This window comes from Crinia signifera, chromosome 1 (assembly GCF_055691185.1).
Source record: "Crinia signifera chromosome 1, ASM5569118v1, whole genome shotgun sequence".
NCBI classification, from domain to species: domain Eukaryota; kingdom Metazoa; phylum Chordata; class Amphibia; order Anura; family Myobatrachidae; genus Crinia; species Crinia signifera.
Window position 1 is genome coordinate 51,048,978 of NC_139217.1, and position 144,179 is coordinate 51,193,156.

Sequence of the window (144,179 nt, forward strand, 5' to 3'; positions counted from 1 at the left end):
CAAACATAGGTTTTGTATTTAGGATACAATAACATAAACCACATCTAACACCTACAAAGGATGTTTCAGCAATGTTTTAAGCCCATGACCACTAATTTGCACATTAATTAATTCAATCAATTAATTAATTTTCATAATTATAGTTGAAAGGCAAAATTTGCAGGTCCATATATATGAAGGGTATGTCAGCGTACACGGACGTACGCTCACTCTCACGAGCGGTGACATAAGCTGACTTTTCTATTGAAAACAATAGGGACCCGTCCGTGCAAGCTGGCGTACGCTCAGATCTCCGCAAGAAGGCGGTGGGAAGACGGACGAGAGACGTCCGTAAACGGCGGCGTACGCTCAGTTGTACGCCAGTTGACGGAGGCTGGCCCGTCCGTGTACGTTGGCGTACGCTCATTTGTACGCCACTCCCCTTCTACGTTGTTTATGCCCGTACGTATGCGGCTGAGTTGTGGGTGGACTTAACCCCAACGGCCGCGTGCGGCTAGCGTACGTTAATAGCGAACGTACGCACGTTTGGCCGCTCCAACCAGAATAAGGCCCCCTGTCACTATCTCTCTCTATCTCTCTCTATCTCTCTCTATCTATCACTCTATGACACTGCAGCAGCAGCACTGACAGTTATATATATAAAAAATAACCCCTGCACCCCCAAAAAGTTGCTGGGGGTGCACAAAAGGGGGGCAGCAGACACAAAATATAGCACTTTCTATCACTATCTCTCTCTATCTCTCTATCTCTCACTATCTATCACTCTATGACACTGCAGCAGCAGCAGCACTGACAGGTATATATATAAAAAAAAAAACCTGCGCCCCCAAAAAGTTGCTGATCAGTTAATTTATACTGATCAGCACAAAAGGGGGGGGCAGCAGTCAGTTGCACACGCAGTACAGCTGTATATATATAAAAAATATATAGCACAATCTGTCACTATCTCTCTATCTCTCTCTATCTCTCTCTATCTCTCTATCTATAACTCTATCACACTGCAGCAGCACAAAATATAGCACTCTCTGTCACTAGCCCTCTCTATCTCTCTCTATCTCTCTCTCTCTATCTCTCTATCTATAACTCGAACACACTGCAGCAGCACAACACAGCACAGCACAACACAGGAAGTCACAAGAAGTAACAAGATCCAGGAACGCTACAAGCAGTGATCAGGTAAGTGTTTGCAAGGATCAGGTCAGTATATCGCGGCAGATAGGCACGGTGACCGCACTGCACGCAATTCCAGACCGGAATGGCGTCTGCAGTGCAGTCACCGTTAGTTTAAATCACCCTCCATGGCTGTGATAGGTTCGTCGGTCCGACGAACCAATCACGGCCTTTGGGGGCGGGTGAAGTGAGGTGGGGTGACACCAGTGTCACCCTTACACCCCGTGGTGATTGGTGCTGTACTTTACAGCACCAATCACCACCGATCCCTGTGTCACCGGCGAACGTTATTCGCCGGTGACACAGAAAACGCTGTAATTGGCTGTTCACACTGAACAGCCAATCACAGCGATCGCCGACGGGGGGGCGGCATCGCTGCCCCCCCTGGGCATGCAGGGACATGTCTGCTGTCAGGGACAGCAGACATGTTTAAACTGTCACCGCGTCTATAGACGCGGTGACAGTTAAATGGCATGACGTACATTTATGCCATGTGTCGGGAAGTACATCCCGGCCATGACGTAAATGTACGTCAAATGTCGGGAAGGGGTTAAATAACTGTTTCTATTTATGCCGTGTTCTCCGCGCTGGACCCCCGTTCTCACTGCAAGGCAAATTCTCGGGTGAAGAAGTTCTACCCGGGAATTTGCCTTTTAACGCGGGTTTTTCGGCAGTGTGAACGGGTCAACCCGTGTCTGCATACCCGGATCTCAGACACGGGTAAAGAGAAGGGTTTTACCCGTGTCTGAGATCCGGGTATGCGACCCGTTCACACTGCCAAAAATCCCGTCTTAAAAGGAAAATTCCCGGGTCTACATGCTAGACCCGGGAATTTGGCTGCAGTGAGAACGGGGTATAAGTGATATAACACTGAGGTAGAGTTCACTCTGTAACCTGATTACACAGGCCTGATTAACGGAACAACTTTAAGGGGTACATGTACTTATCTCCACTGGTGCAGCACATTGGGCCTTATTTTGGTTCATTCTTTCAGACAAAATCCTTCTTAGATGGGCAAAACCATGTGCACTGCAGGTGGGGCAGATGTAACATGCTTCTCGGCCTTTTGGCTAAGATCAAGTGTAGTATCTGTTCTTATCAGTGGGTATGGACTGGCCTCTGGCAGAGAATAGAGAAAGGTTGGACTGAGTAGCTGCTCTGATGGGCGGAGGGTGTGGGACCCCTCTTTTTTGCCTGGGAGTGGTGAAAAGTCTCACTAAGTATCTTCACCTCTGCCTTTGGTAGGAGGTGTTGTTTCCGTAAATCCACTGGTAAGAGGGGGGGGGGAAACACTGGGCCTAGTAGTTTGACTCTCTTGACGGGGTTCGTAGCCCCCGAAGGATGAGACAGCGAAAGGCTCAGTCGAGTATCCATTCCCAGGGAGCGGAGAAAAGCTGAGACCGAGTAGATTGGTCCAGGTTGGGCAAGCCACCTTCCTGGGCACAGCGAAAAGCTCAGCCTAGTATCTTAACCCTGGGAGCGGAGAAACACTGGGACTGAGTAGATTGCTCTTCCGAGGGGGGTGCAGCCCCTAAGGGAGTCTTTCGAAAAGCCCAGTGGAGTACCCATTCCCATGCCAGGGGCTGGAAAGTGCCTGCTGCTGAGACGGAGAAACACTTGGTCGGACGCTGACTGGCTGGCTGCTTGGAGTCCGAGGCTGCACTGTGCCCCCGGGGAAACTCGGGGGTGCCGAACATGCACGGGTGATCCCAAAATCACCATGCACTAGTAAGCACTAGCACTGCGCACTTTCCCTCTAGGTATGCGCTTCACGTCCTTACCTCGTCCTTTTGGATGGGGTAGGACAATTTTTCACACCCCCACCCTGGCCTTCTGGCTAGGGTCCTTTATTATTTATTTCTCTTCCCCCTCTCACGTTTGTCACTTTTCACGTTCCTTGTTTTTTTTGTAGTTTGTCACGTTTTTTTGGGTAGTGTGGTCGACCCTTCTGGGCCTTCCATTTCCCCAATGTGCCGAAGCTCTCGCCTTTTGGGGAGAGCTTCGGTCCCCCCGAGGACGACCCCGAGCCGCAAGGCGGAGGGAAGTCCACTGCGGGTCTCTCCAAACCACGGGGTGCGGAGGACCCACCGTCCTAACCCTTTCGGGGGTTGAGGAATGAGGGTCTCTCTAAGCTTCGGCGAAGAGGACCCATCGTTCCCTATTTTCCCCTCTTCGGCCTTATGGTTGAGAGGGGTTAGGGGAAAAACGGGGCCCTGTCTCCTAGGAGACGGACCCATTCGATCGCACGGCCTCCTTTGCACGTGTTTAGGCACAGCACTGGTGGTGGGGAGCACACCTCGGGCTCCTGAGTTTTTTCAAACTCAGATGTAACATGTGCAGAGAGAATTAGATTTGGGTGGGGTTTTACTTCAAAGTGAGATCTATATTGCAGTGTAAAAATAAAGCAGTCAGTATTTTCCCTGCACAGAAACAAAATTACTCACCCAAATCTAATTCTCTCTGCACATGTTACATCTGCCCCCCTGCAGTGCACATGGTTTTGTCCATCTAAGAAGGATTTTGTCAGAAAGAATGAACCAAAATAAGGCCCATTGTCTCATCGTTACACTGTTATTAATATATCATACACCTGCCACTTGATGTGACACATGTGTGCAGCATAGGCGAATCTAGAATTATGGTAATGGGTGGTCCCAGATCTAGAGACAACAGCAGGGGGACCTTTGCGCGGCGTAGCCGCGCGGCAAAAAGGGGCGTGGCCTCATGTGAAGGAGGCGTGGCATCACAAACAAAAAGGGGTGTGGTATTACACTTTAGACCATACACAGTAATGCCCATTACACATTTTAGCAAACTCCGTAATGCCCATTACACATAAAGCCACACGCCATAATGCCAATTACACATAAGGCCACACACCATAATGCCCATTACACATTGTGCCACACATCATGATGCCCATTACATACTATATAACAAACCGTAATGCCCATTACATATTTGCCACACAAGTGCTGCTTACCTACGTGCTCATTGCTAGGGGGTTCTTGCTTGATGGCACCATAGTACCCATTACACATGATGCCGCACATCATAGTACCCATTACACATGATGCCGCACACCATAGTACCCATTACACATGATGCCGCACACCATAGTACCCATTACACATGATGCCGCACACCATAGTACCCATTACACATGATGCTGCACACATAATGTCCCTTACACATGATGCTGCACACATAATGTCCCTTCCACATGATGCTGCACACCATAATGCCCCTTACACATGATGCTGCACACATAATGCCCCTTACACATGATGCTGCACACCGTAATGCCCCTTACACATTAAGCCACACATTATGCGTAATGCCCCCACATACTGCCACTTGTACCGTCCCTTAAGCAATGCCCCCAAAAGTGCCACTTACTGTAAATTTTTATATGAGCCTTTGCTGCTGCTGCAGGGAGAGATGGAGAGCGGTGCAGCTGCTTCTATGGGTAGAGGAGCAGAGCGCAGCGCAGAGCACACTCCCACTCCCCTCCTGGTGTCCCCTCTAGCCGAGTGGACATTTTAAATATTGTGCGCGCTGTTGTTGTGCGTGACATCGGGGGAGCACACCGGGCGCCGGCACCACATGATTAAAGGGGGGCGGGCTGAGGTGAAATCTAGCAGAAGAATTGGAGCGGAAGCTGCAGGGGTGACAGTCATTGACAGCTGGGCAGAGAGCAGGAGGCTGCCCGGCTGTATTCAGAGCACTGCAGGTCACGGCTGTTTGAAATAATGCCCCTCTAACAACAGAAAATGCAGGGATTTACCCGGGAATATGGTCCCAGGATCATGCAGGGACATTCCCAGGCTGACCCCTTATACACCAGCCTAGTCCCTGCATTTTCGGTGTGAGGGGGAGAGACAACCACTCCCCTCTCCCTTCCCCCCTTTAACCAACCAGCTATATCTTCGGAACCAACTGACCCATTTACATGAGACCAGTATCATATTGAAGAACTTTTGAGTTGGCTTCGAATGATTTTGGTCCCGTGAACCTGGGCTGTTTGGTTCCAGAGAAATCTGCCCTCAAATAACATAAATAGTCATGAAATTACATTTAAGAAATGGAAAAAAAACAAAACGGTTTAACCTCAATATCCCTGGAACCAATTAACCCATATGGATCCAGCCTGGTATCAGATTGAAGGCCAAGAGATTTGGGTTCAACTGAGATTAATCCCGAGCTTCAGTGATGCAGAAGGGGGAACTGGCAGCTGTTGAACTGGGTGGGGGTCGGAATTAGCGGGTCCCATGTTATCCTATAGGGAAAACGTTCCAGCTTTGCCTGGCCGTATCTCCGGTTCCCAGGGAGCTAGAGACACGGGGCTGGGCCCGTTGGAAAGCCCCATCCCTCAGCTACAAAATGGGCTAATGGGTGGTCCTGTGCACCCCCGGACCACCCCCTAGATTCGCCTATGGTGTGCAGGACATACCCTACCTTACTAGCTATTAAACAACAAAGGACACAGACATATTTCTGATTAAAATCAAATATTTAATACATAATATATACAGTGTTTAGCATACTACAACCTGGTTACCAATCTTATCTCCCTAGTGCAGTGCGTTGTCAGTAGGCCACCGACCTTTTAAAACACCACTTACCTTACCTTGTCTTCACTAAATGTTGCTTGTGTGTTTGTCATATTTCGCTTATCTTATCTTAAATAACATATTAAAAGTAAAATTTGAATTGAACAATTAGGTGCACCACACCAACGACAAACCTTTCTTCTTTTTTTTTTGCTCTCATTCAATTTTTGTCTCAAGTGGTAGCACACCTCCCATATTAATCTGGATATCCAGAAAATAATTTTCTACATGTTATAGTTGGGGGGTCCTTTTCTTTCTCTTCCTCGAAGATTCTAATGAGGGTCCTGTGTGGGTAACACACCCCTTTGTTTCTGTCAAAATAGGGGAACCACACCCACTGCCACCAACTGCCATTCCAAACTGAATCATTGACAGCTGGTGTGACTCCCGTATTTGAAAGCCAGCAGCCCCTCCTCTGTAGCCGCCACTGGTTACCGGACTATAGCGAGTAGTTTACCGCACAGCAAACATGGACTACAATCGCATAACCCAATAATAACATCAGGCTGCAATCAGAATATTAGCATGTACTTACTGTTGCACGCCGTCCGGGTGTCCCTGCACCCGGACGGACGGCGAGTACAGTGTCATCTGACGCTGCAGACGCAGCGTCATCTGACGCGGCGGGGGACGTTGCCGAGCAGCGTCCCAAGCCTCGCTCTGAGGCTAAGCATCGGGGCGTTGCTAGGCAACGTCCCCGAGCTTCCGCCCGGCAGCCAGCAACGCGCGCGCCTGACGTCAGTCAGGCGGCGCGAAATTCGAATAAATAGCCGGCGTCTGCTGGGCACAGACGCCGGTTATAGCTTTTGCTCACCTTAGCAGTGTGCTGCGCTCCCCGGTCCCCTGGGTCCTTGGTCCCAGCATCCTTGTGGTCAGTCCTTGCTGCAGTCCTCCAGGTCTCCCAGCCTGTCAGCTGCTGTCTGCCTTTGGATTCCTGTGTCCCTGCATTCCCCTGGACTCCTCTGCTGTATTCCATCCTCAGCCTGTGAGCCTGCCGTGGACCCACAGCTTCCATCTGCCGTGGGTCACGTAAGTGCTCCAGTGGAGCTCAGGTCTTTTCCTTCTTTGGTTCCCTGGCCCTCCGTGGCCTAACCCCTCCGTGGGTTTATCCTTGGTTATCCTCTTTTGTCTTGTTGTCCCTGTCTTTTGGTAGTTGTTTCCTCGCCCCCGACTGTCACTAGTGTTCTGGTTAGGCAGGAGTGTCACCGTTCATCCTGATCCCTGCTTTGGGAGTCACGGTCCCTTTGGAGTGTTTTTGGGGACTCCCTTATACCCACTGGTGTCTGCGACTTGGTCGCACTCCCCGTCTTGGCCTGGTGCCGGCAGTCAGGGGCTCATTACCAGTCAGGTCCATTAGTCAGTTTATCCTCTTGAGACTCCTCGTGGCGATCGCTTACCCCTTGTCCCCACATAAGACCTGGCTGCATCGGGGTCGGAGCGGGCCTAACTCGCTCCTTCGAACGCGGCGGCCACAGGTGAAGCCTAGCTCCGCAGGGGTTTGCCATCTGCCTCGGGGACTCAACAGAGAGAGTGTAGGACCCGCTGTGGCCGTCCTAACCGGCGGTCCCGGCTGTGGGCTCACGCCCTGTTCTCTCTCCGTCTGGAACCTGTGTTGTCCCTGGTGCCCAGACCAGAGCAGCGTAACACTTACTGTACAATGCGATAATCTGCCACCGGCATTAGGATACCCCTATAAATATTACTTGTAGTCTGATGGATAGACTTCGGTACTTTCTATTTGTTTTCTCACAGTTGGATAAAGTCATTGCTTGGCGCCTTATGATAGCTGTGTGTTCTGCTATATGTTTATTAACCTTTATATATTGCTGTTGGACTCCTTTATATAAAGGTTGTAATTGTGGAGAATCCAACTTTATTCCCTGCGTCAACAACGTGAAACAAGATAGAACATGTTCAGTGCTCTTCATTATATCAAAAGAATTTGACCACGTACTGTATGTCGCCTGTGCATCGGCCAACAGCCGTTTGAGATGAAAGAAAAAGATTTCACTCCGTCATCAGAGTTTAAGTGCAAGGCACCGGAGCACCCCAGGCGAGTCGGGGTGGGGGCGCCCGGTGCGGGGGGGGGGGGAGGTTGGTACCTGTGTAAAAAAACTTCCGTCTCCAGCGTCCCTGCTGAGTGCTGGTGCGTGCAGGGGTGTCCGTGCCGCCGGGGGAGCCTGCGGCGCTGTTATTGTGTATAAGCTTGTCGCGCCCGGCGGGGTCCCTACAGTGAATAGAAAATAACTAGCTCTTCCCGCGCCGCCGCGCGCATAGCGCTAGTTATTTTCTATTCACTGTAGGGACCCCACCGGGCGCGACAAGCTTATACACAATAACAGCGCCGCAGGCTCCCCCGGCGGCACGAACACCCCTGCACGCACCAGCACTCAACAGGGACGCCGGGGACGGAAGTTTTTTTACACAGGTACCAGAGTGCTGGGGGTGAGGGGCGAACTGCCGCCCTTCAGGTGCCGGCGCCCTAGGCAAATGCCTAGAGCTGCCTAGTGGTGGCGCCGGCCCTGAAGGTGCTCTTTGCATCCATCTAGTTGCAATTTGCAGCGACAGATACTAAACAATTCCCGATTTCTGGGGTGCAGGTACAGTACATCTGTACCACAAAAAGCAGCAGTCCCAGACATCCCTACCACTGCTGCATCATACATTCGCATTGCAGGACGGGATGCATGGCGGGATAGGGCGGAGGGAGCTGAATGGAGGCTTCTCTGCAATTTGTACTTTCTTCCTGTGGAAAGAATTGGAACCCCAGGAGCCAACGCCATGGATTGCTAATATGGGCCTGATTCATTACTGATAACGAGCTGGGGACCGATAGCGCAGCTCTGCGCATACGCGTATTTGTGCATGTGCAGGGCCGCTATACGAATGACTGCAGCGACTATCACAGTTGTCAAGGCATTCGTTCGGGTACGGGAGGGAGGAGGGGAAGGGAATGCCCAGTGTTTTATGGGCGTCAACATGAAAATGCTGGGCGTTCCCCTGGTGGGCTGGTGCAAGCCAGGGGGCGGACAGCTGACGTCACATGACATCAGTGCCCGCCCCCTCTTCGGCGGACTCTGGCGGAAATAAGAGTCAGTTTATACTGACTTTCATCTCCTGAGTCATAGTCACCATCGAATGATTTATCTCCCCTTTGGCCGCATGCGAGGGGGTGTGTTCGCGTGTTTGAGGGGATTCGGTGGCAGGGGGAGTGGGCATAAGCTGCTCGCTAAGCAGTCCTGAATCATGGCCTATATTTGTAGAGTCCCTCAGTGAAACCTCAGAAACGACACTTGCAGCTAAATTCTTCCCTTATTATGCCGGATAACCTGTTACCTTTATTTTACTTGGCTGAAATTCCCCTCTTACAATAATCGTCTTCTGTGTGTGAATAAATCCCTGAATTACTTCCTCTTTACTAAACCTTCTGCGTTACGTTTCTTGAAATATAATCACTTCCACTCTTCATATAGCCCATCCCATCACTGCAATGTGTTTGGAGTGAAGTGAGCAGAATGAACCCCGTCATAATTATTACTCCATCTTCATAGTCGTTAACTGCACCTCATTATACCCCAAACCGTTTATAATATATACCCCTCCTACACACATTTATTTCCTTCTAACTATACCTTCGAACTGTTCTGCTTCCAGCAGGACCGTCGCATTTTTCTAGGACTGTCCTGCTGTCCCACCCGCAGGCTGCAGTGTCCCGCCGGGAGGGAAAACCAGGCTAAGCACTGTTCCAGCTGTTCTGCATAGATGTGCACGCCACCTATTCACAGTGCAGGGGGGCGAATACAGGGGCAGACGGGCCAGATGTACCAAGCTTCAAAAAAGCGATAAAGTGGAGAGTGATAAGCAACCGGCCAATCAGCTCCTACCTGTCATTTTTCAAATCCAGCCTGTAACATGACATGTAGGAGCTGATTGGCTGGCTGCTTATCATTATCCACTTTATCACTTTTTGAAGTTGGATACATCTGGCCCTTAGAGTGCTGGACATGCCTCCACAGTGATGGGAACGGCATATAACGGCCCTTTGTCCGATGGCGGAGGATTTATTCATCATAATGACCTGTAATGTTACCTTATATAAAAAAATATAATCTTTTTTTCCACGTAAAATTTTTTATTTTAATTGATATAACAAATGTGAGCGACGTTGGCATTTTTAGCGGATATTTTGAACATCTCTCACAGAGATGTTGGCCACCAAAGGGTTACACTATGGCCCAGCACACAGCAGCCTGGGTTGAGGAGAAGAGATGCTGCAGCCATGTTACAGACTGTGTTTGAAAATAACAGTTGAAAAGAACAGTTAGGAGCAGACTAGTTGTTCTCTATTGCTTAATACATCATCTTCTGAAAATTTACGTCAGCCAGGTACCCAGATAATCACACCTGATTCCGAATTTGGCCCCTGCCCTGATGGTCAGGGTTTGCGGGAGGGAGGGCCGGGGGTGGTCAGCGGTGTGGACGGGGATCAGCCATCGGACCACTGGGCGTTCCCATGGGTACGCGAATAGGCCGATGCCTGCCAAGGGTCACAGGACGTCAGCTGCCCACCCTGTCTTCAGCCAGGAACACGCAAATAAAAGTCAGTTCAGACTGCGAGGGACGGAGAAATCATTCGATGTCGGAGGCATGTGAGGGGAAATGGCAGCGGGGGGAAATGGGGGCGGGTATTCGGCAGGAAGGCCTCTCTGGCACTCGTTAGGCTGCAATCTTCTCAACTTACCACGTGAACCAGAATCAGGCCCCTAGTGCCAGTGCTTGGATCTAGTGCCGTATATGTGATAGTGGTGAACTTGCACCTTCTTGTACAGGGGCATAGCCAAAACGTTGTAGGCCACAATTAAACATTTTGAATTGGACCCCCCAGACATGAGATATATCACCCTCACATCGGAGGGCAGAAGCTGAGACAGAAAAGAAAGGGAACATGAGGCAGGAAGAAAACGTTGGTAAATGCAGCTGATAAAAGAGAGCGCTGTGCCGGGGGATACATGCACATACAGGTAGCATGAGTAAGGTGACTGCAAGCAGGGCCAGTGTGAGCTGAGGAGGAGGAGGGCGGCCCATGTGCCGGGATGGGACAGGCTGGAGGAAGGAGGTGCTGCTGCTGGCAGCTCTGCACTCTCACTACTAGTACTGAGTGTCTGCTTCCTGCGTGCTGCATGAGGAGAATGATGTGCGAGTGAGGACATTGGAGGCTGAGGAAGAGGAGCTGACACCCTGTTACCCTGGCCTGCAGAGCTGCAGCTATACAGACAGGTACAGCACTGGATGGGGGGCACTAAGGTTGGGGGGATCTGAGCCATGCAGGGGTCTGCTGGATGGTGTACACTAATCAGTACCACACAAGTGATGCGAGACGCACATCTGTAATACCTCCTTGTACCCACTGTAACTAGCTGCATGTGGCAGCTGCAGACTGCACTGCATGCGGTGCCCTTTCATTCATTGGCTAGATGCAGTGCTAAGTGTGGTAAGAAGTTTTTGTTCTTATTTAGCTTCTGTTTTGTGAGCTGACAAAAGGAAAATCAGCATATCATATAGCAGGGATGGGGAACCTTCGGCCCTCCAGCTGTTATGGAACTACACACCCCGGAATGCATTGCTACAGTTTTAGCATGGCCAAATGCCGAAACTGTAGCAGTGCATTCTGGGATGTGTAGTTCAGCAACAGCTGGAGGGCCAAAGGTTCCCCATCCCTGTCATACAGGGGGTTATTATGATTCACTCGGAAAGGCACAAACTCTCTCTAATGGACAAACCCATATGCACTGCAGGTGGGGCAGATGTAACATGTGCAGAGAAAGTTAGATTTGGGCGTTTTATTGTTTCTGCGCTTCTTTATTTTTACACTGCAATATAGATATCAGTTTGAAGTACAAACTCCACCCACATCTAACTCTCTCTGCACATGTTACATCAGCCCCACCTGCAGTGCATATGGTTTTGTCCATTAGAGAGCGATTGTGCCTTTCCGAGTGAATCAGAATAACCCTCATAGTGTGGATTAATAGAGTATGGTTCCTCTCTGTGCTGAGGTATCTGGCTGAGCAAGTACAGTCAAGTTTAAAGATGCATACAGAGAAATTAGAGTTGAAAACTGCTGCTGCGTACACACTGTATGATTCATTCCCCCCCGTGATATCATTATCTATAAAGGCGGAGCTCAAGTGCAAACTATATAGTGTACACACATGGAACAACATCGTTCAGTGACGTCCTCCCTCCCCCCCCCCCCCCCCCACACACACACACACACACACAATACATGCAGGCTTTGCCAATATAGTCAAATGTAACTATATATTCAGATGACGAATGATATCATTAACAACCAGTGTCAGCGCGCATCGTTAACCATATAGTGCATACACACTATAGGATATGCACGATAAATCGTTAATGGTATCCTTATCATTCATATCGTTAAAGAAGTGACGTATAGTCTTTTACACACCGTAAGTCTATATATCAATCAAACGATTGAAATATAAGCCGCCCTAAATTGATGTACAGAAGGTATTCCATGTGTCATCCGCATTGTTGTATATTATTATTCTGCTATTTTTGCCCCGCGGTACATTCTGTGGTTTGGAGCACATTGCCTGTTCTGTCTGCAGAGACAGAGGGACTTTCACTGCTGCGTAGAAAGTATTACATGACAACAGTCAGCTAATTGTTTCATTGTCCATCGTAATACAAGTTGCACAAATAATGCTGATTTCAGTCGGTGGTGCTCAGCTCACATACGTGACATTTATCAGTGCCCAGATACTTCTGTAAAGCAGTGGTTCCAAAACAGCCCAGGTTTTAAGGATATCCATGCTTAAGCAGAGGAAACTAATAAGGACCTCAGTCAGTTTGATTATACAATCTGTGCACAGGGTCGAACTTAGGAATCAGGTTACTCCTTGGAACAACAGTATTGGGCGTCCTCCGTCACATTACGTCACCCTTTATTTTGGACATGTTTTATACTTTCCTACCCTCCTGGAAGCTGTGGAGGGCACCTGATTTTTGGCACAGTCCCCTGCAGCCCCAGTAGGTGGCTCTCCTGCATCCTTCCCACTTCCCAGTGAAGCGGGCAGGATTGTATGTTATTCACTGGAAATCATGGGCGCTGTGGGAAGTGGGACCACATGACAGGATTGCGTCATTTAGCACGGCCCACCTCACCACGGACCTGCAATTTGTTGGGGGAAGGGTCTAATGACAAGAACATTTGACCACACCCCCTGAAGTGGCCTAGCAGGGCTTCCCTCTGCCCAGTGGACCAGCATGGGTTCCCATACAGGGAAGCATGCTGTGCCACCCCTTAGCAAGTGTCAACACTAGGCACCCGCCTCTCGTGCATAGTGGGAAATTCTCCACCAGTGTCGGACTGGGACATAAAGGGCCCACCGGGTAATGCAGTGGTAGGGGCCAGCCACCACATTGGTTTGAATAACCATGAAAGAATACTTGATATGGGCCCCTCGATTAATACAGTATAGTTAATACTGCTTATGCATGCATGATAAAGTACCAGATTAATAATGACATTACATTGTAAAACATAGACCATATATGTTTAATAATTAATTAACACAGTCTAATGTCTGGAGTAAGAGGTGGGCCCCCAAGCAGTAGGGCCCACCAAGAGTTTTTCCTGGCCCCTTGTGGGCTAGTCCATCACTGCCCACCACTGTCTTTGCACATGGTTATCCTTAAAACTTGGACTTTAGGATGCCTTGAGGACTGGGTTTACTAAATATACTCCACAGGGGGCATTACTCCTGATCATCGGTACTCTTCATAACATCGATCCATTCATGTGCAGCCCATTACTCCAGCGACACTGGGCAGTGTGCACTGTGATACTCTTACTCGGGTGTAGTCAGTGTGTCAGGCTCATGAAGAATGTTGATCTTGTAGGTTCGGTCTGGAACGCTATTGTAAATACTGTATGTAAGGCTTGGCAGCAGGCTGCTCATGTCTTAGAAAAATAATGACTGAATGTCAGCTCGGCTTTGACACAAAAGTAAACTATTTCTGTCCTGTATAAGAGCCGTGCAGAACTATAGTCCTGATCTACCGATGAGATGCGGTTTGTTACAAATGACGGAATGCTGACCGGATATCACTGTATAATGAGGGTTAAAGGACTCTGCTCATTTATTTTGGGACTACATAAGAAGACTTGTATCATGTAGAATTTACCCTGTGCTAGATCTCTGTTCTCAACTGGTTACAAGGAATATGTTAACTGTAAAAGGGGAAGATGATGACGTGAGTTGGCCGGCTTAACATTTATTGCTGTATGTGGAACTATGTTCAAATAAAGGGACCGTGTTCTTGTACACATCCTCTCGCATGTTACCTAGGAAATTCTGCGGTGGGGGTGCGGGTGTTTGGCCGGTCAGCATTATCAGGTAATCAGCGAATGGTAATGAATTACCCCCAAAGACAACAGAGTGAGATGAGGTCTGGAGGTTTTTCGGCTTGGGTCTGCTAATATATATTTTATATCACAATTTGATTAAACATCCTAGCATCTGATGTGTGTGACCTCTAGCATGTATATACATCACATTTCAAAACTTACAAACTAAACCTGAAATAAAGACTCGGAGACTTAGGTTTGGCAGAATTTGTTAGCTGATTTATTTTAGCACTTTTAAGCTAGATTAATTTATTAATAATTAATTAATTAATGGTGGCCCAGAAAGAACGGCTAATTAACTAAGCTCCACCCACACAATCTGCATACGTAATCAAGCCTACCCTAACAAGCGGTATCCGCTCGACCTACTGCATTGACTACCCACCCATCTGATGGGTTCGCTGCCCCCCGAGCGGGAGATCGAGCGAAGGCCTAAGCCAATGAGAGGCGAGCGCACCGAAAAGCAAACATATACGTAGCATCATCATTTGAATAAGAACTAATTCTATTCACCTGCCGTTCTTTACCGCCTATCAGCCAACGCGATTAACACCCACCCAACCATAATAACACAAGGGAGGGAGGGAGGGAAAACTTTCAGGAAAGAGAGAAATACTCCTCCCTTTCCTGCCCTGATATCCCAGCTAACACTGTTCTTCCCTAAGTCCTTATTGGACCACCGAGTCACATGCTTCCCTAGGTCACACAACAGTCTTGGATGTTTAACCCACTCCATGCCTATTGCAGACATTACGTTATTCTAAACATCCTAGCATCTGATGTGTGTGACCTCTAGCATGTATATACATCACATTTCAAAACTTACAAACTAAACCTGAAATAAAGACTCGGAGACTTAGGTTTGGCAGAATTTGTTAGCTGATTTATTTTAGCACTTTTAAGCTAGATTAATTTATTAATAATTAATTAATTAATGGTGGCCCAGAAAGAACGGCTAATTAACTAAGCTCCACCCACACAATCTGCATACGTAATCAAGCCTACCCTAACAAGCGGTATCCGCTCGACCTACTGCATTGACTACCCACCCATCTGATGGGTTCGCTGCCCCCCGAGCGGGAGATCGAGCGAAGGCCTAAGCCAATGAGAGGCGAGCGCACCGAAAAGCAAACATATACGTAGCATCATCATTTGAATAAGAACTAATTCTATTCACCTGCCGTTCTTTCCCGCCAAAGCGGGGACTCTGAGCCCAGAATCCCCGCCCGGCCACCAACCTAACGCACTGAGCTACAACCACAGATAGATCCTCCAAAATTAATGAACCATCCCTAACCAAATGCACCCCGTTAGGCAGGAAGACCTGATGGCACCAAAACCTAATCCTCTCCTGTGGGTCAACAGCACCTCTGGCAGCTAGAACCCACTGTGCCACCGCCGATATAGCTGCTTCCGAGCCTCATTTGAAGCCTTACCATTTCTAACATCTCTCAAAACGGAGTCGGGGAAACAATTGGAGACCAACCAAGGTGCAGAAAAACCAAGCTGTATTAATGGCTGCAAGATCACTCAAGATCAAGGCCGACAGCTTCAATCGGGACATTTTCCCAAATTGTTGCCTCCAGCTGAAGTACCAAAGACCTCAGACACTGGCGGACGTTCACCTCAAGGAACGCTTCTAAACTCAAGCCAGTACGGCCCTCGAACTCCAAGCCACCAGACTAACAGAGAATTCGCAACCGGCCTACCCCCAGATGAGGCCCAGCCGGCTGCCCAATACACAATCGAATGTTCAACTATGCACACTCTGAGCCTATCCTTCATACCTCTAAAGGAGAAGCTATAAGAGGAGACTAGTAGTATTTATATTAAAGGGTTGACCTAAGTATAATAGGAGGATCTGCCAAAAAGAAAATAAATTTGTTCTGTTGAAGCACAATTTTAGGTGCTTAAGACATGCTCCAATACCAATTGAAGCCATACCAGGAAACAAAGATGGAAAGAGACAAACAGGGGGAGGGCAAGGTAATGGAAGGGTATAAGGAAAAAACGGGTGTACTCGGCCGGAGAAAAAACGACTGGACCTGCTGAGGGACTCTTAATTGAGACTATAGCCGAATCAGAGTGATCAAATTCAGTCCGTCAGTTCAGGCAAAAAGCGAGAAAACTCCGGACGCTGGCCCAACAGCAGAGCGTAGCTAATCCCCGAGTAGGATGGACAAGGATGGGGGAATAAACAAATGACCTCAATCAAACACATACATACAAAGCGCAAGGACCTACAGCGCAGTAGGTGAGGCCTAATGTACTATTTAAATTGCGGAGCGCCATCTTCCTAGCGATTTAAAGCTCAACAAGGCCAATTGAGCGGCTATAGCCGATGTGGCAGCCCCAAGGCAGTGGGAATGGATTCCAAATTCCCAATGGAAACTCGCTGGACAACGCCACCTCGACCCAGCAAACTGACATCAGGTCATCAGAGAGCCACCAAACTGCAGGAGCCAGAGCCTGCAAAGGAAAGCCTGACCAGTGTATAAATGTTTGCCAAGGCCACTGGGAGGATGACCTAGGGCACCACAGGAACCAAGGACACACTTCCGCCCCCAGCCGTCAGATCCATCTCGGCCGCCTAATCTTAAACCCCTGAACCCCGGGGACTAGTCGGATATCTTATGCCAGCAAAAAACGCAGCGCGGGTCCTAGAAAGCACTACCAGATAAGGCACCCGAGGGGCACCATGCAGCTGTAGCAAAACAGCAAGGATAGACTCCTCCCGGACAATAGCGTATCGTAAGCAGTGTCTGCGCAACCCTAAACCAGCAGCAAGCAAAAGGTGATGGGGTGGTGGGGAGGGGAGGGCATTTTTTGGAAAAATCAAAAGAAAAAAGAAAATACCCATTAGGTAATGCGCCAGTACCACCCTGAAGTTCCCGGCACTAAACATCTCCTAGAATAGACAACATTAACCCCAACCCCCGCCAACCTGACTGCGCAGATCAGCCAACCCAACGCCCGGAACATACGTTCCCTAAATAGAATTGGAAAGTGAAAACATTGCAGGGCGAGCTGCCCCTAGCCCACGCAACCAAGAAGACCCGGCCTACTGGGTAGATGGCTGCAGCCCTGCATTGACAACTACTAGAGCCAGCTGGATACCATCCTGCCCAATTATGGTAGACAAGCGAACCAGATGATGGGATCTGGCCACGCCCGCAGCGGCCCTTATTAGTGAGTGGCAGACAAGTGACCCATGGGTACAAATGACTTCAGGTAACAGAGGTCATACACAGCGGCAATCTGGATTCCCAGAAAGGACAGGTAAGTAACCGCTCCTCCATTCCAACCTCAGCGATTAGCACACCAAAATGTCCGAATAGCGAACGGAAACCACCCAGGAGCCTAGCGCAGCGTTCAGAATAAGCAGGGCCAACAAAAAGCAATTCCTAAAGGTAGTGAGAGATACAGCCCTGACACGGGGACACTTCAACGCCCCAGTGTAAAGGTGTGTAACCCCTTAAATTATGCATGAGAAATGGAACACCCCATCGGCAACACTTGACGATAAAGTATTCCTCGCCTCTACACAGCAGATCCGTTCGCTAAGGCTAGTGAATAACAGGCTAAAGGTGTTATAATCCTGATTTATTTATTCATGGCATTGCTGCTATTTAATTGGTAGTGGTGATGTACATTGTTCCCATACTACGTAGTGTGTTACAGGGGATCTATGCACCCATAGATTGCTGCCTTGAACTTAAAGTCTATATTTTAATTCACCTGGACACGTATGCCCACCAAAACTCATTTCGTTCTTGGCATCCAATACATTTTAGAAGTATTATTGTGGAATATTATTATCGAAAATAATGATTATTACTGCAATGCTAGAGATTTTACCTTTTTTTTTTTTTGCTGCTCGTCACACATTCGAGAAGCAAATATTTTGATTTGAACGACCCCTAATCCAGATATGCGTCCGTAGCATAGCCTGGAGCGCTGGGAATTTTTAGAAGGGAATATTACTGTGCGAGAACACAGCGTTGCCCATGCGCTTACCTGATGTGTTCTACCGCCAATCATGTCACCTTTCCCTCACTCATCGTAATTTTAGCATTGCAAAGCAAATGACAGGTCTTGTACCTTAGAATACAGCTAATCCAAGCTTTAGAGGCTGATGCTGCTAAATAACTCATTCGCTGGTACTGCGTTTCCACCGCCATGTTATGTAATCTATTTATTCTGCAGTAATAATCACACCCTTCTGGAGAAATGCCCTGGAGAAGGATGGTCCCTGAGCTGAACTACTTTATTAGGAACGCTGTATCTGGGGCAGGGGTTCCCAATCTTTTTCTAATTGCGACACCCTAGAGTATCAGAATTTTTCCAAGGCACCCCCAGGCCCCAAAAATATATCAAATCAAGTAGATTCTGTTGATATATTTCTCTTAGGGTCAGTTATGTGGTAAAGGGCAGGATTTGCTTCCGATTGTACACATTTTATGATTGGCAGCCACCAGCACTGGTTTTGTCCAGAAATAATTGAACGTAAATAGTTTGAATTGGTCCCGGACCACCAACCCGAGGCACCCCTGCCAGTATCCTGAGGCACCCCAGGGAGCCTAGGCCCATAGTTTGGGAACCACTGATCTAGGGGTTGAGGCTGATCTAATTGAGACATAGGAACACCGAGCCTGGGAGGCTTACTTGGACTCGTCGGTTAGGCTGAACAAGTACATAAAGTCATCCTTCTAAATTTACCCCCTACGGCTCTCACTTAATGCCTCGATACCTGAAGGACTGCTGTGCATTCGCAGCGCCCAACCAATGTCAACCCCATGGGGGGGGGAGGGACGAGTGAGAAATGCCAGATAAGCCGCCCGACACAGGCTCAGCCCCCTCACCTGAAAATCCAGGCCGCGCCGTACATGTACCAACATCAGCATCACTATCCATGCCCGCTTCCATAGCCGACTCCACTGCCCGAAAATCCGTGGGGACTTGACGTCTGAAGATTCAGGCTGAGCAGCCCATGTGTTATCATCTGCATCGTCCTCCCCGACTTCGCCAGCAGTGAACGAATCCTCTTCGCTGTAGTCCAGCTGTGCCTCAACATCTGTGGGAACATGCAAAAAGGAGGGGGGGGACCCCGAGGACTGTAGGCCTCGGTCACGCATGCGGCTCTGTGCAGAACCATCACCTCAGAGTGTCTCCCTCTCCATCATGGCAACAGCTGACCCCATATCCCTGAAAGCCTGCAAGAATTCTGAGCACCCTGGAATGGGCCTCCTTTGTGCCCCCTGAGACCAATCCTCTAACTGTCTGGGACCCCACCGTTTCCCGGGGCAGAGTATTAACAATGGGCACCAGAGCCCCAGCAATGGAGGACACTGCTGCGGACAGCAGAGAGGGGTCAAAGGAGGTAGTGGAGACTCTAGCCGTGGTTGCACCCCCAGACCCTGCCTTGGATCCAGAGCACCCCACCGGTGGAAGCCTGCCAATTCCCCTGACTCCACCCCCCAGAAGCCCGTGCAGTAGTATGTCCCCTAGGTGGCAGCGCCTCACAGTTGGCCGATGAGGACATGTAAATGCTGCCCGCACTAACCTGGCCCACGCTGCCCGACCCCTAATGTTCACAGCTACTGTAGCGCTCACCTACAACACCGGGCCTTGCTGCCCCACGGTGTCCCACCCCTTGGCTCTAGCCACCCCGGGGCCGGAAGCAGGCCGCAGCGCAGGAGCCTCCAAGGCTTCACCTGCAGCCGGGCGTCTACCACAAGCCCATCCGTGAACGGGGACCAGAGACAGGGATGATGCCACAGCGTCTGTTCAGGCCTCCTTGACTTCGCACAGCATCTACTCAGCATTGCAGAGGGGTGGGGGGGCCTAATCGCGGCTAATTAGCATATGCCTCGACCTAATTAGCATATACCGCGACCTAATTAGCATATACCGCGACCTAATTAGCATATGCCGCGACCTAATTAGCATATACCACGGCCTAATTAGCATACGCCGCGACCTAATTAGCATACATCGCGACCTAATTAGCATAGGCCATGCCCCTTGCGGGCGCTGTGAGAGTCCCTATTAGCAATCTTCAGAAATTGAGAGGCATGCATGGCATGGTAATAGTCAGGGAAAGCACTACTGAGACAGCAAAGCAATGTATCAGCACTCAACTGAATACAGTTATACACTAACTGGGGAGCTCAGGGGCACAGATCCACTCACCAGAAAACTTTCAGGAAAGAGAGAAATACTCCTCCCTTTCCTGCCCTGATATCCCAGCTAACACTGTTCTTCCCTAAGTCCTTATTGGACCACCGAGTCACATGCTTCCCTAGGTCACACAACAGTCTTGGATGTTTAACCCACTCCATGCCTATTGCAGACATTACGTTATTCTAAGTGCAGTCAATATGAAAATGTCACAATGGGCCTTATTTTGGTTCATTCTTTCTGACAAAATCCTTCTTAGATGGGCAAAACCATGTGCACTGCAGGTGGGGCAGATGTAACATGTGCAGAGAGAATTAGATTTGGGTGGGGTTTTACTTCAAAGTGAGATCTATATTGCAGTGTAAAAATAAAGCAGTCAGTATTTTCCCTGCACAGAAACAAAATTACTCACCCAAATCTACTTCTCTCTGCACATGTTACATCTGCCCCCCCTGCAGTGCACATGGTTTTGCCCATTTAAGAAGGATTTTGTCAGAAAGAATGAACCAAAATAAGGCCCAATGGCACTTTCATGGGATGCAAAGAGAACCCCACAGTGTGAATCTTCCAAATCCAAAGCAACTCAATTATAGTAAATTTCGAGCCTGCTATCTTCTCTTTTCATTGGGCTGGATTCAGTTAGTAACACACAGATGTGAGTCGATCAAGTTCTGCGCAATAGGAGGCAGCTGTAATGTGTACTTTATAAGGGTGTTCTTCCTCACCCCAAATATACAGGTAAGAAAAAGACAGGCAAGGTACCCCTCACCAGCGCTTCGATAAAGTATAAAAGCAAAGATCAAATACTTCCCTTTTCCTATTGTTTCGGGGAAATTTTTCAGGGGTTAACATGCGGTTGTATCCATATGTGAAGGAAGGATATGGTCATAGCATAATACCGTTTTAATGACACATATAATTCTAAAACACTTTAAAAGCAGATCCACATCTATATAAAAAAAAAATTACAAACAAGCAAGATGTTGCACACAAAACATAAAGTATGTCTCCAATGGTAGAATCAAACAGCCAAAAGACTTTTACCGGAGATGGTGGAACTGAGTGGTTAAAAACAGTTCATATAGGGATTGTTATGCAGAGTAGCAGCCCGGGCAGCCTGTATCCGAAAGCAATCCCTCGGTGCAGTAATTGGCAGTCTATTCTCCCATCAGGGTTGCGCCAACGGGTTTCGACCAGCGTCTGGTCTTTATCAAGGCTCCTGGATGATTTGTGTGCTGTGTCCCGTGTGGCTTTAAATACCCGTTTTACGGGTCTCTATTTCCGTCCTGTGCGTCTTACAGGAAGTATCGCGGTTCCCATAGTTACCTGTCCCAAGTGAGTCCGTTCGGAAACATGTCCGTCTGATAATATAAGGCAAAGAAGAGTTCCTGCTTGGTCAGGTTCCCCCGGAGTGTGGTTGCGCATGCGCTATGGATCCCGGCTGGACCGCCGATCACCCAAAGCGCCCACGCTTCCTACTTCCGCCCTTACTTCAGTCCCAGTTTGTTACTGGGCTTCCGCCCTTAGTATCCGTGAATTCATCCTTAAATATCCGCAATTCATCTTAAAAATGTAAAAAAGGGGGGCAATCAGTGAAGGATATACATAGATAAGATAAGAACAATATAAAATCTGGCAGTAATACATTTATAAAAACCATTTTAGCTCGAAATCGGCATTCAAGCCGTTTGGTTTCAATGTGTTAAAATCATAAATTAATCTCTTCTCTGCTCTAGCTAATTGGGTGTCTGTATCTCTTCTCCTTCTGTCTCCCTCTACAAGTTTGAAACCTAAAAACTTTTTTATATGGGAGGGGGAACAATTATGTTGGATTTTAAAATGCTGTGAGAGAGAGTGAGTGTCCAAGCCTTTTTTAATATTCCGTATGTGTTCTCCTAGTCTAGTTTTCAAGGGTCTGGATGTTCTGCCCACATAGAAAAGATTGCAGCTACACTCAATTATATAAACAACATTTTTAACATTGCAGGTGATGAATTCTTTTATCTTTTTATTGACTCCATTTATTGTGATATCCCCAATTTTTTTACTGTTGGATGTATTAGGAATATTTGTACACCCTAGACAGGATCCGCATCTGTGGAAACCCACAGTGCGGATACCACGTCTTACATTATTGACGGGATAAATGCTTTAGGTTATAGCATTTCCTATGTTGGAAGCTTTCCGATAGATGAACTTCGGTCTGTCGGGGATCACTGTGCCAATAATTGGGTCTTAGAATTGCCCAATTTTTTTTTATTGATTTTTCCAGTTTTTTGTGTTGAATACTAAAATCGGTTAAGAAGGCCCATTTCAGACTCTCCTTTTTCTCTTTCTGTTTAGATTGGACATCCAGAGGTAGTATTGTTGATTTATTTTGTAACAGAAATTTCCTATCGATTCTCTTCACATTCTCAATAGCTTTTTCTATATTTTCTTTTTTGTAGCCACTATCTCGGAATTTCTCTCCCATATTTTCTGCTTGGGCCTCAAAGGTTTCATCTTCCGTGCAGTTTATTTTTATCCGCTTCAATTGTCCCATTGAGATCGAATTGAGCCAGTTGTCGTGGTGACAACTGGTCAAATGGATGTAGCTCCCATAGTCTGTCGGTTTGGAAAAAGACTTGGTTTTTAGGAGATTATCTTCACTGTATATGGTGATATCTAAAAAGTCCACATTTGTCTTACTGATATTAAAGGAGAAATTTATGTTAAGATCATTTGTATTCAAATAGCAGCAAAAGTTTTTAAGAGAATCCTCATCCCCCGCCCATAAAAATAGAACATCATCTATATAGCGGGTCCAGGACACCAGGTTCGCCTCGTATGGGTTGTTATGCCATATGTGGTCTAGCTCCCATTGTCCCATGAAAATATTTGCATAACTAGGGGCGAACCTGGTGCCCATAGCTGTTCCGACCCGCTGTAAATAGTAATCCCCTTTGAACATAAAATAATTGTTACCTTAAATGAAAGTGACACCTTCGATTAAAAACTCCTGTAGATTAGGGTTTAAAGTGCTTCTTTGTTAAACATGTTGTAGTGGCTTTTATTCCCTCTTCATGGTTGATTATGGTGTACAGGGACTTTACGTCCGCTGTAATTAGAAACATGTTGTCATTCCACTGGAAGGTTGGTATTTTTTGTAATAAATCTTTGGTGTCTCTCAAGTGGGATTTATTTTCTAAAACAAGGGGCTGCAGGTGAAAGTCTATAAATTCAGATAGATTTGCAGTTACTGAACTGATTCCCGCTACTATTGGACGTCCGGGGGGATTTAAGGGGTCTTTGTGGACCTTTGGAAGTATATAAATAACGGGGGTCACTGGTTCTGGGGTCCATAAGAATGTTGCTTCATTTTCTCCTATAGAGGTTTTATCCTGATATTTTTGTTTAATTAATTTTTGGACGTCTTCTAGAATTCTTTTCGTTGGGTCACTTTTGAGTTTTTGGTATGTTATTGAGTCCTCCAACTGTCTGTAAACTTCTGTTTCATACCAAATGGCATCCATCACTACGACCCCTCGTTATTAAACCAGCGAAAAACTCAAAAGTGACCCAACGAAAAGAATTCTAGAAGACCTCCAAAAAATATCAGGATAAAACCACTATAGGAGAAAATGAAGCAAAATTCTTATGGACCCCAGAACCAGTGACCCCCGTTATTTATATACTTCCAAAGGTCCACAAAGACCCCTTAAATCCCCCCAGACGTCCAATAGTAGCGGGAATCAGTTCAGTAACTGCAAATCTATCTGAATTTATAGACTTTCACCTGCAGCCCCTTGTTTTAGAAAATAAATCCCACTTGAGAGACACCAAAGATTTATTACAAAAAATACCAACCTTCCAGTGGAATGACAACATGTTTCTAATTACAGCGGACGTAAAGTCCCTGTACACCATAATCAACCATGAAGAGGGAATAAAAGCCACTACAACATGTTTACAAAGAAGCACTTTAAATCCCAATCTACAGGAGTTTTTAATCGAAGGTGTCACTTTCATTTTAGGTAACAATTATTTTATGTTCAAAGGGGATTACTATTTACAGCGGGTCGGAACAGCTATGGGCACCAGGTTCGCCCCTAGTTATGCAAATATTTTCATGGGACAATGGGAGCTAGACCACATATGGCATAACAACCCATACGAGGCGAACCTGGTGTCCTGGACCCGCTATATAGATGATGTTCTATTTTTATGGGCGGGGGATGAGGATTCTCTTAAAAACTTTTGCTGCTATTTGAATACAAATGATCTTAACATAAATTTCTCCTTTAATATCAGTAAGACAAATGTGGACTTTTTAGATATCACCATATACAGTGAAGATAATCTCCTAAAAACCAAGTCTTTTTCCAAACTGACAGACTCTGGGAGCTACATCCATTTGACCAGTTGTCACCATGACAACTGGCTCAATTCGAACCCAATGGGACAATTGAAGCGGATAAAAAGAAACTGCACGGAAGATGCAACCTTTGAGGCCCAAGCAGAAAATATGGGAGAGAAATTCCGAGATAGTGGCTACAAAAAAGAAAATATAGAAAAAGCTATTGAGAATGTGAAGAGAATCGATAGGAAATTGCTGCTACAAAATAAATCAACAATACTACCTCTGGATGTCCAATCTAAACAGAAAGAGAAAAAGGAGAGTCTGAAATGGGCCTTCTTAACCGATTTTAGTATTCAACACAAAAAAATGGAAAAATCAATTAAAAAAAATTGGGCAATTCTAAGACCCAATTATTGGCACAGTGATCCCCGACAGACCGAAGTTCATCTATCGGAAAGCTTCCAACATAGGAAATGCTATAACCTAAAGCATTTATCCCGTCAATAATGTAAGACGTGGTATCCGCACTGTGGGTTTCCACAGATGCGGATCCTGTCTAGGGTGTACAAATATTCCTAATACATCCAACAGTAAAAAAATTGGGGATATCACAATAAATGGAGTCAATAAAAAGATAAAAGAATTCATCACCTGCAATGTTAAAAATGTTGTTTATATAATTGAGTGTAGCTGCAATCTCTTCTATGTGGGCAGAACATCCAGACCCTTGAAAATTAGACTAGGAGAACACATACGGAATATTAAAAAAGGCTTGGACACTCACTCTTTTGCACAGCATTTTAAAATCCAACATAATTGTTCCCCCTCCCATATAAAAAAGTTTTTAGGTTTCAAACTGGTAGAGGGAGACAGAAGGAGAAGAGATACAGACACCCAATTAGCTAGAGCAGAGAAGAGATTAATTTATGATTTTAACACATTGAAACCAAACGGCTTCCGCTAGGTGGCCAATAGAAATCATTCTGAGAAGAGGCGCAGAAGATGAAACATCTCTGCCTGTCTCCTCAGTCCGATGCGGAGAGTGCGGGGAGCGCTGACATGCTGAAGAATACCTGGACTACGGCGGATCAAGAGAAGAGATCTTCGCCAGAGGACCAGGTGAGTAGGATTTCCTTCCACAGCTCCACCATGGATTACTTTGGACCTGGACACCGACATGGACCTGGAGGACGACACGGATGCCGACACAGGACCAGGACACCAGACACCAGGACCGGGGACTACCTACGGGCTCAAGATAGGTAAGTATCAGTATGTATGGGCTTTGGATGAATTAAAGTTTTATTTTCATTGTGTCAGTGTGTATTTATTTTACTATTTTTATTACTGTGGAACTACAAGTGCCAGCGGGCCCTTTAATGCACCGCAGGCTGGGACTTGTAGTTCTCCAAGTCCCAGCTTGCGGGGGAGGCTTGCTGGGACTCATAGTTCCACAGTTTTAAACAATAGTTTTTCATCTATTTTTTTACACTTCAATCAGCCCGGTGGCCACCGCACAGGGCCACCGGGGACAGCACCAGGCTTCAGCCTGGTCAGGTAAGTCCTGGAGGGGGGGACCCCTTTATTGGGGGGTCCCCACTCCCCCAGGGCCCCTGGCCAGGCTGACTGGTCAGTAGGGATGAATGTTTTGGCCACGGGACCTTATATAATAAGTGTCCCCCGGCTGTGACATTACCCTGCTGGCTGGTTTGGCCTGGGGATGGTTCTTAAAATACGGGGAACCCCTAGTCATTTTGTCCCCCGTATTTTGGGAACCAGCCCCGGACCTGGAGCTGGTTGTTAAAAATCGGGGAACCCCTATTTGTCGGGTTCCCTTATTTTTAATTACCGGCCCTGGCTCTTTCAGCCTGGTGCTGGTTATGGCTGTGGGAGGGACCCCACGCCGTTTTTTTTAATTTATTTATTTTAATTTCTAAGTTTTTTTAACACATTGCAGCCTGCACGGATCTGACTGATCCGTGCAGACTGCCTGTAGGAATTTGTATTAGCGGCCGTATATATGGCCAGCTGATACGAATTAATATGACATCGGAGGGTTACAAAGCAGTCGTATTTGACTGCTTTGTAAATTCCCCTCCGGAACACGACTTGACATACGACGTATGCAGTCGAATTCATTCGTAGCAAGAATACGAATACAATTATTTGTATTCGTATTCTTAGTAAATTTCCCCCGTTACCTCAAACCATATTTGATCCTTATTTTTTTGTAAGGATATCAATATGCCTATCCCAGCCATGTTTAAATTGTACTACTGTATTTGCCTCTACCACCTCTGTTGGGAGGCTATTCCACTTATCTTTTTTGTCCCGAATGTCACCACAGTCAACATGGATGCAAAAAAGTGCACGTGTCCTCATGCATGACTTGCCACTCTCGCCATGCTCGGACTCGGTGCCTTGCTACGCTCGGCACACTATTGTATTCTCCCTCCACACCCTAGTGGATGGTAGGCCATGGATTTTTTCCGACAGGCAGTATTGCCTGTCTGGTCAAAAAGACGTGAAAAAATCCATGTTGACCTTTGACTGTCGACCTTCACAATGTCGACCAAATGATTGTGTTGACATTTTGACCTTATCGACTTTAGGCATGTTGAACTTTTTTGTGTGTCCACCTATGGCCTCTCAACCTTCAGTTGTCGACTCAATGTATGTCGACCTTAACAGTGTCTACCTAAGGACTGTATACCAAGAAAAAAGGAGCATAAGGCTGCAGTTTCTGTCATCAGTTTCACCTATCATATTAAGGTCGATGCCACAAAAAAGGTCAACATGCATTACTGCTACATGGTGAAAAGGTCAACATGCGTTTAAAAAATAAATTGTGTCTATGTCGACATGGGTCAACATCTCCCTCTATGTCTACCGGATGGTATCAACCCCCCACAGGGAGAGACTCTCATGGCAGCATACAAAAAGAACAGGCAGCCACAGACAGACAGGTCACAGACACTTCAGCAGCAAAACCATTTGGTGCACGATAAAGTGATTCATTGCTCAGATCTATCATCATTACACTTAAGGTGTGTACACGCGGTCGACATGCCGTGCGATGGGAGTCCCGATGCAATCTGATCGCATCGGGACTCGCATCGCACGGCATGAAGGAGAGAAGAGGAGAGGACAGTATCTGTCACCAGGTGCCGGGCAGGGGCACAGATGGCAGGGTGGTGCAACACCCAGGGCCGCGGCACAGCAACAGCTTCCCCCCGCCGCCCCCCCATGCATACATCAGAGGCCACACCCCCCGCCCTCCTCAAACGGGGGACTTCCGGGTCACTGCGCATTAGCCCGGCAGCCCCAGGAGAAGCCCCTCTGGCCGCCGGAGCTATGTGAGTATAAGGCACAAAGACTTTATAGTGCAGATCTGCACTATATAGTCTTGTCTGCCCTCACTATGTCGCTGCCGATTTGCGCTCACTCGGGAGCGCGCATCGGCAGCGCATCGGGCTCGCAAGACCTGAAATGTACACAATCGGCATGCGATATGGCTTCGGATGTGCACTATATCGGCAACATCGGAAGCCATATCGCACCGTGTGTACACACCATTAGCCTATTATGGCAAGTAACACTGGAATACGCGCCAGGACTAAAGCCAGACACAACTAAACCTGCGTGACACATGACGGCACCACAACTTCTTTCTTCTTACACGAGGTTAAACTTCTCTTTTAAGCCATAGCTTAAGAAATCGAAACATTGACTTTTGTGCCTTTTTTGTATGTTATGTTATCTATTAGGTCCTGCATCTTCCATGTTATTAATGTAAATGGTGACAGCACGAGTCACAATCTTGACCAATACAAATCCCTATATGCTATATAACTTATATGTTACACTGCTCCCAAGTAAGATAGCACTGTGCAATTATCTAGGGCAGGGATGGGGAACCTTTAGTCCTCCATCTGTTGTGGAACTACACATAGGGGGAGGGGCCCTAAACTGCACACCCTGGACATATGAGGTGCTACAGTACCTGCTGAGACCTGTAGTGCAGCAAGCAGGAGGAGGAGTTTGCAGGTGCACACTAAATATAAATGCTAGACCTTTTAATATCATTGCTATATTGCATTTCTGAGGTTATTAGCATAATGATGGCCATTATTATCGGCTTGTCCACCACGTCCAGGTTACCTCAATAGGACAAGTCCCTAACACTACTCTGAGACAGGTCCAGGGCACAGGGCCCCCCAGGCCAGCCCAGCAGAACCACCCCATGGCATCACATTAGTGTGAAATTGAAGTGATAGTAAAAGGGATAGGGGAAATTATATGTGATAAGACTTACCTAGGTAAGAGGTAATAATAAATGTGGAGGGTGCTACATATATACTAAACAAACTAAAGGGGTGATGGAAAGTGTACGATATGATGCCATGGAGCAGCCCAGCAACAGCAGCGCAAAGAGCCCTGCACCACAAACACAGTCCCACAGACTAACACTCAGCATATATGTATAGTAGGACTCAGTGGCGTAGATAGCGTGAGGCAGCCCCCACTGCTGCTTGGGGGAGCGGGGGCTGCTAGGGCGCTGGATGCTGGCACCGGCCACTGCCCTCCACCGCCGCGTCTGTATTCCGCTGGGAGTCGGGACCGCATATCTACTAATCTGCGTCCCGGCGCCTGGCTCCTTGAGTCAAATGTCCATTACAAAATGGCCGCCTCCTTAGAGCAGACCGTTTTTTAAGATGCTAGATCCTCTAGCATCCTTACAAACGGTCTGCTGTAAGGAGGCGGCCATTTTGTAATGGACATTTGACTCCAGGAGCCAGGCGCCGGGACGCAGATTAGTAGATATGCGGTCCCGACTCCTGGCGGAATACAGACGCGGCGGGGGAGGCATGGTAAGAACGGGGGGGCAGCGCTAAATTTAGGGAGGGGGGCGCCGAAATTATCCGGCGGGGGGGCGCAAATATTGGCGCTACACCCCTGGTAGGACTTACCCTCATAGTGCCAAGCTAAAGTGTGCAGTCTTGAATATTGGACTCCAACCTAATTAAAAACAATCTGGGCCATCATTATGCTAATAACCTCAGAAATGCAATATAGCAATGATATTAAAAGGTCTAGCATTTATATTTAGTGTGCACCTGCAAACTCCTCCTCCTGCTTGTGGAACTACACATCCCAGCATGCCTTGTTACAGTTTTGCTATGTGGCCATGCTACAACTGTTGCAGGGCATGCTGGGATTTGTAGTTCCACAACAGCTGGAGGGCCGAAGTTTCCCCTTCCCTGATCTATGGCAACATGAGGCATTGCACCAATCTTGGTGACTTATGTGAATATATTTATGCCAATATCTCTAAAAAAAAAAACTAATTGACACGCGCCTTTTTCTTTTCTCTCAAATTGTACCTATGACAACTGAAAATGTATCCACTGCAGCAGAAACAGGTGTAACAAATCACAGCAGGGGCTACATTAATGTTTCACAATACAAGTGTAACCAATTCTCTATATTTGACATTCTTTGGTGCCTGCAACATCCTATTAGATACTTCAGTGTGAACTGTTACAGGGATAACCACAATATAGATGAATTAGATTTGGTTGAGTTATTTTGTTTCTGTGCAGGGAAAATACTGGCTGCTTTTTTTCTGCACTGCAAAATCGATCTCACTTTGAAGAAAAACCCCTCCCAAATCTAATTCTATCTGCACAAGTTACATCTGCCCCACCTTTTGTCCATTTTGAGAAGGAATTTGCCTCTAAGAGTGAACCAGAATAAGGCCCACAATGCTTAACTTGCTATTAACCTGACCATAGAAAGTGGATGAGAGAAATTAGACTCTCTGAGGGAAATATAGCGAACAGAAAGTGAACAGTGGAGTTCACTTCTGCACAGACTCTGTGTTGCTACTTCTTTAGGGAAGCCACATCCCCTGTACCAAGATGGCCGCAGATGCAGCTACTGTGCATCTGTGGAGACATCACTGTGTGTGAGTTGCACAATGCAAGATGTACAGTAGCTCCAGTGAGAACTTCAATTACCTATTGTTTTATACACATATCCAGTATCCTATACCACTATGCGGTACCTACTGTATATACGCTCTCTGGCTCAACAATGTGTATAATAAAGCAGGGACAGCTGTACTCCTTTTCTTTAATCCACCCCACTGGATAAGTAACTGGTATTTTTGTAGTTGTAACGCAGTGGTCAGGGAACAGGGGTAAATTACCCCAAATGGGGTAAAAATGAAACTCCTGGGGGTAAATGGATGGTTGCGCTACCTAGACACAGCCGGAACGCATATGAATCTATGGTCTTGTACAGTATGTGCTAGCTGGTCAGTCCAGGGACCTGAAACGCCTATGGGCTGGGATTCCCTTGGACAAAATCACCCAGAAAAGTAGCAAGGACTTAAAACAGGGATGGGGAACCAGCTGTTGTTGAACTACACATCCCAGCATGCCCTGCTACAGTTTTGCTATTTGGTCATGCTAAAGCTGTAGGGCGTGCTGTGATGCATAGTTCGACAATAGGTGGAGTGACAAAGGTTCCCCATCCCTGCCTTAAAACAACACACTAGAGACCGCACTACCTCTAGATGGGAGCCTAAATTGCTGAGATCACAGCCTACAGGCCCAGTGCTTCCCTCTGTTTCATTTCATTGCATATAGAATCTATACATAGAATCTATATGCATGCCTGGCTGTGTGTGTGTTACAGTACCGTAGTGTACAATGCCTGGACGCAGTGCAGTGCGTCAGACCCTTGTGTAGAACAGCAAAAAGGGGGGTTGTTTCTGATAGCACCCCCACCCACCAACAGACATTTTCAAATTAAAGGAAACAATTAGTAGAGTGCAGACTTACTCTTTCCTTCCTTGTGTATAACACGCTTCCCTGCTTGATGCCCCAGGCCCCGCCTCCAAGTCTGCCCACTTCTTCAGTAGAGTCGACTAGTTGATGCGCCATCTCGGCAGCACGCACTCTGTACTGCCATTGTGAAGCCGAGTTTCTTTGCCCGGTTATAGGTTCCTGTCAAGGTATACCCATCTCTAGTCTAGGGAAAAAAGTTGCAGACTGTCACTATATCATCTTGTAATACTGACACTAATAGTTGTCTGCACGTCACATTATCAATGGCTATACCACACATAGCCTGGCAGCCATTGATGATGATGATTACCATGTACCACACACAGCCATACATGGTCTTCATCATCAATTGTTACCAGGCAGGGTACCGTACTAGCTGGATATATCCAGGGTCGGTGCTAGGCCTCCATGCACCCTAGGCAAAATTTTAGCCTACCGCCCCTCCTTCCCAAATATCTATTTATTTACATTCTCCCTTATGACTTTTACAATATAAAAATAATATGTCATACCTGGCTACACAAGCATATAGACAGCTGCTGACACACTGACAAACAGACATATACAGATACATAGATGCCGGCACACAGACAGACTCTGACATGTGGACAGACTGACACACGGACACTGACATATGTACACTCAGAAAGATTGGCACACAGAGACATAGACAGACTCTGACACTTGGACAGACTGAGACACTGACAGACTATGACATATGGACAGACTGGCACTCTGACAGACTAGACCACTAACAGACTTACGCTGACACACGGACACACACATGCTGACACAGACATTGACACACAGACAGAATGAGTGAACCCTACACACGGACATTCAAAAAAGAACTGACATACTGATACAGAGACAGAAGTTGACACAAGGACAGTCTCTGGCACACTAACATACTGATGCTAACATGCCGATACACAGACAGAAGCTGACAGACAGATGCTGTCACACAGACTGATGCTGACACATGGACATGGACACACAGACGATTATGCACAGACACACAGATGCTGACACACTGACAAATAGACATACACTGACAGGCACTTTGCCTCCCAAGTGGCTTGGGGGATTTAAGAGAAGACACAGTCGCTGGGGGGGGGGGGGGGGGGGGGTAGCTGCCATGTGGTTAGAGTAGTGCCAGACTACTGCCAGAAAATTCAGAGGTTACAGGCACCAGTTAAAGGACTGCTTGTTTATGGAGTGTTGGTTCCTGTATAAAGATATAGATAATGGATGGATGGATTCAAATTGTAATTCTCACATTGTAACAGCCCCAAACAAATCTAAAAAAAAAAGCCCTATACAACCCCATAATGGTAATATGCCCCCACACCACACTATTACTGCACAATCTACTTCCCCATATAATATTAATACATTCCCAGGTAATGCAAATATACACCCCAACCCTTCATAGAATAAATGAAATCCCCACTTTTCCACAAATTAAATACTAACTTACATATGCTTGCATGAAGGTTTTCGGACAACAGCTGCAGGCCTAACATACACATTAGGGAGCTGCTGCATGAGGCTAAAAGGGGGCGGGTTTAATACAAGGGGGCGGTGTTTCAGAAGGGACGGAAGAAGTCGGACTGGTGTGAGCAGAAACCCTGCTGCGTGCATCCTAAAGCCTGCACACAAATATCTCCAACAACATAGATTACCCATTTTCTTACATTATTAAGTTGTCTGACTGCAAAGTCAGGATTATCCTGGAGGTGATAAGTATTGGACGGCACCTGAATCCAGACATCAGCATGTGACAGATAGAGGTCATGCCCTGGTAAAAATAAAAAAACCTGTGAACCTGACCTGTAATGGTTGCAGAAAGCGTGGTCACTTAAGTGTCTACTTAATATGTGGTTTGTGGGTCTTCTATACGACTGTCTGCTTCATAAACAGACTTGGAACATGAGTCACATCTGCATTTCCTTCCTGACATTAGGGACGCTGACTTATTAGTCCTGCTATAGAAATCCCTTTTATTTGGGGGGAAAAGCTGCAGGTATTTCTGGCAAAACATATCATTGACTTAAGTATTCCTTACCGCAGGAGATACAGAGTAACTTGTATTATTCCTCAGGCTTTTGTATGGTGGTGATGAAGTGGCCGATATCTAAATCTACATATATCTATAAATTGGCTTTTGCCAGCCACACACATTGTACAATATCACAGCTGGTAGTTTTGACCACGTTGTAACCTCTGGTTATGAATCTGACTTTTGTTTGTTCATGTTATACATTCCATTTATATTAATAAGGTATTATAATTATGGTACTTGTTTCCTAGAAAGGCGCCCACTAAGCAATTTGCTTAGTGGGCTATTCTGCGTAGTAAAATCGCATCACATCGCATGGGCCATTTTAGGGCCGTGCGATGCGATGAAATTTTCCTATGTAATTTATTCACTGCTCTCTCAGCCCCGGGCCATCGCTTCTGCCGTAAAATCTGCCCCAAGAGCGCAGCGAGCCCCGTGAGGGGAGGTGGAAAGCGTCCTCCGACTTTTTCATTACCCCACTATCCACGTCGGTGTGGAGTTGATTTCATATAGTGTGGTGAGCGCAGCGAGCCACCGAGCTGGAAGCGTGGCTCGCTGCGCTCGACGCGGATGCGGCCTCGGTGGCTCGCTGCGCTCAACGTGACGCGGCCGCGTCACTATATAAAATCAACTCAACGCCGACGTGGATAGTGGGGCTATGTGCTCAAGCGGGGATCACCGGAGGGGGGCAGACAAATGTTAAGACATCTTATCGATGTATCTTCCTGTTTCTTCTTGGTCATGAGGCAAAGCAGGAAGTGCTATGGCGGTGTGATCCGTAACGCCATAACACATCTCCTCCAAAATGATTTGGACTTTCGTACTTGCGGCAGTTGCAGCACCATTTAAAATTCAAATACAGGAGCCACACCAGCTGCCACCACAAACACTGCCAAATGCCACCAGCCAAGACTCACTGCCAATGGCAAGGAAGATCAGGAGCACAGCATTTTGTACCTAGTGGAATGGGTCCTGTTGGGTATGGTATAATGAGGCCCCGCCCCTTTGAATGGAGTGGCTTCAGCACACTGGACAGGTTTAACATTCTATATCTGTGAGACTCCGCTCCGGCTCCCTGCATGTTGTCATCTACGTTTACTGTACCACGCTCAGTGATATTTTCTGTGCTAGCTGGTAACATAATGCAGAAAGCTTCCAGGATTAGGTATAGAGGGACAGATTCTCTAAGCTTCAAAAGTGATAAAATGGAGAGTAATAAACAGCCAGCCAATCAGCTCCTACCTACCATGACTGTGTTTGAAAAATGTCAGACAGGAGCTGATTGGCTGTTTATCACTCTCCATTTTATCACTTTTGAAGCTTAGAGAATCTGGCCCAAAGCCTGAAATTCCCATCCAAAGTCTACAGTTCTTCTAGTACAGGCTACATTCCTGACCTAATAAAGCACAGGGAGGCTTGAAGTGAGACGTGGGCTTTAAAGGTGATTTCCAAACCTAAATATCAAATGAAATTTAGTGTATTTGCCAATATTGTTTTGTAATTCATTGTTATTGATATAAAACTGCGTAATGGTGTTATGTTTGATAGACTCTTGCACATTATGAAAGATCTACTCTAGGCATGTCTAAACTATGGCCCGCCAGCTTTTGTGAAACTATAAAGTCCCATGATGCCTTGCCACAGTTTTGCTATTAGGGAATGCTAAAACTATGGCAAGGTATGCTGGGATGTGTAGTTTCAAAACAACTGGAGGGCCATAGTCATACTTGCCTCCCAGAATGGCCGGGAGGGTCCTGCAAATCAGGTCCCCCTCACGGCCCCCCGGGAAGGGGGCAGGTCTCCCGCATTTTCCTCACAGCCCCTGCTCCCCCTTTCCCCGTGGTATAAAACTACACATTTTTTTGGGTCCGCGGGGACGCGATTCGCATCATTTTAGCCCCTCCCACATCCAAGGACCAGAAAATTGATGCGGCTGTCTTTTGGAGGGGGTGGGGCTTGGTGACGTCAGCCTTGCCCCGCTCCCAAAACGAAGACTCTTCCTGCCCCCATTTCACTCCTCTCCGGGCTTCTCCCAGAGAGGAGTTTGAAAAAGTAGGCAGGTATGGCCATAGTTTGGACATGCCTGGTAGTTTGGAAATGCCTGGTCTAGTCCCATGGTTTCCTGGTTGAAGCTTCATTGATCATCGTTAAGTTTCTCACTGTTTCCTTCACTTCTCGGGTCTGGTCCATGAAGTTGTTTTTCACAGCGAGTTCTCATTTTTGTACTAATGCTGTGTGGCACCATAGTGCTCAAGCAGGTCCCGTTCAGTGAGGCCCACTTGGCAGGAAGGAGACACAGGAGGCCCAATTCAGATCTGTACGCATTCATGGCGTTTTCTGGGAGTGCCACAGAAATATGCAGGTGGCTCCCGGCCGTTGGGAGGGAGGGCTGTTGACATCAGCAGTAGCCCTGATCTACCAGGGCCAGCGCAGAACAAGGTAAGTTTAGGCTTAGGCGGCCACTGTACAAGGGGGAAGCTGGGCTGCAAAAAGTAACAGCCTAGCAATGAGGTCTGAATGAGGCCCACAGTCTCCTCTGATCCAACCAGACAAGATGGCAAAAGGACACAGGGAGAACACATACATTTGAATCTATATGTTCGGATTGAGTATGAAATCCCGGCGGTCGGGAACCCAGCGTTCAAAATCCCGACGCCGGAATCTCAACTGCCGAAATCCCGACAAGGGGGGGGACGTGGATCGCCCCTCCTTGCAGGCTCGCTGCGCTCGCCACGCAGCGGGCCCGGTGCCTCGCTACGCTCGGCACGCTAATTTATTCTCCCTCCAGGGGTGTCGTGGACACCCACGGAGGGAGAAAGTGACGGGATTCCAGCGTCGGGATTCTGAACGCCGGGATCCTGACCGCCGGGATTTAAACTGCATCCCATATGTTCGCACAATGTGTCTACTTAAAATCCTGTTGGCACTGGCCAGGTCCTGTTCTGCGGGATCCGGCCATAATGCTGTGTGTGACCCCCATACAGGCTGCTTCCTGCCAAGTAAATAATAATTTATAGAAAAGAAAGCAAACAAAACTATAACTAACAATATAAGTACACATACTCAAAAATCAATGGACTGTCCCCAAAGTTATTGCAGTATTATGGGGAATAGTTGCATACCATGTAAGTTGGGGAAGGACAGATGGGCCTTAATTCTCCCCATCTGGGCATTGGGATATGTTTTTGTAAAATCGAAGTCCACTGCAAATTCTCTGATTAGCGACCCATGCTGAATTAGGCATAAGTGAGGTTTCTCAGAAACTGTTTATGCATAATAAACAAAGCATATAATCTACTGTATATCTGAGGCAGTATGGATGGTGTAATGGTTAGCATTACTGCCTCACAGCACTGAGGTCATGGGTTCGATCGTACTCCTCTAACTGTGCGGCGTTTGTATTTTCTCCCTGTGCTTGTGTGGGTTTCCTCCGGGTACTCCGGTTTCCTCCCACAATCCCAAAATATACTGGTAGGCTAATTGGCTCCCAACAAAATTAACCCTAGAACGTCTGTGTGTGCGTGTACATGTGGTAGGGAATATGGACTGTAAGCTCCACTGGGGCAGAGACTGATGTGATTGTTCTAATATTATCTGTACAGCTCTGCGGAATCTGTGTGCGCTATATAAGAAACTGTTAATAAATAAGTAAATAGATGTATGAAGCAGTGATAAGGGAGGAGAAGTGAGCCCGAGGAGAAGCGGCCCATGGCAACCAATCAGCACTGACGTAACATCTATAATTTGCATAATCTAAAATTATACAGAGCAGCTGATTGGTTGCCATGGGCCACTTCTCCTCTGGCTCACTTCTCCCTTATCACTGCTTCATAAATCTACCCCTGAGAATCATATTATTCAAATCTCCAGCCAAACATATCTTTCTGTAACTAACCAGACACCATTGTAAATAAATGATCATTTCTTATCAGTTAGAAACACAAAACTTTATTTGGAATTCAGCTCTTTTATTTCCTGTTTGTAAAGCAGAAAGAGGAACCGTCACATTCATATTACATATTAATATATCACCAGTGTGTAACTCTTTGTTAGCGGAACGGTTTAATATGTGACAAATCACCAGAGACAGGACTTGAACCGCTGCATAGGGCTGAACCTTTATGTGGTGCATTATTTCCTATTTAGACATAGTTGGATGAGGAAATGAATTACTTAGAACGTGCTAAATTGGGATTTTCACTTCATCTTCTGTTAACTTATTTATATATATTATTGAAGATTTATATAAACCTGTGCTGTTAATAGGGCGTATGTAACCTGTGCTGCTGTTGGGGCATAGGTAACCTGTGCTGCTGTTAATAGGGCGTATGTAACCTGTGCTGCTGTTGGGGCGCACATAACCTGTGCTGCTGTGTTGGGGCACAGGTAACCTGTGCTGCTGTTGGGGCATAGGTAACCTGTACTGCTGTTAATAGGGCGTATGTAACCTGTGCTGCTGTGTTGGGGCACAGGTAACCTGTGCTGCTGTTGGGGCATAGGTAACCTGTGCTGCTGTTAATAGGGCGTACGTAACCTGTGCTGCTGTTGGGGCATAGGTAACCTGTGCTGCTGTTGGGGCATAGGTAACCTGTGCTGCTGTTAATAGGGCGTATGTAACCTGTGCTGCTGTTGGGGCGCACATAACCTGTGCTGCTGTGTTGGGGCACAGGTAACCTGTGCTGCTGTTGGGGCATAGGTAACCTGTACTGCTGTTAATAGGGCGTATGTAACCTGTGCTGCTGTGTTGGGGCACAGGTAACCTGTGCTGCTGTTGGGGCATAGGTAACCTGTGCTGCTGTTAATAGGGCGTACGTAACCTGTGCTGCTGTTGGGGCATAGGTAACCTGTGCTGCTGTTGGGGCATAGGTAACCTGTACTGCTGTTAATAGGGCGTACGTAACCTGTGCTGCTGTTGGGGCGTATGTAACCTGTGCTGCTGTTGGGGCCTACGTAACCTGTGCTGCTGTAGAGGAGTACGTAACCTGTGCTGCTGTTGGGGCCTACGTAACCTGTGCTGCTGTTGAGTACGTAACCTGTGTTGCTGTTGGGGAGTACGTAACCTGTGCTGCTGTTGAGGAGTACGTAACCTGTGCTGCTGTTGGGGAGCACGTAACCTGTGCTGCTGTTGGGGAGTACGTAACCTGTGCTGCTGTTGGGGAGTACGTAACCTGTGTTGCTGTTGGGGCGTATGTAACCTGTGCTGCTGTTGTGGAGTACGTAACCTGTGCTGCTGTTGGGGAGTACGTAACCTGTGCTGCTGTTGGGGAGTACGTAACCTGTGCTGCTGTTGGGGAGTACGTAACCTGTGCTGCTGTTGGGGAGTACATAACCTGTGCTGCTGTTGGGGAGTACGTAACCTGTGCTGCTGTTGGGGAGTACGTAACCTGTGCTGCTGTTGGGGAGTACGTAACCTGTGCTGCTGTTGGGGAGTACGTAACCTGTGCTGCTGTTGGGGAGTACGTAACCTGTGCTGCTGTTGGGGAGTACGTAACCTGTGCTGCTGTTGGGGAGTACGTAACCTGTGCTGCTGTTGGGGAGTACGTAACCTGTGCTGCTGTTGGGGAGTACGTAACCTGTGCTGCTGTTGGGGAGTACGTAACCTGTGCTGCTGTTGGGGAGTACGTAACCTGTGCTGCTGTTGGGGAGTACGTAACCTGTGCTGCTGTTGGGGAGTATGTAACCTGTGCTTCTGTTGGGGAGTACGTAACCTGTACTGCTGTTGGGGAGCATGTAACCTGTGCTGCTGTTGGGGAGCACGTAACCTGTGCTGCTGTTGAGGAGTACGTAACCTGTGCTGCTGTTGGGGCGTACGTAACCTGTGCTGCTGTTGGGGCGTACGTAACCTGTGCTGCTGTTGGGGCGTACGTAACCTGTGCTGCTGTTGAGGAGTACGTAACCTGTGCTGCTGTTGGGGAGTACTTAACCTGTGCTGCTGTTGGGGAGTACGTAACCTGTGCTGCTGTTGGGGAGTACGTAACCTGTGTTGCTGTTGGGGCGTATGTAACCTGTGCTGCTGTTGAGGAGTACGTAACCTGTGCTGCTGTTGGGGAGTACGTAACCTGTGCTGCTGTTGGGGCGTACGTAACCTGTGCTGCTGTTGAGGCGTACGTAACCTGTGCTGCTGTTGAGGCGTACGTAACCTGTGCTGCTGTTGGGGAGTACGTAACCTGTGCTGCTGTTGGGGCGTACGTAACCTGTGCTGCTGTTGGGGCGTACGTAACCTGTGCTGCTGTTGGGGCGTACGTAACCTGTGCTGCTGTTGGGGCGTACGTAACCTGTGCTGCTGTTGAGGAGTACGTAACCTGTGCTGCTGTTGGGGAGTACTTAACCTGTGCTGCTGTTGGGGAGTACGTAACCTGTGCTGCTGTTGGGGAGTACGTAACCTGTGTTGCTGTTGGGGCGTATGTAACCTGTGCTGCTGTTGAGGAGTACATAACCTGTGCTGCTGTTGGGGAGTACGTAACCTGTGCTGCTGTTGGGGCGTACGTAACCTGTGCTGCTGTTGAGGCGTACGTAACCTGTGCTGCTGTTGAGGAGTACGTAACCTGTGCTGCTGTTTAGGAGTACGTAACCTGTGCTGGATATCTATAATACTTCTGTATTGCCTTTATAATGTGTGGCCCTGTAGATGAAAATGTTAATTTGATTCTTTAATAGAAATTAAGGGAATATGAGTATGAGTGGGGTGGCGGATGATGGTCGACAGTTGGGATCCCGAAGGTCAGTGTACTGCATACTTGCCTACAAGCCCGGAGAGGAGACCGGAACACACAGTACGTGTCAGGGGGGCTATTGTCACCATGCCCCGCCCCTTTCATAGGCAAACGCGGCAATTTGCTGGTCCGTGGGTTGGGGGAGGGGCTAAAATACCGGCATTTGTCTCATTTTAGGCCCCACCCCCTCGCCGCGGACCCGCAAAGCCATGCATTTTGTGACGCAGGGAAGAGGGCTGCGTGGCAATGCGGGAGAATTGCCACCTTCCTGTGGGGCCAGGCAGGGAACCCGATTTTCAGGTGTACCGACATCTCAATCCAGGCTGTTCAAATGCCAGACAGTCAGGATCCCAACTGACAGGGGCTATTCTCCCTTGTGGGGGTCCACGACCCCAATAGAGAGAGAATAGAACTTAGTTGTTCCATATAGTCTGTTGACAGAGTACAATCTATTCACTCCCCTTTGATATTCCCACTCCGTGTATCTTTATTAAGCCATTTTGCTTTTTATTTTCTTAAGCTATAATTGTGTGCTTTTGGGCAGCAAACAATCAGCTACACTCATTGCAGATACATTTGAATGGTTTATACATTTATGTCATCATGTAATGTTTTAGCTTGTTGCTTTAAGCAAGCATAATGGCTATGTCAGTGTGATTCTTTGTGATAATTGGCCACTAGGTGGAGCTGTTCGGTTTTTGTTAATTTATAATGTAAAGCAGGACGGAATCTTCCACTCATGACAATAAATGCATTTTTGCTGTTGGAAAATTGCACACCTACCAACTTCACAAGATTAGTAATAGGGACACAGCCATGGGCGAATTTAGGGGTCAGGCCGCCCCTAGGCACAACATTTTTGTGCCCCCCCCCCCCCTATTTTAATGTAATCATATATGTATATACATTGTTATTTATATATTTCATAAAAATGTAACTGTAGCCCACCTTAATATTTTTTTAAGCACTCTGGACTGCTCACTGTATGGAGGACCCGGAGGGAGGGAGGCACTTATTAGTACAGTGATTAGCACAGTGTCTCCGTCAGTCTCTCTCCAGCTCACACACTTTGACTGACTGAGCGCAGGGAGGATCTGCGCGCCGCTCAGCTGCTGGATACACAGCAGCCAATAGACGGTGTGTGTATAGAGTAGCCAATAGGCGGGAGTGAGCCTGAGCCATTTCCGGACGCGCAGGGGGACCGTTGGACCCAGCCACTAAGCGGTGATGTAATGTGCATGGCAGAGTGGGTGGGCAGTGGCGGGTGACGAGCGGCGCTGCCACCGACATATGATAATTCATGTCTGGGGCGGCAGCGCTCGTCACTCGCCGCTGCCCACCCGCTCTGCCATGCTGCTTTTTAACAGAATGTCAGCCTGCCTGCCGCCCTTAATTGGTGCCGCCCTGAGGCCGGTGCCTCACGGGCCTAGGCACAAATCCGGCCCTGGACACAGCATCTATTCACTTCAGGCTGGGGGGACTCCCAACTGCCCCCCAAAAAACCGATGTGGGGCACTACCAGCGTTGGGTGGGACGCGGGAGGGTTACGCGAAAAAAAGGACAGTTGGGAGGTATGAAATTGGACAATACTTATTTAATGTCCTGATGTCGCCATGGTGGACAGCCTTCTGACCTGCATTCAATCCAAATACCAGATTAATCAGCCATATCGTTAGAATCAGTGGACAGGACCAGAGAGCAGCTACCTGGAAGAAGAGACGGGAACCTTACCATGAGGTGGGAGAATGCATGCTTAGAAAGTGCAGGACTGGTTCTATTAAGTTTGTGTAATTATTTATTATGGTATGTTTACCCCAGTGGTGGCTCCAGAGGAAGTGCTGCAGCACAGTCCAAAATTCAAATAGGGAAGCCACACCAACTGCATACTGTACCCCCAACTTCTAAAAGAAACAACACGGGATCCTGCTCATGCCTTCGCCGCATGCATTAAATTTGGGGGCATGGCTTAGCGGCAAGGGCCTCTTCGCGCATGCGCACACCTAGCATCTATTCACAGCTGCTCTGTTAAGAGCAGCCCCAGGAAGGGGGGGCTCCCAACTGCCCCCACTGTGGGACACTGCCAGCCTCCAGGCGGAATGCGGGACCGTCCCAAAATATACAAGGTGGTCACGCAAACACAGGGATAGTTGGGAAGTATGCAACTGTCATTCCAAACTGACTCACTGGCAGCTGCTGTGGCTCCACTATTTGAATTTTGAACTGTGCTACTGACCCTTCTATGGATCCGCCACTGGTTTAACCTTATCCTGACCACTTATAAATATTATCTAAATATGTTTGATACAACCTATGCTATAGACATCTATAGTGTTAAATATTAATACTGGGAGTGGGAGAGTGTGGACTGCATTTGGAAATCCCCTTTATAAATCCTGTGTTTGCCACTGGGTCTAGTAATTGTAGTTGGCACACAATAGAAAGTATAGATATATACAACAGGTATACTAGAGTATAAAGGTGTCCTTGTACCATGAATCATTCATTGCTGTCTTCCAGGGTTGGCTTGGTGTATAATAGTTTTTTGTTTGCTGGAAATTCCTCAAACATGTCATCCTCAGCTCTAGGCAAAGTTTCTGGTTTCTTAGCCAGTATAATTATTCTTTAACAAAGGACAGAGAAAACACAACGTCAAGTTATAGAGTCTCTTAACCCTTTTACTGTAGGCAGTAGTTACCTTTATTCATTGATAGCTATAGATTCTGTTTAGGGGCCTAATTCACACACACGTGTCCTGCAGAAGCTGGATTTTATCCCATATGCTAATGTGGGGGTCTCTGTATTTGAAAGCTTAAATGCATGCCGCACATTTATTTTACACCTGACGTGCAATCACCATTATCAGTATTGGCACTCGGTCCAGTCCTATACTAGGTGCAAGCAGGGCCGGATTAAGTCTTTGGGGGGGGGGGGGGTAATTACTGGCGGGGAGAATATTACACTGTTGGTAAATGGATAACTGCACCACATGAAAAGTCTGTGTTTGTCCCTCTGTACCTTACTCTGTAAGAGACCTCACAGGCTCAGCGCTGCCTCTGATTAAAAACCCTCCCATGACAAGGCTGCTGCTGCTGTCCTACATGGGCCTGAGAAGCAAGTGATGAGCTCCACCAATCAGAACTCAGCACAAGCCTCTCAGTCTCCGCAGATGCTCTATGCTATTTTTCTTATTATTTGCAAAGGGGGGGTGGAAATTTACATTTGTTGGCAATAACTTTTGAAGGCAGAATATAATCAGCACCCCATACTATGCATTACCGTAGGTGCACAATAATGTAGTACTTTATATCTGAATATTTGAATTGTTACCTGGCCCCTGCGTACCAGTTGCATAATTGTTCGTGTAATTCAGACCTGATCGCGCGTACGTGCAATCAGGTCTGTAGCGGTAGACTGGCAGGAATTCCGCTCCCTGCCGCCGAGAGACGGGGGACGTGCGTGCACGTGAGACGCTAACACGTCCCCGTCAGATGGAGGGCCTGTCTGCTGGCTCTCACCAGCGGAGGGGATCTGGCGAGAGCTGGCGCTGAATGACATGCACTCCATCTGTAGCGTCGGAAGCCCATTGTGAACATCCGCATGTATTCAGACGATAAGCAGCCGCTGGAGCCATGATAACAAATAGAATATGGAATTTATGCCAGATCCCACGTGTAATCGCACAATAACGGGACCTTTTTCGGCCGATAAAATAGCCTGCAATTGGATAGGGCAATAATAACCATCGGCCAAAAAAGAATCGCCAGTAACTGGATACCAGTATTGGCATATTTTGTTACAATATACAAAGTGTGCTAAATGTATACACTGTTGTACATACTGTATAGCTGAAGCTGGCTGTTTCTGCTGGATCTAATTACTGTCACACTGTGGCAGCTCTGCGCTGCCTGCTGGAACTACACTGCGGGAAGACTAGCTCTAATAAATCTCACTATGTATACGTTAGAGAAGGGAAAGGGGGGACATGATAGAAACTTTCAAATATATCAATGGTTTTAACACGGTACAGGTGGGAGACATTCTTCACAGGAAGAGGAGCAGCAGAACACGAGGACATGCACTGAAACTAGAGGAAGGTACAGGTGGGAGACATTCTTCACAGAAAGAGGAGCAGCAGAACACGAGGACATGCACTGACACTAGAGGGAGGAAGGTACAGGTGGGAGACATTCTTCACAGGAAGAGGAGCAGCAGAACACGGTACAGGTGGGAGACATTCTTCACAGGAAGAGGAGCAGCAGAACACGAGGACATGCACTGAAACTAGAGGAAGGTACAGGTGGGAGACATTCTTCACAGGAAGAGGAGCAGCAGAACACGAGGACATGCACTGACACTAGAGGGAGGAAGATTCAGGGGAAATGTGAGGAAGAATTACTTCACAGAAAGAGTAGTAGATAAGTGGAATAGCCTCCCATCAGAGGTGGTAGAGGCAAATACAGTAGTACAATTTAAACATGCTTGGGATAGGCATATTGATATCCTTATAAAAAATAAGGATCAAATATGGTTTGAGGTAACATGTTTAAAAAAGGGGCAGGAATCCCCCCCCCCCTATATTTCCCCTCTGACAATCCTTTCCCCTTTTCCCACCCCCCATTATTCATGTTACAGTCGCAGATATTGCTGTTTTTTAAGGTCAATAGACAATACTATTATCCCTCTATGACGGCTAATTTTATGTTTTTACTGCCCAGTATGATATGACCTAATATGTTGGGACTGAAATAAGTCCGGCCGCAAATTGTTTCATTTACAATTGTTTCATTTACAATTGTCTCGTTTACAATTGACTGTTATGTTATATGTTTGCGATTGTGATATTTGAAAATTCCAATAAACATATAAAAAAAAAAAAAAGGGGGGGGGCAGACTAGATGGGCCAAGTGGTTCTTATCTGCCGTCAAATTCTATGATTCTATGTTTCTAAAGAGGTATTCAAATTTATCTGCTATGAGTGATATTCTAGTATATGCTCTGTTATTGTATCTTCATAGTCAGTGGCAGGTGGTTTCCTGATGATCTCATTATTTCATGTATACATAAAATCCAGGGAATAAAGTTTCCCTGATGATCAGCATGTCTATAAACACACATAAACAACTTCTCTTAAATGGACTATTTCAGTGCAAAATTTACTAAAATCGAATGGCTACGAATGAGGCAAACTCATCCGGTAATCCCAAATCAGAAATTTACTGTAGACAAAAATTGGCAGTTCGCTCAAAAAAAAAACAAATCACGGCAGAACACACATGTATGAAATAGGCACCAGGACAAACAAGGAATTTTACTATCATTTGTATCTGCAAACGTTGACGATAATTCCACTCTTGGACTGGTCCTGGTTCAAAAATATGGGGGACAAAAGATGTAGGGGTCCCCGATATTTTCAGAAACCGCACCAGCTCCAATAGCAAGGTAAGGTAATGACACATCCAGGGGGCATGTTTTTTATTGGTACCTGTGGCTGTGGCATAAACTCCCCCAACTAGTCAGCCCTGGTCGTAGTCCTGGTGGATTGGTGGAGTAGAAAAATATAATTGTCTTACTGTACCTGTGGAACTACAAGCCCCAACAAGCCTCTCCCGCATGCTGGTACTTTGAAAACTTTAATAAACATCCATGCACATTTACACACTCACACCAGTGGCGTAACTAGCGATTTTGCTTCCCCCCCCCCCCTAAATGCCAGCAGGCACCGGAGAATAGAGTGGAGTAGGCGGCAGCGCAGCACGGGGATCAGTGGAAGCTGGACGCTGACACGGCGGGGGATAATAGCCGGCGGAGGTGAGCACTGGGGCTTGGCGCTTTCTCATCTCCTCCCCCCGCACCTGCTTATCGCGTCCTGCCAGCTCCAGCCCCCGTTTTCCACCAGCCGCGCTGCTCCTGGCACAGTGATCAGACAGCCTATCTGATCACTGTGGCCAGGAGCGGCGAGGCAGGCAGAAAAATGGTCTCAGCGCTGCTCAGCTAACCCCCGCGTCCGCCGTATACAGCAGAGTACAATCGCCGCCAGGGAGCCCGTAAATACACAGTGACAGTAAGCAGCGTGCATTGCAAGCCGGAAGGGCAGTGGGCATGGTGGAAGGGAGAGCCCTTCACTGCGTTCGCACACAGACAGCCAGAGAGTGCTTTCCCTTCCACCATGCCCGCTGCCCTTGGGCTACATCAGAACACTGTAAACCTGTGCCCAGATGGCGCGTGCTCCCCCCCGCCACCGCCGGGGCTGCGGACCCCAAATTACGCCACAGACTCACACATATACTAACATTAATTTCCATGTGACCCTTCAGTTCTCTTGTTCAGTAGATCCAAAGGGTACATGTACCTGTAAACAAAAATACTCACCTATATCCAGTGTAGATCGCGTATCCTCTTTGGTCCCTGTAGTCATCTAATAGGTTCAAATTAAAATCTGCAGCACATGTACCAGTTAGACTGAGGAGAAGCACGTGTTTTTCCACACACTGTCCCCCACACAAATGATGCATAATCCAGCTGACTTTTGTCAATGGGATACTTAAGCCAATCACCTTAGCGCTCTCCAGAGGATCTGCGTCGGTGATTGGCTCTTTGCATCCCATAGAACTTTAGACTGCAAGCGGTGGGAATGTGGACGGTCTAAAGACCGACCCTGGCATCCCAATATGGTGAATCCTGACAAGGGCTCCATAGTACCCTAAGCACCCATACCCCCTAGCCTCCCTTGCAGCAGCCTAACACTAACCCCCCCACAGCCTGACCTTCCACTGTAGTGCCTAACCTGTAGAGCCCCACAGCCTGAACTCCCCCCCTCCCCCCCACCCCCACAGCCTAACCCTTCCAAAGCCCCTTTCCCCTAATCCTAAATCCATCCTCTGGTCCCTAAACCAGACTTTCTTCCCCAGCCCGACACTAACTCACCCCTCCATATGGATCATTGGATAGACAGCAACTAGGTTGACAAGCATTAGGTCGACACCACTAAGTCAACATGCATGAAGGTCGAGATGACTGAAGGTCGACATGGGGTTATGTAGATAGGGTCATTAGGTCGATACGGGCATTAAATCGACATGGGGAAGGTCTATAGTCAAAATGTCGACATGTGGTTTTTCTCCTTTTTCTCCATGTCTGTGTGTGCGTGTACATGTGGTTGGGAATATAGATTGTAAGCTCCACTGGGGCAGGGACTGATGTGAGTGTTCAGATATTCTCTGTACAACGCTGCGGTATATGTGTGTGCTATATAAATACCTGGTAATAAATAATAAATAAATAAATACATTACTGTACATGTAGAGATTTAGGGACTTGCATTAAAAAGCCTCCAGGGAATTACTCTCAAAGTGTTGTGTACGGTATCATCCACGGGTATGGGTCATAGGGTCGACACACATTTGGTGCACCACTGAAGGTCGACAGGGATTAGGTCGACACATGAAATATGTCAACAGGGTCGCTAGGTCGAAAATGGGTTTTTCACATTTTTCTGTGTCTATGTCAACGTGTTCCGCGTCCCCTCGCATGACTCGCTGCACTCGCCATGCCCTGGGCACTATTGTATTCTCCCTCCACAACCTAGTGCATGGTATGGAATATCGCCTGTTTTTGAAATAATTTAGAAATAAGCAATGCCTTAAGGGACCCATACACGGTCCGTTAAACGGATCCGTTCGGGTCTCAATTAGCACGCTTCGCATCGGATCGCATGCCTAGTGCATGCGGTGTGCACTGCGATCCAATCCGATGCGAAGTTTAGCTAGTACAAAAAGTATGTGCAGCACATACTTTTTGTACCGTACTATGTGATGCGCAGGAGCGCGCATCGCATAGTACTAAACGGACGGTCCAGGAACGGACCGTCTATGGGCGCCTTTAATGTTAGGGCAGAGTATATTTAGGGCAGTATTCAATGAGAAAGTTCTCCGTGCATGGAGAGCGTTTTATTTCGCTCTCCATGCACTCTCCGTGTTTTAGCGGAGATTCTCCATGTTTGGAGATTCTCCGTCACGGCACTTTACCCACTATTCAATGTGGCTGATGCTCTCCGCCACTTGCGGAGAGTCTTAACCCCTGCAGCGGACGAGCGTCCGCGGCAGGGAGCTTTCAGGGAGCCGGGGGACGGAAGCAGCCAGAGAGATTAAAGTCTCCCTGGCTGCTCCAGAGGAATGTGGTGGGGAGGGGGGCTCCCCTATAGCCAGCGGGGGACCCAGTATTCACTGCACCCGATCGTGCATACTAACGATCGGGTGCAGTGAATATATGAATATCTAATGAGCGGCTCGAGCGCTCCGGCCCCCTGCTGGCTGCACTTTGTAAAAAAAAAAAAATTAAAAAATATATATTTTTTTAAATTAAATATATATTCATGTGCTATAAGCACATGAATAAAAATAACATGCCCCATTCACAGAAAAAAACCCTGATTTTTTTACACCAAAATTAAAAAAAAACCTTTTAGTTTAAAAGTTCACATTCCAGCTCCTCATCAAAAGATGGAGAATTGCTACACGGAGAGACACGGAGAAAATCACTTAGAAAGACGGAGAATATTTCACATTGAATAGGGTTGCTCGCTTTTGGAGAGCAAAATGCTCCGTCCAAGGCGAAAAAAGCAAAAATTCTCCATAAAACACGGAGAACTTTCTCATTGAATACTGCCCTTAGAATCAGGCTGCCGATGATAACTGGATGTGTTATGGGGAATGAGGCAGGCACTAAACATAGCACTTCTTTTAAACTCAAGGCTGGGCCCTCACAGTAAAAGCCCGGGCTTCTTTGTATTGTACTGTATACCATTGTGTAACATTAAAATTTTATGTGAAAAGAGGAAGCAATGACAGCACTGCCTTTAACACTGCAGATCTGGTCATACAGTTTCTAGAATGTAGCAGTCAGGAACAATACACAATCTCCCCACAAAGGCTCACACCATTTCCTGTAAACTGGTGGACACGTATGAGTGGATATATACAACAGCATACCTCCCAACTGTCCCGCTTTCCGCGGCAACGTCCTGGTGTTTGTGGACGTTCCCATGTCCCGCCCAGAGCCGGCAGCGTCCCGCGGTGGGGGGGGGGGGGGTGTCATACGCACAGCATCTATTCCCGCAGCAGAGAGGCTGGGGGCTGGCCAGCAGCTTACATATCCGCTGCTAGCCAAGGCCCCCCATAGCGGCAAAAACGGGGACGCAGCCTCAGGGGTATAACGCATTTTGCAGGCCACGCCCCCTTGTCACTAAGCTACACCCCCTAATGTCCCTCTCTCCTTGTCTAAAAAGTTGGGAGGTATGCTGTAGTGACGGGTTGATAGAACCATAGATGGATAGATTTTTAAAACAATAGATAATTATGATGAGTTACATGTTTAGAGGTGCCCATACACGGTACAATTATTGAAGAAAAAGGGGGAAAGCTGTGCTTTGAGGAAGGATTCACACACATCGTGTAATAAATTATACCAATTTATTTACAGAATTCTACCACATTTTACTGTTAAAAAGGCATAAATTACAAATAAGAAACCTATAATAAAAAAATAATAGTAAAACTTGGAGAAGGCCTTGAATAGAGGGAAGTGGCAGCCCTAGTTATCCTCTCTGTGCAGGAACCTGTTCCTATAATGGCCATCATTTACGGCTGATGTTCGTGGAGATGCAATAGGACAGCTTGATGATGAAACCGCTCACGATTTCCGGGAGAGAGTCTTGCGCTTAATTGCAGGTAGATATACGACCCTTGGAGTGGTGATGACTAATTCATGTCCTTATGCTGGCAATGGAGGGCTCCGCATACGCGGATGAAGTCCTGGTTCAGCTATCCGATGAGGGGCTCTCTGCTTTTTCAAAGGTCAATTATTGTATGCAATTTGGACTAGATCGCATCGCATACGTTTCGTAATGCAATGAGATGCAATCTAGTACAAAAAGTATGGGCAGCACATACTTATTGAGCTGTGCGATGGTATGTGTGTGGGAGCGCGCATCTCATCGCATTCGGCAATTGTACCGTGGATGGGCACGATTCAACGATTCTATAGAACCAGATAACAATGGGATAAAATATAACAGCTGTGGGATATAGTTATTGGAGATGAGCGCCTGATTTTTCCACCACAATCCTATCACGGCTTTCATAATCTTAGGATGGAAATAGCCAGGGCCAGGCATTATGTATATTTGTTATTATCATTTCAATTAAATATTTGTATATCGATAGAGATTGTTGTATAATTTTATATTTATTTATCTTTAGACGTGAGTTTTTTCACTTGTTGGGTGTCTTTGTCGACACCGTTTCTTATTTATTTATTCCAAGTTATTTATATAGCGCACACATATTCCGCAGCGCTTTACAGAGTATAGTTGAACATTCACATCAGTCCCTGCTCCAGTGGAGCTCACAATCTAAATTCCCAACCACATGTACATGCACACACAGACATTCTAGGGTTAATTTTTGTCGGGAACCAGTTAACCTACCAGTATATTTTTGGATTTTGCCAGGAAACCAGCGTACCCGGAGTAAACCCACCCAAGCACGGGGAGAATATAGCAACTCCACACAGTTAGGACCATGGTGGGAATCGAGCCCACGGCCTCATGCTAACCGTTACACCGTTTGTGCTTATGCCTATAAAATACTAAGGGGGTAATCCAATAGCTGTGTTTTATACCCCAAGGCTAATTATCAGCTGCTTATAAAACATGTTTGTAGACTTGGGTCCCATCCCCATGGTGTCCCACACTCACACTCAGAAGACCAGTGACAAGTGAAGGGGCCAGGGCAGAGTATAAGTAGGTATCACCAGGGCCACTTCTTCTGAAGGTTGTAGTACTGTCTCTGATATAAAGATTAGCATATTTGTTACTTTACTGTTGTCCCTGACTCCCAGTATAGCAGTGAGCCCTCCTAAATCCCACCCACTACCCTTGTCAAGGGGGCAGGACATATAGATGTGAAACGCGTTGCCAGCAAGTATGCAATATATTTAAATTGATCTAAGTTGCAATTACATATCATTTATATACTTTTTCCTAAGGCTTTTGATACAGTGCCACATAAAAGGTTGATAAATAAAATGGAGGATTTGGGACTAAGGCCGGGATGTATCAACGCTTACCGCTGCGCTGACATCCCGTTTTCGAGGCTTTTGTCCTTCCTCCTGATGTATCAATAATGTTTCACATTTTTCATTTCCGCATTTTGAAAGTCTCGCAGTGTTCCCGCAGCGAAGTATACTTACATTGGTCTGAATGTAAGTTGACGTCCTGTGATATGTATTAATATTCGTGATGCCCTTTGTTGTTTCGCCAAGTTTGACTGGCGGTATTGGTCTGGAGAGGAGGCGGGACCTGGGTGTAAGTTGGAGGTGTGGAGGGGAAAACACATCCCCCGGGTGCCTGAGCCAAGGGACAGCTTCTTTGACATGTGGGTGTCTGACCAGGGGCAGGAGGTCAGGATGAAAGACCTCTGCTGCCGGGAGCCTGAGCGGGTAGTGAGGCGGCATGCTGCGAGAGGTAGGGAGTGTGGGACCGGTGCCGGGTGACGGGTCGGAGCATTCTCCTGCCGGCTGGAGGGGGGAGGAGTGCAGGACTGCTGCCGGGAGCCTGAACGGGTAGTGAGGCGGCATGTTGCGAGTGGTAGGGAGTGTGGGACCGGCACCGGGTGACAAGACAGGGGTCGGAGCAATCTCCTGCACTCCTCCCTCCCTCCAGCCGGCAGGAGATTGCTCTGACCCTTGTCTTGTCACCCGGCGCCGGTCCCACACTCCCTACCACTCGCAACATGCCGCCTCACTACCCGTTCAGGCTCCCGGCAGCAGTCCTGCACTCCTCCCCCCTCCGAGGGAGAACAGACACAAAAAAAAAAAACTCGAAAAAATATCGGAGGAGGGCACAGTATACGCAGCCCAGAAAAAAATAATACATAAAGCGGAAAGTCCCGCAAAACGGATGCGATACAGGCACGAAAAAAAACAGGTAACACCCACGAATATTGATACATCCCGCCCTAAGTGTAAAAATGTGTAGCTGGGTAGGAAACTGGCTGCAGAATTGAGAACAGAGAGTGGTTGTTAACAGTGCAGTATCAAGTATGATACCGGTACTAAGTGGAGTGCCACAGTGGTCGGTGCTAGGGCCCCTAGTATTCAATATATTTATTAACAGTATCGGGGTGGGTATACTCAGCAAAGTTTCCATCTTTGATCGAGGATGTCTCCACGCTTCAGAGCGATCCTAATAAACTAGAAGAGTAGGCAAAAAAGTGGAAAATTATGTTCAATGTGGATAAATGCAAGGTCATGCACCTTGGGAGAAATAACCAATGCGCTAGATATAACCATTAGGTAAATCAGAACGTGAAAAGGATCTAGGAGTGATAACAAACTTGGGTGTTGTGCTCAGTGTCATGTAGCAACAAATAAGGCCAACAGGATACTAGCCTGTATAAGAAGGGGCCTGGAGACTAGGGACGCAAATGTAATTATGACACTGTACGAGCATCTAGAATACAGAGTACAATTCTAGGCCCCCGCACTATAAAAAGGACATCATAGAATTGGAAAAAGTCCAATGAAGCAATAAAGCTAATAAAAGGAATGGAGAATTTAAGTTATGGGGACAGATTGAACAAATTGGGATTGTTTACGCTAGAGAAGAGACGTTTAAGGGGGGACATGCTTAACATGTACAAAAATATCAGGGGCCAATATAAGGAACTGTCAGACGCCCTTTTTTCTGTTAGGAAGGACTCTAGGACACGTGGGCATGAGTTTAGACTAGAGGAAAGAAGATTTATTTCCCTTAGAAAGAATTTTTTTTTTTTTTACGGACAGGGCAGCCAAATTGTAGAACTCTCTCACTGGAGAGTTGGTGTCACAGACACAATAAATACGTTTAAAATAAGGTTGGACAAACATCTATTGGGTAAAGACTTCCAGGGTTACAAACCACAATCATAATCTGCCTTTAAAGATATCAGAATACACTCCATATAATAAGGGATGTAGCTAATATTATTATTATTTATTAACAGAGTCTTATATAGCGCACACATATTCCGCAGCACTTTACAGAGAATATTTGAACATTCACATCAGTCCCTGCCCCAGTGGAGTTTACAACCTATATTCCCTACCACATGTACACGCGCACACAGACATTCTAGGGTTCATTTTTGTTAGGAGCCAATTAGCCTATCAGTATATTTTTGGATTGTGGGAGGAAACTGGAGTATCCGGAGGAAACCCACACAAGCACGGGGAGAATATACAAACTCCACACAGTTAGGGCCATGGTGGGAATCGAACCCATGACCTCAGTGCTCTGTCCAAACATTACACCATCCAAACTGCTAATAGATCATACACAGTAACCAAGGTTGAACTCGATGGACGCAAGTCTTTATTCAGCCTTAACTACTATGTAACTATGTAACTATATATGTCTAGTGTCCTTTTGTGTGTGTCTCTGTAACACTGCCATCAGTTGGAAGCAAGTGAAACTACATCTCTTTCTCTCTCACACATGAACAAACATAGAGGCAATCACAAGGTAGCAGACTAGCTATCAAAGCTCTGCTTCATATAACCACTAGGGATGGCCGATGAAAATTGATGGTTGTCCATCGCATAGTTTGTAACTATCGATGGCTGGTTGCAGAATCGCCAGCATCGATGGCCATCCCTAATGACCACTAGTCCACCTGCTTCTTAATCATTTTGATGATGGAATGTGTAGCAGGACATGAAGGCAAATCACTAACGGTATGAGGATCGTTTCTTCTGTCTCAAGTGTAAAGTGAAACACAATTAGCTTATTTCATTCTCACCTGTCACTTACTTCCTCGAAATTTGGTACAGCAGATTATTTCCCAAAGACAGGATTGTATCACGTAACTCCGAATTCATGTCACTTCTGCAAACAGAGCTGTCAATCACAGGCAAGTAATGGCACGCTTGCAGAACTGTACAACTAAGTGAATGCTGAAAGCTTTACGAAGCCTCTCTAGTTAGTGCACGGGTGTCAAACACAAGGCCCGCGGGCCAAATCCGGCCCGCCAGACCTCGTCATGTGGCCCGCGCAGCCGCCGCCACCCACCCCCGCCTGGCGCCGATTACATTACTGCGGGAAGCCATCACAGTGTGAGTGTCACATCACATTCAGTGACACTCACATGACGACTCTAGACTGAGAGACATACCTAACAACGTGAGGAAGCCGGGTGACACAGTCACTCCGCCGCGGCGCTCGCTGGGAGGAGGAGGGAGGCAGGACAGTGGACACAGACTTGTTAGTGTCACTGTGTGACGTGCCCGACTCCTCCCCGGATCCTCATGGCTACGGCGCTGCCATGTGTGACACACACCCGCCTGACAGCGGTGCCAGTGACACCGTGACGTGCATGCTGCTGCGGCTGCCTGTCGGACTTGGACGCCAGCCCGGCAGTGAGCTGCCTCCTGCCTGTGGTGCCGCGCTGCGCAGCAGTGGCATAAGTTGGTTCAGTATATTTACTGTAAGTTCGGCAGTGGGGTGGGCACAGTTGTGTTGTCTCTTGTTGTCCAGACCAGTCTGTCCAGTCCAGAGTCCGTGGCCGGGCAGGCAGAGAGCCAGGCCAGCAGCACAAATCTGCAGTGCGGCTGCCTGTGTCCAGGGTCATTATCATTATCTGTCCCACTGTCACCACCAGTCCAGAACTCTAGCGAGAGTCCTGCGAACCCAGAGGCCCAGGTCACCTGCTGGGCGATCTGACGTCACGTCACTGTGCCCTGTCCCAGGCCCCCAGCCAATCTCCCTGCTAGTTATTACTTACATTATTACAAAAAACAGTAATAATTGAATGCAGTAACAATAATTTATGATAATAAAGAGTGGACACATAGTCCTACAGATACAACCGGCCCTTTGAGGGTGACCAAACTGCTGATGCGGCCCCCGATGAATTTGAGTTTGACACCCCTGAGTTAGTGCATGTGTCGGCCTTCGCTCACACGTACATGTATTTGTATTTATTAGAGCATGTGGTCACAAGCCACTGCACCCCAACCTGGGAATGACGAGTGCTGTTTGCACCCCATTAGTAGGAATAGCGAGTGCGGTGGTAACCTGTACTGTATGTATATATTTGGGTGCATTTTTAATTAACCATTCTGTGATCATAGCTTTCTCATACACTCCAGGTACCCCAATCTTCATTCTGACGTAGCGACGTCTGTTCATGGGTCCGATTCATCCATACTCATCCCCCCCCCCCCCCCGCGAGTGGCTGCCAGCGTGCTGGATACCGCTCACAGACTGCGGCTGACTGCGTGTTTGTTCTGATGTCATCTCCATGCTTCTGATGTTTCGCTGTGATTGTGCTTTGGCAAAGTTTTTCGGTGTCGGGGGATGGGAACCCTGCCTGTCTCCGCTTCAGGGAGACTGGCAGGGTTGGGCCGGTGCAGGGAGGTGGCAGTGGGGACCAAAAGGGAGCTTTGGCGGAAGGGGATGCACTAGCGCCTCATGCGCGCGTCCCCTTTCTGGCAGCTGGCGGTTGTTGAGTCGACCTCCAGACCCCCACTGAACGGGAGGCCCTCCATCTGTACGCTCACTGGTGCACTTTTCTACATTTCATTTTCTTTTTATTAAGCAACGTTTCAATGCACACGCATTTTCTTCAGGCTCAAAACATATACAAACAGCTTACCCAGGTGTCGGGACGGCCCGTCCACTCTATGGCGCACAGGACGACATCACACCGTGCAGGCCTCACGGCCAATCACAGAGATGGTCGGATGTGCCACCATCATCATAGAAACCGTACAGAAAATAATATATACCGTACATCAAAAATATACAAAACGAGTAGCCTAAAATATTAAATATAAACACAAAAACAGTACAGATAAAAAGGATACAATTTAGAAATAGTTATAGCAGACAAAAATAGTTTTACAATAAAGCAGAAATACCAGATTGTTCGTTACGGCCATGGGGAGACAGAGTGCCCAATTTGGCAATCCACCTTGCCTCACACCGCAATAGCTGCAGGCCTCGTGGAGATAAAAGGACATGGTCTATCATCCTATATTTCAGGGACGACAGACCATGTTTAGCATTTACAAAATGACGGGAGACCGGCTGTTCACTAGACAGACTCGTCAGGGCATTACTGATAGACAACTGATGTGTGGTCATCCTCTCTTTGAAGGGGGCGCTCAGTCTTCCCAATATACAAAAGCCCACACGGGCACATCTGGTATACAGTTAAAGGAGTGTTACACGTCAAGGTATGCCTAAGTTGTATTGATCTGCCTGTTTGAGGATGATTGAAGGTAGAGTCCGGAATCATAAACCGGCATGTGATGCAAGTACACAGTACCCAGTGGTACTGAGCCCCCCCTCAATCCGGCCCTGCACTGTAGATCTATCAACCAAAACCATGGCAGCTGTATAATGCAGACCCCTTTTCTAATATTTAGTGGCATTATGATACAGACCCCAGACCTCTGGTGGCTTTATAATGCAAATCCCTCTAATCTCTGCTAATGAAATTACTGTACAGCAGGAGTGGCCAAACGGTCCTCGAGATCTACCAACGGTCCACGTTTTCCAGGTTACCTAGCTGGTGCACAGCTGTAGTCATTACTAACTGTCACATGACCCAAATCCCCTAGCTGGTGCACAGCTGTACTCATTATTAACTGTCACATGACCCAAATCCCCTAGCTGGTGCACAGCTGTACTCATTACTAACTGTCACATGACCCAAATCCCCTAGCTGGTGCACAGCTGTAGTCATTACTAACTGTCACATGACCCAAATCCCCTAGCTGGTGCACAGCTGTACTCATTACTAACTGTCACATGACCCAAATCCCCTAGCTGGTGCACAGCTGTAGTCATTACTAACTGTCACATGACCCAAATCACCTAGCTGGTGCACAGCTGTAGTCATTACTAACTGTCACATGACTCAAATCACCTAGCTGGTGCACAGCTGTAGTCATTACTAACTGTCACATGACTCAAATCCCCTAGCTGGCGCATAGCTGTAGTCATTACTAACTGTCACATGACCCAAATACCCTAGCTGGTGCACAGCTGTAGTCATTACTAACTGTCACATGACCCAAATCACCTAGCAGGTGCACAGCTGTAGTCATTACTAACTGTCACACGTTCCATATCACCTAGCTGGTGCACAGCTGTAGTCATTACTAACTGTCACATGACCCAAATGCCCTAGCTGGTGCACAGCTGTAGTCATTACTAACTGTCACATGACCCAAATCACCTAGCTGGTGCACAGCTGTAGTCATTACTAACTGTCACACGTTCCATATCACCTAGCTGGTGCACAGCTGTAGTCATTACTAACTGTCACATGACCCAAATCCCCTAGCTGGTGCACAGCTGTAGTCATTACTAACTATCACATGACCCAAATCACCTAGCTGGTGCACAGCTGTAGTCATTACTAACTGTCACACGTTCCATATCACCTAGCTGGTGCACAGCTGTAGTCATTACTAACTGTCACATGACCCAAATCCCCTAGCTGGCGCACAGCTGTAGTCATTACTAACTGTCACATGACCCAAATACCCTAGCTGGTGCACAGCTGTAGTCATTACTAACTGTCACATGACCCAAATCACCTAGCAGGTGCACAGCTGTAGTCATTACTAACTGTCACACGTTCCATATCACCTAGCTGGTGCACAGCTGTAGTCATTACTAACTGTCACATGACCCAAATCCCCTAGCTGGTGCACAGCTGTAGTCATTACTAACTGTCACATGACCCAAATCACCTAGCTGGTGCACAGCTGTAGTCATTACTAACTGTCACACGTTCCATATCACCTAGCTGGTGCACAGCTGTAGTCATTACTAACTGTCACATGACCCAAATCACCTAGCTGGTGCACAGCTGTAGTCATTACTAACTGTCACATTTTAAGACATGCTGCATTCATTCCTACTACTATAGATCCACAGGTTGCCTGACATACATGAACTGTGGGATTTATCTTGAGGACAGGTTTGGCCACCCCTGCTGTACAGCCATGGCCAACAGTTTTGAGACACAAGCAGTGCCAGATTAAGCCTTCGGGGGGCCCAGGGTACTTTAGACAGGGGGGCCCCCTTGCACTTGTCATTACTGGCCGCAAACTGCATGGGAGAATATTATACTGTCAAAAAACAGAGTAAAGGCAATATAAACTTGGTTAATGGTTAACTGCAGGGGAGATATATATATATATATATATATATATATGACACACACACACACACACATACATACATACATACATACATACCACATGAAAAGCCTGTGTTTGTCCCTCTGCCCCTTACTCTGTAGGAGACCTCACAGTCCTAGTGCTGCCTCTGATTAAAAACCCTCCCATGACTAAGCTGCTGCTGCTGTTCTCCATGGACCTGAGAAGCATGTAATGAGCTCCACCAATCAGAGCTCAGCACAAACCTCTCATCCTCTGCCCTCTGGTTTAAAGTGTCATGGGACTTAGTCAACTCTCAGTAATGCATTGCACACTTGTGCAATCAGTGTGCCTTGGCTCCCAATGCTCAGCACCATTAATCATTGTCACATTGGCAGATAGGTGAAGCTGCAGCACTACCCCACTCCCATGCACAAAACCTTTAGCTAAAAAAAATAATATATATTTTTTTTTTAAATACATGCCAACCACAGGGGGCCCCTAGCTAGAGGGGGGCCCAGGGGCACTGACCCCTTGTGCCTCCATTATAATCCGGCCCTGGACACAAGTATTGGTTTTTACAAAGCCTGACTTTATTATGGCAATTTTTGTTATGGCAATTGGCATATACTGCATAATGTCATGAGTGATGAAATGATTTGCAATTCATTGTACAGTTCCTCTTTACCATGACAATGAACTTAATCCCATAAACAACATTTCCACTGCATTTCAGCCTTGCCATAAAAACACCAGCTGACATCATGTCAGTGAGTCTCTCTTTAACAACGCTGAGAGTGTTGGAGAAGACAAGGCTGGAGATCACTCTGTCATGCTGATTGAATTAGAATAACAGACCTGAAGCTTTAGGGCTATTTCACACGCTCCGGCTCCTGCCGGGCGGCGAAACCCGACACGACCAGGACCTGCACACAGCAGTTTACAATGGTGGGGATGGCCACATCCCGGCAGCCGTCCCATCTAGTGGTGTGATCAAACAGCAACCGGGCGGCCGGGCCGTGGCCGTCCCGTGTGAATGGACACAATCGTGTCCATTGACAACTACTGTGTGCGGTTTGGCATTTGGCCGTGCGGGGTTTCGCCACCCGGCAGGAGCCGGAGCGTGTGAAATAGCCCTTAAAAGGACGGTTATGCTTGAAATCATTTGTTCTTCCTCTGTTAGCTATGGTTACCTGCAAGAAAACAGGTGCAGTCATCATTTCTTTGCACAAAAAGGGCTTTACAGGCAAGGTTATTGCTGCTAATACGATTACACCTCAATCAACCATTTATCAGATCATCAACAACTTCAAGGAGAGAGGTTCACTGGCTGTGAAGAAGGCTTCAAGGTGCCCAAGAAGATAACGCAAGTGACAGGACCATCTGCTAAAGTTGATTCTGCAGCAGGATTGTGGCACCGCCAGTGTAGAACTTGCTCCAGGATGGCAGCAGGCAGGTATGAGGGCATACCTGCTAAAGCCAGGCGGCTGTGAGAACCACACTAGGACCAAAAGATGCCACCAGCTGTCTTGTTATGTTTGCGCAGTTGGACTGCCTGGGGTGTTGTGGTGTTTATACGGATGGCGGAAGCCTCCGAGGAGTTTGTCGTTTTGCAACCCTGTGTGACTGCCAAGCGAGTAGGCAAGCAAAACAAACCGGTGCAGCGGGCTGGCCATAAAAAATAATAATAATTGGGAAACCTTTCATGAACAAAGAAGCCAGCTGTTTATATATACCCACAAAGTGTATGGATGTTCCGCATTTTATAAATAATGAAGCTACACAAACAAATAAAACCTTGGTATGGAATTTCCCTCTGATATTATTTAATATAGTCGGGGATATCTCAGGTTACTGCTTTGACGTTGGGTTAGTCGAGCAGGAAGCCTGTAGAGATATAATATAGCTTGGTGTTAGTCCCCCAGGAAAGAGGAAGCTAGTTTTACCAAAGGAAACCTGTCACAGGAAGCTTTCTTGTGTGTGTGTGTGTGTGTGTGACTTGACCAGACGCTGTCAGCATTCGGTGAAAGCCAGACGTCGTACTCCTTCATCATTCCTGCTCCGTCTCTGCAGCATGAGACTCCTCTCCGGAGTCGAGGCTGCATTCTGATGGCAACCTCTGTAAAGAGATCCAAGTCTCTGGCTGTCTCTGCTGAAAGGAGAACCATGTGTCGGGTGGACATCAGGTTTGTAGCTAACTGCAGATCGTTGTAGAATGTACCATATATATGTGTGTGCTCTGTAGGTGATATCTAGATGTAGCTTTTACTGGTCCCCATTAAGGAAGTCATCGCAGACTGTGCACTGGCCCACTCACTGGCTGTTTACCATGGCATAGTTTAGGAATAGCCAAACCTGTCCTGAAGATCTACCAACAGTTCATGTATATCAGTCAACCCGTGGATCTAAAGTAGGAATGAATGCAGCATGTTTGAAAATGTGACAGTTAGCAATGACTACAGCTGTGCACCAGCTAGGGAGTCTGGGAAATGTGACAGCTAGTTATGACTACAGCCGTACACCAGCTAGGGGATTGGGAAATGTGGACCATTGGTAGATCTCGAGGACTTCTTTGGCCACACTTTGGCATAATTGGTAATGTTGGAAAAAAGTGCCAGTCCTCTGAGGTCCACCTTCAGAAATTATCATTATATTGATCAAGAGGATGGAACTTCAATGGATCAGTTGGTAAACCATTAGGGGGAAATTCAGTCTGGGGAATGGCACATCACTACTATGACTGTCGATTATGCGCGGAACAAAGTGGCGCAGCAAGGCATGGTGGCATATCGAGCCTAACTGAATTGCTTGCAGAATGTCGCAGCACTGTGATTGGTTCCAGTATATTTCTTTATTATGTATTTTAGATAATGGTTTGCATGGTCTATTTTGTGTGCATGTGTGTGTTTTTATATACAGCTTTAATATGGAGCAGGGTCACCGTACCGGGGGGGGATAGATGGACTCTGACAAACTATGATCTAGGGGTGATTCATAACAGATTATACAATTGCCTGTTTAATAAAGAGTCCTCAGCATGACTCTTGTATTAATTGAGTTTTGTGTTTTTCCTTCATTCTCTTGATAAAGTACCTGTTACAGTTTGGGCCACCTCTGTACTGTACCGCTGCTCCTCACCTGCCTCATACCTTTGTGATGCCTCCGGTTCCGGCACATCAGTAGCTGGCTGTAATCTCTTTAATTGCAGCTACAAGCTGTGCTTTGTTTTATTGAAATGTGCAACATTTTGTAATAGTCAAATTTTCTATTTTGTACTTGGACGATATATTGGGTGAAATTGGCCCAAATCCGAGATGTTTGACATCAGATTGGATCCAGTGCGAGCACCTTAATTAGTAGCACTTAAATCTGTTGCATAGACATGAGCTTACAGAACATTTAACTACGCTGAATATCTGGACCTGTGGAGATCTCTGCAGACGATACTGTATATGACAAAATACATAGAGCACTTGCCTGCTCAATACTGCATAGGAATATATGTCATATAGTGTACCTGTTGCCTATAGACAATGCAATGTGCCTACCTTGTGACATGATGATGCATGCTGGGAACATCTGTGCCATTCTGTTTGGTATTGTGTAGTACATTCCCTTAGAACGGCTTATTTTGTTGCCACCTGCCCCTATTTCTAAGGGACAGTCCCAGGTTTAAAAGATTATGCTGTTCGAACAATGTTTTCAGCTCAGCTGTTGCATTCTGGTGGGCAGGGCTACTATATAATAACAGGGTAATAACCGCCATCTGAACATGTCCGCCTGTTTCAGGTGAAATTGTTGATGTCGGTTCACCCCTGACAGGCCCAAGCCGGGCTAGCCAGCTTCCTGATAACTAATTGAAAATCGCATCTCTTCAAACTCAATTAAAATCTGTATCTTCAGAAGTAATCCTCGGGATCCAGGCACAGTGCTTCTCGGGCACATGCACAGAATAAAGTGTTGGCCAGTGCCAATGCATCCACCTTGGAGGAACCTGGACCCTGAAGAGCACAGGGAGCCATTGGTCATGCTCACAACATGCATGCACCCTTATCCAACTGAGTATTAACTTGCTTACTAGTGCCTTTCACCCGTATGCTTCGGCCACATTGTGATTAAGCAACAGCTGTAAAGTCACAACTTGTGGTAGCTAGTAGCTAGCCGAAGTGCCTTCCACCAAGGTCAAGTAGAAAGATGGTCATCATCCATTTTCTATATACCTTCACAGAGGGAGGACTGAAACCCTATACTCATAGCTTCTCTCTCTATTTGGCCCTCCCTTGTTCTAGAACAGTGCTTCTCAAACTAGTTCTTCAGGACCCCACACAGGTCATGGTTTCCAGGTCACCTGGCAGGTGCACTGTATATCACCAACTGTCACATTTTGAAAATCCTCAGGTGACCTGGAAAAGGTGACTTGTGTGGGGTCCTGAGGACGTGTTTGAGAACCTGTGTTCTAGAGGAATACTGGGGAGTGTTTGATTATTTCGGCACTAATAAGTTGAAGCCAATTAGATTAAAATCACCTCAGACTGTCCACTTGTCACTGCTTATTGGAAATGACCTCATCTGGCTGCTTTTGCTTTGCACTGCAGTGTTTTGTAATTGCTTGCAGTGTTGTGTTGGTGTTTAGTTATAAGTCAACTAGTCTTAAGGCCCCAGCGGCTGTCCCTTCTGTGGTGAGTGTTTCTGGGGCAGGACAAACCTGTCCTGGTAGGTTTGTCCTGCCCCAGGAAAACCCACCACTCAAGGGGTTAAGGGTCCACTTAAGGGAGTCTGTTTATTGTGCTGTATTCAGTGCCATTGAGAGGGGAACGGGTACTTTGTTCCTGGGCCTGATGGAGATTCCCGCGGCCCCCTCCCCCGCTGTAGAGACTGGTCAGTGAATGTAGGGAACAGAGGCTGCCGCAGCAGCACAGCCTCTCTCCCCCACTCAGCACATGCTCAGTACCGTGTGCTGATTTGGGGAGAGAGGCAGCGTCAGCAGCAGCCAGTGCGCCGGCACACGGACCGCACCCCCTGCAAAAAAAATTTTTTTACAGGGGCATGGCCATGAACCCTGCCATTGGCCCCACTCCTCCAGTTAACTTTTTTTACTGGGACCCGGCGCCGCTTTCAGTGGCCCTGGCTGTATTCATAAAGTCATAAGCTCTCCAATGACCTATCACAATGCATGAAAACAGAAATAGCATGGACCCTTATGACAGCACCCTTAAAGGCTTGTCCGACTAAAGCCATCTTCGAACTTAAATTGACCCTTAAGATGATATGACACACACAACCATCGCTCAATTATACTTATGTACAGTAGATGTCCTGGACAGACATTTCTCACTGATCCAAACGCCCGCTAATCTAGGGGATTTTTTTGTTGATGTTTTATTTGTTTTATTTTAATTGCTTCCCACTCATCCTTTGTGCTATAATAGGCAGCATAACATGAGTGGGAAGCACTTGTGAAACTGTCACTAATTCTTCCAATGAGTCTACATACATGTAATCTCAATACGCCAAGCAGCGCCACGTGCCTGGTGTAAGTTCCCAGGCAACTATGTACGTACGTACGAAATTATACGTTACAGTGTCTTCCAGGCAGTAATACAAGTGCCTAAAAAAAATAACTTTGCTTGTTAAGTCAAATAATAGAGCATTTTGAAATGATCTGTTATTATACTGAGACACACTATAGGCATTGCAGGTGTGCAAAAACCGTAACCATACTAGCTGGCAAACAGAGGGGAGAGACTTCATAAATGCAGACCAGATTTGTTATTGCAGTGATGGAAAATCACAATTGGGTTTTTCATAGTAAATAGGCCCTTGCCAGTCTGAGTAGCGGGTAAATCAGTAATACTGGTGTTTGCTCCAAGCAAGTCAGCACAGGAGGACATGGTGTGGTATATAACAAGTGATCCTGGAGAGGTGGTGGAACTTATTTCCCTCTGCCCACTAATTCCTCCCCTCCTCCCGTTAGGAAGAACAATCGCCAATGCCCCCCCTCAGTGTTGTAACTGCAGAGGGCGCAGGAGATTCTATGGGGCCCCAAGTTTCAACAGTTCCTCCTCTACACCATTTTTTATAATGTAGCTCGTCAGTGGCTGCACCGCCATCCCCTGTGCTCCTTCATTGGTGCAATTAAAATTCAGAGGAGGTAAGCGGCAGCAGGAGCCCCATGTAGCGGCAGCAAGAGACCTGGTATCAGGAAGAGGCAGCAGGTGACCCAGCGCCGGGGGGGAGGCAGCAAGAAACCCGACGTCGGGGGGAGGCAGCAAGAGATCCGGCACCAGGGAGCATGTGCAGGAGACTTTTTTTTGTTTGGGTCCCGCACTGGGTACTCCACTATACAGACTTGATTGTCAAAAGTTTAGTGAGTGGAGTGAGTAATTTGACATAAGTCCAAATCCTATTACAATTTTAAAAGGATTCCTTTTCTCAAAAAGAGGGGGATCCTTTTATATTTATAGGTTGGAGGTGCACCCCAGAGTCAGAAGTAAATGGTCTCCTGCACATTGAGCATGTGCAGGAGACCAAGCGATGCCTGTGACAGGGGCCTGCAGTGCCAATCAGGAGACCTGCCGTTGCCAGAGGTGAACAGTGCCTGCTTGTACTGAGGGGGGAGTAAGGGACTGTTAGGATCTCCTGTGCCCCGCTGTCTGGCGAGACACCACGTGACACTGGCTGGAAGGAGATAGTGACAGGACCAGGGCAGCCTCGCCAACCTGACTCCGTTGTACTCAGATGGAGTTGACGTGTGTGTGCGCGGGGTGCTAGGCTTCACCAATAATAGCCGCGTTCGTGGGAGCCCGTTAGTCAGGCTCCCACCTCGATGCCACCTGGTCTTATGTAAGGACAACACACACGCCAAGGCCAGTGATGAACAAGGGGAAACCTATCTACAAACAAAGAGGCGAGAACCACCCTGCCCTGTGGAGAGGGGTGCCAGTGGATAGCACTCTAAACAGGAACCCGCTGTGCTAATGCTTAACAGGTGTAACCATACACAGTATGCTGACACACTAAGAACTGCTGACGGGTGTAACAATACACGATATGCTGACACACTAAGAACTGCTGACGGGTGTAACAATACACGATATGCTGACACACTAAGAACCGCTGACAGGTGTAACAATACACTATATGCTGACACAATAAGCAAATGATTAGTACGGAGACAAAGAGGGGGAATCTTCCCAACTTATCTGGAACCGAGGGATATCAAAATCTGGAGAAGGAATCCCACAAAGACCAACAGGAGCTGCAGGGACCGGGAGACGGATAAGGACGACACACGGACACCGGGAGGACAGGAGACTGGATGGAGGACACAGCTGGGAATCAATGACAGGATGCAGGATGACTGGACACAGGAACCAGGAGCAGTGGGTAAGCAGGAACCAGGAACACTTGAGACCCTGAGGTACAAGCTATAACCGGCATGGGACTGAACAACCAGAGGGTTTATATAGAGAGCACAATGAGGTGCTGATTACACATAGCCTAAAGGTGTGCACTGCAGGCTAGGAGCCTAATCAAGACACCTGAGTCCAGAACACACAGTACTGAAAGTAACCTGCAGTGGCCCAGGCTGACCACTGGATGCCACTAGCGAGTACACACACACACAGGCTGAGATAAACCCAGGGAGAACATGAACTACACACAGAAAATGTGAATAGTACATAACACCGATCCGCTGGAGGCGGATCGTAACAGTATCCCCCCCTAAAAAAGGTGGACTCCGGACACCCCAGCTTGATCAAGGGGAAACCAAGAAAAAACAGACTCAATGTCTCCGACAAGACTTCTTCTTCTTCTTCTTCTTCCCCCCAGGTTGCCTGGGAGTAAACACAGTAATACCAAAAATATTGTCTGAACTAAAGGTACCCTCAACTAAAGGCATTTCATCGATTTCAGAGTTATAATCAGAATTGGAGTCCGCATCTAAGGGAAGGATTATGGTTTCAATCTTGGTAACATTTGGCACTGGAGAAGAAGTGGTATCGCATGACTGAACATAGGCAGGACTCTTGACAGATTGAGTAGACACTGGACAAGACACTGGACAACCATCGATCTCTGAATCGGAATTCAAGACAGAATCAAGCCTGGATTCCACTGCTGTAAAAGCTAAGATTCCAGGGGCATTCCTGTTAAAATGAGCACACCCAGCGACCATAGCTATGGGCTGGGACTTTTGTACTGACTCTCCTAAACATGGAGTCTCTGCAGACAAAATGGTCGGCCCAGAGGCATCTGAACCACTTTTATTGGGACCAAATTTTTTCACTACAGCATCACTAAATGCCCGGAAATCCTTAAGAAGGGGATCTTCAGAATTAATCAATCCGAACGCCCATTTGGAAGGCTTCCCTCTAAAGGAGTAGATCATATAGGACACAATATTATCAGAAGTGATACCTAAAAATGGTCTGGACTCCATAATGGAGACATAGTGGTTCGCGAGTGCAACAAATTGGGCTAAGTCCCCATCAAAGACTAGAGATGTAGAGATATCGTTTAAAGAATCAACAGTAACTTCATTATCAGCTAACTGACTGGTCTGTATAGCTGGAATTATGGCCCTTGAGGCTGAGACTTTAGGGACCCCCTTAGAGGTTATGACCTCTTCCAAGTCTGATGGTCTTTCTGGTTGGGTAGCACTATGATGAGTCTCTGGCTGATCACCACTGTGATGCACTTCTAAGTGGGCAGCACTATAGTGAAACTCTGGCTGGGCAACAACAAAAAGACCAACAGATGGTCTCTCCATGTTACCGACATGGCTGGAACTCTGTTCAGAGACAGGACAATCAGAATCCCTCTTAGGGACTAGATGGACAGCGTCCCCATCTGGGGCGACACCGGCTTGAACCCCCTCTGGGGAGACACCGACTTGAACCCCCTCTGGGGAGACACAGGCTTGAACCCCCTCTGGGGAGACACAGGCTTGAACCCCCTCTGGGGCGACACAGGCTTGAACCCCCTCTGGGGCGACACAGGCTTGAACCCCCTCTGGGGCGACACAGGCTTGAACCCCCTCTGGGGCGACACAGGCTTGAACCCCCTCTGGGGCGACACAGGCTTGAACCCCCTCTGGGGCGACACAGGCTTGAACCCCCTCTGGGGCGACACAGGCTTGAACCCCCTCTGGGGCGACACAGGCTTGAACCCCCTCTGGGGCGACACAGGCCTGAACCCCCTCTGGGGCGACACAGGCTTGGACCCCTTCTGGGGCGACACAGGCTTGGACCCCTTCTGGGGCGACACCGGCTTGGACCCCTTCTGGGGCGACACCAACTTAAACCCCTTCTGGGGTGACACCAACTTGAACCCCTTCTGGGGTGACACCAACTTGAACCCCTTCTGGGGTGACACCAACTTGAACCCCTTCTGGGGTGACACAGGCTTGAACCCCCTCTGGGGCGACACAGGCTTGAACCCCCTCTGGGGCGACACAGGCTTGAACCCCCTCTGGGGCGACACCGGCTTGAACCCCCTCTGGGGCGACACCGGCTTGAACCCCCTCTGGGGCGACACGAACTTGAACCCCTTCTGGGGCGACACGAACTTGAACCCCTTCTGGGGCTACACCAACTTGAACCCCCTCTGGGGCAACACCAACTTGAACCCCCTCTGGGGCAACACCAACTTGAACCCCTTCTGGGGCAACACCAACTTGAACCCCTTCTGGGGCAACACCAACTTGAACCCCTTCTGGGGCAACACCAACTTGAACCCCTTCTGGGGCAACACCAACTTGAACCCCTTCTGGGGCTGCGGCCTCCGGACCCCCACTCGGGGCTGCGGCCTCCGGGCCCCCACTCGGGGCTGCGGCCTCCGGGCCCCCACTCGGGGCTGCGGCCTCCGGGCCCCCACTCGGGGCTGCGGCCTCCGGGCCCCCACTCGGGGCTGCGGCCTCCGGGCCCCCACTCGGGGCTGCGGCCTCCGGGCCCCCACTCGGGGCTGCGGCCTCCGGGCCCCCACTCGGGGCTGCGGCCTCCGGGCCCCCACTCGGGGCTGCGGCCTCCGGGCCCCCACTCGGGGCTGCGGCCTCCGGGCCCTCCGGGCCCCCACTCGGGGCTGCGGCCTCCGGGCCCCCACTCGGGGCTGCGGCCTCCGGGCCCCCACTCGGGGCTGCGGCCTCCGGGACCCCACTCGGGGCTGCGGCCTCCGGGACCCCACTCGGGGCTGCACACTTCGGGACCCCGGCATCAGACCGGCTCGGCGGGCCCCCGGCATCAGACCGGCTCGGCGGGCCCCCGGCATCAGACCGGCTCGGCGGGCCCCAGGCATCAGACCGGCTCGGCGGGCCCCCGGCATCAGACCGGCTCGGCGGGCCCCCGGCATCAGACCGGCTCGGCGGGCCCCCGGCATCAGACCGGCTCGGCGGGCCCCCGGCATCAGACCGACTCGGCGGGCCCCCGGCATCTGACCGACTCGGCGGGCCCCCGGCATCTGAGTCAATCACCTGGGTTTTCCCTTTAAGGGTTTGCAACTCTGACTCCCTGGTCATCAAAACATCAGCACTGGAACCAGTAGAAAAAGGCAGAGTGCTTTTACTGGGAGACTCGGCAGAGAGCTCCTCTGCCACAGTGGAGACAGGCTTAGATCTGACAACCTGCTCAGACCTGGCCAGAGGAGATACCCTGTCGGCACCACCGGAATTACGCAAGCCACACGTCTGCAAGAAGTGGCCAGAATCTCCACAATATAAGCATAGATTAAGGTTTCTACGCCGCTGACGCTCCTCTAACGGAAGCTTCGGCCGTAGATAACTTCTATGCTTTACCTGACCCTCTGGGTCTGAGGACTTGCTGCCTAATACTTCCCTAGGCAGGGCCTCATTAGGGGCTGAACGAACCCCAGTGACCTCTGGGAGGATCAGAAAAATATCAGTGATGAGTCTTTGCAGCTGCAGAAGAGACTGCTGCAAAATCTCCCACTGCCCAGGTTTTACGGCATTGAATGCCAAATTTAGAGCCGCTAATGACTCTTGCATGGCCTGCATGATATGGCCATGCAAGTTTATACACCAGCAAGAAAAAAACTGACACAAGAATAAACTGACACGGGCAAAAAGCTGACACGGGCAAAAAGCTGACACGGGCAAAAAGCTGACACGGGCAAAAAGCTGACACGGGCAAAAAGCTGACACGGGCAAAAAGCTGACACGGGCAAAAAGCTGACACGGGCAAAAAGCTGACACGGGCAAAAAGCTGACACGACTTGAAATCTCTGGACTGAGAGGGCAGAACTCAGTTCCAGAGTGCTGTATGGCCGGTTATAATGTTAGGATCTCCTGTGCCCCGCTGTCTGGCGAGACACCACGTGACACTGGCTGGAAGGAGATAGTGACAGGACCAGGGCAGCCTCGCCAACCTGACTCCGTTGTACTCAGATGGAGTTGACGTGTGTGTGCGCGGGGTGCTAGGCTTCACCAATAATAGCCGCGTTCGTGGGAGCCCGTTAGTCAGGCTCCCACCTCGATGCCACCTGGTCTTATGTAAGGACAACACACACGCCAAGGCCAGTGATGAACAAGGGGAAACCTATCTACAAACAAAGAGGCGAGAACCACCCTGCCCTGTGGAGAGGGGTGCCAGTGGATAGCACTCTAAACAGGAACCCGCTGTGCTAATGCTTAACAGGTGTAACCATACACAGTATGCTGACACACTAAGAACTGCTGACGGGTGTAACAATACACGATATGCTGACACACTAAGAACTGCTGACGGGTGTAACAATACACGATATGCTGACACACTAAGAACCGCTGACAGGTGTAACAATACACTATATGCTGACACAATAAGCAAATGATTAGTACGGAGACAAAGAGGGGGAATCTTCCCAACTTATCTGGAACCGAGGGATATCAAAATCTGGAGAAGGAATCCCACAAAGACCAACAGGAGCTGCAGGGACCGGGAGACGGATAAGGACGACACACGGACACCGGGAGGACAGGAGACTGGATGGAGGACACAGCTGGGAATCAATGACAGGATGCAGGATGACTGGACACAGGAACCAGGAGCAGTGGGTAAGCAGGAACCAGGAACACTTGAGACCCTGAGGTACAAGCTATAACCGGCATGGGACTGAACAACCAGAGGGTTTATATAGAGAGCACAATGAGGTGCTGATTACACATAGCCTAAAGGTGTGCACTGCAGGCTAGGAGCCTAATCAAGACACCTGAGTCCAGAACACACAGTACTGAAAGTAACCTGCAGTGGCCCAGGCTGACCACTGGATGCCACTAGCGAGTACACACACACACAGGCTGAGATAAACCCAGGGAGAACATGAACTACACACAGAAAATGTGAATAGTACATAACACCGATCCGCTGGAGGCGGATCGTAACAGGGACAGAGCAAGGGACAAACTGATGCCTGCTTTCACAAGCCTTTCAAATCCCTGCTCTCGTTTTCTTCTCTTCATCTCTCCGTGACGCCTCCCCCGTCTCACTCCCTGTCTCTCCCTGACACCTTCTCTTTATCATTCTCCCTGACTCCTCTCTCGATCATTTTCTCTCACTCTCTATGACACCCCCTCTCTCTTCGTCTCCCTGTATCCCCATGACAACCTCTCTTACTCCCCATCTCTCCCCCTTTCTATCCCTGACACCCTTTTTCATTCTGTTTCTCTCTGACACCCCCTCTCTCTTCGTCTCCCTGTATCCCCATGACAACCTCTCTTACTCCCCATCTCTCCCCCTTTCTATCCCTGACACCCTTTTTCATTCTGTTTCTCTCTGACACCCTCTCACTCCATCTCTCCACCTTTCTTGCCTGCTCTCACTCTCTCTCCCTGACACACACTCTGTCCATCTCTCCCCCTTTCTCCCCATGACACAATCTCTCACTCTCATCTCTCTCTCCCCATGACACCCCTTTGACCCCTCGTCTTGGTCCCCCTTTCTCTCCCTGACACCCTCTCTCTCGCTCTCACCCCCTTTCTCCTCATGACACCATCTCTCACTCCCATCTCTATCCCTTTCTCTCTCTCACTCTGACTCTCTCCCTGACACCCTCTCTCACTCCCGGTCTCTGTCTTTGTTTCTCACACTGTGTCTCTCTGACACCCTCTCTCACTCCTTGTCTCTGCCCTTTTTCTTTTTTTTTCTTTTTTCCCAACACACTCTTTGTCTCTCACTAGCCTCACTCTTTCTTGTAGTAACAATGGGGTGGGGGGTTCAAGATTTTGCTATGGGGCCCACAAGGTGCTAGTTACACACCAGACCAAGGAGGAGGTTGAGCTAGTTCCCCCTCACCATTACAGGTGTTGGAACTCAGTTCCACCCCTCCCCCCCCCCACATGTATAAACACACACACACTTTAACCCCTGACATCAGCATTAACCTTGTCGACAGTCATCATGATATGCTGTTAGGCTAATTCTATCCGTAACACTATAATTACTGTTAAGCCTAAAGGTGCCCATACACTTGCGATCCGTTGTGATGGATCGCATGTGTCCCTGCTTACCGCCCGCCTCGCCGCCTGGAGGGAGGTCCTAGAATGTATGGTCGGACCGGCAGCCGGTCCAACCACCTGGTCGGGTCCGATGCGCACGGGACCGCGCATCGGACCCGACTGCATGTCATGGAGAGGCGATTTGGTCCGATTTAACGGGCCGATTGCTCGAAATCGGACCAAATCGCCTCAGTGTATGGGCACCTTTACAATAACCCCTTTTACATGTCGGCATGTTAACCATCAATGTCGGCCTCTGCTGTCAACATTTTTTCAACATAACTAGGCTGACTGCACACCAGTGTCACACAGAAGCAGGGTTTCACACTCATAAGATAAAACAAGAAGGCGCGTGGGAAATGTCAGTGTGGGCTGCGCGCTGTCCAGTTCTTGCGCTGTGGTGAATGTGCGTAGCCGCAGAACGCTGCAGCCCTTTTCCTGCCGGTTGAACGCCGTGCAGGACAGGATATGCCCCAACCGCTAAAGCTGACAGCTTATATTGTTTCCTTCGAAAGGTCTGCAAGTAGTTTTATTTGCACAATAAAAAAAAAGAAAATAATCAATGCATGTTTTCTTTCAAAACAAACACAAGGTAGTCCTAATTTTTATCTTTGTTTCAAAGCTCTGCTATCAGCAAGGAGCATGTTTTTGTTTCCTACAACTGACCCCCTATTCCTGGCGATAGTGTAACCGTGCGAGGACAGATGGCTTTATCATGTCCGAGCCATTACTGGGCTGCATAAGCGCTCCCGCATAGATCAGAGTTGGTAGAAGACTTTTATATGTCTCTTGGTAATGCTCAGCAGTTCACAAAGAAAGTCCCATGAGATAACCGTGGCGTTTCCTGTGCCGTGTGAAAACAGAGGCACAACGTGCAGCCGACTTTAACCGCTCGGAGTCTTTGAATGAAGGTAATATTCATGTCACATCCTCGTGAGATAAAAGAGGGGAGATAAAAATAGAAGGACAGGAAAAAGAAAATTCACTGTTGAAACTGATAAGCTTTCTTCTGGAATAGATACGATCTTAGGAGCTGTGGATGCAAATGGCTGGTGAAATTTTCTGTATGCGCTGTTTTATTCGGCAAAACACATTGAATACAGAGGGGCAGATTTAGAAGCTGGGTGAAGTGATAAAGTGCCTGATAAAGTGGTAAAGGCCAATCCCGTTGCGGAACTTGTGAGTGGTTGGTCCAGGTGCAAAAATATAATTTGGGCCCCCCATCCATAACTCCAACCCAAGTCCACAAGACAGTATACCACACAGCAGTGAGTGGCAACAGTGGGCCCCTTAGTCCTCAGGAGCCCCGTTGCAATGCACCTTTTGCACCAATTGTAGTTCCGCCTCTGGGCCAATCAGCTCCAAACTCTCAAGTTACAAGCTCAGATTCAAAAAAAAAAAAAATGACAGCTAGGTGCTGATTGTCCAGTGATAAAGTACTAGCCACTTTATCACTTTACCTGGCTTAATAGATCTGGCTCAAAGTTTAAAAATTCCAAAATACAAGGGAACCCCTACTTTTTTTGTCCCCCATATTTTTGGAACTACGGCCTGTTTGAGAGCCAGGTGCTGTTTTTTTAAATATGTGCGGACCGCAGAAATCCCCCCCCCCCCCCGTATTGCTCAAACCAGGACCAGCCCAAAGAGTCCGGGGCTGGTTATTCTTGGGTGTAACTCGCATAGTTACTAAAAAATCACACAATCGCACTTAAACTCACCAGAAATCGTGGGTGATTTCTGGCATGTTCTAAAAAATTGCACCCTATTACAGATGGCTGCAAATCATATGGGACTTCATGCAATTTTTTGGGGGGTTGACTAGAAAATGGCATCTTATTACATATCAGCCAATATCTTCTTCCTTAAGGAACTGAACACAGTCACAATGCTGATTGATAAATTATACTTTATTTTTAGGGGCCCCCACAAGTTTGTTGTTTGTCCGGGGCCCCACATACTTTAATCTGGCCCTGCTGAAATATCATGGCCAGTCATACAGTCATACAGCTCCTTGAGGCTTAGCAGAGTGAAAGCCTCAGATGAACCATCTTCGGTCTTACTGGGAGCCTTACCACGCGTGTACATTTGGTTCCAGATTACAGTAACTCGTGCCTCAGACAACCTTTCGGAAGCCACTGACCTACTTTCACATCTGAAGTGCACAAGCCAATGCTTATCACATAAGAACTAGCTAGTGTGACATCATACAACAAATATGTGCTCTCCATGGACCAAAGTCTCCTGGCTAGCCAGTGCGGGGCTTCCCAAGGCTGTGCACAGGCTGCCGCTCTGTCCAATATGAAATAGCCATACATTATTATATAAACATTTGATTTTTTTAAACCTGTTTTCTTTGATAATGCCGATTCCAGAATGACCAGCAAAACAATTGATATAGTATATATCCCAACTGCCTCCACAATCGGACACTGCTGCCAGCCTAGTCGACATGGGTTAGGTCGACAGGGTCATTAGGTGACATGGGTTAGGTCGACAGTCAAAAGGTTGACATGGGGGTTTTCACAGTTTTTTTACCCAAATGTCGACACAGTCGACATGGACACAGGTTAAAGTGCACCGCGTCTTTAACGCTACGCTCGGCAAACTATTTTATTCTCCCACCACGCCCTAGTGGATGGTAGGGCATGAAATACCGCCTGTCGGCACATGTCGGCTCAAAAAACAGTGAAAAAATTCATGTCGACCTTTTGACTGTCGACCTAATGACCCTGTTGACCTAACTCAAGAATCATGTTGACCTAAATGCATGCCGACCTAAATGCATGTCGAACTAATGGTTTCGACCTAATGACTGTTTAATAACTTGCTGGTGACCCAATGACCGTATCCCTGCCAGTGGGTGGGACAGCAAGACAGTCACAAAAAAATGTATGTGACTTTCCCACGAAAATCAGGAGAGGTGGAAGGTATGCATCCATGTGTTCTTTTTAGAAGGATCGATAAATCTACCCCCTAAAGCTGACCCTTTTATATATATTGGGCCCTTTTCACCCAATTCCGATGAATCGGGAGGAGAAATCGAGTAAGAAGTGTCAAATGCGTTTTATTTCCAATTCCAGTCTGATGCACGGTTGCGTGTGGATCATAGCGGGAGATCGCAAGTGCTGATGTAAGATTTCTCGGATCGTATGCAAATGACCACATAGTATATCGTATGCGATCCTGCTGCCCAGAAAGGTCCCAGTTGGCTTCCCTTGGAGAAGTCGCACAAGTGTATGGGTGCTTTAAGCATACCCTCCAACATGACCCATTCCATTAGGTACAAAATGCTCTGTTCCTGGACTTCCCTGCCAGTGGCAGTTACAGAGGTGTGGCTCCAGCACAGTCCAATATTCAAAGAGTGGGGTCACATCAACTGCCAGTGAGTCCAGGACAGTGATGTTTGGGGTGGCTCCCCTTTTTGAATATTGGACTGTGCTGCAGGCTCACATCTGCAACTGCCACTGGCAGGGAAGTCCAGGAACAGAGCATTTTGTACCTAATGGAATGGGTCATGTTGGTGGGTATGCTTTAAGCTGTTGGCATCACAAAGTGCCTTATGCCTCAGAGATGTCACTAGCCTGTTGTGCCCACGGAGTGGCTGACGGTATAGGCCCTTATTCTGATTGACGCGTACTTTTCCGCATACTTTCGGATCGCGTCTTTACGGCGTCTGCGCATGCGTGGAGAACGCAACGCGCATGTGCCACGCCTTGACTCCGTACCTGTTCGGGCAAATCCCGTACAAAACTGTTCACCGCAATCAGTCGGGAAATATGGGCGTATTATGGGCGTCATGCGGAATGACACATGGGCGTAGTTTCAAAGTGGGCAAAACGGGGCGGAAACATGGGCGGACACGGGGGAGTACACTTATGTTGGGGGGCGTGCATTCGGATAGCACTCCGAATGCACGCGAACAAAAAGGGAAGAAATGTGCGGTATCCAAAAGGCTACTATTGCTTTGCGGACACCACTCGTTCCTGCGGTAGGCGAACGGACCGCCTAATGACTACAAGCATTAACACCTGAACCCAATAGAATCGACTCCTTTACTCATTACTCACTAATAGGACGCTTGTCAGTGCTTTAATTGAAAACATTGCTGCTTCAAGGAAACCTTACTAATCACCCACATATGCTGTACTTGTCACACACTTTAAACCTGCTAACAATGGACATGACTGAATATTAATACTAGCAATACACATGTGTATTCGACATGTACTAATGAAACCACACAATTTGTGTAAAGTAAATAAATTTATTTATATACATTTCACAGTCAATGCCACTGTGATGCAATGACAAAAAAATAAAATAACCCAAAAAAAAAAACCATGGCAGGAATGTACCAAAATAAATTATAATACAAAACAAATATAATTGCACACAGATGGACTCCAGCACCTCCTATGTGCCACTGCACATGCAGCCAGTGGGAAATGAGGAGGCTGCTGGCCCTTCTACAGCAGGGCAACCTGCACCTGACCATTCTACAGCAGGCCAACCTGCACCTGGCTCTTCTGCAGCAGGGCAACCTGCAGCTGCCTCATATGCACCATCAGCAGAATCATTTGGAACACAACCGGGGACTTAGCAACATCACTTCAAGTACAGCTGACAGTAATGGCAGGCAAAAGAGGGCAACAGGGGAACCAAAAAGGACATTTGAAGCAAGGGCTCATCTGGTTACCCTCAGCACGTGATTGGACACAAGAAGCTGACACACACAGCACAATGGAAGAGTTGGGATGACATAACGGTGGAGATTAATGCAGCCACAAGTTCATTTGCGACCACGTTTGGCCTTGGTAGGCTCCTTGGCCTGTGCAGCAGCTCTTCGGCCACGGACAGATGCTGGGGCAGGTGGAGCAGATGCTGGTGAGGGGTTGGCTGGTCTACCCCTCCTGCCAGCAGGGAGTGTTGCTGGTGGTAATGCACCAGAAACGGATGACATTAGGACCCTGTTGCTGTTAACTAGCTCCACCATAAGCTCATTATGGTGGAGGAGGAGATCATTTTGGCGGGTGGCTTGCTCGGCCAGCACCTGAGCACTTGCAGCCATGGCCTGATGCGCCTCAGCCATGGCCTGCATGCTCCCAGCGATGGCCTGCTGGGTGCTGACCAAGCTCGCTATGATCTCCTCGGTCCTACGCATCCGTTCTGATGCCAACTCTCCCTGCTGGTTTATGTCCCCAAGCATCTGGGCCAAGGTGGCAAAATCGGCTTGGGCCGATGGCTGCTGCTGCACAGGCCTACCACTGGGGCCAGGTGGCACGGACTCCTCCACCTCCTGAGCAGAGTCGTCACCAAGCAGTGGGGTGTCTGTGGAAAATGATAAACACAATTAGGACACATTCTACGATAATTACTTGCACAAGCTTATGGCCTGACAAATATTTACCTTCAATAAAAGACGCAAACACTTCAGCTGGGGCCTCGCTATCCATCGTGCTCACCCCCCTGACCTCCTCAACTGATACACAGCTCTCGGCCATCAACTCCAGGGGGGTGAACTCTAGCCCTGATGGCATGGGCCCGGCCCCAGATCTCTGGCTGTGTTCCCACCGCTTGGTCATCTTCCTCTTCAGGTTGGTTTTGAAGTCCTGCCACCTGCAATGTAAGTTGACATATTAATACATGTCACTCCAGATGTTTGCTGTTGCAGCCATTGCTCTGTGCTCCATATTACGACATGTGCTTAATGTCAAAAAGATAACATTACATGCAACTATGATATCAACCGTTACAATACACATTCACAATCACCCTACTCTAACTCACAACTAAATAACATGTCAATAATGTCTGTGTATCGTAACAACCTCACCGGCCATTTGCTAAATCCATCTAAGCATGAATTCAATCATTACTTGTCTATTACTGGGCACATGTATCACAAAACAACTTGCCTCTTCTTGACATGGTCCGCCTCACGAACTTGTGGCGCAACTTCATTAATCTCTGCCGTTATGTCTTCCCAAATCTTCCATCTGCGTGTGTGTGTCAGCCTCTCCGATGGACACTCAATCCAATCACGTGCTCGGGGAACCAGGATGGCAAGCTCCTGTGCTTCATATGCCTTATTTCTTGTACTTGGTTCCTCTGTTGCCCTCGTTCTCCCCTTGCCACGCCCACGCCTACTGGCACGTGTCGCTGTACTTGAAGTGCTGGCCATGGTACTATCTTGTGAAGTCCCCGGTTGTGTTCCAAATGATTCTGCTGATGGTGCATATGAGCCAGCTGCAGGTTGCCCTGCTGCAGAAGGGCCAGGTGCAGGTTGCCCTGCTGTAGAATGGTCAGCTGCAGGTTGCCCTGCTGTAGAAGGGCCAGCAGCCTCCTCATTTCCCACTGGCCGCATGTGCAGTGGCACATAGGAGGTGCTGGAGTCCATGTGGTCAAATAGTTGCTGCAGCTCCTGGTCCACCTCTGATTGTGATCCAGACATGTTAGCAACAACATTGTCACATTCTAATACACCTTTATATACTGTTTGTGTATCCTGTTTGGCGGACATCAGCGGCAGCTGCGTTCCGTGCGCGAGCGTACGTCGCTGTTTTTTCGCGCCGCATACGTGGCGGAAATTCCATTGTGTAAAACCTGGCGAAACTTCGACATGAAATACTGGTCACCAATTCTAACATTGCATAGAATCTTCTGATACACCTGTGACTATCGCACAATACACATGCTATTTGCTAGCATGACATGACATTTGGTTCATGACTACTGTGGTATTGTGGAGTTTGATTGCAAGCTAAAAGTAGCCCAATCCCTTAGAAAATCCAGGCCACAAGTCATGCAATACTCATCACTACTGTTATAGACCACACATGTGAGAGGCCTATAAATAGTGAGTTGCTGCTAGAATCATTTGTCTCCAGATCTGGACTTGTCAGGGTCTAAGGTAAGCTCTTCCATGGTCCTTGTAGATATGATATCCATTAACAATGTAAGTGTATGAATGTATGCACCATTGCCTCACTGACTACAGATTGTTGGGCCAGCAAAGTCTTTGTAGCATTATTGCAACATGTCACATGTTCACTATTTCACTCACAGGTCTTAAACCTGTGTGTGTTCATCTATTGCAGGACAACATGTCCCAGCAATAGCTGAAATGTCTCATAGTACATGATGTCGGCAACAAATGCAGACACCTTTGATACTCAAGTAGTGTTTAGTAGTTCGATGTTGTAAGCATCTGTGTGTTTAGGACGGTGTGTATTGAGTTCATATTATTGTTACATCATTATAGAGTCAAATGGATCTTCGCGATTTGACGGGGCGCCCATCTATTGTACGTATTGAAGGCTACAAATCTATTTGTAGTCGGATATGGCCATTATGTGCATAGGTGCATCAGTATTTATGTTCATTTCTTTATAGGTTGCTGAAGCAATGATGGCGTACATGGAAAGGAGGCTAAGGGCACTTGCGGCTCTCCCCACTCGTCGGCCAAGGAGGCCAGGACGTGCTAGAATCTATCGCACACGGGTGACTCTGTTTGCTATGCCCCATGATGAGGTACTTACTAGGTACCGGTTACCGCCACATGTAATTCTGGATCTGCTCTCGTTAATTGAGAGTGATCTGGAACCTCTACACGGGATCACGACAGCAATTCCGCCTCACACACAGCTGCTGGCGGTGTTGCATTTCTGCGCCTCAGGATCATTCCAACAAGTAGTGGCAGTACTTGCTGGAATATCTCAGCCGGCCTTCTGCCGAATCCTGAGGCGTGTGACGTCGGCCATGTTCAGGCGCAAGGGGCACTTCATGGCCATGACATTTGCCACCGAGACCCTGCGCAGAAGCCAGCAGGCCTTCCATCAAATTGCTGGCTTCCCTAATGTGATAGGGGCTGTGGATGGCACCCATGTACCATTTGTGCCTCCATCTCGAAGTGAGAAGATATATAGGAACCGCAAATTGTTCCACTCACTGAACGTGATGGTGGTATGTGGCCCATCCATGGAAATTCTCGCCTTCAACTCGAAGTTTCCCGGAAGTGCCCATGACTCTCATGTCATCTGACAAACCGGGATATGGCAAAGACTACAAGAGCTGGAAGGCCGTGATGCGTGGGTTCTGGGTGACTCCGGTTACCCATGTACGCCCTGGCTACTTACGCCGTACAGCTACCCAGAACCGGGCCCACAGGAGGCATTCAATCGGGCGCATGTTGCCACCAGGCAAGTGGTGGAGCGCTCAATTGGTCTTTTAAAGGGTCGATTTAGAGTGCTCCACCGCACTGGTGGTGACTTACAGTATGCGCCTCAAATGGTGTCGAGGATCGTGGGCCTGTGTATATTTTTCCATAACATTGCTGTGCGGCGTGAGATACCCTTTGATGAGTGGGAGGTTCCATCTGAGCCGCAAGATCCGCCCATGCGCCCATCCCGCGCCCCTGAATGCCGGAGGGGATACCAGCTGCGGGACTCTGTGGCGCTAAGATTCTTCAGGTACATTTTATCTAGTTGACCAGAACACACCAATTGTGGTAAAAATCACCCCTTCAAATAAGTACAGTGTGGTAGTTGTCAGTGTTACAAAACGACAATTAGCCAGCCTGCCCTCCTAATGGCAAAGAAATAGTAGATATTTATCATATGTGCTTAGTTTTGGGGGAAGTACAATATAGGTGCTCATTATTATACTTTGTACAAGGGATCTTATTTGTTTGTTATATCTTCATTATTGTAGTTGATACTATCCCTGATGTCTGGTGAGTACATTGATTTATTCTCTAATGTGGTGGGGACTTTTTTCTGTGTTGATGTATGATTTGTTTGCAGATATATAGATATATATATATATATATATATATATGATATTGGGATTTATTAACATGTTTAAACATTTCAAGGAGCAGGCAGGCAGGCAGGCAGGCAGCCAGGCAGCCAGGCAGGCAGGCAGGCAGGCAGCCAGGCAGCGCTGGTGTATAATGCTGGACTCAGGATACCTGCAAGTATGTGTATGTGTCTTTTAAACATAAATGTACGCATACACATAGATGCATAGAGTAAGTAATGCTAAGTACAGCTATGCGTTGCTAAGCTATAGCACGCGTTGCTTGGCGGAGCGAGGCGTTATTGGATTTGCTAAGTGCATACACACTGTGTTTTATATATATCAGATTTGTTCATTGCCATACATCAGCACTACTGTTTTGAAGGCATGCGAATTTGTCACCATTTGTGTTGGCGCAGAGACGCTGTTCATGTAAAGATGAACAATAAAGTTATTAACACAAATAACTGTGATAAACCAATGCCACCACATGATTGGTTGATTGATGCCATTGTTAACATGGCGGAGACACGCAGGGCAGAGCCGTTTTCGCCTGCGGAACTGAGGGCTCTGGTCTCCGTCATGGAGACAAGGCTGGGCCGTGCGGGGCCCTTTATCACTAATGGCCAGAAGCGCCGGGCCTATGCTGCGGCAGGGCGCCGGATTTTCGCCCGCACTCGGGTGCGGAGGACCATCGGCCAGCTAGAGAGGCGGTGGTCGGACCTCCGCAGGCGCCAGCCCCAGCTTCTACAGCAGATTAGGAGCGAGATAGCTGATTGTGAGTATTTTAGCTATGAAATTTCGCACTTACATCATAGCATATATAAACAATAAAATGTGTCTCATGATAAGTGGGTGTCCATGGGTTTAAAAGTCCATAGACTGTTATGTGTGCTTCTTCCTGCTTAACATGCAGTCATGTGGCTTTTATATGTAATTACATAGCATTCATGATTCTGATGCATACAATGTGCCAGATCTAATATGTGTTAAACATTGATAAATGCCAGGGTTGTAATGATTGAACAAATTACTAACAATCACATCATAACTTAAATGTCACATTTTGGAGTCCATTAACAGTAATGAGCTACTTTCAAGCATCGTTTGCCAACATTATCACCCTTCCATGTATGTCTTGTTATGGATTAATACATGTGCCCCAATGACCCTACATTGACCATGATTTTGTTTTCTACCACACAGCACGAGCCCGAGCACAACAGGCACGGGAACAGGCCGAGGCAGCCCAGGCCGAGGAGGAGGTCCAAGAGCCTGATGAGGAGGTGCCGGCGAGGGTGGAGGAGGAGCAAGTGGAGGAGGAGGAGGAAATGGTGGAGGAGATGGTGGAGGAGGTGGAGGAGATGGTGGAGGAGGAGTATGTGGTGGAGGAGGTGGTGGAGGAGGAGGAGGTGCCTGAGGAGGTGGTGGTGGAGGAAGTGGAAGAGGAGTTGGTGGCGGAGGAGGAGGTGTTGGTGGCGGAGGAGGAGGAGGTGGTGGTGGTGGAGGAGGTGGTGGTGGCGGATGAGGAGGTGGAGGAGGTAATGGTGGCGGAGGAGGTGGCGGAGGAGCTGGCAGAGGAGGTGTCTGAGGAGGCCACGGTTGCCCCGGAGTTGTCTGAATCCGAGGGGGAGGAGGCGTGTCAGGCGCCGGAGGACCAACAGATCGGTATGTATACATAATGCATCATTCATGAAGTAGTTGTACTGGTATTTGTTATGTAGCACTGGTGATGATAAATTTTGTTAGAATACTATTAATACAGAACCCTAAGTGGGTAGCTACAGATACAGGTACGGGTTAGATGGGGTGTCCAAGGCATCCCTTTCATCCAGGACACCTCTGAATTACACAGGTTTGTGGGATGGCTTGGAGCACCAGTTTGACTGCCACATAACCGTTGTAGTTAAACAGGATCCTGGAGTAAAGGGATGAGTGGATCATTTGTGGATTAAATTCACCTGCTGCAAGCGTCGATTCTGACCCATCATATAGTGGAATCTATCTTTTTGTTGAATGTTATTTATAAACTATGATGTATGCTATAAATGGAGTATGGGCCGGCCTACCTTGGAATGGAGTCACAAGTTGCCAGTGTCCCTGGAGCCTCCTCTACCTAAACACCCCCTGTAGTTCAGATTGTTTTTTGGCCCTCACAGAATTGTAGGTTGGTTTAGACTGAATTATGATTTTGAGGATGTGTACTGTGCATTCCTGACATTTGCATAACTCCCATGCCACGAACCATCACTGAACTTAGACTGAGGAGATTGTGACAAGTTCTTATTGACGGAGGCCATGACATGCTTGTCATTGGTTAGTCATGGGTGGGTTGTGAATGAGAAGAAACACTATGACTGTTATGTCTTCTGCAGAGTAAAGGGTAGAGGGAAAAAAACACAGTATGTAGTAAATAAGTTTGCATGTATGTATATATGTATGTGTCATATCTATTTATCTATGTGTGTCTCTATCTCTCTACATATATATATATATATATATATATATATATATATATATATATACACATGTCACCTAGCATTTCTGCAATTTATGTCGCAGTATGTGAAATGTATGCATGAATATCATGACTAATTTTTGCCCCTTTGACATGCCCACAGATGACACAACACCGGCAGATGAGGGGGTTCGTGGGGCCCTCCTGCGGGCGGAACACCATTTGCGCCTATTAATAGCCGATCTCCAGGACCTGCGCGATTTACTAGTGTAATTTATTATTTTATAGTTTTATATTTAAATGTTAATTTTTCCAGCAAATAAATGGTTTATGCAAGTTCACAGTTGTTGGTTTTATTTGCACATTAAACAGTATATGTGTAGATTGTTTATAATATTTTACACAGGGTCTAATAGAAACCATTGCACTTCAATTGCTGTAAGGGTTAATGTGTGCAATGCATGTGTTAGGCATGCTTGTAAGGATATATTGGCATCTAATTGATTCCAATTCCAAATAAGCATTTTTGTATGAGGATAGGTAATTGAATAAGTGGGTCATGTGATGTATTGCAGAATAGACATAATAGTGGGTTGTTTGGCGTAAATACTCCGCTTACGTGCGGAAGCACCGCTTGACTCCCGTTCGGATGCGGTATTCCCGTGCATACTCTGTAATACTCTGTAATACCGTGCAGAATCGGAGTGTTTCTCCCGCACACGCATGGTTTGTATGTCGTCCGTAAACACGCCCTGTTCTTAAAGAGTGAGTCCGTCCGAATGCGGAGGACACGTGGGCGTTTCTACGGACGATGGCCGCACGCGGCAGCACACCGTGGCGTGCGGGCCGCACCGTAAGAATTCGGGAATATCCGCACCGATCAGAATAAGGGCCATAGTGAAACTGGCATTGCACGCACATAAATGACCTTACTGTCATGTGAGCCAAGATGCTGCTTTCTGAAGAAGAGACTGGGTGGAACGTACATGTTTTATTAACCACTTGACATTCTGCCATGTGATGGAAACAGCAACGCTTCATTCTGCCTCCTCGTGCAAATCAGAAAGGTTAGTTCCTTGTGTGTTTCTGCACGTTCCTTAGCCGCATACAGTACATCAGCTCATGTACCAATTATCTTCTTCAGAACCGTCATTGACTTATTTGTCTAGGATTATATTGTGTTCTGGCTTGAAGCATCTTTGCAGTGCCGTAACCGTGGCAGCAGTGAGCCCTGTGACTCCTCTAAAAGTGCCACATCTAGGGAGCGATGGCGCCTGCTCTGGTACTGTGGCACCGCTCCCCCCAGAGTTATGTTTGTGCCTTTTTGCTACGTATACTTGAGAGATTTGCAGCATATATGTTTTCTAAACAAACACATTATTATATATTTTTGTATGTCATGCAATTTATAGATTTAGTAAATATTTATAACGTTTAGAAGAAATATAATTATGCAATAGGACTTGTATTCCCCATATTAAACGCTATTGGTATAGATAGCAATGGACTGATCATTTAGGTGCCCATTTAACATGGAATATTTGTAGCTAACAGGTGTTTTCGGGGGTTATTGGCAAACATTAAGGACCTCCCAAATATATCTTGAAAGGACCACAGCAGAAATCTTCGATCCCTGCTGCATTCCCTCCTGCCCTGCTTGCAGCAACATCCACCATAGGTGTCTATGGGCAGCATCGCATTCCCCATGCGATGCTGCCCAATGTATAAATATCACACAGAGCTGGCCATGCCCCTCACAGCAGATTGGGCATGCAGACGTTCCTTTTCGTCCGCTGGCAAAGTTGGTAGGTATGCATTATGTGTTGGAACATTGCGGTTGTGGCATAATATGTCAGGGGCATTATGGTGTGCGGCATAGTATCAGACGTTACGGTGTGCGACATAATGTGTTAGAGGAATTGCGGTGTGGCTTAATGTGTTAGGAGCATTACAGTGTGCAGCATATTGTGAAGGGGCATTACGGTGTGCGGCATAATATCAGGGGCATTGTGGCTTGTGGCATAATGTGTAAAGGACATTTTTTTCGCTATTGGGCAGATTTTAATTTTGTCTCACGTCCGCTTAAGGTGTAGGAGAGGGTGTAGAAGATGTATCAAACCTAAAGAAGACAAGGGAGGGGGGTGTTGCCTACAGAGTCCAATCAGATTCTTGCTTTCATTTTATAGGACAGTGGTCCTTAAACTCAGAGGCAGATGTATTATGCACCAGCCAATCAGCTACTGTCATTTACCAAACCCAGCCTTTAACCTGACGGTTAGGAACTGATTGACTGGTGCGTAATCGACTTCCGCTTTATCACTTCTTCAGGCTTAATACATCTGCCACTAGGTCCTCAGGGCCCCATACAAGCCATATTTTCCTGGCCACCCAGTAGGTGCACGTGGCAGAGAAAGGATCTATTTGCGTTCAATGTCCGTTTAAGGAACCTTGATCATGAACGAGGAAGTGCTGTACTGAAACGTTCATTTATCGCTTCCAGAACAGTTTTCACTATATACTTTACAATAACCTCTTTCATTCTGGTTCACTTGGAAAGAGAAAAGGAATTATTAGAAAGAGGACCGCTGGACAGAGCAGAATGGGGATTCAGTGATTTGATTCTGTTAGTTTCGTGCTACGTTCTATTAATACACTGGAAGATAATCCAGCTTTGTAGTGACGAGAAGTCAGAAGTTCAAGTAGGGCTCATCATTACACATAATTATGGATCTTTACAGTCACTGAACTGTCAAAAGATGAAGGGAATGACTTCAAGAATGGTTAAACTAAATCTTCTGATTTTCCTATATTGTAATAAAAAAAGCCTAATTTAAACTCTATTTATTAAAACTTTATTGAAAAGTTCCCTAGTGCACTGTAGAAGATAAGTAAAATAAAGTCTTTGCTTGCTGAGAACAGTGGTTTGTTTCAGATAAGGATGATAGGGTTCCACCTGAGTTCAAAGTCATCCTTGTGAATGGAAATGGCTCAGTCCTGTGTATTTTGTGTTGGCATTAAGCCACGGAGAGTGGGTGAAAGTTATCAAAACATTGTAGACTGAGCTGCCCGTCGCTGGCGTCTGTGTACTGTAGCTGACCTTTAGAGATAGGCTGGTTAATCATGAATACAGCTGGTACGGGCATGGACAAGGAAGTAAAAAAGTTTTGAAAAAGTTTGTGTATTAACCACACTTTGTCAGAAAGCAACCTGGTATTAACATGTGCTGTAACCAAATGAAATGGTCTCTCTCCTGCAGAAACATGTCTTCTGGAGAACTCAACTGGCCGACTCCAATGAAGGCAATCGGTGCTCAGAACCTAATGACAATGCCGGGGGGAGTCACAATCTCTGGATATCTGCATAAAAGAGGAGGCAAGCAACTGCAGCTGTTTAAATGTAAGTCCCCAGAATGCACTTTGTAAGTGTAGACCAGTCAGCCAGCTAGGGCTCTACCATTAGGGCAGCTGCCTAGGGCAACTGTTCCGGTAGAGGGCCACCGCGTCCGCCTATCACAAAACTAAGGATCTCTAACAGGGATCAGTTTCTATTGGTCGGTATATTAATTAAAAGATTACATGTATCTTTTGGACTTTAGGGTCATGTTTACTAAATAGTGAATTACCAACCAACGATTTTCAGAGTTTTCTTAAAAGCAAGTTGTGTTTTTTTTTGGGGGGGGGGGGTTTTGCAAATTAAATTTTTATTGGTTTTAAATACAGGTACATAACCATTCTTTGGTTTCACTGTCATACAATCAAACAATCTGCGTACCAAATCATACCAGTATAATTGTTTTCAAAATGGGCAAAACCATGTGCACTGCAGGTGGGGCAGATGAAACGTGCAGAGAGAGTTACATTTGGGTGGGGTGTGTTGACACTGAAATCTAAATTGCAGTGCAAAAATAATGCAGCCAGTATTTACCCTGCACAGAAACAAAATAACTCACCCAAATCTAACTCTCTCTATACATGTTACATCTGCCCCACCTGCAGTGCATATGGTTCTGCCCATTTTGAGAACAAATTTGTACTGCAATCAGATATGAATAAGGGCCCTTATGCAGTGATAGCCTGCACTGACCGGACACGTTGCAGAGAACTGCATCGGCCTACAATTTGTTTTTCAATGATGTCACTGTTTCAGTGATGTCACTGGTCCTTATGCAGTGATTGCCTGCACTGCCCTGTAGTCCACTATATAAAATATTAATTTCCATCAAGTTCTGTTTTCCACGGATCTCAATCACTGCAGATTTCCATTTCCCTACTAGTTATACAGCTTTCCCAATGTTCAACAAGTATGTAATTATATTTTATAGTTTTTATTACAGCTTTGTGTGTTTAGCATTTTTGCGCCTGTAATCCCTTTCAGTCATACCCGGCCACATGGTAGGAAACACAGGTCATAAGGTCGCACTCTGCAGAAGTATATTCACAATGTATTGGGCATTCCTGGGTGGTGACTGCGCAGTGTCTTCTCAGACGCATGTGTTGGTCCATCTCATGAGTGTGTTTTGGGAGTGTGGCTCAGGCAGATCTCTGAGCTGCGGTCGTTCACCCGGCAGAAAGTCTGCGCCGTCACATCCCCTCGGGAACATGAGAGGGGATGTACCCGACCACCTTGCATGTGGCCGAACGGGAGATTGTCACCATTTGATTGTCACCGACCATTGAATGATTTCTCTCCCCTTTGCAAATAAATGTCAGTCTAAGCTGACTTATTTCCTTCGGTGTCCGCTGAAGAGGGGGAAGGCATCGGCCCACCTGCGTTTCCAGGGGAACACCCAGCATGGGGACGCCCATAAACCGCTGGGTGCCCCCCTGGCTCCCACACGATGCCCACCACCTCTGGAGGGAACATCTCGGTGAGTGTGAAATTCACCAAAGCCATTCATTCCTGGGGTGTGCACATGCGCAAATACGCGCGTACACATGCGCAGAGCCACCATCATCGGAACAGGGCCGAATTTGCAACGTTCCAAACACTAGTGGATCACTAGTTTGCTAGTTTCCGTGGTCGAAAAGTGGGTATCTCAAGATGAACCAATAAAATAACTTCAGCATATAGAGGCAGACCCCAAAGTGTGCATCTATGTCAGTGGCGTAACTATAAACTTTGCTCCCCCCTGCCAAAAAGTTTGATGTCACACACATAACAGAGAAGCTGAAGCAGGAGAGAGGAAGAGAGACCAGCAGACACTGCTGATTCCCTTGGCTCTGACGTATCCCAGGCCGCCCCAGCACGCCCATCCGCCCGCCCATCCTGTACACAGTAGCCAATAGCCGGCTCTGTGTACAGTCAATTGAATCAGTGGGGGAATTTGACATCTCTGCCATGGCTGCACCTGCGCTGCAACTGACTCTCCTCCGGTGCTCGGCCAGTGGGCAGCGGCAGGCAGCAGCATATCAGTGCCTCAAGTGGGTGCCGGCGCCCACACAGACCCTGCTGCTGCTTGCTCCCCCAAGCGGCTGCTGGGGCTGCCTTACAGTAGTTACGCCACTGATCTATGTCCTTGTGCATTCATACATTTGGCTGTACACAATATAAGGGCTTGTAGTTGTATTGCCATAAAGCCATAGACAAGAGACTGGCAATAGGCTCACACACAGATGCTGCTGGGTCCAAATCAGAATCAGGTTTAAATGTTGTACTCCTATGAAATCAGATCTGCAGCCATTTGTGTGGGGAAATGTTGTTTTCATGGATGCCCACCTTCTGGTGTTGTGTTTTTATCAGTATTTCATGCAAAAGTCTGGAAGTGTTCATACAGTTATAAACCTGATCGCAGGACAATTTGTTCTCAAAATGAGCAAAACCATGCTGCACTGCAGGTGGGGCCGATGTAACATGTGCAGAGAGAGTTACATTTGGGGAAGTTATTTTTTTTATTTCTGTGCAAGGTAAATACTGGCTGCTTTATTCTTACACTGCAATTTAGATTTCAGTTTGAACACACCCCACTCAAATCTAACTCTCTCTCTGCACATGTTGCATCTGCCCCACCTGCAGTGCATCATGATATCATGTACGGTTTTTGTTGTTGCCCTCTTTGGCATCTCCATATACTTCTAAACATCTAGTCCTGCAGATGGAGCATATTTGTAGAGTAAATGAAAGTATTATTTACGAGAACTGGCAGCAAGCATGTGACATTTAGTAGATAAACCACATCTCTATGTGGTCATCTTCTGCACGCAGACTTGCAGCACAGACAGACACAAGGGACATTTTCTGCTGCTGCGGCTAATTCATATCGGTATCATCTATATTTTGTATTTGGTCTCTAATATATCTGATGCTCGATTGTGTGCTTAGATAACCCCCACCGTTCCACACACAGGACCAAGCGGGTAGAGGCTGATACTGTATGTTGGGGAAGTTAGGGTCTAATTCAGGCCTGTTTTCTTGGCTGCGTTTAGACAGCCTGGCTAATAGACATCAATGATTTGTACGAGAGGTTCTGTCGCTCCTCCATACACAAGGCTCATTACTGTACACATTATTTTACGGTGTCTTAAAGAGATGCATTGTTATTGTTAACCTGTAACAATAGAACCATTGTCTCATTCTGGGAGTGATTTTCGTTACAACAATGGCCTATTTATGGCTGGCTGATATTATGCTCTGTACCGTAGCCTTTCATATGCAGACTTGGTCCCAGACATAGAAGTGATGCATACAGTATCAAATTAATCAGCACAGTCTCGTTTTTCAAACAATAAGAGTACCAAAAAAGACACACTGTTCAAGCGTAGTCACATAGGAATTGTCCAGCGTACAAAGGCTGTTTGGCGTGACTGCAACAATGTGTATGAGTGCACATCTGTATGTACTGTATTCACAGAGATATGTAATATATATCTAGCAATCACCAAAGGTAAAAAACCATATAGGCCCACAGGCAAGGAAGCGGTGCCCTCCGTGGAATGCCGACACTGTGGTCAGCTCTCTATAGTAAAATGGGAACGACGGCACTTGCAAATAACGCACCAACTGATTTGCCTGTTCATCAGTAGTAAAACCTTTGCGCCTCCAGTGCAGTAATGAATGACTGTGAAGATACTGCTACGTGCTGACAACTATTCACTATCTGGTACGCACGGAAATACTACTGTTTAGGATTTTCATTCATTACTGCACTGATGTGCAAAGGTTTTACTATTGATGAACACTACACTGACTCTGTTGGGAAACTGAGCAATTTGAAAACTTTTGCAGCCACTTTTATCATATTGGAGTGTTTTATTGTACTTTTTTATCTACTGTTTATCTCTTATGTAATTTAAGACACTGTATTAACAGAATAAAGTTGGAGCGCTGTTTTCACCATTCTATCTATCTATCTATCTATCTATCTATCTATCTATCTCCTTGTCGGTGGTAGTCAGGCATGGCCCGTGAAATTGATTCCACAGGGCTGTAACCTTACTTTTGTGGTAATCTGATGGTTTGACTGACACCCGTACCTAGTAGTGCCCGTAGTCAGACACCTGGCTCATATCAGTGTTTCCTGCAGTGATGCCTAACCTTGACACTCCAGCTGTTGTTGAACTACAAATCCCAGCATGCCCTGCTACAGTTTTACTATTTGGCCATGCTAAAACTGATGCAGGGCATGCTGGGATGTGTAGTTCAATAACAGCTGGAGTGTCAAGGTTCACCATCACTGCTATACAGCTGTTACTTTTACAGGCAGGGAAGACGGAGAATGGTCTGAATGATAAATATTCACTCTCATATTCTCATATCCACACAGGGCCCCTGAGATTTGTTATCATACATAAGGGATGTGTGTACTACTTTAAGTCCAGCACATCCGCCGCATCACAAGGAGCCTTCTCACTAAATGGCTACAACAGGTTAGTGGTGATAATGTACTGTTTATATCCACCCAGCTATTCAGTGAGTCTTCATTGTCATTCCGCAACAAGAATCATATTAGATTTATTTATTGGTTCATAGAAACGTGTGACTGAGATGTGTTGGATTCTAGAACACTTGATCGGTTTTTCTCTGCTATACATTGTTAATAAGGCGCTCCATGTTCCGTATCAGTATTATGTGAGGAGTCCCTAATAACTCTCCTCTCATCACTGTTTGTCTTAGAGTAATGCGGGCAGCAGAAGAGACCACGTCTAGTAACGTCTTCCCCTTCAAGATGGTCCACATCAGTAAGAAGCATCGTACGTGGTACTTCTCTGCGGCATCTGAAGAGGAACGGAAGGTAGATTCCATGGGGAAGCAGTAGGGTTTGGGTGGGTGCACTGTGTTCTCTCTGGACCCCTGAATGCCTTTCTCTAATGTCATTTCACCTTTCACCAACTCTGTGGATATTCTGTGATCTATCATTGGGCGGGATGTACCATGCATTTGCGATACATCCCGCCACAATTCTCATTGATACTATTCGGATTTGTACTAACATATGCGATAAGTATTTCAAAGGGCAGCTCTTGGGATAAGAGGTGCCCTTTGTGAAGCAGCCGGTGGGAGGTTAGTGGGTCCCAGCGGCTCTCTCCCTCCTGCCTTGCCCGGCAGCCTCCTGCTCAGACGGCTGGGCAGGGACTGCCAGGCTCCGCCTCCTCCTCCCTGCACCCGGTAGGGGGATGTTCCGGTGCTATGGAGATGAAGGTCACTGTTTCAGGCAACACAGCAGGAGGCTGCCTGGACATCAGGTGAGGGGGGTGGGGCAGGGAAGTGATTTCGGGGCTGGGGGGGACGTGAAAAGAAGCCCATAGGCTTCTATGGGGTTACGCCAGCTAGAGCTGGGGTAACAGCCCACAGCAAAGCCCTGGTGAGGGGGCTTTAGTGCATCCGAAAATGTGGTAAAAACCCTGATAACTGGGTTTTTACCACATTTTCTGTTTAGTACACACAAACATGAGATAAAGTGGAAGATTTAATACATCTGCCCCTATACATCTGTCCCTATACATCTTTCCCTATACATCTGCCTCTATAACCTCTATGGAGGATTTACTGTACTGGGCAAACCTATATATTTACTGTGAGATGGGTGTCTACCTTCAGCTTAGTTTACCACAATCATCATTTATTGCACAGAAATGGATGCTTCACCTCAGGAAAGAGATTGACCGTTACCACGAAAAGAAGGAAGCGATCACAGATTTGAGGTAAATGTCACAAATTATGTAAACATAATGAATATAAATGATTCCATTTGGTTATCTGATTGCAGTAATAATAATATTTTAAAATATTTCTGGTAACATTTGTGGATAAGAATCCCCCCCCCCCCCCCCCCCTCTCTCTCTTTCTCTCTCTGTGCAGTGGCTGAGAAACCATATACTTGGGTTTGACTTTCAAATAATTGCCACTTTAAAAGTACCGGCAGGCTCACCAGAATACCGCCATGTTCTGCTTCTTGCAGGGTATTACATAGCTATATGTTAACAACAAGATGGCAAAGTGCTACAGATGTTTTCATTTGAAAAGATTTAAATGTATAATTCTGTTTTATGTTAGACATAACACTTTGTCTAATCAATAAACAGAGCCATAGATTTCTGACAGGGGGTAGTCAATGTTTGGGGCAGATGTAATGCATCAAAGTGTGGAGATAATTGATGAGAATTATCTCACGTGGAGAGCAATAAAGAACCAACCAATCAGGTACTGTCATTTTTTAACACTGAATAGAAAACATCAGGAAGGAGCTGATTGGTTGATACTTAAGCTTTGCTAAATCTCCTTTTTCGTCTTACTGAGCTGCAAAAAGTATGAAAATAACTCATTTTAATATTGTATTGTTGTTTACATTGTAGTGACACTGGTTCCGACTCAGACAGTTTCTATGGATCGGTGGAACGCCCTGTGGATATTAAATACATACACAACCCAGCAGATGGTATGATATGTTTACATGTGATCCTGCATTTATTGGTGAGAAGGGTTTAGAAAAGGGCTGAGATTTTGATATATTTTTCTATTCCTAATCAGCATTTTAGATTGTTATGCTCCTAATGGTCATCAGTTTAAAAATGACAGGTAGGAGCTAACTGGCTGGGGCACCATTTATCAAACACAGAGAGTTTTAGAACTTGTTGCTTATGATCAAATGTGTTGATAAATCAGCCCCAAAAGTCCCCTCAGTCAAATATGACAAATTTTGCTGCAGTATAAGCTGACTATGTAAAACTTACAGATGTGTGGAATCTTCTATTATTCTATGAAGCTTACAGAATACAGGTCCTGATTCAGAGATGATTGCAATGCAAATGTTTTCTCTAATGGGCAAAACCATGCCGCACTGCAGGTGTGGCAGATGTAACATGTGCAGAGAGAGTTAGATTTGGGTGGGGTGTGTTCAAAGTGAAATCTAAATTGCAGTGTAAAAATAAACCAGAAAGTATTTACCCTGCACAGAAATAAAATTACTCCCCCAAATCTAACTCTTGCTGCACATGTTACATTTGCCCAGTGGTGCAAGTAAGGGTTATGGCCTGCCTTCAAAAAATATGATGCCGGTATGCTGCACCACCCCACATCCCCTGCTGTGTGCTGCCACGTTCCTCCCCAATCCCCTGGCGCTGCTGAGAGGAGGAGGAGAGTGGAGAGCAGCGCCGCAGGCTTCCCCCACCCCTACAGTGCCTCTGCAGCTGCCGCTGAGAGTGGGAGCGCAGCACCTTCCCCCACTCCTCTGGCGGCTCTCGGCCATTTCAAATGCGACACAGCTCCTGAGCCGATCAAAGTTGCAGACTGGCTGACGGGTTGTGAGCTCAGATTGACGCACAAGTCGGTATGCCATATTTAAAATGGCCAAGAGCCACTGGAGGGGTGGGGGAAGCCTGCGGCACTGCGCTCCACTCACAGTGGCGGAGCTGCCAGAGGGGTGGGGGAAGCCTGCAGTGCTGCTTTCCACTCTAATACTCACAGCTGCAGAGGAGGAGACCGGCCCAGGACTACAGGGTAAGTCAACAAGGGACATTAAGCAGATGCACTACAGAGGACATTAAGCAGAGGCACAACAGGGGGCATTAAGCAGAAGCACTACAGGGGCAGTATGTAGCAGCACTACAGGGGCAGTATGTAGCGGCTCTACAGGGGATATTATGTAGCGGCACTACTGGGGGCATTATGAAGCAGCACTACAGTGGTCATTATGTATAATCAGCACTGCATGGGGCATTATGCATGTAAGCAGCACTTCAGGGGGCATCATGTGTGTAAGTGGCACTAAAATGCCATAGGGGTGTGCAAAATTTACAATTATGCCGCTGGACGACACGGCAACGCAGGACAACACGGCAACAATGGTGCTGCCAGAAGATACAAAAAACTGTATTTTATACCATGAAACTCGTAGCAGCAAGTAATAAGAAGCTTTACTGTGAGGCCTAATATTTAATGGGCATTAGGGTGTGTGGTATAATGTGTAATGAGCATTACAGTGTGTGGCATAATGTGTAATGGGCATTATGGTGTGTGGCATAATATTGCTATGTAGGCACTCCCCTAGTTTGGTGTGACCACACACCCTCACGACACATTGCCATGCCCATTTTTGGCTCGCGCTATCAGTACCACTAAGAAAAAAATCTCTACTTGCACCACTGCATTTGCCCCACCTGCAGTGCATATGGTTTTGTCCATTAGAGAAAAACCAGGCTCATAGATCAAATAAATTGCATATACAACTGCTGGTATTAAATAAGCCCAATTTATGGTCTTACAGACAGCTGGCAGGACGAAGATGATGATGAAGAAGACTACGAGCGACCAGATGGATTTGATGGTATACTTTTTCTCATTATTTTCTCTTTTCAAATGCTCATAAGAAATGAAGTGCTAAATATTTGCTTGTCCTTCAATACGAACAGTACTGTAGATGTGAAGAACTATGCTGTATTATAGCCCAGAGCAGAAGGGTACTTGTGTATTAGCACTGCGCCCGCTAAGCAAATTGCTTAGTGGGCGATTCTGCGTAAAAAAATCGTATCACATGCAATTTTCCCTATGTAATTTATTTGCTGCTCTCTACCCTATAGCGATTTTATAGGGTGCGATGCCATTGACTTTACTATACGCTTCTATATGCAATGAGATTTAGTCAACCACCACCCCCCCCCCCCCCCCACCCACTATCCATGCCACCCCGAAGCATGGCGAGCGCAGCGGAATGCGTCCTCCCGACTTTTTCATATCCCCACTATCCACGTCAGCATGTAGTTGATTTTATATAGCGCGGCGTGCGCAGCGAGCCCCATGAGGGGACGCAGAATATGTAACGTAATCCGCGTCCCCTCGCCACGCTTCGTGCTTGGTGGCTCGCTGCGCTCGCCACACTGTATAAACTCATCTCCACGCCGACGTGGATAGTGGGGGTATGAAAAGGTCAGGAGGACGCGTTCCACCGCCGCTTGCCACGCTACAGGGTGGCGTGGATAGTGGGGGGGTGCCTAAATCTCATTGCATCTCATAGAAGTGTATAGTTAAGTCAATGGCATCGCACCCTATAAAATCACATGTGATTTTTGCGTGTGATGCGATTGCATCACACCGCCTGCGGGCAGAGAGCAGTGAATAAATTATATAGGAAAATCACATTGCATGTGATCACATCTCACGCAAACAATGGCATGCGATGCGATGCGATTTACCTACTGTGCCGTACGTTTGCAAATTGGGCGTCCTGCTAATACACAAATACCGGCAGAAGAAATATGTCTGCCAGCAGGATATAAAGGTTTCTGGGGACCATACAGAACAAAGGTCCAGGGATAAAGCAAAGTACTAGTTGCAGTACAGATATATAAATGAATGTCATCTGTAGGTGGAATACTCTTATACTTCCCCGTTTTGAAGCAGTAAAGGAGAGGAGAGCATTTGTCAAGGACACATGAGTGTAGGTAATGTAGTTTTCAAGAATCGGGCCTCTCAATCACAGTGCTGGCTGCCTATGGGCCAGATGCACTAAAAGGCTGATTCTGGTTCACTCGCAGTGAACCGAAATAGGACACAGCCCCAATGGTCAGGGTTTGCGTCTGTGCATTTCTGTGCAGGCGCAAACCCTGATGCAAACAGCGGCATAGATTTTCTATGTCGCCTTGCCGTTCACACAGAGCGGTGCATGGGCCGCGGACTCGGGTAGCTCCCATGGAAACTCTTAGCTTTTCATGGGCGTCTGGTGAGTGTTTCTTATTCTCATACGTAGTGTATACAAGTTTGATGTATGAGTTACTGAGGACTTTTGGTTTGGCACCCAGCAGATGAAATATACTAAGAGGAGAGTGCAGCTCCTACTGCTGGATATATATGTATATGTATTAATTATACTTCAGTGAGACCTGTTGATTCCTACGGGAGCCAGCATCAATGCAAATGAGCATGGCATGGCAGTCCTTCTACAGAATGCTGCTATATACAGCAAAACTGTAGGGGGAAACATCTGTATATATATATGTGTGTGTGTGTGTGTGTGTGTGTGTGTGTGTGTGTGTGTGTGTGTGTGTGTGTGTGTGTGTGTGTGTGTGTGTGTTTCATAGTTGTCTTATCTCATGTAGATGCACCAAGTTATCCTCCACCACCAGTTCCAAGGCAACCAAAGCCAACAGAAGAACCTCAAAGGAGATTTTCTGCATCAGCAGCACCAAAGCCCCCATCTCCTCTTCCTCGTCCCCAAAAGGTTTTATCTCAGCAAGACTTGACAGGTCCGCGGAAAGATTACAATGTGCAAAATCACATGGCTAACTCTGGTGGGAGGCTTCCTCCAATTCCATCATTCCAACATTCTCACAAACCAGAGGTGTCACTACCTCCTCCTCTTCCTCCAGTAAAAATCTTAACTGACAAAGCTGAAAAGGAGCTAGCTTATGCCAAAAGAGAGTTCCCACACTTTCCCGTTTCCAGTGGTGCAAAACCACCTTCTTCACCGCCACAGCGGCCATCTAACCGAGTGGCTCCCGCAGTCTTGTCTACATCATCTCGCTCAAGCAGAGACCTCCTTACCAGTCAATCCTTCGAAACCAAGATTGGTTATCAGCAGTCATGTGCAATAGTGAACGGTTTATTAAGCAGAGAACTAAACAGCAGGTTCAACAACGCACCTCCTCTGGTACCAGAGAAACCACCAGTGTTACTTGGAAAGCCTGAAGTGCCTAAACCAGGCACAGCGAACAGTCACCCCCCACCAATTCCACGGAACAAGCCCAGAATAATAACTAATGTAGAGAAGTCATCTGACAAACCTTCGCCTACTGGACTGAAACCTGTAATGAAGCCACATGTTGTGGTGAAACCGTCAGTTCCTATTCCTCAAGTAAGGACTCACGGATTCTCATCTATATCGTAAGTACCAATATGACTCTTGTACTTCAGACTACAAATATTCGGGTCTTTGCATTGGGTGTAATAGGAACTGGGCCTCCACAATTTTACCAGATAGATGAAAGTCTAGAGAGGTAAAGTGGAGATGTTGCCCAAAACTACCAATTAATTTCGTAGCTGCCATTTATCTAGCATAGTCTATAAAAGGAATTCAAAGTGGATTGGCTGTTCTGGCCAACTTCTTCAATTTACAGTACTGTACCTTTCTCCAAGGCTCGATACATCTCATTTGAGAGCCTCTAAAACTTAATGATATTTAGGGCTTAGTTTATATTTAATTTATGTTTATATTTCTTAAGCAGAAAACAAATTATTTAAGCAAGGGTATAGTAATGTGGATCTAATACCATTTTTTAATGATTTGTGTTATAGTCACATTTATCAATCGACCAGCAAGTTATTTGAGACCACTTGGTGTCTTGATTTGAGCTCACCAATGGTACTGTACATTCTCTGTCTTGCAGAAGAACTTCGCCTGACGGCCAGAGTATTAAAGATATTCCAATGGATGAGAAAAGTGACAGTGATCAAGACTATGAAAAGGTATAATAATTCAATTCAATGGCATGATGTGAAGTCCAAAGGATGTGTGGTGAGCTATCAACCATATGTATGGTCGCCCATCTCACAAATACATTAACGGATACATGATGTTGATGTGAGGTTGGTGCGATGTTGTGTCTCCTTTATTGGTGCTCACACTCTGTTCCACTGGCATCACTCGAACACCACCTATAATTGAATCGGCCCCTTTAATTGAAAACACATATTTTCTGTTACAGAGTATATCCCAAAAACCCCACAAAACTTTTTTAGAATTTTAATGAAAGTGCGCCTGACTGTTCTATGGGGCGGAGATCACCTCTTTGTGGGACAAAAGAGAGAGGATCCAGCCTATTATAAATACATTAAGCACCAAGCATGAAACTCTGAGTAACCTATTCTCTAGGGCAGGGGTTCTCAAACTCGGTCCTCAGGACCCCAAACAGGTAACTTTTTCCATGTCACCCGGCAGGTGCACAGGTGCATTCATTACTCATTGACACATTTAAAAGATCCACAGGTGGAGCTAATTATCTTACTTGTGGTTCTGTGAGGAGACCTGCAAAACTTACACTTTGTGGGGTCCTGAGGACCAAGTTGGAGAACCTGTGCTCTAGGCAATAGAGAAGCTTTATTACCAGTAAATGTTGCTTCATCCATACTGTGGGGTCTAGTTACTAAGGCAAGGTACCCAAAAGGGAATGTGAAGGCTGCGCTGATTATTTAAAAATACAATATCAAATACAATTTATTTTACATGAAAAAATATATAATATATAATATAATAAAATACTAGTTGATAAAGGTGGCCACCTATAAGATCAAATATGTAATATAATATATTAGCACAGAATATAATGCTAATTAACATGTGCACATTTTAAGAACAAAGTAAATAGCTTTGAATTCACAGGTCGTATATAGCTTTAAATTTGGGTATATAAACTGCAGACTTGCATATATGGACAATTTGCCGCTTTAAATATTTATATAATTACATATGCCACGTGTCTAGTTACTAAGGGCCTTATTCTAGTTCACTCTTTCTGACAAAATCCTTCTTAGATGAACAAAACCATGTGCACTGCAGGGGGGCAGATGTAAAATGTACAGAGAGAACTAGATTTGGGTGAGTTATTTTTTTTCTGTGCAGGGTAAATACCGACAGCTTTATTTTTACACTGCAATATAGATATCACTTTGAAGTAAAACCCCACCCAAATCTAATTATCTCTGCACAAGTAACATCTGCCCCACCTGCAGTGCGCATGGTTTTGTCCATTTAAGAAGGAATTTGTCAGAAAGAGTGAATCAAAATAACCCCCTAAGTTTGGATGGAGATAAATTGCCAGCCAATATCCTAGCTTTATTTTTTAAACACATGACAGTTAGGAGCTGGTTCGGTACTTATGTAGTATCTGGGCTGCCGATTTTTTGATTGTATGCCTTAAGTTAAGGCATACAATCAGATGAAGCATGAAACTCTGAGTAACCTATTCTCTAGGGCAGGGGTTCTCAAACTCGGTCCTCAGGACCCCAAACAGGTAACTTTTTCCATGTCACCCGGCAGGTGCACAGGTGCATTCATTACTCATTGACACATTTAAAAGATCCACAGGTGGAGCTAATTATCTTACTTGTGGTTCTGTGAGGAGACCTGCAAAACTTACACTTTGTGGGGTCCTGAGGACCAAGTTGGAGAACCTGTGCTCTAGGCAATAGAGAAGCTTTATTACCAGTAAATGTTGCTTCATCCATACTGTGGGGTCTAGTTACTAAGGCAAGGTACCCAAAAGGGAATGTGAAGGCTGCGCTGATTATTTAAAAATACAATATCAAATACAATTTATTTTACATGAAAAAATATATAATATATAATATAATAAAATACTAGTTGATAAAGGTGGCCACCTATAAGATCAAATATGTAATATAATATATTAGCACAGAATATAATGCTAATTAACATGTGCACATTTTAAGAACAAAGTAAATAGCTTTGAATTCACAGGTCGTATATAGCTTTAAATTTGGGTATATAAACTGCAGACTTGCATATATGGACAATTTGCCGCTTTAAATATTTATATAAATACATATGCCACGTGTCTAGTTACTAAGGGCCTTATTCTAGTTCACTCTTTCTGACAAAATCCTTCTTAGATGAACAAAACCATGTGCACTGCAGGGGGGCAGATGTAAAATGTACAGAGAGAACTAGATTTGGGTGAGTTATTTTTTTTCTGTGCAGGGTAAATACCGACAGCTTTATTTTTACACTGCAATATAGATATCACTTTGAAGTAAAACCCCACCCAAATCTAATTATCTCTGCACAAGTAACATCTGCCCCACCTGCAGTGCGCATGGTTTTGTCCATTTAAGAAGGAATTTGTCAGAAAGAGTGAATCAAAATAACCCCCTAAGTTTGGATGGAGATAAATTGCCAGCCAATATCCTAGCTTTATTTTTTAAACACATGACAGTTAGGAGCTGGTTCGGTACTTATGTAGTATCTGGGCTGCCGATTTTTTGATTGTATGCCTTAAGTTAAGGCATACAATCAGATGCGATGCGATGCGATATCGCATCGCATCGCATCGCATCCGATATCGGATGCGATGACCCGATTTTTCCATAGGAATCAATGTTAAAATGATTCCTATGGAAAAATGGGTCCTTTTCATACCCCTACTATCCAAGTGGGCATGGAGTTGGATATAAACCTGTGGCGAGCGTAGCGAGCCACCGAGCCCGAAGCGTGGCGAGCGAAGCGAGCCCCGCGAGGGGACGGTATTCGTCCCCTCGCGGGGCTCGCTTCGCTCGCCACGCTTCGGGCTCGGTGGCTCGCTACGCTCGCCACAGGTTTATATCCAACTCCATGCCCACTTGGATAGTAGGGGTATGAAAAGGACCCATTTTTCCCATTGAATTCCATGTTAAAATGGACTCAGTCCATTTTAACATTGATTCCTATGGAAAAATCGGGTCATCGCATCGCATCGCATCGCATCGAATCGCATGGTCGCATGCGATGCGATGCGATCTCCCGATCCGACCCGATTTAGAAATCGGCAGCCCAGATACTACATAAGTACCGCTGGTTCTTTATGTCTGTCCACTTTATCCAAGGCTTAGTAAATAAACCACTTCAGTCTCAGGGGGGTTACTGGTTGCTAGTGAACCCCCATTTCTGGCATGCAGTGTATTCTTTATATACCATCAGTTGTCCTCTGGTTAATCATTTAGGAAATGGTCACAATATATAATAATATAAATGATTCTTATTTTGTTGTCTATAAGATTAACTTTGGTTCTAAGCCATGGGTGTAGACTGTACAGTTATGTAGTGGACTCAGATATTCAGACTGTAATCTCGTTCTCAGGTTCCCTTGCCTGCTACTGTCTTTGTTGATACCTGCGATTCTCTTGATGTTGAAAGGTAATTTCTGTTATTTATACTTACTCACCTTCATATTTATTTATTACCAGTTATTTATATAGCGCACACATATTCCGCAGCATTTTACAAATAATATTTGACCATTCACATCAGTCACTGCCCCAGTGGAGCTTACAATCTATATTCCCTACCACATGTACACGCACACACATTCTAGGGTTAATTTTGTTTGGAGCCAATTAACCTACCAGTATATTTTTGGATTGTGGGAGGAAACCCACGCAAGCACGGGGAGAATATACAAACTCCACACAGTTAGGGTCATGGTGGGAATCGAACCCATGACCTCAGCACTGTGGTGCAGTAATGCTAACCATTACACCATCCATGCTGCCCCCCCAAATTAAGTTCGTACTATGGAATATTATTTTTAACTCCTAAAAAAATGGAATGGCTTATTATTTTGATTATGAATTGGTTGCCCAGATAAATAAACCTGATTTTTTTGGCCAAATGTTAGGCATGGCTTTTCAGCATGGTGTTATCCAAGAGGCACAGAGGAAGTGCTAAAAACAGTATTTCCTGTCTGCTGCTTCCTGAAAAAAAGATTAGGTGAAGGTCATAATCCTAAACATTACGATCGATAAAGATTTCTGTGGTTGAAGCTCCATACCATAATGCTTTTCATGCCTAAATGCTAATGAGGCCACACCTACATGGCACACAAAGATTTATTTCAGTCCATGTACAAGCAAAAATAGATAATACATGCTGCATGTATATCTCAATATTTGTGTACACTTAATATACTGTACCATTATGGTACAAGGCGCCCGGTGCAGGGAGACACTTTTTCTTAAAATTTTGCATCTAAACCGCAGACACACGGAAGCGCTACTCAAAGTGTACTGCAGACAATGGGCGGGAACGTAAACTGCACAGTAGATGTCACAGGTGAAGCACAGTCCTGCTTTGCATGAGAAAAGGCCATGGCCTCTGTATTTACGCACACATCTGCAGAATCTGGAAGAGAGTGGGGTAGATAGAGGGGTGGAGAAAGGGGGAAAGCCAGTGGGAGAGAGAGGAGTGGCAAAAGAGAGGGAGTGAGAGAGTGAATTCTATGAGTGAACAACTGACTTTTTGGCCATAAGCAACAGAGTAGGCTAGGACCCAATGGGCCAGGTCCTTTCCTCTAATTTTTTCACTGGGACCAGTCACTAGATTGTGAAGTTGGAGCCACAGCAAGAAGCAGATTATGGGAAGGGGAGGAGATGGGAGAGAAGAAGAGGGGCCCTTTCCTTTTACTTCAGTCAGACCAGCTCCTCCTCCCTTTAGTACTGCTGTCAATGCTGCCCTGCCAAAAATATCAGAAATGACAAGGGATAGGAAGGGCCCCTGCCCTCTCCCCCATGGATTTGCCAGCGGTGACCCAGCTAGCACATAATAATTTGCACGGAAAGTACAGATTTTTGCATTGGGTAAAACAAAAACTGCCTATTTCAGCTGTAAACTTGAGCACATCTGGATTGGGTTATATGTTTCATTGGTACTTGTGTAGTTTCACGGCGCCGCCGCGGGCACAGTCTGTTACAGAAACTTGGCAGCCTGCCAGAGGCTCTGTTTAACTGTGCGCGTGCCGCTCTAGCTCTGCCTGACTGTGCTCGTGCCGCTGTAGCTGTAAGCTACGTATTGACAGCTACGTTAACAGCGTAGCGGCCAGGCAGCAGCAGCGCGCTGCCCAGGCGCTGACAGGTCACTGTGGTACTTGTAGTTCCACAGTGAAATAGGCAGCGCCTGGGCAGCGCTGACAACGGGGGCAAGTGGAGACACCCCGGGCACAACGCTGATGGGATGTAGGCGCTAAAGCCCCTGGATTAACACTCCCTGCAAGCCGCTAAGAATGAGGCGGGCGCCTGGATTCAGACGCAAAAGCGTCTGAATCCAGGCGCCTTGCAAACCGCTAAGAAGGAGGCGGGAGCCTGGATTCAGACGCGCTCCCTGCAAGCCGCTCAGGTGGTGGGGCATCTAAATCCAGACGCTAAAGCTCCTGGATTTAGTTGGGTGTAGGCGTACATCTAAATTTAGACGCAAAAGCATCTAAATTTAGCTGGGTCTAGTGGTACACTATTAAAAGCCACCCACAGTGCCACTAGTCGACGCAGCAGCTGTCCACCTTGTAAATCCCACTATCCATGCCCACCCAAAGCGTGGCGAGCGGCGGCGTTACGCGTCCTACGACCTTTTCATACCCCCACTATCCACGTCGGCGTGGAGTAGAGAATACAAAGTGTGGCGAGCGCAGCGAGCCACCGAGCCTGAAGCGTGGCGAGCGGACGCGGATACCTTCACAGGTATCCGCGTCCCCTCGCGGGGCTCGCCACGCTTCGGGCTCGGTGGCTCGCTGCGCTCGCCACACTTTATATTTTCAACTCCACGCCGATGTGGATAGTTGGGGTATGAAAAGGTCGTAGGACGCGTACCGCCGCCCCTCGCCACGCTTCGGGTTGGCGTGGATAGTGGGATTTACAAGGTCGACAGCTGGTGCGTCGACTAGTGGCACTGTGGGCGGCTTTTAATAGTGTACTGGATTCAGACGCTTTTGCATCTGAATTTAGCGTGTACATTGCGGACACAGCGGTGTGCCGGGGTGTGTAGTTTAGAAGCCCCGGCACGTCAGCGTTGTGCCCGGGGTGTCTCCACTTGCCCTCGTTGTCAGCGCTGCCTATTTCACTGTGGAACTACAAGTACCACAGTGACCTGTCAGCGCCTGGGCAGCGCGCTGCTGCTGCCCGGCTGCTACGCTGTTAACATAGCTGTCAATACGTAGCTTACAGCTACAGCGACACGAGCACAGTCAGGCAGAGCTAGAGCGGCACGCGCACAGTTAAACAGAGCCTCTGGCAAGCTGCCAAGTTTCTGTAACAGACTGTGCGCGCGGCGGCGCCGTGAAACTACACAAGTACCGTTTCATTCATAACATCAAGAACTACAATAATATTCTCATGGGCAATAAACATTTCATCCAATAGTACATGAAGACGATCCTGTGGGAGATGTTTTACTGTACTCTAATCTCTTGCATAAAGCACAAAGGAATTGATGCATTTTTGCCTATTGTTAAATATCTGAACATTTCCTTACATATTGCTATTGACATCGGCCATGCAAAGTCCACTTCTGCTGCTGCTCAGAGTCTATATCTGCACAGCAAGCAGAGGAACGGAGAGTCTTCTCCCCTGTTCATGCTGCAGATAAATGAATGTATTGTTATTTCAGGATGTTCAACGCTACGGATGCCAGAGGCCCCCTGAATGGACTCTTCTGCATTAGAAATTCTGCGAAGGCCGGAAAGGTAACCCTCTTGCTGTTTTGTTTAGCTTTCAGTTTTCTTTCACATCAATTTCCTGTCTCCTGACAGTTAAGCAAAAATAATCAGTATATAAATGGCATGGTCAGACCCCACTAGCACTGCGGGGGGGTTATAACGCCTCTGTAGAAAGATACGGCCAAATTCCCTGGGAAACGTTTAACTACATAGTGGTTTTTGTGATGGTGCGGCTGGGCATCGGGTAGGAGCTGAGTATATGTGGCAGGAGTAGAGAGGACCAGATGGTACAGTATAACATTAATGCTTTGGATAAAAATAATTTGCTTTGTGACAAGTAGTCAGTTTATGGCGATATGTGATTTTATTTCTCCTTGTACTTTGAAGGTTCTTGTTGTATGGGACGGTGTTAATGCAAAGTTAAGAAACTATCGCATATTTGAAAAGGTTAGTAGAAACATTGCAATGTGCCCACACTTTTCATATGGTAGATCATCTCTATCATAGCTATATTACACTGTGCTCTCCTTTCACATCTATGCAGAGGATATAAAGAAACTGCCAGTTTGCGCACTAACCATGCAGTAGGGTATACTGTATATTCCCTGGGATAATGGGATATTAGAGTCTCGATGGGGTGTGGCCAAGTACGAGGTCATGGACATGGACCGGGTGTTGCTTCACCTTCCTGGCTGACCTGGTCACCTTAGATAGACACAGATACTCTGTAACCCTCCCACCTCCATCTCCGCTGTATATTCTTATACAATGACCTTGGGCAAAGCCAACCTTGGAAGACAGAGTTGGTGTCCATTAAGAAGTGCAAAATAACCTGGGCATAGAACAAGAACTTATTTGGGTATTCTTTGTAATTAGAATTCCCCCAAAGCACATGGGTCTACAGAGCACAATAGCATTGCACATGGGTCTACAGAGCACAATAGCATTGCACATGGGTCTACAGAGCACAATAGCATTGCACATGGGTCTACAGAGCACAATAGCATTGCACATGGGTCTGCAGAGCACAATAGCATTGCACATGGGTCTGCAGAGCACAATAGCATTGCACATGGGTCTACAGAGCACAATAGCATTGCACATGTGTCTACAGAGCACAATAGCATTGCACATGGGTCTACAGAGCAAAATAGCATTGCACATGGGTCTACAGAGCACAATAGCATTGCACATGGGTCTACAGAGCACAATAGCATTGCACATGGGTCTACAGAGCACAATAGCATTGCACATGGGTCTACAGAGCAAAATAGCATTGCACATGGGTCTGCATAGCACAATAGCATTGCACATGGGTTTGCAGAGAACTATAGCATTGCACATGGGTTTAAAGAGCACAATTGCATTGCACATGGGTTTGGAGAGCACAATTGCACTGCACATGGGTTTGCAGAGCACAATAGCATTGCACATGGGTCTGCAGAGCACAATAGCATTGCACATGGGTCTACAGAGCACAATAGCATTGCACATGGGTCTACAGAGCACAATAGCATTGCATATGGGTCTACAGAGCACAATAGCATTGCACATGGGTCTACAGAGCACAATAGCATTGCATATGGGTCTACATAGCACAATAGCATTGCATATGGGTCTACATAGCAAAATAGCATTGCATATGGGTTTGCAGAGCACAATTGCATTGCACATGGGTTTGCAGAGCACAATTGCATTGCACATGGGTTTGCAGAGCACAATTGCATTGCACATGGGTTTGCAGAGCACAATAGCATTGCACATGGGTCTACAGAGCACAATCCCGATGCAGATGGGTTTCTAGAGCGTACAGGATTGCTTCAACTGAGTGGAAGAGTTGGGCGGAGAGAGAGATAACTATAGAGCAGACATTCCAAACCTCAGTCCTCAATGCTCACTTACAGTGCAAGTTTTAGTGATATTCAGGCTTGAAGACCGTGGTTGGGAATGCCTGCTATAGAGGAACATACAGGCGCAATATATAGCTTTGCAGAGCAGCAAATACAGAAGTTTTGCAGACTGAGATCACTGAAATGAGAACGGAAAGGGCCTAATTCCGATGTGGTTTTTCTTGTGATTGCTTTGCCATTTGCAAATGAGATCATGAGACTATATTCTACCGTACTCACTATAAAATACTTCTACTCACATACAAAGCCATTACTCTGACTACACCGACTTATATCTATTCACTTATCTCAAAATATATATCCCCACCCGACCTCTCCGCTCTTCACAAGATCTGCGTCTCTCATCCAGACTCATTACTATATCCCATTCACAATTATAGGACTATTATCGGGCTGCTCCCACCCTATTGAATGCCCTCCCACGCACATTAGGACTCTCCTCTTGCCTCCAAACTTTCAAGCGTTCCCTGAAAACTCACCTCTTCAGGCAAGCTTATCACATTCAGGACCCCCACATACCCTCCAGTAGCATTCATATCCATTGCATACCATCAGGACTGTCTTGTAATCTGATGGGACTGCCATGCTATGGAATACTATCCTTATGTATCCCTCCTATTATCCCTATAGATTGTAAGCTTACCAGCAGGGCCCTCCTACCACTATGTTGGTCTGTTATTACCCAGTTTGTTTTATCACTGTTGTTTCCAATTGTACAGCGCATCGGAATATGCTGCGCTATATAAGAAACTGTAAATAAATAAATGTGTTAATACGGACAGAAACTAACCTGAGCATGGGGGGATGCCCACTGCTATCGCATCATTTCTACCCAAATACATACAATTGACACATTTATATATTGGTACCATTGTCACAGTGTGAGTGCCTCTGTAGATTCGGAGGCTGAGCGACCCTCCTGGAACACAGAGGACTCTCTAGTAGAAAGTAAGATCGCAACTGCTGATTTATGCTTGCCCAGAAAATGCCATCTGAGCTGCCACGACACACCTGCGTTTACTAATCCACTCGACATTTCCACCCCCAAACACGGTCTCCCTGTCACTCACTTGCGACGAATAGCCAATAGCCACTTTGTGACCACATCTGAATAAGGTGCAAAGTGTGTGTACCCTCAGAGAGGTTTTGTGATGTGACGCCGCAACACAAACATTACCAATCAGCTCCCTTCTATTATGCTCCAGGTTTGAGCTTGAATAAGTTGTAAACACATAATTTCACTTCTTGCACCTCTATACACTTCCTTCTAGCAACCGTCAGAGTAAATCCAATAGTGTCGTCAGTAACACACTGCGTGTTACTGCCGACACTATTGGATTTACTTTCTATTTTCCTCGCTTCTCCTTCATTACTCATTGCTCTACTAACATGTTGGGTGTAGTATAGTTCACAGACAATGATCAACTTCAAAAGGTCCCCGTGCACAATGTGGCCACTGGAAAAATGCAGACACATGAAAGATCTATGTAAATGAGACGGCTATTGTAAATGTGTGAGGAGACACTAACCGCCCTTCTCTCTTTGTGCAGGGCTCCAGTGTTTACCTAGAACCAGACATATTATTCCCAGACGTTGCTTCTTTAGTTGAGCACTACTACGAGAGCAAATTGCCCAGCCATGAGAACCTACTTCTCAAACATGCCTATGGATGCTCGAGTAACGCCAGGTGACGAGACAGTAAGGACACTGTGTACTCTACTTAGACGTATCATACTATGGACATTGATGAAGCGTGTTGACTTTCACAATACAAGCGGTACAACTCACAATGGGTTCACAATACAGGTGATAAACCCCGGTTGTGGCCGCTGCATACTATCAGGGTTCCGTGCTCTTTGTCCACCTTCACGGCCGACACACCGAGATCAAGGTGTCTACTGTGAACATGTGATGACTGGAGAACTACATGTAATACCCAAAATATCCAACACCAGCGGTGACAGTTTCTGTGCCACTTGTGTATTTCCCCCATGCGGAGAAGGCAACATACAGGCATATCCAGTGCAAACAAGCCGATTGGATGAATGGCGGTGGCTGTGACAGAGAATGAATCTCGGAAAAGGAGGAATTCTAAAGCGTAGAAGTGAAGAAGTAATGAAGAGATGGACACTGACTTACCGGGTAGATCTGCACTTAAAGATCAACTGTCATAATAAACTGCAAGTGGCACTTTAACACCATGGATGCACCCAGTTTGTCACCCGGACTTATGGTCACGAGCATGAGGACTGTAGGTCCATTCCAATTGTCTGCCCGTCTCCGCTTCAGGGAGATGGACACTGACTTACCGGGTAGATCTGCACTTAAAGATCAACTGTCATAATAAACTGCAAGTGGCACTTTAACACCATGGATGCACCCAGTTTGTCACCCGGACTTATGGTCACGAGCATGAGGACTGTAGGTCCATTCCAATTGTCTGGAATGTATGTAACTATATATATATATATATATATCAATACAAGGAGTGGAGGCACTCAGGAGATTCCCAACATACTGCACGGCGGCAGTCAAACACAGTAACAAACTGTAGACGAGACGGTCTATGTGCCAACGTTTCGGGTACAAAACCCTTTATCAAGACATGTCTTGATAAAGGGTTTTGTACCCGAAACGTTGGCACATAGACCGTCTCGTCTACAGTTTGTTACTGTGTTTGACTGCCGCCGTGCAGTATGTTGGGAATCTCCTGAGTGCCTCCACTCCTTGTATTGATACCTATCCCCTTGTGGGACGGAAAGGCACCTGAGTATCATTGTTGTCCGCGAGTGCCGGGAATCTCTATTTCCTATATATATATATATATATATATATATATATATATACACATACATACATACAGATGTAGCACCTGTCAGCATGGCGGTGGGGAGCGGATTCCCTGCCCGTCTCCGCAGTGCGAGTGAGGGCTACGGGGGAGCTGGAGGAGGGCAGCAGCGGGCTCCGACAGAACAGACCTTCTGTTGGATGGCGCACGGCGGCGATTGGCGATATCTGTCACCAGGAGCAGCTCCATTGAGAGCTGCTCCATCTGTTTGACCTAGTGAGTCCATTTGCCTTTAGGCTTTTGCCTCAAACCACAGACAATGTACATAAATCCTTGTCATACTGTAATGTGTTGCCCGTAATTCATCTTCGCTTCCAGCTTGGTTACATTTATTTATTTTGTTTTGATTGGTCAAAAGAACGCTGCTTAGCTGAATCAGGCCTAATGTCAGATGTCTGCAGGGAAGCCATTAGCTAATGTTATTTTGTTATAGGGCTGAGGTATTTTTAACACTACAAAAGGTATCCCCTACCTCCCGACTTGTGGCCTCTGAGAAACGGGAAAGCCGCGCGCGTGTCCAAAAAGGAGGTGTGGCCTCAGGAAAGGGGCGTGGCCTCACAGGATGCCACTACCCAAGGCCACGCCCCCTGATTTCCATCCTTCAGCAGTGCTGAATAGATGCTGTGGGCACAGCGTCTATTCTCTTCAGATTGGGGGACTCCCAACTCCCCCCCCCCCCCCCCGCCACAGGACACCGGTGGCCCCCGGGCAGCACGCTGGAACGTCCCCGAAAACCGGGATTTTCACGCGGAAAGAGGGACAGTTGGGAGGTATGGTTATCCTACATAATAGAAGAATAGGGGTGGGATATATTTCCCATGTATATTATAATTTTATGCTAGAATTAATTTATAACAAAGTTACACACATGGACATTGTGGAGATTGTCAGCTGTGTTGCCAACACTATACCAAGGAAATGCATTACTGGAGGCCTGATTCTAAGTTGGGAATAAAGTAAGAAAGAAGAAGTAACCCTACACATTAGTAAGACCATATTGTGTTGCACTTGGGGAGACTTAGATCAGCAGAGAGATTTAGATATGAGATGGGTGTGTCCAAACTGATCTCTAAATTGCAGTGTAAAAATAAAGTTGCCCAGCATTTGTGTGTTACATGCAAAAGCAACCAGTATTTACCCTGCATGTAAAATTATGTTTGTATTTGCTTCCTGTATTTGCCACGTTCGCACGGGGAACCGATTTTGTGTGATTTATTTATGTGCATAGATTATTCGCCTGGCGATCGCACACATCAGTGGGGAGGTGGGCTGGGGGATTCCCCCATAGGAACGCCTAGCATTTCATGGGCCTTCCCATGAAAACGCCGGGCATTCCCAAGGTAATCGCCCGGTGACGCGGATGTCAGCTGCCTGCCTGCTTCGCACGGGGGCACTGCGGGTGGCGTCTTGTAAACTTGCAGCCTTGCGAATCAACCAGAATAAGGTCTTTGGTCTGTGTCAGAGATGGGGAACCTTTGGCCCTCCTGCTGTTGTTGATCTACACATCCCAGCATACCCTGCTACAGTTGCTATTTGGCCATGCTAAAACTGTTGCAGAGCATGCTGGGATACATAGTTCAACAACAGCTGGAGGGCCAAAGGTTCCCCATCCCTGGTCTATGTGCACGATATGGTGATACTGAATGGGTGTTGTGGCTGTCTTTATTTTATGTGCCAGATAAGAATGGTTTAGTTACATTGGTTTCTACATGCATAGAAATGTGACTGTGTTAAACACACCTGGAACCAGAGCTGTACTACTGAAAGGTCCATGCCAACAACTCAGAGGATGTGCAAAATTCTAGGCATATTTACTAAACTGTGTTTTTACAGACCTCCAATTTTCTAAAGTGTGTATTGCCATTAAAATATAATTGTCGCTTAACGTCCCATAGCAATACCACCGGGTTATACACATAAAGTTGTCCGTTTGTAAAAGCTCCGTTTAGTAAACGTACCCATCAGACTTCAGCTAGGCAGTTACAATGGTGTGTTCCTGCTGCCCCACGTGTGCTGCATGAAACAGCCTACAATTGGCGAGCTGGCCATTCCAGCATTAACAGCTTTAAGTTACAGTGGAAGCAATCATTTCACATCGGGTTCTGTCATTCAAATACATTGTAAATGTAATAGTGTCAAATACATTGTAAATGTAATCCAGTGTAACAATTGTTAAATAAAATATTTTTTTATATCAAGTAAACGTTTTTTTCCTCTTCCCAATTATACATGACCTATTAGTAACATTACATGTAACAGCCCGAGAGGCAATCTGCCAAATTCTCCTGCCCATAAAGGGGCCATTTCAAAACGTTTAAGGCTGCAGTGGGAAAGTGCCAGAGTTGATTTACCGGTTATGCAGTGAGAATGGCTCTGAAACGGTATTTAGTAAAAACAACAGATTACAGGTGATAGGCTGTCCCCTGCATTCTGCCTTGAAATGTGTTCAGGGGATTAAACAGGGTGACTGATGTGAATGGTACTTAAACGGTATTTAAAACAGTAATCTACTGCAATGTGAAGGCCCATACCCGTTTTAAATACTGCTTAAAAATACAGTTTTTTAAAACATTTTGGCAGTGTGAAAGCGGTATTAGAGATCTTACTATCGCTTACAAATGAAGCAATGCATGGTTCTGAGATACACAGAGCATACAATGTCTATCCCGCTTAGATCTCAGTGTTCTGCCTATAAGCACAGGCAAAAACACTGTTCCGCACAGATCGCTCAGCTCACATTGCAAGTGCATCGCGCGTGTACAGTGATGTGTGCTGAGCAATCTGTGCTTAGGGACCTCGCTCAGCACGGGCCACCTGGCGCCCCGTGTGTACAGGGCTTAAGAGAAGTACATTATTGATCTTAATTATTCATCTTCAGCTTCTGCTGTCTGTAAAAAAGCTGTTTCTATAATATCACAGGGGGAGTTGCCGGAACATTATAAGATATTTTGTACCTTGTTTGTATGGTAAAGCAGCCATGAATCATACATTTGTATGAATCATTTGTATTCGTACATTTGTTCCTGCGGACGGGACATTTATTTCTATCACTAGCACCAGTGAATCATTACACTGACCCTGTTCTGCAATTGATATATATAGACTGTAAAAGCCTCAACTGTTTGAGACGTGCGAAGCGCCCATGTTTCAGCCATTTAGGAAAAAAGTGGCGATTTTATAGACACGTACACACTCTACGGTCCCTGCAGCTGCCGATATTGCAGGGACCCGGCTGGGTTCCAGCATCGGCACGTGTGTGCGAGCAAGGGGGTGGGAAGCCTTCTGCAGCATGGCCCTCGTTAATGATCTGGTCCCTCATATGTACATGCACAGACGACGAAGAGAGCCGTTACTGACCTGCTGGAGCAAGTATCCACCGTCAGGCAGGGCGTTCACACTTGGAAATATAATGAGCTTAGGGCCTGATTCTAGTTTTGATCCGATGGTGCCAAATTCGATGGTGCGGGTGTGAGCATGCACGAATATGCACATGTGCAAACCTCCCGTGCGAACGCCTATAGCGATTACCCCACTCACCGAGACGTTCGCACTGTCAAGGGAGGGAAGTGGGCAGACAGGAGGCTGTGTAGGGGAAAGCCGAGCATTTCATGGGCATCCCCATAAAAATGCTGGGCATTCCCCTGGGAGGCGGGTTGATGCCTGCTCAGGGCGGGCGGCTGATGTCACATGACATCATCACCTGCCTGTTCTCCCATCTCCATAAAAAAAAAAAAAAAGTCTACACTGACTGTTTTTTTGCAAATGGGAAAAAAAATAATTTGATGGGTGGGCGTTTGGCCGGGCAGCGGGTGGCGTTTACCTGTTCCCTAGGCTGCAAACATATGCAGCCTAACGCACAGGTCTGAATCAGGCCCTTAATGTTGAGAGTTCTATTGTCAGTTATATTGATATTGTCGGACAGTCAACATTGACCAAATCGACAACTACAGAATGACGCCTTTTTCAAAAATGTCCACATGCTGATGATGAGGAGGATCTGCAATGAATAGGGCTAGGCTGAGAGAGAGAAGGTTAAGCTAAGAGAGCGGAGGTTAGGGTTAGGCTGTGAGAGCAGAGGTTAGGGTTAGCCGGTGAGAGCAGAGGTTAGGGTTAGGCTGTGAGAGCAGAGGTTAGGGTTAGGCTGTGAGAGCAGAGGTTAGGGTTAGCCGGTGAGAGCAGAGGTTAGGGTTAGGCGGTGAGAGCGGAGGTTAGGGTTAAGCTAAGAGAACGGAGGTTAGGTTAAGCTAAGAGAACAGAGGTTTGGGTTAGGCTGTGAGAGGGGAGGTTAGGGTTAGGCTGTGAGAGCGGAGGTTAGGGTTAAGCTAAGAGAACGGAGGTTAGGGCTAGGCTAAGAGAACGGAGGTTAGGGTTAGGCTGTGAGAGTGGAGGTTAGGGTTAAGCTGTGAGAGTGGAGGTTAGGGTTAAGCTAAGAGAACGGAGGTTAGGGTTAAGCTAAGAGAACAGAGGTTTGGGTTAGGCTGTGAGAGGGGAGGTTAGGGTTAGGCTGTGAGAGCGGAGGTTAGGGTTAAGCTAAGAGAACGGAGGTTAGGGTTAGGCTAAGAGAACGGAGGTTAGGGTTAGGCTGTGAGAGCGGAGGTTAGGGTTAGGCTGTGAGAGTGGAGGTTAGGGTTAAGCTAAGAGAACGGAGGTTAGGGTTAGACTGTGAAAGCAGAGGTTAGGGTTAGGCTGAGAAATTTGAGGTTATGGTTATGCTGAGAGAGTGAAGGTTAGGGTTAAATACTAGGGGGAGGTTTAGAGTTAGAAGTTAGAAATACCCACCATTTACAATGGTGGGTATTGCTCTGCAGACCAATAGAATATGGAAGACATTGCTGGAGCCAATGGACCCATTATAACAGGTACGTTACCATTACACTACCTGTGCCAATATGATGAATGTCAATGTCAACATGCCAAATATGTTCACATACTCATATCAACAAAATACAGTGGTACTATAAAAGACAGACACTTTCAACATATTATATAAAACAAAGTATTATTGATAAAGTAAATGGGGTAAATTTACTGGGAGATGGGATTTCTATTGAAGGTGGGTTGTTACCTGTAGCAAACAATCAGATTGTACTTTTCATTTATTTAGCACATTCTAGAAGAGAATATATAGACTCTGATTGGTTGCTCTGGGCAACATCCCATCTTCAATAGAACTCTTTATCTTAGTAAATTGACAATATTATGTTAGATATGTAGTATATTTCTACATTTCTGTGGACAAGTTACAAATGTTCTCTGTGTGAGCCTTTTGTTACTTGACAGATTTCAATACAATAATCCAATATGTTCCAAACACACCAGAGCATGCCCTTGCCAACACTCCCAGCAGCTGCTATGATGATTTGCTTAGGATTGTTTACACATATAGCAAGTGGGGGATATATCAAAAACAGTGTTTGTTTCTTTGTAGGGCCGAGCTGGGGTAAGGGACCTTGTCAAATCATCTATAGATGTACTGAAAATAGATCAAGTCAGACTAATTTAATTAGCGTCTATGAGGAAGTCAGTAGGGGCTGGACTTAGGGAAATCTGTTGATGTAATACTGCTTGATTTCCCTAAAGCTTTTGACACAGTGCCTCATAAAAGGTTATTATTGAATATAGGTAATTTAAGGTTAGAAGATAACATTTGCAATTGGATTAAAAACTGTTTGTATAATCGGGGACAAAGAGTGGTGGTAAATGGCATACATTCCAGCTGGGGTGAGGTCCACAAGGTCTAATATTGGGACCCACCTTGTTTAATCTATTCATTAATGATATAGGAAGTGACATTGAGAGTAAAATTGGAATATTTGCGGACTACACGAAATTGAGTAAGGAAATTAACTCATAGAGGATGTGGATACACTACAAAGTGACTGTCACGCTAGGGGTACCTTGTGGATCTGTCTGAGGCCTGGAGGTTGGGTGTTTGCGGCTTGAAGGAGACTGGAGAATAGCAGGTTTGATATAACTCTTTATTGTAGCACCAACATAAGAAGGCAAAACCATAAATGATACTGCAGGCTGGAAAACCCAGTGGAATACCTGGGTAACAACTGAAAGTCCAGAATGATGGGATTGATCCCAGAGTCTCTGTTAGCTTACTGGGGAAAACAATGACTGACCGTGGGAGCAGACGACAATGGGCAGTAGGAGGCGGAAGTCAGCGACCTCCGATGACTGGCAGTAGACGCAGATGCCGACAGCAGGGTGAAGCCGCGTCAGCGAGCTGAAGGGCTGACAGCAGGTGCAGATGCAGACAGCAGGATGGAGAAGCGTCAGCGGGCACGGAGGCTGGCAGTAGATGCGGATGCATACAGCAGGATGGTGAGGCGTCAGCAGGCACGGAAGACTGGCAGTAGGTGCGGAGGCAGACAGCAGAATGGTGAGGCGTCCGCAGGCACGGAAGACTGGCAGTAGGTGCGGAGGCAGACAGCAGAATGGTGAGGCGTCCGCAGGCACGGAAGACTGGCAGTAGGTGCGACTGGACCACAGGCAGACGTGATGGTGTGTCAACAGACACGCAGGACTGACGACAGGTACAGCGGATCAACAGCAGGAGTGAAGATGTGTCCACAGACACGCAGTGCTGGTAACAGGTGCAGCTGGTCGACAGCAGGAGTGAAGATGTGTCAACAGACACGCAGGGCTGGTAACAGGTGCAGCTGGTCGACAGCAAGAGTGAAGATGTGTCAACAGACACGCAGGGCTGGTAACAGGTGCAGCTGGTCGACAGCAAGAGTGAAGATGTGTCAACAGACACGCAGGGCTGGTAACAGGTGCAGCTGGTCGACAGCAAGAGTGAAGATGTGTCAACAGACACGCAGGGCTGGTAACAGGTGCAGCTGGTCGACAGCAAGAGTGAAGATGTGTCAACAGACACGCAGGGCTGGTAACAGGTGCAGCTGGTCGACAGCAGGAGTGAAGATGTGTCAACAGACACGCAGGACTGGCAACAGGTGCAGCTGGTCGACAGCAGGAGTGGAGATGTGTCAACAGACACGCAGGGCTGGCAACAGGTGCAGCTGGTCGACAGCAGGAGTGGAGATGTGTCAACAGACACGCAGGGCTGGCAACAGGTGCAGCTGGTCGACAGCAGGAGTGAAGATGTGTCCACAGACACGCAGGGCTGGCAACAGGTGCAGCTGGTCGACAGCAGGAGTGGAGATGTGTCAACAGACACGCAGGGCTGGCAACAGGTGCAGCTGGTCGACAGCAGGAGTGGAGATGTGTCAACAGACACGCAGGGCTGGCAACATGTGCAGCTGGTCGACAGCAGGAGTGGAGATGTGTCAACAGACACGCAGGGCTGGCAACAGGTGCAGCTGGTCGACAGCAGGAGTGGAGATGTGTCAACAGACACGCAGGGCTGGCAACAGGTGCAGAGGTTTGGGAGACTGTAGCAAACCTGAAAGGGCTGGAGGCAGAATGCAATTTGCAAAGTCCAGGGAACAGGTGTAAAGCTGTAAGGGCTGGGAGCAGAATGCAAATGCAAGTATCCAGGTATCAGGTGTTGAACTGCAGGTAACGAAGACAGGGATCAGGGATATCACAGGGCGAAGACAGGAGCACAGGCTGAAGCTCCCTCTCCAGGGATAGACAACAAAGTACTGGCGCCTGTATGCCCCAGAGGGCTCTGCTTTATCCCCCAGGGCAGATCCTGATTGGAGGAGTTGAACTGGAGCTCTGAACCATTGGCTGGCTACAACAACATGGCGGCGCCCGGACTGGAGACAGACAACCTTGTCTAGCTCTCATGCTGGATGCGCATGCCGCAGGCCCCAGGAGGATGGTCGCGGCCGGAAGACCTAGACGCCGCGCTCCCCGTCCTGCACCCAGACGGATGGCCCGCAGGACCCGCCGCCGGAGATGAACAGGTGAGCGGCGCGTCCTAACCGTGGCCGTGACAGTACCCCCCCCTTTTGAAGTGGACTCTGGACACTTCCATGGTTTTCTTGGATATTGTTGATGAAACTTACGGACCAAAGTGGGAGCATTGACGCGAGCAGCATCCACCCAGGATCGTTCCTCTGGACCGAAGCCTTTCCAGTCTACCAGATGTTGGACTTGCCCTGAACGAACTTTAGAGTCCACAATTTTTTTAATTTCAAAAGCAACATCATGATGAGCCTGAGGCTGAGGAGACTTGGGTATGGATAATGGTTGAAGAAGGCCAGCTGGGGCTTGACGAGAAGACTTGTGACGAGAACACTGGGTACAGGATGCTATGAAGTCAGTGACATCTTTCTTCATGGACGGCCACCAGTACACTCTTTTAATGAATTCTAAAGTTTTCTTTATACCACAGTGACCAGAAAAACGAGAGGAGTGTGCCCACTGTAGCAAAGATGACCTGAGTCCAGTATCAACAAAAGTCTTTCCTCTAGGAATGGATACTACAGCAGTCTTGGCAAACACTGTAGGGCTTAGAACTGGGCTTATGGTTTCCGTCTCTGGCAGAGAGAATGGATAGGTTCGGCCCTTTGGAGGCATTTTACCTGGAATAAGGTCGATGGGACAGTCCCAGCGCCGATGCGGAGGTAATTTGTCGGCTGAACCTTTACAGAAGACGTCGGAGAAGGCTTGATAGGCTTGAGGAAGAAGATCAGGAGACGTAGGCGACGTGGACTGGATACGCAGTAATTCGGGAAGACAGGTATGACGGCAGTTCGTACCCCAGGACAGAACCTCCATAGTACCCCAATTAATTTTCGGAGAATGTTGCTGGAGCCAAGGAAACCCCAACACTACAGGGTGGTTCGCTTTAGGAATAATGAAAAAAGATATTTCTTCCTGATGCAACGCCCCAACTTGAATCTTGATGGGCAGAGTCCGATGAGTGATGGAGGCTTGAGGAATAAGACTCCCATCTACGGCAGATAACTGGAGTGGCTGCGAAAGTTCCTGAGAGTCCAGGCCACGATAGGACACAAACTGGGCTGAAATGAAGTTGGCGGCTGCCCCAGAGTCCAGTAAAGCAGATACTGCGAGTGACCCATTGGGTAACACCACCTGTATGGACAGCAAAGAGTCGGACTTGATTGGGGAAGTTTCTACTCGTCCTAAGTTGGTCTCTCCACAACCAACTAGGACCGGGAGTTTTAACGGACGACGGGTACATTTGGCTAACAGATGACCTGAATCCCCACAATACAAGCATAAATTCTGTCGCCGTCTTCTCTGGCGCTCTTCGGGAGTTAGGCGAGTATGATTGATCTGCATAGGCTCATCAGAAGAATTTGGAGGGAGAGTAGACTCTAGGCGAGGAGAAACGGAGATAGACTTGCCTCGCTCTTGCCGGGATCTCTCTAACTGACGCTCCCGAAAACGAAGGTCCAACCTATTGCAGAGCGATATGACCTCACCCTGCGAGGTGGGAAGATCTCGGGTGGCTAACTCGTCCTTCATGCGTTCAGATAACCCTGCCAAGAAGGTGGAAATTAGAGCTTCCTCGTTCCATTTCAGTTCAGATGCCACGGTTTGGAAGTGGATAACATATTGAGAAACGGAGCGGGAGCCTTGACGAATCCGCAGGATTTCTGAAGCGGCAGAGGATACTCGTCCCGGTTCGTCAAAAATTTTTCTGAATTGAGAAATAAAGTCAGAGTACTTGGAGAGCAGAGGATCATTTCTTTCCCAGAGTGGGGAGACCCAGTCCAATGCAGAATCCGATAATAAAGAGACAATATAAGCCACTTTAACATGATCAGAAGGAAAGTTCATTGGTTGCAGGGAAAAATGTACTTCACATTGGTTGATAAACCCCCGGCAGGTACGAGGGGTACCATTATACTTAGAAGGGGTAGACAATCGTAAAGACGGGGAGACAGTCTGTGACGGAGGGTTTGAGGCTTGCCTTTGAGATATGCCTTGGAGTGCTTGAGTCACTTGCTGCTGGGATTCCTCCAGTGCTCGCAGCCGAGCGACCACATTTTGAAAGAACTCCTGGCTGGCGGACGGATCCATTGGGCCAGTACTTACTGTCACGCTAGGGGTACCTTGTGGATCTGTCTGAGGCCTGGAGGTTGGGTGTTTGCGGCTTGAAGGAGACTGGAGAATAGCAGGTTTGATATAACTCTTTATTGTAGCACCAACATAAGAAGGCAAAACCATAAATGATACTGCAGGCTGGAAAACCCAGTGGAATACCTGGGTAACAACTGAAAGTCCAGAATGATGGGATTGATCCCAGAGTCTCTGTTAGCTTACTGGGGAAAACAATGACTGACCGTGGGAGCAGACGACAATGGGCAGTAGGAGACGGAAGTCAGCGACCTCCGATGACTGGCAGTAGACGCAGATGCCGACAGCAGGGTGAAGCCGCGTCAGCGAGCTGAAGGGCTGACAGCAGGTGCAGATGCAGACAGCAGGATGGAGAAGCGTCAGCGGGCACGGAGGCTTGCAGTAGATGCGGATGCATACAGCAGGATGGTGAGGCGTCAGCAGGCACGGAAGACTGGCAGTAGGTGCGGAGGCAGACAGCAGAATGGTGAGGCGTCCGCAGGCACGGAAGACTGGCAGTAGGTGCGGAGGCAGACAGCAGAATGGTGAGGCGTCCGCAGGCACGGAAGACTGGCAGTAGGTGCGACTGGACCACAGGCAGACGTGATGGTGTGTCAACAGACACGCAGGACTGACGACAGGTACAGCGGATCAACAGCAGGAGTGAAGATGTGTCCACAGACACGCAGGGCTGGTAACAGGTGCAGCTGGTCGACAGCAGGAGTGAAGATGTGTCAACAGACACGCAGGGCTGGTAACAGGTGCAGCTGGTCGACAGCAAGAGTGAAGATGTGTCAACAGACACGCAGGGCTGGTAACAGGTGCAGCTGGTCGACAGCAAGAGTGAAGATGTGTCAACAGACACGCAGGGCTGGTAACAGGTGCAGCTGGTCGACAGCAGGAGTGAAGATGTGTCAACAGACACGCAGGACTGGCAACAGGTGCAGCTGGTCGACAGCAGGAGTGGAGATGTGTCAACAGACACGCAGGGCTGGCAACAGGTGCAGCTGGTCGACAGCAGGAGTGAAGATGTGTCAACAGACACGCAGGGCTGGCAACAGGTGCAGCTGGTCGACAGCAGGAGTGGAGATGTGTCAACAGGCACGCAGGGCTGGCAACAGGTGCAGCTGGTCGACAGCAGGAGTGAAGATGTGTCAACAGACACGCAGGACTGGCAACAGGTGCAGCTGGTCGACAGCAGGAGTGGAGATGTGTCAACAGACACGCAGGGCTGGCAACAGGTGCAGCTGGTCGACAGCAGGAGTGAAGATGTGTCAACAGACACGCAGGGCTGGCAACAGGTGCAGCTGGTCGACAGCAGGAGTGGAGATGTGTCAACAGACACGCAGGGCTGGCAACAGGTGCAGCTGGTCGACAGCAGGAGTGAAGATGTGTCCACAGACACGCAGGGCTGGCAACAGGTGCAGCTGGTCGACAGCAGGAGTGGAGATGTGTCAACAGACACGCAGGGCTGGCAACAGGTGCAGCTGGTCGACAGCAGGAGTGGAGATGTGTCAACAGACACGCAGGGCTGGCAACAGGTGCAGCTGGTCGACAGCAGGAGTGGAGATGTGTCAACAGACACGCAGGGCTGGCAACAGGTGCAGCTGGTCGACAGCAGGAGTGGAGATGTGTCAACAGACACGCAGGGCTGGCAACAGGTGCAGAGGTTTGGGAGACTGTAGCAAACCTGAAAGGGCTGGAGGCAGAATGCAATTTGCAAAGTCCAGGGAACAGGTGTAAAGCTGTAAGGGCTGGGAGCAGAATGCAAATGCAAGTATCCAGGTATCAGGTGTTGAACTGCAGGTAACGAAGACAGGGATCAGGGATATCACAGGGCGAAGACAGGAGCACAGGCTGAAGCTCCCTCTCCAGGGATAGACAACAAAGTACTGGCGCCTGTATGCCCCAGAGGGCTCTGCTTTATCCCCCAGGGCAGATCCTGATTGGAGGAGTTGAACTGGAGCTCTGAACCATTGGCTGGCTACAACAACATGGCGGCGCCCGGACTGGAGACAGACAACCTTGTCTAGCTCTCATGCTGGATGCGCATGCCGAAGGCCCCAGGAGGATGGTCGCGGCCGGAAGACCTAGACGCCGCGCTCCCCGTCCTGCACCCAGACGGATGGCCCGCAGGACCCGCCGCCGGAGATGAACAGGTGAGCAGCGCGTCCTAACCGCGGCCGTGACAGTGACTTAATTAAACAGGTAAGGTGGAATATGCAGTTTAACGTTGATATATGTAAAGTAATTCATTATGGGAACAAAAATGAACAAGCTACTTATAGGCTAAATAGAGTTATTATAGGGAATAATGCTGTAGAGAAAGACTTGGGGATCATCATAGATGAAAAATTGGGTAATAGTGCACACTGCTCAAGTGCAGCAGCAAACGCAAACCGGACACTGGCATGCATTAAAACAGGAATGGATTCAAGGGATTCCAATGTGATAGTGCCTCTTTGCAAAGCATTGGTGAGACCATACTTGTAATACTGTGTTCAGTTCTGGGCGCTGCACTTTAAAAAGGACATAAATGAGTTGGAACAGGTACAGAGAAGGGCGACTAGTAAAAGGTCACTAGAATACAAAGATAGGTTTACCAGGCTGAATATTCACTGGAGAAACGTAGGTTGAGAGGTGATATGATTAGTATGTTCAAATACAGGATTGGGAATCATATGGAACTGGGAGATGATTTGTTCAGTAACAGGCCTATACTTAGGACACGCGGACATGTACTGAGGCTCGAGGAAAATAAATTCCGTACTGAATAAAGAAGAGGATTCTTCACCATTAGAGCAGTAAAATTCTGGAACTCATTGCCGGTGGGGTTGATTACAGCAACTACTGTTAATGAATTTAAATTAAAACTGGATACATTTTTGGCCACTAAGGGAATCCTATAGATATGATTTACTCAAGTCAGTAGTTACAAGGCAAATAGGTTGAACTTGATGGACTAACGTCTTTTTTCAGCCTTAATTACTATGTTACTATGTTTTGTATAGCTATGGTCTATTTCCCACAACCTCCCTCTCCCTCAGCTCCAAATATACAAAATGAAAAGAAAAACATAAACATGAATATGCAGGCTGCTTTTCAACTTTAATAGTTCACAATTAGAGGATAAAATACCTATAACATGTGCAGCAGCTATTAAGTTCAAGCACCCCATGGAAGGTACAATTTATTTGTAGAAGACTCAGCAGTTGATGTCTCGGTCATGATTGCATCTGTATCCTCGCTTGTTGTTCAGATATTGCTGAGTCAGTTAATGCTGCTGTTGATTCAGGTTTTATAGATCTAATCGGCTCAAATGTTAATGTTTGTTCACTTCTTGATGTTAATATAAATAAATTGTTACTGATTTTGGATCAGATGTTGTTGAGTCAGTTGCTGGTATCACTGATTCAGACATACCTCCCAACCGTCCCTCTTTCCACGGGAACGTCTCGGTTTTCGGGTCGTTCCCGCATCCCACCCGGGGCCGCCTGTGTCCCGTGGCGGGGGGGGGAGGGGGGAAGTTGGGAGTCCCCCCAGCCAGAAGAGAATAGACATACCCAAAGCGTCTATTCAGTACTGCCGAAGGACGGAAAACGGGGGGCACGACCTTAGAAAGCATCATTGCGTGAGGCCACGCCCCCTTTCCGTTTTACACGGGCAAGAAGTTGGGAGGTATGATTCAGGTGTTACAGGCACTATGGAATCGATTACCATAGGCTCAGTTTTTGATGTGATTGGTTTGGTTGTTTAGTCACTGGCTAAGGCAGGTATTACAGATTTATAGAGTTGATCAGCCCTTGTTTGCCACCGTCTATGCTGTTCCACCACTTGCCTGCATAGACCGGCTTTATTACTTGTCTTACAGTCCCCAGGTTCTTCCACTTTCCCTGTGATGTTCTTTTTGCAGCTATACATATCTCAAAATTACAGGTAATAATTGCATCCTGCAGATCTCTCCATATTTCCCTGAGGTCAGTTGGAGCAAGCGTGTCACAAGGTATGAAGTTTGTTACAAAGACAATACGCCTCACCAAAGCCTCCCTTTCGGAAAAGGACATCAGAGCTTTTACCGCCTGGCATAGCGTGGTTTTTAGGCAATGCGTCTCATCCAGAACACGATAAAAGGCATGTAAGTATTTAGGGTCTCTCCAGTCACTGTCCACTTCTTGGACTATGGCCTCGCAGCCCAGATGAGGAAAACATTGAATGAGGCAGTACCCTGCAGCTGATGCAATGAAAGATTTGTCGTTATGCAGCTGTATCAAAAGAAAAAGGTAATATTCCTGGTGACAGGACTAAACCAAAGTGCTCTGCATTGGTGCGCTATTGGGTGTGTTATAGGGTTTCGACAGTCAGGATCCCGACTGGCCGGACACAGACAGCATGGCGAGTGCAACAAAGCCCCTTGCGGGCACGGTGGCTCACTACGCTCACCACCTATTCTATTCTCCCTCTATTGGGGTCGTGGACCCCCAAGAGGGAGAAGAGCCGGTGGCCGTCGGGAACCCGTCTGTCAGTGTTTTTACAGTCAGGATCCCGACATCGTGTAAATGACTGTCGGGATCCCGACGTCGGGTAAATAACTGTCGGGATCCCGACTGTCGGGACCCCGTCCGGCACCCGCACTATTACCATTCTAATGTTTACTGGATCCTCACATTTCTAGTTATGTCAATGGTTGCAGCAAAAGACCAGATAGCTGTAAAAGCATGCGTTCAGCATCCCAGTGGGCGAGATACCGGCAGTCACAAAAACGATTTTCATATCGCTGCTGCTGCCGGCAGCAGTAAAGCGTTGTGGTGTCTGAGCACTAGAGCACCCAGACTCTCCTACGCATGAGCAGATTGCCAGAAAAGTAGCCACCACTCCATTTTTCCGGCAATTTCCGCAGCACTCCTGTCGCCGCCGTTGGACTCTGGAAGGTAAGTATTAGAATAATGGATTCACCATTATAGATACGCCCCTGGTACTAGGTGATTACAAATGTGAATAAAAATGCCGAAGACCTACTAGGATATTTCCCTGCTGCCGGGAAATGTGCACCTACTGTAGCAGGCACTTCCGATAGGTATTGAAGGATTATAACAGGAATTTAACAGAACAGAAAATACAGAAATTACGGGCGGGTGGCTGACGTCGTTTAGGGGTTGGTGGTCCGGAACCAAATCAAATTATTTACGGTCAAAGTGATAGGCAAAACTTGCAGTTGGCGGCTGAATCATAAAATATGTGGACAATCAGAAGCACAACTGCCCCATAACTGGCCCTAAGGATGACATATGAGCACAATTTACTTATTTTAATATTTTATTTCCAAATTTATAAAAAAAAAAAAGATACTTAGGGGAGTCGTGAAAGTCAAGAAAGTTGTTTGGGAACCACTGCCCTATACTAAGCAAAGTAAAGTGCTGTAGAGACCTCTAGTGGACAAAAGCAGTAATGTACAGTAGTCTGAAAGAATGCAGAGTTGGAAAAAGGGGAATATTAGGATAAAAGAAACCAATAAAAACACTGACCCGTCTAGCCATTACGTGTAAATAAATCATAGTTTCCTGAGAGTTAGTAGCTTAATGATTAATCTTTTTGTTGTGGCAAATCTCAAACTGTTGTGCCAGTAGCGATGTCAGAGTTCCTCATATATCTCCTGCTTCTAGGAAAAATCTTAGATTCAGGATATTTTTGAACACCACACCACACCACACATTGTAATAACTAGGGTTCAGTATGGTCAATATGATCAGTATGATCATTTGTCTGTAATTATTTGTCAATAGATGATTATTATTTTCGTCTCTTTTAATTTAGCTGCCACCTATTGGAATGATTGTTTTCCCCTTTTGGCATATCCCCTATCGATTCACCCATCTTTATAAACCCAAAATGTACTTTAAATGGTAAAAAAAAAAAAAACATTGAGCCAGATGGTGTGATGCAAGTAAATCAGACATATGTTGGTCAAATCAGCGCACATGGAAAGTGTCCCAGAAATATGTCACCAGTAACTGTACAGAATATAGCAAAGACTCTGGCACTGACTGGTCCCATTGTATCTCCAGGCAAAAAGCCGCTCACAGTGGTGCAGAGATGCTAGGCTGCGACTTCTACTTGCACAGGAATTGGTACAGCACACTTGCAAAGTCACAGATCAAGCACAAAGGGAGGAACAGTTGCAGATACCTCTATAGCAGGGGTGGGGAACCTTTTGGGGTCCGTGGGCCGTTTACATTGAGGCATAATGCCTCGGCGGCCATTTAAAAATAAACAAAAATTTACAAATCGTCCTGCCGTAGGTTACAAGTCGCCGGTCTGTGTGGTCCTGCGGCTGTGCAGAGAGTCTCATACAGGGGAAATCTCGCGAGCTCTCGCGAGATTATCCCTGTATGAGACTCGCTGTACTGCCATCGGGCATGTGGGCGGGCCACAAAAACCGGCTCCGGGGGGCGTATACGGCCCGCGGGCCGGAGGTTCCCTACTGCTGCTCTATAGAAACCCTTTATACACAAATTCCCTCATGTGCTCATAGATGTACAAGTATCATAAGTTCCAGTGGTTACATGCCATAATTAAGGGCCTATGGTTGATAAATTGCACTTGCACAGGGCCTTTTGTAGTTGTAGTTTTGGAAACGCTTCTGACTAATTTTGGTTCGCATGTTGCCCCCATTCTCCAGGAGTGGCCTGTTTGAGATAGGTCCTGATGTTCCTCTTAAACTGGGAACGCAGGCAGGAGGTGGTATGCAGCTTCTTCTGCATTTGCATTGCTATGGATGGTATATGATAAGCTGCTGTGACTGGCTTACCATATGCGATCCATGATGAATCAGGCCCATTGTACGCTACCAATGTAGTTTTGGTGCTTCTGGTTGTTTTCATTATGCAAATAATGCCCCTTTCAGACCGCACAAAAAAACGGTATTTTGCCGATTTTTAACCGTTTTAAAACGGTAATATGTGTGGTCTGAAAGGTGCAGAGTGATTTTACCGTTTCCAAAAATCGAAGGATTTGCGGTGTGAAAGCAGCATAAGATGCACAAATCGCAGGCCATTCTTTGTCTGCTCAGTGTCAGGCGGCGACTTGGCCGTCGCCACCTTCCCTCTGCTTCCTGAGCTCCGGTGTCGGTGGTAGGGCCAGAGTCTTGTGGACGGAGGCGGGCAGCGCCCATCTTCTTCCGGCAGCACGTCCTGCTGCTCGGTAGAGTTGCTAAGCAATGCTCCGAGCTTCCGACAAGCGCAGATGGCCAGGTGTACAGGCGCTGGATGGGGGCATCACACGTTGGCGGGTTGGGCTTTTTGAATAAAATTCTGGATTCTGCATCTAGCAGACAGCGAGTTTAGCCCTTAACACCGTCTTGTCCTAGTTGGCATCTCCTGTTCCTGTGTTTTCCCGGTCCCAGCTTGGAGCCTTGTCCAGCATATCTGCTTCCAGCTGCAGTGTCTTCCTGGCCGTGTCTGCTGCATCATCTTTCAGAAAAGTCAGGGGACAATACAGGGTATACATTACCAGGGAAGTCCAGGAACAGAGCATTTTCTCCCTCAAGGAGAGGGTCAGGTAGGCAACCATGAGTTTTAAAATAAAACATGTTGTTAAAATGGAAACCAATGTGTGGTCTGATTTTCTTACCTTACAATACTTGTACTGAAGCACCCTGATAATAGCCTGGCAGGTTTCAGGGATGATAGCATCCCAAAGCCTGCGCAGTGATGTGTGTCCTGTACTTGAGGTCCTCAAACGACTGCCCAGAAGCCAGGATAGCCACGAGCCTCTCCTGAGCAGAGATAGGAACCCGCCATCCGGTCTCCCGCTTCTCAGTATAGTGAGTAACCAAACCCAGCAATTTGTGGAAGGTGTCTTCATCCATACACAGGAAGTTGCGGAAATCAACAGGATTATTTTCGTGTATATGAGCCAGGAGTGGCATGTAGGAGCGATTAGGCCTGTGCAGTAACCAGGCCTTCATTCATCAAGACCTCTCTAGTCACAAAGCAAACAGAAGTTAAAATGGCTGCCTGTTTATATATCCCCCAGATGACCCTGCTGACCCCAGCCCTCTATTTACATTTTTCAAGATCTGGTTGATAATCTGGTATGTTTTTTTTACAGCATTCGATTCAATCGCATTAGATCATGCGATCACACCCAATTTTTTTTATCACAAGGGGCATTCAATAAATCGCATGATTATATGCACAATTGAAGGTCAAGAAAAGCATTTTCAATGTGATTTATTGAAAGGCGAGCTTCAAGGGAAATTGAGCCCTATATCGCATTGAATGCTATCACACAAGTGTATGTGTATTGATGGGATCATCAATAAGAAGTAGATTGGGCTGGGATCATCAATACGGAACCCACTGCCAGCCTTTGATTATTAGATCCTGGCAGGAGCAAATTGGGAACAAAAAGTGCCCCAGAAAGTGTCCTCACATGGGCAGCCTCAAATCAACTGTAGGGGAACAAAGTAGGTGAGTAAGTACATCAATACAATTGGGGACATCAGTGATAGGCAAGGCTAAAGTTAGCCGTACACCAAAACAACTCTTCTCCAACCATTCAAATGATCAACGTGCCTGTCCAATTAAAGTGGTGCTCTATACATTTAACGGTAAACCTACTTCTTCAATGCACTGCATCAACTCTCCACCAGTATTATACTAGCAGTATACCAAGGAGCAACATAACAGTTACCAATTGGGACATTGTCATATCGCCAATCTGTAACTGGGCTGCCTCAGCTATGGCCCGCATTGTGAAAATGTTGTGATAACAGACCCAAGCCAGCAGCAGTACTTCTCATTTTCTCTGTACATGGACTTTGGCACTGGTGGCGGCTAATAGCCATAGGGGGGTAGTTGTGGTAGAATCACACATAAGGCAGAGGTACAGATAGGGAAAGAGGCAGAGGCATACATGGAGGAGGGAGGAACTAGTGGCAGAAGTAGAGAAGGCAAAGGGGGACAGAGGCACTTCAGGGGGGAGTGGCTGAGACACAGGTGGAAAACAATATCGATAACAAAAAATGTCAGTGTGTATGCACTATATCATTCACCAAGAGCTCTGACAATACCATTAACAATATTGTCCACAGAGATTATCAACTAGTTATTTTAACACATGTTCTTCATTTATACTTGCCTACTATTAAAATCTTTTCTCCAGGAGGAGCATCTGGCCGGGCATGGAACACCTTAGGATCCTAAATGCACTCCATACAGCACTTGAATTCTCCATATATTCTCCTCATCCTGCCCACTTCACTAGGAAGCAGGCGGGAAGCAGTAGGTCTAGCCAGTCTTTTGTGGGTGGGGTGCGGGGCATGCCCGAAAGTGGTGAGTCCCTGCGGAAGAGTAGGCAGCTATGTCTGCATTTCATTATAAACATAATGGGGCAGATGTATTAAGCCTGGTGAAGAGATAAACTGGAGATAAAGTGGAAGGAGATAACGCCCCAGCCAATCAGATCCCAACTGTCATATTTCAAACACAGCTGATTGGCTGGTGCGTTAACTCTTCCAAGTTATCTCCAATTTATCTCCAGTTTATCTCTTCTCCAGGCTTAATACATCTGCCCCAATTTGTCTGAGTATATTAATTTTACAGCAAATATTTGACAAAAGTATCTGCTATTTAGCAATATACAGTACATAGAAATGTTCATTGTCCTGCTGTTTAGTTACAGTGCAATTTGCAGTGTCTGTAGTGCATTGTACGCTCTGTACAATCATATTAAGCTGTTTATCTCCATTATTCTCATTATGACAATTATGACAGACTGACATTATGTAAGACAGATACTTACAAGGCTTAAAAATAGATCAAATAGATATTGTGTGGCAGCGGTTATAGATGTTTTGATGCTAGGCCTAATAGATAAGTGGTTTAAAATTGTTAGTCAATCATTGTTGTAAAAATAGACAATTTAATATTTTATTAAAAATAGCAATCTAATTTCAAAGGCAAATGTGTATAGGAAGAATAGGTACCTATAAAGAGGTGTCTTACGTTTGCTGGCACTACAAAAATCATTCAATGATTTTGTGCCCGCACGCAAGGCTGCAAATGGGTGAGTTTGCAAATCTGCGGCTGTGGAGGGCGGTGACTGGTGGACTCGCAAGCCTGCGAGATTTGCAGACTTGCGATTCAACATAAATAAGGGCCTATATGTGTATAGGAAGAATAGGTACCTATATGTCACAGGATATACAAGAATTGTTTTGGATAATCCCAGCGCTTCCAGATTGATTGCAGGTGATTCTTAATGAGCTGCACCCTTAAGGAGCCGCACTTACTTAAAAGTTCACCTACATGTACAAACAAAATTCTATATCTACTCTACTGGTGATTCCTAAACACTCATGTGACAGAAACTTACTTAAAGATTCTGCCCCGCGTTCCTGTAAAGGTATCTTTTAGTGTAGAATCACTCAGGCGACTAAGATAGCAGGAAAGATTAACTTACTTTCGGTTTCTCACCCGCATGCACGTAACAGTATCTTTAACAGGTCCACTCCAATATAGTCAGGTAAAAAGATTTATTAGGACATCCACGAATAAAACATCAAGTTTAAAAAGCAGGCAGGAGGATAACAGCGTTCTGATGCACACAGTTTTAGTGACGGCAAAAGCTTGTAGTGCTGCAGACGCACACTCTCTTGTCGGTCCACAAAGCCGGGCGTGGTAAGCGACGCTGGTCTCCTCTCTTGAAGTCCGAGCAATGAACGGTGATGCAGTCACGGCTGGGCGTCAACGCGTTTCGGATGCTAGATCCTTTCTCAAGACGTGCCGTGCTGTCCTCCTGAGTCCGTTTATCAAGCCCAGGGTCAGAGTCACATGACTCTAAATAGCGATTCTGAAAACCTAGAGCCCGGCTCCATATAATTTATATTGCACTCCCGTTTTACAAAAAATATGAGTACTTTCAAAACCAATTACATTGTGTAAAATGTGCAATAAATTAATTCACATATACATAATATATAAAAAACTTTAAAAAGACATATGATCCATCAAGGTATCTGCGGACCATAACACACATGAGCCGGGCATAGGATAGAAACAGAAAATATAAAGATTAGAAACACAAGAAACATATCAGTGAACCTGAAACAAAAGGAGAATGTTGCGTGCTCCCGCGCATCCTTAAATACCCCTCCCATTTACTGAACATGCAGGATATTTTGCCATATTAAGCGGGTCCCAGTGACTGAATGATATTGTAATGTGTATGGGCCTTTTGAAGAGGTCAAGTAGATGGCAAGTACGTGAACCTCTGTAAACTTCAGTTCTCAAGGGGACAGTATCATATCCTCCAACATCTGAAGGGCAGAATCCGGTACACATTCGGGAAAGGGGGCGTGGCCATGTGCAAATGGGGCGTGGTCACATACCAATAGGCCCCACCTGTTTCCGAATGTGTACAGGGAAAAAAATTTCCATAGAAGTATTTACCTTAACAGATTTTTGCCACTCGCTCCCTGCCCTCACCAGTCCTGTGGCCACCACAGCACTGCTTCTGCTCCTTGAAGGTGTCCGGAAACCTCAAATGCGCATGGGCCATCTCCAGAGGCTTTGCCTTTAGGGTCTGCAGTGCAGCTTGAGGTCATGATGCGAAGCACGCTGGCCGGGACGGCAACGCACCACTGGGAACGGGTGCAGAAGAGGCGATTAATCCGGGATTTCAGAATTTTCTACCCGCTGGGTGCCCAGTCTAGCCGAGCAGGAGAAGTCAGGTGCCTCCCAAAAAATGGTACATTCAGTACACTTTATTTTAGCCGGTACAGACCGTTAAATCGGTACAGTTGGAGGGTATGCAGTAGGCAACAGATACCAGTGGCGTAAGTTCGTCTCAGGAGCCCGGAGGCAAGATGAATGCTTGTGCCCCCCCCCCCCCCAATAAAAAAAAAATATATATATATATATATGAGAGAGAGAGAGAGAGAGAGAGAGAGAGAGAGAGAGAGAGAGTGTGTTGGGCAGGCTCTTACTAAATTAACTCTCACCCTCAGGGGTCAGGCTGCTGTTGCAGCGTCTACCGCCCTGCTTCTATCTTCAGTGACTGTCTGTCACTCTCCCATCGCCCGGCAGCAGGTCCCATCGCTTCAATGTACGGCTCCCGGCTCTTCGTCAGCAGCTGGCTTGCTCACAGGCGCCAGCGGACTTCCGCAAAGAAGTAAGCAGCCAGCAGGAAGGCCAAAGGTGACACTCAGGGAGGACGATGAGCGGTGATGCGCCATTGCGCACAAGGGGGAGGGGCACTCGCACCCGGCGCCTGACCGGGTGACACTCAGGGAGGACGATGAGCGGTGATGCGCCATTGCGCACAAGGGGGAGGGGAACTCGCACCCAGAGGGGGGGCACTCGCACCCGGCGCCTGACCGCTTCATAAGATAACTGCGGCAGCGGCATCCCTGGCATCGGAACATCGGAGGCAACGGAGCCTGTGCCCCCTTTAAGCCGGCCGCCCGGCGGCAGATGACTCCATTGCCTCCGGGAGTTCCGCCACTGACAGATACAGTAGTATAGGTGAGGTCAGGACAACAGCAAATAGAAGATTCATAATCACTGTAGGGATCAGTAAAGGCTACCATCAACGGAGCCAAAGTCAGGAGAGTTAGCAGATAGAGAATTACAAATACTGCAGATGTATAAAGCCTGGAGAAGAGATAAAGTGGAGATAAAGTGAAAGGAGATAAAGCACCAGCCAATGAACTGTTTGAAAATGACAGTTGGGAATTGATGGGCTGGTGCTTTATCTCATTTCCCTTTATTTCCACTTTATCTCCAGTTTATCTCTTCTCCAGGCTTAATACATCTGCCCCAATGTTGCCCAAGTCAGAATAGTTGGCAGGGAATATTTAATAATGTAGCCAAGGCCAGGACAGGTAGCACTAGCAGCAATGCACAACATGCAAAATACAGGGGAGAAGGGACTATCAGGCAGTTACTGCATTGCTTGCCATTTGTAACCATGCTCACCAATCGGGTGCCAAACGACTCACCGACAGTCGGGATTCCGACAGCTCCCTTGTGGGGGTCCACGACCCCCATAGAGGGAGAATAAAATAGGTGGCTAGGGCAGCGAGCCAAAGTGCCAGCAGCGTGGCGACCGCAGCAAGCCCGCAATGGGCTTCATTTTTCTCCCCCCGCTGTGCAGTCGGGATTCCGACGTCGGGCTAATGACTGTCGGAATCCCGACTGCGGTGTGTTATACCACACCCCACCAATCAGCATACTGCAAAGGTATAAGCCTCAGAAATAGCTGGCCTTGAGCTCATGTGATCAACTGTCATATGGCAGTAGCACCTGTTTGCTAGACAACCTGCAACTGGAATAAGCAGGAATTGTAGCTCCCATCAGATTTTTTCATCTACATATTAATATTTATTTATTAACAGTTTCTTATATAGCGCACACATATTACGCAGCGCTTTACAGAGAGTATTTGAACATTCACATCAGTCCCTGCCCCAGTGGAGCTTACGATCTATATTCCCTACCACATGTACACGCACACACAGACATTCTAGGGTTAATTTTTGTTGGAAGCCGATTAACCTACCAGTATATTTTTGGATTGTGGGAGGAAACCGGAGTACCCGGAGTAAACCCACGCAAGTACGGGGAGAATATACAAACTCCGCACAGTTAGAGCCATGGTGTGAATCGAACCCATGACCTCAGCGCTGTGAGGCAGTAATGCTAACCATTACACCGTCCGTACTGCCCCAATAGCAGAAGGACAACTTTCATAAGTGCTATATTTCTACTGAGCCATTGTCTGATCAGCGCCAGACGCATTCGCAGTCTATGGATAATCAGCCGTGTAAATTCACACAGCCACAATCAGGTTTGAATCGGGCCCAGACTGTAGTACAATACCCAGACGTTTCATTGTCTCTCACTAATTCAAAGCGTTCTATACGAGCTGTCCTCTCCACACTTTGGAGGGTATTCAATGTGCGCCGATATATTTTCCACAGTCGGAAATATCGACAAACGCATATTCAATGCGGACATTGTTGGCCACACTGAAGCTATGCAGATTCAAATTTTAAAAATTTCAATCTCCATTGTCTAAAACGGATGATAGGTTGTGAAATCCGGGTCCGTTTTCATCAATCTGCAGACGTTTTCGGCAATCCCCAGCCATTCTGACAGTCGGAAATGAAATTGAATATCCCCCTTTGTCTTTATTTCCAATATTTAGGCTACATATTCAATACCAGTAAAACCTAAATACTTGATTTCTGTATTCCAGGGCCCACTAAACACTCCTTGGAGGTCTCGTTCAAGTTGGCACACAAAAAAATAAAAAATGTAGGTATTTTTCTTACACATAATCAGCCACCAATTATTTAAAGCCAATTTATTTCACATTTTAAGTCAAGTCCGACCTACAATCTTGGGCTAGTAATTTTATGAATAGGCCTAAGTAAATTCGGTAAAGATGAGATACTGCCTTGTCTCCACTGCCCTTTCTAGACCCTCCCAATATGAATTCCCAATTATGAATTCAAATTTTTGCAATTGCAAACGTCTCATTTTACTTGGGCGAATACACAACCACGAGTATGGTTAAAAATATTAGGGCAACTCATTAATGGTGGTGGTCTGGGTATACAAAAAAAAATGGAAAGGTACTATTTAGCTGCACAACTTGCAAAATGTGTTCATTGGTACAACCCTGGTGCCTTTAAGGTGTGGACTGCTATTGAGACAGAAAAAATTGGGCCTCTAATAACATTGTTTTGACTAAAATAATGTTAAAAAAAGGTTGTTTTCAAAGCCTGTTCACATTTTGTTTTTAGTCTCACCTAAATGCATTACAGGGCCTTTGGAGAACACTAAACTACTCCAAACCATTTAACTTGCATTTTGTAGTAACCAAATCTGGCTAAATGTATTTAAAAATAAAATGCGTAAAAAAGCAAAAACTGCAGTGAGCCCTGGGATAACAAAGCCAGCTTCAGCTGATAAATCACATGGCTCACATGCAAATCAGGACCACGCCCCCATTTTTGCAGCTGTGGGGCATGAATAGATGCTGTGCACATGCGCACAGCGTCTATTCACGGGCGACAGGAGGGTCTCCCAACTGCCCCCCGCGGGACACTGCCTACCCTGGGCAGGCCGCAGGAATTTCCTCAAATACCAGGACGTTTCTGCGAGAGCAGTTGGGAGGTATGTGTTTCAGCAACTAAACTCATCACTGGTCATCTATTGGCTTTACTAATGCAATGTTCTCCTCACTGGCCTCGCTCGCTCCCAACTGGCTACTCTCCAATCTGTCCTTAACTCTGCAGCCAGGCTTATCTTTCTCTCCCGCCGCTCCACTTCTGACACACCCCTTCAACAAAATTTGAACTGGCTCTTCAAACACCTCACACTCACATACAGGGCCATCTCTAATTCCATTGCTCTATATATCTCAACCTTCCGCTGCATAACTTATTTCTGAGGCTGGTCTTTCGACCCCTGCCACATGCCTTGACCGTCTCTGCCTTCTTACATTCTGCCATCAAGCCACCTCCCACTCACGGTGCACCTCATGTAATCTGTCTGTCTCCCCTTCCTACTAGATTGTAAGCTCTTGAGAGCAGGGCCCTCTTCCCTTCAATTTCAAAGCCCTCTTCTCTTCACATTTCACTCACAGCTCTTCCATACTCAAACACTCAGCCACCATCTTCGTCCGTATACTCAACTCCATCTTGGGCCACCAAACACTTGTGGCCACTTATAAATAAAATTATATTATTAACCCCTTCCCGCCGCAGCCTGTTTTTGCCTTCCTGACAGAGCCCTTTTTTTCAAATCTGACAGGTATCACTTAAGTGGGGATAACTTTTTTTTTGCTTTTACTTATCCCAGTGATTTTGAGATTGTTTTCTCGTGACACATTGTACTTCAAGTTAGTGGTAAATTTGGGTCGATACAGTCTGTGTTTTTTTGTGAAAAATACCAAAATGTCGTAAAAAAATGGAAAATTTAGCAATTTTCAAAATGTTAAATTTTCTGCTTGTGAGACAAATAATCATACCACTCAAAATAGTTAATAACTAACATAGACCATATGTCTACTTTATGTTTCCATCATTATTTCAACATCCTTTTAATTTTTTTGGACACTAGGAGGCTTAAAATATGAATAGCAAATTCTCAAATTTTCAAGAAAATTTCAAACACTGATTTTTTTAGGGACCAGTTCAGTTCTGATGTGACTTTGAGGGACTTGTATGTAAGACACCCCCATAAATGATGCCATTTCAAAAACTGCACCCCTCACAGTATTCAAAACAGCATTTTGGAAGTTTGTTAACCCTTTAGGTGTTTCACAGGAATTAAAACAAAGTGTAGGTGAAATTTCAAAATTTCATTTTTTTTGCAGATTTGCAATTTTAATACATTTTTCTAAGGAACACAGTAGATTTTACTAGAGAAATGTGACTAAAAATTGATTCCCCCAATTCTTTTGTTTTCATAAATATCCTATATGTGGCCCTAGTGTGCACGTTGACCAAACCACAGGCTTCATAATAGAAGGAGCACCTACTTGATTTTGGAGCCTCCTTTTTATGAGATTATTTTTTAGGCACCATGTAGGTTTCTAGGCACCATAAGATGCTAAAAGTTAGGAACCCCCCCACAAGTGACCCCATTTTGCAAACTACACCCCTCAGGGAATTCATCTAGGGGTATATTGTACATTTCAAACCCCCAGGGGTTTCACCAATTGTGGTACAACTGGGCAGTGAAAATGAAAAATTATTTTATTTACACAAAAATGCAGTTCTGGCTCCAAATTTTTCATTTTCACAAGGAATGAAAAAGACAAAGCACCACAAAATCTGTGCCCCAATTTCTCCCGAGTACGGCAATGCCTCACATGTGACCAAAAAATACCATTTGGGTGCATGGCAGGACTCAGAAGGGAAGGAGTGATTTTTGGATTTTGCAGCTCAGATTCTGGTGGAATGTTGGTGGGTGCTATGTCGCATTAGCAAGACCCCCGAAGCACCAATACAGTGGAACCCCCCCACAAGTGACCCCATTTTGCAAACTACACCCCTCAGGGAATTCATCTAGGGGTATAGTGTACATTTCAAACCCCCAGGGGTTTCACCAATTTTGATACAACTGGGCTGTGCAAATGAAAAATTACATTTTTTACACAAAAATGCAGTTCTGGCTCCAAATTTGTCATTTTCACAAGGAATAAAGGAGACAAAGCACCCCAAAATCTGTGCCCCAATTTCTCCCGAGTACGACAATGCCTCACATGTGACCAAAAAATACCATTTGGGTGCATGGCAGGACTCAGAAGGGAAGGAGTGATTTTTGGATTTTGCAGCTCAGATTCTGGTGGAATGTTGGTGGGTGCTATGTTGCATTAGCAAGACCCCCGAAGCACCAATACAGTGGAACCAGTGGCGTAACTATAAATTTTGCTCCCCCCAGCCAAAAAAGTTTCTGGCGCCCCCCCCCCCCCCCCCCCCATGCCCCTTAAACATTACGTCACACATCATAATGCCCCTTGCACTATATGCCACATGCTGACATTAAACTTATACTCCACAAATCTAAATGCACCTTACACTATGGCCGGAATTTCATGCCGCCCGAGTTCAGTGCAGTGCGAGATATCCGCTGAATTCTGATGTTTTTTAAAAAGGGATTTTTGTAAGAACTTACCGTTCGAATCCCTTTCTCTGATATGGTCCTGGTGACACAGCTCAACACTGGGATGTAGGAGGGTCCGAAGGAGCCAGGCACCTATCCTAAAGTTTTAGAGGGTAGGCTCCTCCCCTACTGCATCCCTGGACTCTTCAGTTCATCTTTCAAAGCCACTGGAATACATTAACTCAGTACAAACGCCTGCACATATTATATGCACATTTTATAACAGAAACTGTTAACTTTTAACCATTTTAACATGAACATCATGAAACTTCTGGCATACTTACTGAGCGTAAGGGAGGGATCGCTGTGTCACCAGGACCATATCAGGGTACGCTCAGGTCTGCAGCTCTCAGCACTGCTCGCCCGAATGATGCGTCCTCCGACGCGAACTCATGGAATCTATAGAATTTGGCAAATGTGTGAACAGATGACCAAGTGGCAGCTCTGCAAACCTGCTCAGCTGTGGCCCCATGTCGAACCGCCCAAGAGGTGGCAACTGACCTGGTGGTATGCGCATTTATTTTGGCCGGTACTGGTCTACCCACTTTGGTGTATGCAAAGGCTATCACAGACCGCAACCACCTAGCAATAGTCTGCTTAGATGCAGGCCAACCAATTTTGTGTACGTCATACAATACCAACAATGTGTCAGTCTTCCTGACACTCTTCACTCTGTCCACATATATGCGTAAGGCACGCACAACATCCAAAGTTCTCAACTTGTCCCTTTTCTTAGAACCCTCTGGGGGTTGAAACACAGGTAGAACTATCTCCTGATTTAAATGGAAGGTAGATACCACCTTCGGTAAAAACTGAGGCACTGTTCTTAAAACAGCCCTGTCATCATGAAAAATTAAGAAGGGAGATTTACATGACAAAGCTCCCAATTCTGAAACTCTTTTAGCAGATGCTACTGCTAACAAAAACACTAGCTTCCACGTGAGAAACTTAAAGTCAGCCGACCTTAAAGGTTCAAAAGGTGCCTTTTGAAGGCATTCCAAAACCAGTGATAGATCCCAAGGTGCTACTGGTTGCTTGTATGGAGGTTTCAACCTGGATACTCCTTGTAAAAAGGTTTGAATTTCCGGCAAAATGGCTATCTTTTTCTGGAAATAGATGGACAAGGCCGAAATCTGCACCTTCAGTGACTGAAGGCTTAGGCCCGATGAAAAACCATCTTGTAAGAATTCCATCATTCTTGATAGCTTAAAATGAGATGTATGAGCCTTTCTTCTCTCACACCATCGAATGTAAGTCTTCCAGACTCTATAATAATTTGCCGAAGATACAGCTTTTCTGGCTTTTATCATCGTCTGTACTACTGCCTCAGAAAACCCTTTTCTTTTCAAAATGGTGGTTTCAATAGCCAGGCCGTCAAAATCAATCGATCGGAATCCAGGTGATTGAACGGGCCTTGTCTTAGAAGGTCTGGTCTCAGAGGTAGTCGCCATGAGTCCACAGACAACCTCTGAAGCCTCGAGTACCAGGACCTCCTTGGCCAATCTGGGGCCACTAAGATCACTGGAACCTTCTGCCCCTGTATTTTCTTCAGAAGTCTCGGTAACATTGGTACTGGTGGGAATGCATAAAGGAGATCTCCCTGCCAGTGAATAGTCATGGCATCCACTGCCTCCGCCAGTGGATCCCTCGTTCTGGCATAAAACCTGGGCACTTGACGGTTGACCCTGGATGCCATCAGGTCCACATCCGGGATTCCCCACCTCGAGGTGATCTGGTGAAACACCTGAGGGTGTAAGCTCCATTCCCCTTCCTTGAGCTCCTCCCTGCTCAGGAAGTCGGCTTCTATGTTCTCTATTCCTGGAATGAATATAGCCGATACAGCTGGAACATTCTGTTCCGCCCATAGGAAGATTCTGGACACTTCCCACATGGCCAATCTGCTGCGTGTACCTCCCTGGTGATTCAGATACGCCACAGCTGTGGCATTGTCGGTCTGAATCCTCAAAGGGAGGTTCTGTAACCTGTCTCCCGCCAAGGAAATCACTTTCCAGACAGCTCTCAGCTCCAAGATGTTGATCGGTAACGCTGATTCCTCTGCCGTCCACAAGCCCTGAAGCCTGAGATCCAGGACTACTGCCCCCCAGCCCCTGAGACTGGCGTCGGTAGTTACTACCAACCAGTCCCAGGTCTGCAATGACCGACCCCACTGAAGGGAATCTACTTCTGTCCACCATTTCAAGGATTCCTGAGTGTCCGAAGACAGCACTATCATCTCGGATTTCATGGTCAAAGTGTTTCCTGACCAGGCTGACAAAATGTTCCATTGGAACCTCCGAGAGTGGAACCTGGCAAATTGAAGCGTCTCGAATGACGCCACCATTTTCCCCAGGAGCTTGAGGCACCTCCATACTGAAATGCTCTGAGCCCTGAGAATCTCCTGGACTAGGGTGACCAGATCCCTGGCCTTTATCTCCGGGAGGAAAACCCGATGAAGATGGGTGTCCATTATAACTCCCAGGAATTGGAGTCTTTGTGACGGTACCAACTGAGATTTTTGCAAATTTAAAATCCAGCCGTGAGCCTGCAAAAAACTGATGGCCTCTGCCAAGTGACTCTGCAGCATGGCTGCTGACTCCGCTTTGAACAGGAGATCGTCCAAATAGGGTATTACTGTGATTCCCCTGAGCCTCAGCACCGCCGCCATCACTGACATAATCTTTGTGAAAACCCTTGGCGCGGTTGCTAGCCCAAAGGGTAACGCCCGGAATTGTAAATGCAGGTCTCCTATGGCAAACCTCAATAAGGTCTGATGCTCCGGGTGTATAGGGACGTGCAGATATGCGTCCTGGACATCCATGGACGCCAAAAATTCTCCCTGGTCCAGACTCAGGAGTACTGACCGTAGAGACTCCATTTTGAAATGGTCTACCCATAAATGAACATTTAGAGACTTCAAATTTAGTATTGGTCTGAAAGACCCGTCTGGTTTGGGCACCAGGAACAGCGTGGAGTAAAAGCCTTTCTTCCACTCTGTCTTGGGGACTAGTGTAACCACCCCTTTTTCCAAAAGGGAGTGCGCTGCTCTCACAAGAGCTGTACGCAGCCGTGCCTCCTTTGGTAAGGATGTGGGAATGAACCTCTTCGGAGGTGGCCCTCTGAAAGGGATTTTGTAACCCTGTGTTATGATGTCTAGCACCCAGGCATCCTGGCCTAGAGAGGCCCAAGCGTCCCTGAAGAGTGTGAGACGCCCGCCCACTTTTGTCACTGTCGGGCAAAGCCCCTGACAGTCATGCAGAGGGTTTATCCTCTCCTTTATTGGCAGGCTTCTTGTGAAAAGAGCCAAATTTTGACTTTTGTGTCTTGCCTCTAGAGGGCTGAAACCTTCCCCTGAAAGACTGTCCTCGAAAGGACGCACCACCTCTAGGGGAGGGCCGAAAGGACGGCTTAAAAGCAGAAAATCTGGATGTCTGCTTTGCTGAGGAGGCCGGCAGGAATGTACTTTTGCCGCCTGTGGCCTGTTTTATAATCTCCTCTAATTCGGTACCAAAGAGTACCTTTCCTTTGAAGGCTAATGTTTCCAGAGCCTTCTTGGACTCATTGTCTGCTTCCCAGGCTTTAAGCCAAAGCACTCTCCTGGCATTAATGGAGACTGTGGACACTCTGGTTGCCATTTTAATAGCTTCCTCCTCTGCTTCAACTGCATATTCTGCTGCTGCCTTAATCTTTTCTGCAAGCAGTAATGCACCCGGGTCAGCCTGCAGCATGGTGCATAATTCACCAGCCCACTCTATCATGGCCTTAGAAACCCAGGCTGAAGCAATAAGGGGTCGTAAGGTAAACCCCACCCCTTCAAAGATAGCCTTGAGGTTTCCCTCCAGCTTTTTATCCACAGAATCTTTAAAAGCTGCACCGCCTTGTACTGGTAATACAGTAGCCTTGGACAAACGTGCCACTGAAGCGTCCACAACTGGGACCCTTTCCCAGAGCTCCGCATGAGACTCTGGCATGGGGTACAGACTAAGGAATCGTTTTGGCATCTGAAGCCTCTTATCAGGAGTTTTCCAAGCCCCTTCTAACAATTCCTGTAACCCCTCATCTGAAGGAAAAGTAACAGCCTCCTTCCGCTGTCGCTTAAAAACACCTTTAACAGGAGTCTTATCCTCCACAGTCAGCTTTAAAGCCTGCTTCACAGCTACAATGAGATCCTCTATACCAGCAGCAGAGTTCTCTTCCAAATCATCACCCTGATCCCAGGGGATGTCAGTATACTCTCCTTCCTCTTCATCTACCACAGTAGTTAAAGCATAAGACCTTCTAGGGGTCCCTGCCACATCATCCATTTTGTCCAGCATTTCACTGAACCTGTTAATCCCTTTTGCAGTATCCTGCATCACCTGGATAAGTGCAGGATCTGCCTGGGTAAGAGGCAAGGAGCCAGACGACTGCTGAGATGATGGCATAGGTCTCTGTGATTCTACCAGCCCATCACTCTGCCTGTCCAAAAGCTGCACCAAAGCGTTTACTGACCTGCCTAGGGCCCTGGCCCACGCAGGTTCCATCTGCTCTGCCCTATGGGGATCACTGCCCATGGGTCTCACATCAGCGCAAGTAATACATAAGCCCCCCTTGGCCATCTGCTCAGGGACAAACAGGGACCCACCTCGAGGTGGGGAATCCCGGATGTGGACCTGATGGCATCTTTGTGAAAACCCTTGGCGCGGTTGCTAGCCCAAAGGGTAACGCCCGGAATTGTAAATGCAGGTCTCCTATGGCAAACCTCAATAAGGTCTGATGCTCCGGGTGTATAGGGACGTGCAGATATGCGTCCTGGACATCCATGGACGCCAAAAATTCTCCCTGGTCCAGACTCAGGAGTACTGACCGTAGAGACTCCATTTTGAAATGGTCTACCCATAAATGAACATTTAGAGACTTCAAATTTAGTATTGGTCTGAAAGACCCGTCTGGTTTGGGCACCAGGAACAGCGTGGAGTAAAAGCCTTTCTTCCACTCTGTCTTGGGGACTAGTGTAACCACCCCTTTTTCCAAAAGGGAGTGCGCTGCTCTCACAAGAGCTGTACGCAGCCGTGCCTCCTTTGGTAAGGATGTGGGAATGAACCTCTTCGGAGGTGGCCCTCTGAAAGGGATTTTGTAACCCTGTGTTATGATGTCTAGCACCCAGGCATCCTGGCCTAGAGAGGCCCAAGCGTCCCTGAAGAGTGTGAGACGCCCGCCCACTTTTGTCACTGTCGGGCAAAGCCCCTGACAGTCATGCAGAGGGTTTATCCTCTCCTTTATTGGCAGGCTTCTTGTGAAAAGAGCCAAATTTTGACTTTTGTGTCTTGCCTCTAGAGGGCTGAAACCTTCCCCTGAAAGACTGTCCTCGAAAGGACGCACCACCTCTAGGGGAGGGCCGAAAGGACGGCTTAAAAGCAGAAAATCTGGATGTCTGCTTTGCTGAGGAGGCCGGCAGGAATGTACTTTTGCCGCCTGTGGCCTGTTTTATAATCTCCTCTAATTCGGTACCAAAGAGTACCTTTCCTTTGAAGGCTAATGTTTCCAGAGCCTTCTTGGACTCATTGTCTGCTTCCCAGGCTTTAAGCCAAAGCACTCTCCTGGCATTAATGGAGACTGTGGACACTCTGGTTGCCATTTTAATAGCTTCCTCCTCTGCTTCAACTGCATATTCTGCTGCTGCCTTAATCTTTTCTGCAAGCAGTAATGCACCCGGGTCAGCCTGCAGCATGGTGCATAATTCACCAGCCCACTCTATCATGGCCTTAGAAACCCAGGCTGAAGCAATAAGGGGTCGTAAGGTAAACCCCACCCCTTCAAAGATAGCCTTGAGGTTTCCCTCCAGCTTTTTATCCACAGAATCTTTAAAAGCTGCACCGCCTTGTACTGGTAATACAGTAGCCTTGGACAAACGTGCCACTGAAGCGTCCACAACTGGGACCCTTTCCCAGAGCTCCGCATGAGACTCTGGCATGGGGTACAGACTAAGGAATCGTTTTGGCATCTGAAGCCTCTTATCAGGAGTTTTCCAAGCCCCTTCTAACAATTCCTGTAACCCCTCATCTGAAGGAAAAGTAACAGCCTCCTTCCGCTGTCGCTTAAAAACACCTTTAACAGGAGTCTTATCCTCCACAGTCAGCTTTAAAGCCTGCTTCACAGCTACAATGAGATCCTCTATACCAGCAGCAGAGTTCTCTTCCAAATCATCACCCTGATCCCAGGGGATGTCAGTATACTCTCCTTCCTCTTCATCTACCACAGTAGTTAAAGCATAAGACCTTCTAGGGGTCCCTGCCACATCATCCATTTTGTCCAGCATTTCACTGAACCTGTTAATCCCTTTTGCAGTATCCTGCATCACCTGGATAAGTGCAGGATCTGCCTGGGTAAGAGGCAAGGAGCCAGACGACTGCTGAGATGATGGCATAGGTCTCTGTGATTCTACCAGCCCATCACTCTGCCTGTCCAAAAGCTGCACCAAAGCGTTTACTGACCTGCCTAGGGCCCTGGCCCACGCAGGTTCCATCTGCTCTGCCCTATGGGGATCACTGCCCATGGGTCTCACATCAGCGCAAGTAATACATAAGCCCCCCTTGGCCATCTGCTCAGGGACAAACTTTTGTGTGCAAACATTGCACGCGCTCAGTGCATTAAGGGCTCCCTCCCCCAAAACCACAGCCTGATGCTCAGACATGATGCAAGTGGTAAATGTATATCTATCAGTATACACAGTGCAAACAATGTACAAGCGTTTATACAGAGCAATGCACCCAGTCACTTATCTGTCTGTTGGTTTCAACTGCGGGGAAGCGATGCCC

The 144,179-nt window shown here is 47.0% G+C and overlaps 1 protein-coding gene and 1 pseudogene across 3 annotated transcripts; both read left to right on the top strand.

The window, feature by feature from the left end:
* Window positions 1-2,220: 2,220 nt before the first annotated feature.
* LOC146045330 (U2 spliceosomal RNA) lies at window positions 2,221-2,431 on the top strand (annotated as a pseudogene).
* An 8,518-nt stretch (window positions 2,432-10,949) lies between these two features.
* Window positions 10,950-109,359, top strand: SH3BP2 (SH3 domain binding protein 2). 3 transcript variants are annotated; one of them, XM_083151579.1, is made up of 13 exons: window positions 10,950-11,060; window positions 86,581-86,720; window positions 91,084-91,186; window positions 91,434-91,551; window positions 92,391-92,461; window positions 93,113-93,195; window positions 95,023-95,082; window positions 96,851-97,634; window positions 98,138-98,216; window positions 101,603-101,658; window positions 104,896-104,971; window positions 105,332-105,391; window positions 108,405-109,359. In XM_083151579.1, the coding sequence occupies exons 2-13, from the start codon at window positions 86,585-86,587 to the stop codon at window positions 108,543-108,545; spliced, it is 1,767 nt and encodes a 588-aa protein (XP_083007705.1). In that variant the 5' UTR covers window positions 10,950-11,060; window positions 86,581-86,584; the 3' UTR covers window positions 108,546-109,359. The 3 variants fall into 3 exon arrangements, with proteins under 3 accessions (XP_083007705.1, XP_083007696.1, XP_083007713.1); XM_083151570.1 differs by lacking the exon at window positions 10,950-11,060 and adding an exon at window positions 60,557-60,767; XM_083151587.1 differs by lacking the exons at window positions 10,950-11,060; window positions 91,084-91,186.
* Window positions 109,360-144,179: the final 34,820 nt, after the last annotated feature.

What these genes read in the sequence shown, in the direction of transcription:
- SH3BP2 (XM_083151570.1), top strand. Translation starts at nt 60,691, where the DNA reads ATGGCAACCTCTGTAAAGAGATCCAAGTCTCTGGCTGTCTCTGCTGAA. An exon ending in TCACTAAATGGCTACAACAG is followed by an intron (nt 91,187 to 91,433) that starts GTTAGTGGTGAT and finishes TGTTTGTCTTAG; the next exon opens with AGTAATGCGGGCAGCAGAAG. An exon ending in CACGGATTCTCATCTATATC is followed by an intron (nt 97,635 to 98,137) that starts GTAAGTACCAAT and finishes TCTGTCTTGCAG; the next exon opens with AAGAACTTCGCCTGACGGCC.